Source organism: Populus trichocarpa, chromosome 11, assembly GCF_000002775.5.
Source record: "Populus trichocarpa isolate Nisqually-1 chromosome 11, P.trichocarpa_v4.1, whole genome shotgun sequence".
Taxonomy (NCBI): domain Eukaryota; kingdom Viridiplantae; phylum Streptophyta; class Magnoliopsida; order Malpighiales; family Salicaceae; genus Populus; species Populus trichocarpa.
In genome coordinates this window covers 14,969,431-15,092,248 of record NC_037295.2, presented here as the reverse complement: position 1 = coordinate 15,092,248, position 122,818 = coordinate 14,969,431, and the positions used below count along the sequence as shown (strand labels likewise).

Here is a 122,818-nt window from a genome sequence, read left to right as displayed (position 1 = left end):
TTTTTAGATTAATGTGGTTATCTGGATGAGTTTTTCTTGCAAGGGAACTAGAACTACCATTTGCATCTTCATCGAATGGCTGTCTTAAATGACTCGATGACTTCTAGTTATTCCCGAAAGATCATTAAGTAGAGCATCAATTTTCTTGTTATGGTATCCTAATTGAAGTTCATAGTACCAGGCTCATTCATGTATCTGGAATTCTTTCTGATGTAGAACTAGAAGCTGTGATACCCAATGCAAGGCCAGATGCTATGCGTCCTAGATTCCATATGCAGAGTCATTCAACCTGATCTTCATCTGATGACAATATGCTGTAGAAAGCAAGTGCAAGTGGGTTTTTTACAACCACTGCAAGGGAGTTGATAAGAAGAAGGGGGGAGTAAAGTTGATTGGTATAAACTGGTTTTTGGACCTTTCTCATCACTAGACCCAGTTATATCACCTAGCTTCCTGTGGGTAAGGTAGATTCTCATGGGAAGGAAAATCAGTGTTGACTGTTTGCTATGTTGGAATTCTGACGAAGATCATGGCCACCTGTTCTTTGAGTGTCCATATTGTAAAGCTGTGTCAGGTGCTGTTTTGCACAAATGTGGTTACAATACAATAATTATTGGTCCCTAGATGGTGGAGTTTGAGTGGAACAGTCATCATGTTATATGGAAACAATTGGCCATGATGGCTCATATATCCTTAAGGAGTTCCATATAACATGGATATGCCAGATTTTTTGCTGCAGAATGCATAAAACTAAACGACTTGAAGAAGCAGCCATGGATCCTCTTCATTTACAATTCGTAGACAGTGGGTATGAGTTTATTAGTTTATCTAATCTGTCGTGGATTTGTGCTTTTGTCTCACGGTAAGCTCCCATTTATTTCATTTGAGCAATGAAACTCTTATCATTTTGTTGAAAAATAATGATAATATTAAAAATAACTCATCTCTTTCAAAACATAGTAATAGAATGAGAGGATAACTCTGTAACAAAAAAAAGAATGAGAGGATAACTAAATGAAGACATAAAAACTCTCTAGCTTCACTAAAAAACTCATTTGGGACTATCTGGCCATTGAAAATATTCTCAAGCTAACTATGCAAAAGCCTTCCATAATTCTGGTCATGGAATTGGATTGATAGAGTCTGCTTTGAGATGCATCTGAAACTGGGAAAATTGTTCTTTACCTCCCAAAGCTAGGCTCTTTCCTTTTTCATCCTTGAATGGTTTTGATAACTCTCAATGCAATCTTATCAACAACTTGCCCTCTAATACTTCTCTCTCCATTTCTCCTTTATCAAATATAATGCTCCAAAAAATCCTCAAAAGCCAACCACATAGCCGATAAACACCATTCCATAGAGTAGCAGTAACCTTTCTCTAGAATCCTCAAAACCAGCATCTTCTTGATTAAGGGAGGAAGCGTTCAGGTTGCAGAGTAGCACCACATAAATATTCATTCCCAATGCATACTGAAACATCCTCATTCAATGTATCAAACCGCACACCTGATGGGAATCTCCCGCTCAGATTGTTGCGGGACAAGTTCATAACACTGAAAAAGTCCAACAAATTAATGGATGCAGGGATATTCTGCCCGCTCAAGTTATTGAAACTTAGATCCAATGATTTCAAGCCACTCATATTTCCTATGATGTTCGGAATCTCACCATGTAGAACATTAATTCCAGGAGTGTTTGAGCATGAAGAGCCCCCTTAAAAGGCCTATTTCCCGGGGAATGTTTCCTTCCAAAGCATTTTTTGTATGTGCGGACCGCATCGAGCTGGTATGTGAATCCTTTATATTTCATGCTCAGATCATCAACACCAGAGTATGTGAATAAAATCATAAAACCAAGGGTTCCGGACGTCTGCAGCTACAACATGGAGTGTATTGGAACAACGTATTCCATGCCAACTGCAGCAGTTTTTAACTTGCCATGATGACAGCCGATATGACGGATGTGTAAGATATGATTTGAAATTTGACAGTGCTGCTTTTTCAAAATCATGACCACCAGTAATAAGTGATAAATTTGAAAGTAGGAAAAAGAAGAAACAAACAAGACTACGAAATTTCATGGCAACGGAAACTCTCTAGGGTGCTGAAAACTTTTGCTTTCCTGAGAATTGATTTCTCAGAAATCTAGGTAGTGGTGCTTGCAACTACTTTATACTGCATTTACTGGTCTTTGACTGAGGTAATGGAGAGTTCCTAAAGAAATATTTGAGAGCAGGAAAATATTTTTACTTTTAATATATCACTAGTTCAAATATATTTCCGAAGTGTGCAGGTTTAATTCCTTATTGCCATTCATGATGCAATACAATATTCTTTATACAGTTTAGTTAAGTTCTTATCAGGATATATTTTATGAGCTGTAAGAACTAATGTTTTTGTTGTGATTGGAAACAAAGGCAAATTCTTTTTCATGGAAGGTTCTGCATCCTTGAATGTTCAAAAGAGGTGCTTAGCATTTGCTTTTATATCCACATGAAGCGTCTTAGAAGCCACAGATTTTCTTTTTTCCTTTTCTCTTTTTTGGTGTTAACAATCTTAAAAATCTTTGTAGTGACTTTCAATTTCAGGTGGATGGCTTCTTCTTCTTCTTCTTTGAGGAAGCAATTTTTGCTGGATTTATAAATCCACATTGTTGATACTGTTTTCTTGCTTTCTGCAGGTTGCTTGCTGTTGAATTTAGCTGAATGTCTATCAGACTTGTTCGACAAGACGATGAAACTCGAATCCCTTTAACTAGTGTAGTTAGTCTAAAGGATGCTCTACATGGTTTTTTCTAAGCATTCAGGAAATATTCCAAGTTATTTTTTTGGCTAAAATTCAAGATCATGGAATTCAAAGATGACAACAATCATATATTAGTTTAGTCAAGGAGGGTTCAGTTTGTTGTTTCTGTGCTCATCATAAGTAACACAATATTTCAAGACTGAAAATTCAACAAGTTAATGAAACTCAAAGACTTCAGACACCGGCACAGATGAGATTTAATGGTTTTTACCATGGCGAAAGCAGGACCCTAATCTTACTATTCATTCTTCCTTGCTCTACAAGAGATGATCCTACGTACTCGCTTTTATTTTGTGTCAAGCATAGTGTGTAGCACAACTAAAAGTCAACAGAAGGGAATGCTGAACCTAGCCAGTGAATGAAAATTTATGAAAGGTAACGATGAAGTCATGAAAAAGTTTTAAATAGAAATTAGGTTTCGAATATTGGGCTACAATCCTAGCCAAGAGGGTTTGTTATGAGATTAATTGTTTCTGAAAAATGAAAAATATTCAGTCTAAGAACTCTTGTGTTTAATTATCTGGTGATTCAAAGTAATTATAAGAACTCATTATATAAATTCATCTTGACAGTTACATGAAAATTTATTAGTGAAAATATTAATATTTATTATTGAATATATACATTATTAGTGAAGCAATTAGTGAATTTCAATGATATGTTGAATATAATTAAAGAAAGAAATTGCTTGATTGCATAGAACATAATAGGAGTTTGCCCTTTCAATCATTGGCTAGATGACTTGCAGATAAATTTGACTGCTCGTAACTCATGCATGGAGGTTTTTATTTATTTATAAAACAATGTAATAACCTTGTAGTAAATAAAAAAATAAAAAATTAAATATTTTAAAAATTGTTCTTTGTTTTCAAGGTTTTGACTTCCATTTGCATCACCTTCCATGCAGTTTTTTCATGCCAAAAGAAAAGGGACCGTACATAGTTCTTTCTCCTCTCTTCTATATATTTTCTTTTTCTAAGCTACCATTAGACAGCTTTTAGCTAATTAAAAACAAGGCTTCAATTATAGAAATATTCGACTCTCAGAGGATGATTGTGCAAATAAACTCTATTCAAGTTAAAACGTGCAATTGAGGGCTCAACTCTCTCTTCCATTTTTGGTAAGAAAAAAAAAAAAGGGTTTTGCAGACAAGGAGAAGATGATGACACCTTAATGATTTCATGTATTTTATAAAATAGTAGAAATTGCTTTTTCGAAATGCTTTTTATCTTTGAAACCATAAAATTGGCGGTTTTCAAATATTTTTTTTATAGTTTTATAATCTTTATATAAAATTCACAAAAAATTATTTATAAATAAGCATCTTGAAGAGCATTCCAGCTGAAAACAATCCCAAAACATGATTTTTTAGAGAATGTTTGTTTTCGCGGTACAACCATGGTTTTTACAAAATTTAATTTTTCTTTTTCTTCAATTTAATTTTTTAAATATTTTTTGAATTTTTTAATGTTATAATATCAAAAATAAATTTTAAAAAATAAAAATATATTATTTAAATATATTTTAAAACAAAAAATATTTTAAAAAAATATCAAACAATAACTCGTTAACAAGTTGAATGCCAACCTGAGTCGCTATCGTAGAGTTGAATACACCGCTCCGGTTTTTTTTTTTTAATTTACGTGGGTTGTCCGAGTCAGCTTACCCGCACCTCAACTAATCCTCACGGACCATAAAGTTAACGACCAGGACCCTCCGGTATTTTAATTTCCCTCTTATATTCGAATGAGAATGAATTATACATATGACACAGGAAAAACAATCAATTAGAGGTGTAATGCATAAGATTTTTTTTATTTTTAAATATTGTACGTACATTTTAGTAAAGGATCCAGCTTCATGGCATATAAATTTCAACCTTTTAAATTTATATAAAATTAACTTCTTGAGATAATATTTTAATATCATTTATTAGTTCTCTTTTTACAGAATTTATTTGAAGATTATTATAGTATCTGCTAATACTTTTGTTATTTTGTTAACATATTCCAATCCTATTTCTTTTCAATTTCTTTACTGGGAAAATTACCAGCAACAAAAAGAAAATATTTTTTTTTTCGGCGCAAAAATATTCTAACCCTAAAATCCCCCCGATAATAACGTATGAAACTCAAGTTTCCAAAGTCGGTTTCTCTCTTTTTTTTTCTTACTTCTCCAAGTCAAGTGGTAGTTTCTCTTTTATAGTTTCAAGCCAAATCGTAAAGGCTAAAGCTGCCGGAATCCCATGCTATTTCGTAAACCGAAGAGAATAGGGACAACGGTGAGTTTCCGAGAGAGAAAAGGCTTACAGCTATTGAAGGAACCCATGCCTCTTCTATAAATATACTACTGTAACACAGAGCAGCTAACAATACTCTTTTTTTTTTTCCAAGTTATATACACACCAGCGTTTCATATCCATGACAGAAAACCTAGTTGCTTCTCCCTCTCAGCTGATCATTCTTACACTTGTACTGCTCTCCGTTGCATTAACAGTACTACTCGTCGTGATGGTTTATGGACTAGTAAGCTTGTGTTGGAGTTGTTTGGAAAATCGGCTCGATATTCTCCTTAGCCAAGATCACCATCCTCATGATGTAGAAAGAGGACAGGTAACCGGAAAAGAACAACCTGCTACTGTTGTCAGCTTGCGATTTTCTATCATCCAAGTCGATGAAACTACAGAGTATTTTAGCAATGGATGTGCGATATGCTTGGATGATTTTCAAAAGGGGGTGGACTGCTGTGTTCTTTCGTCGTGCAAACATGTTTTCCATTCAAGCTGTTTAAAGCAATGGCTGGAACTGAATCTGACCTGCCCTCTTTGTAGAAGTTATGCATATGATGACATGCTTCTCTGTTAGGTCTTCATCATGTGTTCGTATTTTCTTTGTTTTTGGAAGGATTAGAGTTCCTTTTTTTTATTTTTTTGGAATATTAGCTGTTAAAATTAGTAGGAAGCAAGATCGTTTTCTTTTCCTTTTTTCTTTGGTTAGTTGACTCGAGCTTCCTATGTTAAAAGTAGCTGTTCAAAAGGAGAAAGAGTTGGAAATTAGTACAAGTGAAAAACATCCAATTAATTATGAGAATCATGCCCAGAAGAATTTGAAATAGCAAAGAAACTAAAATAATACTTGACGCGAACCTCGTGGACATGTAATTTATAATTAAAATTGAGATTTCATTCTAGAAAATCGAAAAAAAATTTATAGAAATGTGACATCATAAAAACTTATTTTAAGACACCACACTATTAAATAAAATTGAATGACACCACGAAACCAATTAATCTTTACTAAGTCAGATTTAGTTTGTTCAAAAACTAAAAAATACAAAAATCTCTCTCACATGTTAAAACTGAAAAAGTTTAGAAATATTATTCATCAAAGATTCTAAAATTTAGACTTTACAAATATTTAAATAGTTCTAAGAAATTAACCTTAATGGATCTATCTTTGTGCGCTGGATTGACACACTTACAAAAACTGACCCAAAAACTTTACTAGTAAACTCAAACCTTGATCTAAACAAGTATTGGATCTTAGCTAAAAACCAAAATATTAATTAAACTTAAACATATAAATAATAATGAAAACAACAAGTCTAAACAATTGTTTGTTGATGTCGTATATAATAGAAATAAAACAAGATAAAATATCTTAATTCCTTAACTTGAATAACTCTTGACCATGATCCACTTTCTTAGATACTCTAGGATTGCTTAGCCAACTTTTCACCCCTTTAGAACATGAAAAACAATCTTAAAAATTAATTCTCAATGTATTGGTCCATCAATTTTCTTCCTTGATTAGAAGAATCAAATCTTTAGCATTAAAATGATCATTCCAAGTCTAGGATTTGGATCTGACAATCCCCTTAGTTTCCTTGCATGATTAGGAAAATTCTTCATTTGTTGCTGAATATTATCCTAAATAATAAGAACAATAATGAATGAATTTTTCAAACAAATTTTAAAAAAATATTTTATTGATCCATGTAAAAAAAAAATCTCGACATCTTAATTAGCTCAAGCCAACTTTGGACTCTATGTGACCCAAACTCATACTCATTAATATAACTCAAATCAGACCTGATACAAGCTCCCAACAAGTCTACTTTACTGCTCAAATCAGACTCATATATGAGCAAACCTGATTTGTCCGAATAAACCATCAAAGAGATTGAACCGAACCCATCATCATACACAAACTAAGACCGGCTAAAATTATCTCATGCCAAAAACCCATCATAGCTAAATGGAACATAAGCTAAATTCTAATGAAAAACACAATCTTGATTGAATGGCTTCACCATTAAACCCAAGTACAAAATCAAATACCTTTCATGAAAAATCCATGGATAAACCATATCAATACTACAACGAGCTAGATTGGATTTAGTGTTGCTCAAGGAATCCTATTTTAAATGATACGAGATTTTAATGGCAAAGAAGCTAGCCGAAAAGACTTCGGCATTATCTTTATGCCCATCGTTGGGATAGGAGAAGGAGAGAGAAGAAAAACTGGAGCCCTACAATGGATGAAGGGGCATTACTAGGCTCAAATTCGGAATGACCTGATGGGGAAGAATTTGTTTTCCAACCCAACACTTGTTAAAGCGACGGTAATTTCTGAAATAGATTCCAAGTTCAATTCCCTAACAAAAAGAAGAAAGAAAAGTTTATTCGGATTCAGAATCATCTTTTCTCGCCAAAAAAGATCAGTTCCCTGTTAGCTGTTTTCTTTTTTTCATTTCTCCGCTTTGCTTCTTCTCGTGTCCTTCCAAGAACATCGTCCTTTGAGAACCAGCACCATGAAAGATATCAGCAGGGTTCAGCTAGTGATCGAGAAACTCAAAGGCAAAGTAGATTAGATTTGCACAATCAAAACCTGACTACAAAAGCTAGACTTGCATAATAGCTATACCAGCCATATTAGAGATAGACTTGATCAGAAATCCTCCCAAAAATTCCTGACTAATTGTTGCTCAAAAAGCACTCACCAACGTCGGCTAAAATGGGTCCGCTAATGCTGGTGATTACTCTTCTATATTCTGCTAGCAGCAATTATTCTTAGTGCTTCCAACCTTGCAGGTTACCAAGGAGGGCAAATCTATCAGTATATCCTCCTCAAACAATAAGAGTTGGATTTCTGAACCATATTATTCAAAATCATGCCTCGGTACAACTAGAATTCTTTCTGAGGTCGGAAACTACGTAAGCCAGTATCAACTAGAATTCTAATTATAAAGCTCTGATTTTTCTCTACAAATTTATACTTGGGCATCCCGAATGAAGAATAAAAAAAAGACCCTGGTTTGAATCAAGGATGGAAGGAACCCCTGCCCGAAGCTCATGGGCCTCCCAATGAAACAAATAAAATATGTTGTACAGTAATCCGTTTATTAGGTCTGTCTTGAACAAAAAAAAAATTAAAAAATCTTATACTGGCAACTTTTTGTTTGAATATAGAGCTGGTTAACTACTCCCTCCTTTTCTTTTGTGGAAACGTTGAATGCCGATCGCAGAGTTTAACCTACCAAGGGATTGTGAGGCAAGGCTTTGGCAAGGTGACACTTACATTCAATGGTGGGGAGAGATTTTATATGCACTGCAAGTGAAAGACAAGTCTTCTGTGGTTTAGATATTTGTGGAACTCAATGATGAAAACCTGTGTCTGTCGTGTTACCGGCTCATAAGATTTGCCTCCTGTTGACAATCGAAACAGAGTCATTTAGATTGGCCATCCTAAAACAAGCATCAAATAACACAAGTTATCTGGAAAATAATCATCAAGTTTAGAGATCTAATAAACAGGCTGATTATACTTGTTTCTGATGAAATTTAGCTTCATGTTGAAAGATTTTAGTGTTAGGACCTTTTCAAAGAGAGAATTAGTTCTAAGGAAGAAGTAATTACGAGGTTTGCTATGGTTTATGAAAGGAAGGAAAATGTAGACAACTATGATATAGAAATCCAAGTCATTAATTTGAAATAACATACAATTATTAAAGCTGGTTCACAGAAACAGAACACTGGGACTGCATACCCTCAGTCAACTTTAGTCACAGGTGCGCTAGCTTCTACTCAAATATGATTGTGAACTCCTCCCTCTCTTGTTTGGCTTGTCAGATAGAACCCTTGAACATTCATCAATAGTCAAGACATCGATCAAGGAAGGAAGGATTGGAGTATGAATAAGTAAATGTTAAAAAAGATGCAGGAGGGCTCTTCTCTCCCTGGTCCTTGGATTATACAAAACTAGAGAGCAAGTGTTGTTTGAATCATTTAACATCAAAAAGTTCTCGTCTCCTCCCCACAATAATAAGTGGTATTAATTATGAATCCGATGGCTCATTTACCACGTATCCTCCATGACTGCTTGACTCCATATTCTTATATTAACCATATATCCAAATGACCACCATCTGTATTATGATACAAACAAGAAAATTCAGTGACACCAATAATGATGTAGCACTAATCTCCATGTCGACGCTAGTTTCATATGATTCTTTGATTTGTAGATTCTATGTCAATTTGTAGCAGTGTGAGCTCCTGCTCAACCCTTCCTTTTATCTATGAATCATTCTAAAAAATCCCTGACTACACAATTACGACTAATCTGATTTTCGGATTAGTTGATTTCAAGATGAAATCCAAAGAAATGTATGCAACCACTTCCTCCCAAGTATCAGCATGTATTGAAGACATGTATTTGTAAAGCAGATTTCAAATATAGTTAGGGTGGAGAGAATTTGTCTTTGTTCCACAGCAGTGATACTTTAATAAATTGCTTCTTTTGTCGTTGTAATTTTTGCTATTTTTCCAAGATTCAGCTTCATTTGCACAGGTATCTTCTGGGAATTGCGAGCATATGATATTCATAAGAACCTTCTTTTGTAGTTCCAGACGCTTGGTTCACTCTAAGCATTAATAGTTAACACCACTTTTTAGAAGTGTTTTCCTCTGTTTTCACATTTTATTTCTACACAAGAAAGGAGTGGAAAAATTACTGAACTTTTGGCTTTTGGATGTAACTATGAAAGAAAACCGAAGCTGCACCTACTCATTTTTGGCTTGAATCTTTGCAGGCGATGGGGTGCATCCCAGTCAGAACTTTGTTTTGTCTCTTCGAAAATTCTGCTCTACACAGGAAAAAGACTTGGGGATCGAAAAAAAGGATGCAGTAGCTCCCTGTATCAAAGTTCGATGCAGTTTTGTTATCTGTCAACTTCAGTTTGGTAGTCCATTTCCTGGAACTTGGTTTCAATGATCCATACAGCTTCACGCAATTAAATGGTTAGAAAGTATTGGATCTAATGGAAGGTTTTTGCACATTGTCATAATTATATTTAGGTTTCAGGGCACAGTTTTCACATTTGTTGCAAGACTTGAGGGAATCTATTTTCTTCACAAAAAAAAAAGGCCAAGCACGCCGGTATAGCATTGATTACTTTTCAAATTATTATATAAAAACCTAATGTGTAAAATTTATAAAAATTAAAAAAACACTATCCTTCTAATTTCTTTAATTAAATAGATGACATGTCATTTGCCTAAGTTGAGTTGGAAAGTTAGGTTTTTGAATAAAAAATCTATTTTGAACTTCACCTATTTTTAACCCCTTAATTTGATAGAATTGGTCAGGAAAAAAAAAAGGCTAATTCAAAAAGCTTTTTAAGCTTGGATCTACTTTTTCCAGTATGAAGAAAATTTCAAAACAATTCAGGCAAATGATACATCATCTGTTTAATTAAAGAAATTAAAAGGGCAATGTTTTTTTTAAAAAAAAAACCAAGTAGGCCAGTCTAGCATTGATTACCTTTTGAATTATTATATAAAAATCTAATATGTAAAATTTATAAAAAAAGAGTTTTGATTAAAGAGATATTTTTTTCCACCTTGATTTAAATGATTGTGATTTTTATGAAAATTTATTTTAATAGACTTTATTTTTTTATTCAAAAAGCAATAGGCTAATAAAAAAGATATGTTCATGTAAATAAGAAAATGAAAAAACTAGTGCATATCTATGAAAGAAGGCATTTTAGGGGAAAAAACAGAAGAAGAATTTGAGTAGGTTTACTGTTATTTCTACGTGGCTGTTAATAATTTTTGGCTTCATATATTAAAAGATTTTAGTGGTTTGGTCTTTTCCAACGAAACTATTTTTCTTTTTGTGTAAAGGAAATAATGAAACAAGCCAAAAAGTAGCACCAGCAGAATCTGCAGACAGTAAAGACGAGAGGCCTGGAGGAAAGAACCACCTAGTCTCCTTATCAGCACTAGAAGATCCTAACTTAGCTAGATAATCAGCAGAGCTGTTTACTTCCTGCAACACATGTTGAACACAACAACACCAATCCCACTTCATCGACAGTCTAATATCCTCAATAAAAATGAAAGAAGGATGAACAGATGAAAGACATCCATTAATTAACTCCAATGCCTCTAGCGAATCAGCTTAAAAAATCACTCTTCAATACCCCTTACTCCAAGCAAGCAATGATCCAAATCTAATAGTATTTAATTCAACAATCACTTTAGAAGACAAGCCAATAAACCCGGAGAAGCCAATGATCCAGTTCCCACTACCATTTCTTAACAAGCCTCCAATTCCTAATCTTCCTGGATTACCATTGGAACAACCATCAATTTTGATTTTAATTGTACCTTCAGAAGACTTGAGCCACCACTGAATAAGCGTTGATGATCGACTGTATAAACTAGTGTCCAACAAAACTAAATTAGTTAACTAATTTGATACATTAGGGATTGATTCATGATGTTTTTCTGCTCCATAATAAATAGGGATGACGTATTACCATCTGATTTTGATACTAATTGTTCATTCTATAACTGATCCTATACCTTTTCTTGGAAAATTATACTAGAAGATGAAAAATTCTCTCTTGCTATCAGCGGCTAGTGGACAAAGCTTGGCTTCCATTTTATGTATTAGTATTTATACATTTAATCTAACCTTGTGTATTCTAAATTTTTCTGTGAATAAATATTAGAAAAGGAAAATTATCATAAGAGATCCTCAGTCATTAAATTCAATGCTCTCAATATAAACAGCGTTGAAAACGTTAAAATTTATGTTTATCTACAAAAGATTTGGGCATGAAGAAGTCAGTATTACAGTCTAAAATAATATGATGTTCTCTTGCCTTTTATGGTCTACAAAAGTTGAAATTAAACCTGAATATCACAGTTGAACTTAATGCAGGATTTTTTTAATGTTATACAAGACCTACCTATGGCTTCTAAGAAATTTCCAGCTTTATGTGAAAACAATTGACTACAAATGGCAATGATCTAGAAATGTACCTTGTGCTAAGGCTTACAGATAGTGAATGAGCTCAACTGCGAACTTTCCTTTCCTTGTAGTATTTATTTCTCCTATCTGGACTAGAAGGAATTTCAAGCATTCAGAACGATCATCTACACAAAAATTTGAATACTATTGGACATAAAAGTTTAATAAAACTAACCTTTAGCCTTCCTTTCCCACTTACTGAGACGACATCTCCAGTTTTTAGTGTAGTGTTGTTTTTTGTGATTGTGGTCCAATTCACACGCACATCCTTGTTACTGCAAATCAGTTTCAAGAAAAAATCCTGTTACTGAAATGGCCCACCTTTAGTTGTGTCATGTTTAACTTATGCCTTTACAGTTTGTAACCTATTTAAGCCAATATGAATGTAACTAAACAAATTTCCATAAATGAAAATTGAAACTTCTATCCGAAATTGCCATTCACACCAAGAAGCAAAGGATCATAACTTCCTTGAGTAATGGCATTTCTTAGTTAAGTTTATAGATGCATACAAGCTGTATTAGAGTATGTGCATTTATTGCTACAAGGCAGTATCCCTGTCTAAATAAGCAGTAACAGCATAGGCTTTACGACAACATAGAGCAACAGCCAAGCAAAAATGAACATCAACTATTAACGGGAACAGGGTGTACCTAATCAAATCAACTAGTTTTGACCTTGAAATCTTGAATCCTGCACTGGCTAGGGCATCGACTCTTAACGATGCTTCCACTGTTTTAAATGACTTAGTCCTGAAAATAGTGGAAGGAACAGAAACTATTTTACTTGTGCCAAATGAATAAATCACCAAAACCATGCAAAAAAAAACACCACAAAAATAATAACTTGCAAACCTTGGAGGCTCATATTCAATAGCATGCAATGGGATCGGTGTACACGAAACTGAAACATCACCAACCTGCAGGAGAATAGCATTAGACACTACAGATAGTAGAACTTATGTATCATCATACTGAAAGCATCAAGAATGTGCCTATCTGAAAATATTTTCTAATCCATTTAGTTTTTGATATCAGATGTGGAATGCCACCTTATTGAGGTAAGGAAGATTTTCTTTCCATTTAAGTTTTTCCAATACCAATAGAAGTTATACCATGCATGAATTTCTCCTCGTAGATAAATTTGCACTTTACTCCCCTATACCATGCATGAATTTCTCCTCGTAGATAAATTTGCACTTTACTCCCCAACAAATATCTAATGAAGAGTGAGGTTGCAATGAAATATAATCATTAAAACCAAGAGAAGGAACAAAGGGGAAACGAAAAAGGACCAGAAAGTATTTTAGTTAATGTGATCAAATGAAATAGTCCTGCCAATAATTGCAGTAGTGATGTAAGATCCAAGAGAGAGATAAAACACATTTTGACAGTAGTCAAAACTTTTTTAGGAGAGTAGCAGCATTCATAGAAAAAGTATTATTTATCCAAGGAAGCAAAAACTACCTTGTCCAGTGATGACACAATATAGTCTACAAGATCTGGAACAAGTAGGACTTGAGCCCTTTTCCCCCCCTGCACAAAGCAAAGGAAAGGAAATGAAAAGGTTGCACTCCGATCCCAAAAGCTTTATACCACTTTTACTTGCCAGCTAAAGACTATTAGCACTACTTATGCACCCATACAAATAAGTGTCTCTCTATTCCACGTATTGAAAAATATGTTTCCGAGTGAGAGACACTGCTCAAATCAGTTAGGCGGCAAGCACCCCATTATTTATTAAAGGAATTGGGGCTAGGCTAACAAGTCCCCATTGTTTTTTCTTTCATTGTTGTTTCAAATTCTTCTTAACGAGCTCAACTTTTAATGTTTGCTGAATCTAATTTACAACTAGTGCAGTTCGAACTCAAGCATCATTGTGACCTCCAATTTAGAGAACACAAAAACTTATAACAGTGAGCAAGCTGAGCATCTCAAACATTTGATGCCCTCGTGAGCTATGTTCAAGAAATTTTTGAAAGCTCAACTCAAATTCACAAAATAACTTTAACTTGAAACTTTGTGCTTCAGCAACCTCCTGCATCGTTCAACTTTGCTTGCCAGCAGCCCATTTTGATGATGGGGGAATAATTGATAAACTCTCTCAGCATCAAACTCAGACAATAATATATACACGTTAACTGATAGAATAGTAGATCAATCTTCCAATTCACATGCTTGACAAAGAAAATGGATACCAAGAAGCTATGAACAGAAAACTACAACCAACACACAAGCATAGATTACACTATGAACATAGCATTGATATACTGAAAAGAATAATTATTTAAGAAACTGTATTGGGGCAACACAAGGACACTACAATATAGTTATGGCATGCACTTAGTCAGACTTCTGTTATCCTTAAAAAAATGGCTTAGACTACGAATTTCCAAAATAAGACGTTTCACTGATAAGGCATGATCTATGAAAATTAAATGTGTCAAAATATATTCTAGCTGTTCTTTATGTACATGAAGCCACATTGGATGCCATTGAAATTCGTTGGTTATACTGTCCATGCTACTTTTAAAAAAACATACAACATGAATTTCAAATCCAGATCACAGACCTGCAAATAACATGTAATCTAAAACAACACAATGATGATACCAGCACGATTATATCCCCAAGCTTGTTCCTGGCAATCCCTGTACCAAGAATTGCACCAAGGAAGTCACCGTGAGAACAGAGTTGAAATCCAAAGTTTCCTGTTATACTGGACAGATGAAATCATTTAATAAAACATAAATAAACAAATAAAATGAGTAGAGTTTGATAAGGTCAAGTTCTAGCATGACTCGCCTCAATGCTGCAACTATATCTGGATCACTTGTCAGTGTTTCTGGATGTCCAACAGAAAGCCGGCAACGCTCAGCCTAAGGGATTTTTTGAAAATATATTACCATGCCAAATAAATTTATGCAGAAACAAAAAGCAAACTGTAAGTCTTAAGTTTGACCTGTGGGTATCCTCCCTGAGCAATAGCCTTAACGTCAGCTAATTTTTCTAGCACATGCAATGATTCCTTCAATGTTGGTGGGGTGAGAAAATCTGTATGGAGAACTTCTCTTCGTAATGATGCCCTTCTTGCCTGCAAAAGAGTACAATAGGAGAAGTTGAAAAGCCAAAAGGAACAGGAACTTTTTAACGGGCCATAATTTCATTTACATGCACCCAGATTTCTCTAACGTTTATGCTTGTACTAGAGCAGAACTTCACAAAATGCAAAAGGCAAATGTAGTTAGGAGAAAACTAAAATACCATGTCTAGAATACGCTTCACTTCTTCAATGACACTTTTGTCTTCTACACCCTTAAGTGCAACAACTTCACCCTTCGTAGCTTGAGCCACATGACACATCCCTAAAGCTATTGCATAAAAATTGCAGCACAAACCATAAGCCATCAGATGCATAATCAAACTCTTGTAGTACATAAACTAGCAATCCGTAAATAATTAGTGCTAAAAAAGTACTTCGTAAAGGAGACAATTAATTAGTAGTAATGCTCCATTTGATTCTACCACCTGACGCGATTCTTGAGTTCACAACCCCCCATGTTCCATTACGAAACAAAATTTCCTCCAATTCCCCCCATGTAGCCCCAAAACCGGTTTTTGATGAACGACAACGAAAATCAACAAGCCAAACTGAGATTAAAAGCTAACTTTGATCAAGTTTTAACAAGTTCAAGCATCAAGATTAATAATCCTGCTCTTTCTCTTGACAATATATACAAACAAGCACACGAGCAGTTTAGTTCATTTACGCTTGGAATAAAACAAAGGTGCAGTGACCTCGCCATTAACTACTGCTAACATCAAAAATTGATTAAGAACTTGTAACACGATACTTCATTGGGGCATTTCATCAAACACCTTTAACCCATTTCAACTAAGCTTAATCAGACAAAACATTTCTCTTCCATCTATATTTTTGTAACTCGTGTAGTAGCTATTGACAGGTTAGAGCAAATTGGTCTAAAATTATGTTGCCCATTTTATCATTCGTTTCGTTGTTCTTCGTCTAAGTGAGCTTAGTGGGCGTTTTTAAGACCGAAAATGCACGAACCTGAGTGTCTGGTAATGGGACTGGAGAGGGGAAAAGAGAATTGGGTTCCACAAAAGGAGATGCGTGTTTTATTGGGAATAGAGTGAGAGAGTGATAAGGTTTGAAATGCTCTTCTAAGAAACCATGGTGTTGCTATAGTCCCAGTGGTAGCCATTGCCTGTGTAGCGAGTATCATTTGGCATGGAGGTTTGTTTAAAAATGGCACAAAATTCATTTTTGCCCCCTATAGATTCATCAATTTATCACTTCTACTCCTATACTTATAAATTTCCCAATTTCACCCTTTGTTAAATCTATCTTTTTTCTATTGATTGAGTGGTAGGGTTTCAACATGGGTTTGTATGATCAATGATCTATGTTTCCTTTGCTAGCTTTCTATCAAATAAATTAAATTGCTTATTTGGAAGTGCTTGTGTGTTAAAATAAATTAATAATACTTTACATCCGTATTATTAATATTAATGACATGTTTTAAAAAAAATTATCAACAAAAAATCAAATTATTAACATAATTGTTATTATATTAATTGATTAAATGGCCCTTATACTAATACTATATTCTTAAACATCAAAATTAAAAAAAAAATATTAGTCACCTCGCACTTTTCTCGTTCTTTTTCACTCATCTTTTAAACCAAAAGTGATTGGTTAATCTTATATATATATATAAAATTCATCAATCTCATATCCAGAAATTTATCAATCTCACTCTTATGATCAATCTCACACTCATTTACAATCCCACCTCTATATCTCTCTGTAATAAATAAGGCACAAGGATTACGCAGCGGGTGGTGAGAAAGCAACCAGTTTGTTCCATTTCTTTTGGTATGGAATCTATCGAGTAGCATCGATCAACTTCCAAGCCATGCATCTTAAAAGGTAATCTGCCTTCCTAACAGCAGATGATGAGAAGAATCATCTTATAACTTCATTTCATCAATGATTGGACATCTTGGAAATGAAGTTATAAGTTGTAGACATCCCTCGATCTCAAGTGTTGTTAAAGAAGAAAGGAGGTAACTGGGCAATATTACCTTTCTCTGTGATAAATAAAGCACAAAGATGGTGGCATGTTGATGTCAGGCTGTTTGTTGATGAAGGTGGGTTGGTCGGTGGTGGGTGGTTGCTGCCAATGGGCGGTGGTGATATGTTGGTGTCATGCTTATTGGTTGGTGGTGGTCTGTTAGTGTTGGGCTAGATGGTTGGTGAGGGTGGGTTGGTTGGCAGTGGATGGTGACATGGTTGTGGGTAGTGGCACAGCAGCAGCAACTTCTCTCTTTGGTGGTTGTTGGAGAGAGTCCAAAACCCAGTTATGGATGTTTAGGTAGATATGTCATCATCGCCAATGCAGAGATTGCTTTTACTAATTTTTAAACTAATGAAAAATATTTGCCAATTTTGCTGGTTCAAACTCAGATTTGCAGTGGTGATTGTTTGATATAAGAAGACAACGTGGGAAGTTCATATCACAACTCGCCAAGCCGGTAGCTTTTGGCATCCTGATTGATGCCTTCAAGTTCCAGTTTCGAGTCCACAGTATAGTCTAGTTTTTCTTTTCCTTCCTTCCATGAATAATTTTACCCATCTGTGCAAAAGAGCTAACAAAACCTATATCATGCTGAAAATGAAATCCCCAAGCAAAACAATGTTTATGATTGAGTCAAAATTTGGAAACACAAAACAAGCCAAATGTATTTAGTAGTCACTGTCTAAACCTTTTGAACTGACTGAGCTACCAACAATATTATGAGTTTGGAGTCCATCCATCGACAGGATGAAAGAACATAAAATACTTGATTCTGCTACAACAGAACTGGTCACTCACATGCTCATCAAGCAGAAAACTGTCCATGACTCTTCTACTTAATTCTAGTTTTACCCGTTCAGAGAAGATAATAGTACCCGAGTGCTAGAAACAAAAGAACTACAAAAGCAGCAGCAGGAGCAGCCCACATCCAAAAGTTAGTTGACTTTTTCCTCCTCGTGATGACTTTGGGAAGTGAATCTGGGCCTCTTGGACGATTCCTAGACCTAACAGTTTTCTCTTTCCGAACTTTTTCCTTCACTGAAACAGGAACCTCATCATTGACTGTTGGTTCTGCTGCCTCCGCAACTGCTTCAGCAAGTTGCTCAGGCTCAGTAGTTGGTTCAGATGCCGCAGCCTTCTTCTTCAATTTCTTTTCACGCTCCTGAAGTATATTTCAAAAAAAAAAAACCCTCTTTTTTTAGTATCTGAAAGCAAATAGTAAACCAGGTAATGGTTGAAATAAAGAAATAAACTAATAACCTTGAGCTTTTTCTCAGCATCCTTTTGAGCTCTTGCAGCTGCTTTTGCAGCAGCTTTCTCAGCCAGCTTCTTCTTCCTTTCCATGGCTTGCTTAGCTTTTGCTATTTCCTCTTCTCTTTTTATCTCCTTCAATTTTGCTTCATCAACTTCCTTTTCTGCAGGAGAAGGATTCTTTGACAGATTTTCCAACCCAGAGATCTCCTTGTCAACTATGTCAGAGTGCTCTGAAGTGGGCTTCAATTCTGTCTTAGTGATTTCTTTCTGCACCCTTTGGGTTGGTAAAGTATCTTTCGGTGGAATGGGTTTTGGATCTTCTTTTGCTCTCTTTGGAATAGCTTTTACCACCGGCTCTGGTTCAGAAGGCTTTGGTGTCTCCAATATCACTAACGGCTTCTCATTAGGGTTCCTAATTCGCCCATCCCTACTCAATTGCCGCCGGTCAAGGGATGGCAAAATTCTCTTCTCATAATCATCCCTAAAGGACTTGTTATGGCACCAGAGGGACATAAATTTTTCAACCTAAAAGTGGATATTAAAGCAAAATATTAGTTTGCAGTAAAAATAAAACCTTCATGTACCTAACACAGGATAGTATTCATCTAACAAACCTCATCAAGTGCAAGTTCTTCAAGAGCCTTAACATCTTTCTTAGCAGCAAGTTCTTTGGCTTTCGTCAAGAGCATACGGCTTTGGTAAAAGTTGGCATTCTAACAAAGCAACAAAAGATAAAGGTATCACCAAAAACATTACACACAGACTTAATCCAATTGTGTACTAGAAAAGGCTAGAAAAATGATTGAACAGCCATTCTACAGCCAATAATCAGGAGAGAAAAAATGCCAAATTCAATTATGTCAGAAGGGAAGGACAGGGGATTCAATATGGCTTTAAGCTTTTTCAAAACAACTAACTTCAAAGACAGAGTCTAAAGAAGTTTGTCAGAAATACAGTCCTCCAGGAAGGCACTACAAGGCATGCACGAAGGAATAATTTGTACTTCAAAAACAGCTCACGATGCAAAGGTAAAACACAAGACTACTAAATCAGTTTAGATTTGAAGTCCTTGTCCAACAAAGGCTACCATGCAACCAATAATCACACTAAAATTACACCGTTAGAAAATGCTTCTCAAGGTAGACTCCAGCTGCTGCTCTGAAATACCATACTTTTGGACCTCAACATTTTCAATAAATATCAGAGCCAATGTGCAAGCAAGCATGTGGAAGCATGCTTGATCTGTATTTTGCCTTCTCAGACAACAGATTACTGGCAAAACTAACTCAAAGAAGTAGTAGATGGTAATAGAACCTGTTGAGGGTAAAAAATAAAGACTGAACCTATACATAGTTCTATTGTTCTATATTTTCTAAAAGGGATCTAATATACTTGAGATTAACATTCCCCAACATTTCAACAACATCATGAGAGACGAAGTTACCAAATTTGGATCCAAATACAAAACCTTGACATCCCACAGTGATGTTGATGCATTCTATGACACACACCAACAGACAAAGAAGCTAAAAACTAAAACTATGAGAATCCCCACAACCCAATACAATATTTTTAAAATGTTACTAATGAAAAACGCAAAAGGAAGATCATATAAAAGGCATCACAATGTTGTTAGGAATATCAATACTTTAGTGAAACTGATCCTTTCTATGTAAACATTGCACATGCCTACACTCACACAGTTAGCTTCCTTTTTTTTAATAATTCTTGGAGTTAATAAACATACCGCCTCATCACGCTGTTTCCTAAGTTCCTGAAGAGTTTCATATGTTTTTTCCCTCTTCTGGATCACGGCTTCCAGCTCATCCTGTAAAGTTTTAATTTCAGCATCCAATGCCTGCACTTTCGCTTCAAGTCCATCAAGTTTTTCCCAAAGTGCTTGTCTCTCCTTCCTTACTCCATCCAAGTCAACACCCATAAGCTACAATAACCAAAGTAGAGTAAATTACTCTTACACACATGCTGATAACAACCATTCAGACACAGAAAGTAAAGTTGGTGAAACTACAGCCTTCCAACACATGGTAGTTCAAAACCAATTATCTTACTTTGACCTGATCTTGAATGGCTTCTTTCTGACCCAATGAATCCTGAATCTTTGTTCTCATAGCAGCATTAGCAATTACTTTTTCCCTTGTCCCCTCAAGCTGTTTGATTTCTCTAAGTATTTGCTTTTCCTCTGTCAATGGGATGCTCTCGTGTTGCATGCGGTATTGCAAGCTGTAGATCTGAAACCACAATAACAATCCGCAAACTTAAGAAATGCAGTATCACAATACTATTGCACCAAAACAAACTGGCAAGTCCCTATATGTATGCAAACCTAGCAGCTAAATACATACAAGATCATTAAGCTCTTCCTCAGATGAACAAATGCCAACACGACCAGCATTATTTGTGTTACGCAGCTTGCCCAGTGCCTGCTGCAAAGGCTCCATTTCCTTTCTTTTCTCATCGAAGATCGATTTATACTGCCTACCCTCATTCTTCAGAGCTCTCACCTGGTTGATCAACTCCGCTCGTTTTGACTGCAGAAGAACAAGGGAAAAATAAGTAGAATCTCATTGGAACTAGATTGGTGCAATCTTTTCAACAAAAATGGTAATTTGAAATGCACAAAGCATAAGAACATAAGAACATATGATCAATATGAAAGCTGACATATAAATATTGTCAACTTTAGGGACCCTTACATTTAGTAATTAAATCTTTTGGAAACTAATAGTCTTCTTACAGAGTTCTCGAACACCAGTCCAGAACTATTTTGTAATTACTAGTGGAAAACTTGCGTAGCCATTGAACAGGCAGGCAGATGTAAAGGTAAGATTTCTTCGTCATGAACATTATTGCAATGTTTCACAAACATTAATACAAAATTCAAGTATTTGCAATGCACCTGTACCAAAGGAATTTGCAATGCACATTTATCAGGAACTTGCCTTTTAATAGACTGGACTGGCAAAAAACCAGGTACATCCATATCAAATGGTTTGAAACTGAAACACTCATCAGCTCGATCAGTAGTATTAAGATCCTAAAGACACATTTCTAAACAACATCACTTCAAAGGATGAAAAAAAGTAAAAATCTAGACAACTCATGAGAGAAATGAGCTCTCCTCTCTTTAAAAAGACACATAACAAGATCTGTTAAGTTCATTTAAAAGGGGCCACAAGAGACACAATACAAAAAGAAGAAAGAAGGTTGTTTACTTGGGAATATTGCAGATAAAACTAAATACCTAAACAGTGGAACTTTTATTTTGCCTTAAAGTTCCTGCTTTTTGTACAGAATACTCTCTTCAAAATCAAGTTATTTCCGTAATCAAATGTTGGCTATGAAAAGGAAATGCTGCACAGATCTTTCATCCTATGTCTTCCACATTCACTTTCAAACAAAGGAAAGGAAAAGCAAGACAAACTAAACAGAAGAAACTACCCTCAACAAACACATGTGCAGGTTTTTACCGGTTCCACAATAAAAGATTGATCATATTTGTCTAGTGCTCATAAAGTAACATGCAATTTCTTCCCCTTTTAAAAAATTCCAGTTGGATTATTTTAATAAACCTGTTGACCAAAATGAATCTGATGAAATGAAGATTCACTACATTATTTATATGTGCTGCAATGGAATGATTCTGGAAAAATCATGATAATTCACAATCTTAAAAACCCATAACTTTCTAGTAATTGAAAGTTTTATAGACCACCTATACGTGGCAAATAGCATATCTAGCAAAAACAATAAGCTTCCATCTTACCCTTCTATCTTTTAATTCTTCTGTAATCTGAAACCGGGATTGATTTCTTTTCTGAATCTCCTTATCAGCCTGATCAATTTTGGCCTTAATTTTTGGATCATCATATAGTCGGTATGTTACAAAATAAAAGGAATGGACCTGCTTGGGAGCAGGCCACTCATCAACTGCATCCTTTGGCAAGTTGGCATCTGTAACATCATTTCCTTCTGCCTTAACCGGCTCTTCCCCATGTGAACCGAATTGTATGGGCTCCGTGAGCCCTGATACCTTATCCAGTTTCCCATTTTCCTTCTGGTGCAGAACAGATTTATCTACTTCACTTACACCGTCAACGGGGGCCTGAACCTCCTCAGGTGCCACAACCTCAACGCCCATTGCTCTTGACAAAGATGAACCTTACACAAACGAACAATCCTGATGCACAAACAACCACATGACATGAGAATAATGAATCAAGAAAACCAACTTTACAATAAGATCTAGGGATCAAGAAAGTCCAAATCCATCTGTTTTGATAAAAAAAAAAAAAGATCAAAATTAAGTAAACATATGAATCGTATCGAAATTGTCATTGAAGTAACAACCAAAGCAAGCCAAGATAGAATCGCCACTTACATACAACACAGAATCCATAACACCACAACAATCAAAGAACACTTGAAGGAAATAAAGGTATCAAAACCACACAGTTTTGTACATGCAAATGAAGAAATAAGCAAATCCGATAGAAAAAATCATCATCAAAAATACCACTTCAAATCATAAAAAAAAAAATGCCATTCTCAATATCAAATCTCTTACGGCTTCCACACACCAATCATGCAATAAAGAAATCCCAACAGAAGCAATAAAAGAAAGAACAAACAGCAAGTACACAACAACCCCTTCAATGATCAAGATCAATACACATGAAAACACATAAAAAGAAAAGAATTGTGGGACTCTACATGATAACAGAAAAGAAAGAGAATGATTACCAGAAGTAGAAGCAGAAAGAGAAGACCCTTTTCTTGACAAGCAAAGGCCCTCAAGTTCCGAGTTATAACCAAACCAATTGGGAGACTCAGATCTCAAAGTCTCTCTCTAATTCAAGCAAAGCGTCACTTCTCTTTCTAAAATGTAAGGCTAGAGAGAGACTAGGAGCCCAAATGGGTAGTGCTATTTATATATTACTATTTTTATTTATTTATTTATTTAGTAGCAGAGAGGAAGAAGAGATCTCGCTTTTCTTTTCTTCTTCTTTTGTGTAAGCAGTAAAAAAAACGTTGTACCATCATTGAAGATTATAAATCACTCTTCCAAGTTTTTACAAATTGCTTTTGCCAGGGAACTTTCTTAATTTCCCATTAATAATATTAATATATCTCCTCTCTTCCTTTTTTCATTTTAAAGAGTGATTTGTTTTTTTATATATCCATATTTGTTCTAAAATTAGCATAATCTTCGGATAAAGAAAATGATATATTTGTTTTTTTATATATCCATATTTGTCTCTCTCTAATTCGGGTCTTTTTTTATATTTAAAATAGGATAAAGAAAATGATATAATCCACTCACTTAATTAAGTGAAACATGATTTTAATATTCAAAACAACTGTACTGGGTCCGTGATTTTTATATTTAAGTTTTTCAATATATTATATTAATATATTTCAGTGATAATAATTTGTTTTTGGATTGGATATTAAACATTAAAAAAAACTATAAAAAAAACAAGTATTGGGTGTTTCATCTGTTGTAACCCCTCACCCAATTACACTGTGGATTTGTATAGTGTAATTTTTTTAATCCATGTTGTTTTTTTTTTCTTTTTTGATCAATTTGAACCTTTTATATTGATTTTACTCAAGAATGGCCTTGATAGTTTGTTATGATAAGCTTGGTATGAGTTTCTCGCGGAACTAGAAAAATCTCGTCATTGGGTTAGTGCTCAATTTTGGAGAAATTGTTTGGATTTTTTGTTTCTCAAAAGCTTGAAAATAAAAGGACTATAATTGAAACTTAGAAAAAATTTACAGCCTTTTTTGTCCTTGAAAGAAAGAAAAAAAGAAAGCAATCGCGAAAACAAGAAGAGGAAAGAGGAAAAAGCAAATAGAAAAATGATGTTCATATGTAGTTTTCTTCTCCTTAGCTCAGAAAGTACCAAATTAATGGTAGAAGTCTTAGCACCTGCAAAAACAATCTCAATTGATAGGATTTAAAGACTCTCTGATAATAAAGTTGGTAACTTTTATGGGAAATGCAATAAATAAAAGAAAATTGCCTTAAATTCCAAGAACAAGAGTGTTTGTACTTGTTTTTGGAGGTGATTAATGTTATGAAATATATGTACGCTTTTACAGTAGAAAAAAGTTATGAACTTTTAACCTAAGTGGTTCAGGAGGCTTTTATAACCCCTGAACCTTGTCATCTTTAAAGAAAGGAAGGACTAGAAAGTTCTTTGCACTTGATGACATTAATGAGGGACAAATATCTCTTATATATCATTAATAAGATGACAAGTGTGATAAGACCCATAAGAAATCTTTTGTACATCTATAGATATAGATAGATCATTACCTCTAACATGAATAATTTATGTAATTAATCTAAAAGTAGAGCTTCATAGTCCCGGATTTCTAAGACCTGTTGGAGCTGATATGTGGCCAATCATAGATGACAATGGCATGGATGTTCATCAAATTCATATCACATTGGGTTGAGTTAATGTTTCAACCCACATATATTGTATCTGGCATCTTGCCAAACCCACGTTGCTTTGGGTTCATTTGACAGTTGAACCCAAGTATATTGGGTTTAGCAATTTGCCAGATTTTTGTTACATTAAATCCAGCAACAGCGGAACTCAAGTGTATTGGGTCTGACAACTTGTCAAACCCACGTTACATTAGGTCCAACTTGTCAAACCCACATTACATTAAATCTAGCTGATGACTAAACTTAAGTGTATTAAGTCTGCCAAGTTGTCATGCCCACGTTACATTGGGTAAAGTTGACGACTAAACCCAAGTGTATTAGGTCTGGCAAATACTAGACCCACATTGTCTGGGGTTTAGTTGATAGTTGAACTCAAGTATATTGGATATGAGAGCTTGTCAAGCACACGTTGTCTTGAGCTCCTTTAAACCACAAAAAATATTGAGTTAAAAATATTGACTTGTCATAAAGAAAAGAATAATGGGACATCAAAGCCATGTCGAAGTAACATCTCCACCACACAGCACCAAAGAAGACTGTAATATGAGGTTGTACGAAGCGGCACACACCTCCTTAATGTGGCATCTTCCCTCACAAGTTAACATTTGTCTTACATGCATCAAACAATTTTTTTTCCTCTTCATTCAATTTAGTCTCAAATTTTATCCTACTAGAATCCATATATTTTCTTATAAGTTTCATGTAATTTCACTTGAATACATTTATATTTGTCTACATTAAAAAAATAAAATTTTCTTAGACTTTTAGAAATTAGTAACAACTTTCATTGTTTTTAAAGAACAATAAAAATAGAAGACTTAACTTTTACTTATAGTATCTTCAACATGAACATAAATGTTACATGTTAATCATTATAAAATTATAATTTAAATGAATCTGTGATCCCTTTAGAGTCTCACTAATTTTTTTATCACACGTTTCACAACAAGTAATGTTTATTGGTGAGTAGTGAGTGTTTTTCAATAAGTAGTAGCATTGTTCATAGTAATAGATTTAAAAAAACACCAAAATTTTAATTGAGCTAATAGGTTCTGTACCCTACATTTCTATGGAATTTATAGTTTATTATATAGGCAATAAAAAAAAATTATGTATTCAGTTTTATAATATACCAAATCAAATGAGTATTGAGTAGTATAGAAACCGTTAAATGTTGCTCTCACTTCTCCAAACCTTAAATTTTTAGGAAATAACCAATTTTATAGTGCTTCAAACTCTACTGTATCTTTGAGTTTTCTTAAACTTCTTATAAGTCATGTAGCTTTTTTATTTAAGCTCTTGGTATATAGACTAATAAGAATCTATAATATCATTCATGCACCTTTTTTAACCTTTCTTTCTCTAAAGTCCTAGTTCAAAAATACTTGAAGTATTAAAGGATTGCGACAAACCGAATGAGTAGGTAAACCCTAAAGATCATGAATTAGTTATAATATGATGAATGCTTCGCTTATGAAAGCATGATAGATATTTGTATGCCAAAAAAATCATACATCGTGCATAAATGTAAAGTGGATATGAGTATATGACAAACATTGTCTTTAAATATATGTTTAGAAAAAAAAAAGCTAAGAAAAACAACCAATTTTTTTTAAAAAAATCAAAGTGAAAAAAAAGGGGCGATTAGCAAGGTCATATCAAAGTGAATATGACATTATGTCCTTTACATTAATTATAAATAAATTAAATTATTTAAGGGTAGAAAAAATAAGATATTATTATACATTAGATTATGAGCAATTCGTGTTTAATATTCTTGTTACTTAAAAAGCTTTCAAGAATTTATTTCTCATATTATATATCTCAAATTTTAGCCTCGTATTTTTTTATTTTCTTTATTGATTATGCAAGCACAAATGATGCAAAAAGACAATTTAAAATATAACCTGTCAATAGTACAATTCAGCCTGGAAGTATCCATTTCTTGTGCGAACACGCGTGCCTCCGTGGACTTTTCTTATCGTATACGTCGATGATTACGAGAGCTGCTTCTGAGATTTAGATGAACCTTTGAAAGTACATCGGTACCCCTGTCACTTAGGACAAATTACTTAACTGATTTTAACACTTTCTGCACGTGCAAGGCCAAGTCTGACAAATGCAAAAAAAACGGATCTCTATGCTTAGGCACAGATAGATTTTTTTGGGAGTTTCCATCCCTTGGCTATTTTGGCTGAGATTGGAAGAAAAAGATTGAATGCATGAGGGAAGGTCAAAATTGATTGTTTTCATCGTAGTTTTGAAATTCGGCCTGATCCGGCGGGTTGATTTGAGATCCGGTTGATCTGAACTGAAACTCGGCCGGATTGAAGAAAAAATAGAGGAAAAAAAACCCGATGTGACCTGATTGACCCGATAAGACACAGACAAAAACTCAGTTGCAACCCGTTGACTTTTGTTTTTTTACTAAAACGACATCGTTTTGATTTAAAAAAAAAAATTGACTCGGGCGAACCGGTCAAAACTCGAAACTCGAGTCTTGGATTGGGTCGGATTTGAAAACTATGATTTTTATAATCACAAATGACGCGCTTTATAAAATTAAAAAAAATAGAATTCTTTTTCGTTGAATTTAAATATTTGAATGTTCTAATTATTTTTGCTTTTAATTCGATAAGTTTAACTTTTTAAATTTAAAAAAATATTTGAGAGCGTGGCTAAACTATATTTTTTAAAAAATTAAAAAATTGTTATTTTAAATTAATTTTTTATATTTTTTTTTATCATTTTAATATTTTGATATGAAAAATAAATTAAAAAATATTATTTTAATAAATTTCAAAGCGAAAAGCAATTTTTATTGCTATCTCGAACACCCTCAAAATCTTAAAATTATTATCTAAATAAATTTATTTTTCTAAATGTATCATATTGATGTAATGTAGTGAATATTTGGGTTATTAAAATCATTCAAAGAAATTACTAACAGGAGTTTTTTTTTTAATTATTTAAAGTTTACTCTTTTTTTTCACATTTTGAAGAAGTTTCTTGGACCCAGGCGAGCAGGCCCAGGTCCACGTATGAGGTAAGCAACGCAACTACCTTTCACACTTTCTTTCCCATTAAACAGAGTTTTGGGGAAAAGTAAAGCATTAATTTTCGGATTGGGAATGTGTTGAATGAAGTAGTTGATTCTTTAAAGGCACAACATTCACCCCTTTTTTTAATATTTATGTAAAATATATATATTTATTGCAAAATTTTACTAATCTAATGGATGTATTGACAAAGTTTATTTTAATCCTTGTAAAAATCCTTCGAAAAAGTTTTGGATTGATTAGGGTCAATCTGGGCTAATTTATTGAACCTCTATCGCTTTCTAAAATTCATATTTTATTTAATTAAATAAATATAAAAATAAATATTTTATTGAAATTATCTTTTCTTCGTTCAACAATTTTTTTTCAATAAAAACCAACAATAAAAAAGTTTGGAGAAACTATATCATTTTGGAATGAGAAATAAAAAGTGTATATTTACCAAAAAAAAAAACTAATTTCTTTTCACTCATTTATTTATTTTTGGACGTAAACAAGTATTTTTTTAAAAAAATCCACTAAACAAGAAAGAATGGGAGGTAAGCAACGCAACTACCTTCACACTTTCTTTCCCGTTAAACAATAAAAAATGTTTCATTCTCATTCAATATGAATGAGCAAATTATTATAAAAAAATCCATATATTGAGCTAATATATAATTATTTATAAAAAAAATTGATAATATTATTATAAAAAGTCCAAATCTTTTTAAAAACAATGGAATAATATCTTTACTAGGAGAACTTTTTTCTTCAAAGAGCAGACAAAGAGCAGACAAAGCATAATATTCCAGCTATTAGAGAGATGGGCAGAAAATCGAGCTGGGGTGAACATAATATTTCAATTTATTCTCATCTAAAAATTTTAATAAACAATCTAATATCTTAATAAATCAATTTATCAATTCAAAATATCTCTAAATCAGTTTAAAATTACAAAAAAAAATTGAAGAAAAAAAATTCTTTCCCAACCCGACCTATTTCTTTCCGACAAATCGAGGGGTAAAAACACTTTCATGAAACTCATATCACTAATAATAACATTTTTTTTAATATTTGAGATGTAATTAACTGATCACTTTCTCTCTTCTTTCTTGTTTTTAAATGTCTCTCTCTGTTTTCAAACTTTACGACTGAAATGTAAATAAAATGAAATTTTAGATCAAAACATAATTTTATTTTCAAATAAAGGACAAAAAATGAAAAACAAAAAAACTTGGGGACAAAAATACTTAAAAACAAAAAAGAGACTGAATTTTGGTTTCGTTTTCAACTTCAGTCTTTAATATTTTAATTATTTTTAATCAATATAATTGAATTTATTTTGCCAAATTAAACATTAACTCAACATCATAATATTTTTTTTATTGTTATGACAACCCGACATCAAGTTAATCAAAATAAATCATCAAGCCAAATCCAAATTAACTCAACATAAAAAAATCAAATTAAAAAAAAAAGTAATGGGAACAAAAATTAAAGGAGAAAAAAAAAAAGGAAAGCACTATATGAGTCAACAATACTCTCTCTTGATCTACCGTGAAAACTGAATGTAGTTAGGTTTCTTTTAATATCTTCAAAAGTTTACAAGATAATAAAATGAACAAAAACTAATAACTAAAAGTACAAGGTCTCGAGTGATTGAAATTTAAATACCGGGGCCAATATGAGAAATTTCAACAATTTAAGGGACCATGAATTTATTTTACCCCGTAAAAAGCTTTTGAAATCTTTCTGAATCATTGTTATATCCTGATTTTGACCTCTTTTAAAATATTTTTCAGAAATCTAAAATAATATAAAAACAACAAAATTTCCAAATAAAAAAATATGTTTTCAACCATTGCATGCTCATTTTATAATTTTTAATGTATTCTAAAATTAAAATCTAAAAAAATACATTTTTTATATATTCATGTCATTTTCATGATTTTAACATCTAAAAAAAACTCAAATTTCAAAATATATTATTGTTGCATTTCCATTGTTAACGCATTCATTCTAAAATTCTTGATTAATTTGATTAATTAATGTTGACATGTTTTTTTTTTAAATTAAAGGAGGAAAAAAAATATAAAAAAAATAAGATAAAAGAATCAAATCACAAAGCAAGAAAATAAAAAAATAAAATAAAATCAGGTTGCTTGGGACAGGCACCCAAACAAATTTTTGAACACCCTGTTTGGATTGATTTGTGACGAGTTAAATGTTATTTGTCTGTTGAGTTATATTTATTTTGATTTATTAATATGTTCGTTGAGCATTTGTGGGTTTTATTATTGTAGGTTAACATAAAAAAAAAAAAAAACTTTAAAAGATTTCACAGTTATTATTAAAGAGAAAATTACACTATTAATGAGATTTATCTTTAAAAATTCACTCAAAAACAACCTTTAAATAGCAATATAAGATAAATAACCTTTTAATGATATTTATCTTTAAAAATTGATTTAAAAGAAATAATAAAATCATTTTAAAAACTATATACTTAATTAATATATAAGTTTTGGTTGTAATTTTATTATTTATGAATCAACATAGGATAAATAATTTTTTAATAAGATTTATTTTAGAAGTTGATTTAAAAGTAATTATAAAATCATTCGGGTTAAAATATTTTTCAAGATACACTACACACTTCTTTTTATTAAAAATAAATAACTAAAGTGATGTTTATTTGTTCTTTTATATAATCAACTTTTTATTTAAAATCTTTGAAACAACAGTTAAAATTTTTTATTATCATAAAACTAGATAATAATTTATTTTTTCATATTTACCTCTTTTCAAAAATATTTGTCACCATATTCATATGTAACAACCAATAAAGATTTTATTGATACTTTGTTTTGATCATCAAAACTCTAAAAATAATAAATTAAAATGTGCATTTAAAATCAAGATTATTAAATATAGAAAATAGTTTTATTACATAAAAGCTAATTAAATTATTACATCATATACTTAGTTGATGTTTCTACATAAGAGTTTTGATGACCTTTGACATCTCTGAATAAAAGTGATTCATAAAATGTTAATTATTCCTCTTGGCGAAGTCTACAGTTGTTTTTTCAAAAAAATATAATTTAAACTAAATGATTCATAAATGTTTTTTATAAATACATGTGAACTGATTTCTATTCAATTTAAATATAAATTAAACAAGGTGGTTTAAAATAAAAGATTTATGAATAATATTATGCTATTTCATACTAAGTAAATAATTCTCTTGAGGTTACGAGACCAATAAGTAGTGTTTAGCTATTGTTTCGAGACAGAAAAGACAGAAATAGTAAACACAAAAGAAACATGATAGAAAATGACACGGAGACAGAATCGTGATTGGTACTAATATATAAGATAAAGTGATTGTCACTATATCATATTTGATTTTGGTGAAGTAAAAGATAAAATAAAAATATGAGAAGATCTATTTTACCTCTAATATGTATTGTTGCCAGACTTACATATTTTAAAAAATAATTAAATATTTTTTTACTCTAGTTTATATTGAGTGTTGAATTAACAATATTATAATAACCCTAGTAATAAAATCAGGATTGACTTGACCGGTTGACTCGAGACCTGAACCGATCTGAGTTTAAGAAAGAATAGAGGAATGATTAACTCGACCTGTCCCAATCAAAAACCCAGGTAAACTCGGGATAAAACATTGATAAAAAACCCATTGACTTTTTTGGTAAAAACAAGGTTGCCATGATTATTTTAAAAAAATAATTAGGTCAACCGGGTTGACCCTCTCGAACCGTAACTTAAACCTTGCCTTTGATCGACTCTCGAATCAAGTTTTAAAATCATGATAATAACCATTTTTATCCATGCGCTGACTTGATCAACCCATGTTGATCCTACCCACATGTGACCTGGGCCTTACCCCGAATAATCCTCGAGTTGGGCTGACCCTTGAATCAATTTTTAAAACTATGATAATAATCACTTTATGTTATGTCAACCCTCCTGACATGTGACTCGGGTATTAGAACGGGCCGATTCCTGAATTAGTTTTAAAACTATAATAATAAATATTTATGTCTTCGTGTTGACGTTGGTCAATGGTCAACCCCACTCGTGACTCAGGCCTTACCTTGAGTTGACTCTCGAATTGGGTTTTGAAACTATGATATTAACTATTTTTATTTTTATGTTGACTCGAGTTAATTCGAGCCTTGATCATTGACCTAGGCTTTGCCCTAAATCAACCATTGAGTTGAATTTTAAAATTATAATAATAACTATTTTATCATGTCTTATTTAAATATATTTAGATTTTAAAGTTTGTTATAAGGATATTTTAAAAATAAAAAATATTATATTTAAAGATATTTCTTCTCTTTACTTTTTATTTTATAAATACACAATTTTACTTCAAAATTATCCATGTGATATAATTATTTTTATCTTTTTAAGTGTGTGTGTATATATATCTTCATTAATTTTATTTTTTCAATCACAGAATAGTAACAAAACGGTAGTACATGATTATACTTTTTGGAAAAAGCAGACATTTTTATATTAAGTAGAAATTATTTTTCCTTCGTTCCGACAACGTGCTGGAGCATAGTGATAGTTTTATCACGAGAATAAAAGATAAAAGGAAAGGAAGAAAAAAGAATTAAACGGAAAAAAGAAGAGAGCCTTCCATGCGATCCACATAGCTAGGCCTCATTTGTATCTGGGCTTCAAAGGAATGTAGGCCCATACAAAATCGAAGCGCTTGATTTTGGATCTCAAAATTAGTGCCTTTAGAGTTTATTATTCAACGCAAACACACTCAAAACACGGTTGAAAATAATCCCATAATAATAAAAAAACACATTTATTGATAATAAAAAAATCCCTTCCTCACGTATATTGAGTGTTATCTTTCTAAAAAATAATAATAAAAAGCTTCAATCTTTTTAAATCTTGTTACTGGAAAAGAAATATTTATCTTTAAATTCATGACTATTTGGTTAATAAAATTCTGATAATTTATCAAATAATCATTTCACTTAAAAGTTTAAGTTGTTAGGTGAAATCTTAATAATATAATTTATATAATTTTTTAATAGTTATTTTTATATATAATATATATTTTTAATGATTAAGAAACTGTATTTACTTTGTGGTTTATTCATTTTCTAAATTCTATGTTTGTAATTTCGTATTATATATTGGAGATTTTTTTTTTTTTTTTTTTTTTTTTTTTTTTACTTACATGCATTGTGTCCTAAAAGTTGGGTTTGGAATTCCTTATAATCAAATAAATAGAATAAATATATAAAGCACGTTGGAGAGAAGATGATCATGCACGGAACCGACAGCATTAAGAAATTGGATTGTGACCAGGCAGTCTTTGAAACGGGAGTCACGCTCTAATTATGGGACCCACTTACGACATCATGCTACTTTTTTTTTTCCAATTCTGTCTTCATTACGAGGTGCTTCTAGATGAGATCGGACGGCCAAGAATGGATCTAAATGATTGGGCAATTTGATCACGTCACCAGCTGAGGAGATCTTCGGTTTCTTCACCTGTGATAATGAATGTGTTGGTGGCGGTTTATTCAAAGTTGGACTGGTGGAGATAATTACACTATGTGGAAAGTGTACTGTATATCTCGCTCACACCGAAAACTTGACTAATCCAAGTACCCAATCCCAAAGCCTTTCTATTTTTGTATTTTGGAGGTATTTAAAAAATAATTAATTTTTTTTATTTTAATTAATATTATTTTATGTTTTAAAATTATTTTAATGTACTGATATCAAAAATAATTTTTAAAAAATAAAAAAATATTATTTTAATATATTTTCAAGTAAAAAATATTTTAAAAAACAACCATAATTATATTTTTAAACACCTTTTATGTATGGTTGAAGATTAATACCATGATAAATTTTACTGAACTGACTACACATTTTTTTACATAACATTTTAATTTTTTTTAATTAATGTATATTAAAATTAATATATAGTTTTAAAATTAAAAAAATATTTAATTTATCATCTGAATCAGTCCCTTAAAATCCAAAAAAAAAAAACCTCATTAATATATTGATGAATTATGTTTATTTAATAAACTCATAAGCCTTTTTCTCTTTCAAAATCAGTGTAGAAAGTGTCGTCAATTTTTGACAAATTGGACCAATTGTCAGGCTTTTTGACAAATTGGATCAATTGTCAGGGCTTCTCGATTAATTTTATCAATTTAATATTTTTAATTTATTGGTAAGGGATACTATCAAGTCAATTTACACATCAGTTAAGATTCGGTATCTATTTATTTTCCCACTTTAAAAACACTTTAAAAATATATAAATTTTTATTTTTTATTTTTTGTTTTAAATTAATATTTTTTTTGGTATTTTAAATCATTTTGATATAATGATATCAAAAATAATTTTAAAAAAATAAAAAATAAAAGTCAATATGCATTGTACATGCTTACTGTATACTATAGAAGTATTATATTAAAGTTAAAGTTTTTTTTTTAAAAAAAATATATTAAAAAATATTTTAATTTATTTAGAGATATTTAAGAGTATGATAGAAATTTTTTTTTGTTATTAAATTCATGTTTGATCAATAATTTTTAGTCTTTAAAATGTTTTAATGCATGTATTGATACATTAATTATGTTGTGATAAGAATAAATGTATTTATGAATTTTCATAACATTCATGAATATTTATTAATAAACATTCATTAATTATAAACATAACACTAACCAGTTATGAATATTCATAAACTGTAAATATTAATGAATATTTATATTAATTAATAAATATTAATAAATTACGAGTAATTAATGTTTTGGTTTTGAAATTCTATAAATAGGTGACTTTGAGGGGGTGAAAGGGCATTTTAGAAATTTCTTAATTCTTGTATTTCTTTATGGTTGGTTTTCTAAGTCTTGTTCTTCTATTCTTTCTTTTTAGTCTAAATCTTAGAATTCCATCTTTGTAGAAAGAATTGAATCCATTCTATAAATTCAAGACAGAAAAAGATGTATCTTTTCAAAGTAGTGATATTATGAGATTTATCGAAAAAAAGATTTTTTTTATACCAAGTAAAGAATAATAAAGTATTTTTATTATATTTTAATCTAAATTATTATAATTGAATCAATATTTTTATATTTTAGATATTATTTTATTAAACCAATCAATTTAATATTTATTTTTGAATGAGATTCTTGATTTTTTTTTTATAACAACAACCATTTTCATTAATTTTTCTATGTATCCCATTCCCATTGAATTGAATTCTCCAATTCAATGGCGTGCGTTGACAAAATTCCAGCTCAAATAAAATTACTTCCTCCTAGAATCCCATTCCCATTGAATTGAATTCTCCAATTTCTAGGCAATGACACATTCATGAATGTTTCTTGATTTATTGTCTCTTTTATTTTAAAATAATATTTTTTAAAATTTATTTTAGATATTAATATATCAAAACAATCTTAAAACACTAATAATAATTAATTTAATATAAAAAAATTTTAATTTTTTTAAAATCTCCGGTTAAACCATAGGGCCAAACACCCCTGAATCATTAAAATAACCAAATCAGCAAAACTGAAAATCCCAAAAAGAATTAATCAACTCAAAAGGACAAAGATAATTAGGGTCGGATATTTTCGGTTCGGTTCAAACAAAATTAGCCCGCGTTCTTGGTAAATGATGGTTTGACTGACAGACAACAGCACAATCTTTTGAATCTTCAAACCTTACTCTTTTCTCACTTCAAACCGATCCAGAGGCATTCATTTTGGTTCTTGGTTCTTCTCTTCCCTCTTGCATAATAATTGCCATGCATAATACGTCCAAAAAAAAAATATTTTTTTTATGTTTTTATATTGTTTCAATGTACAGATATCAAAAATATTTTTTAAAAAATAAAAAAGCTTTATTTTAATACATTTATAAACAAAAAACATTTTGAACCGCCACTATTATCATAATCCAAACTCATATACTCTTAGCAACTTTCTTACATGTCTAGTTAGGGAAAAAAGAAGGAATTTTATACTAGTTTGGTCGGTAACAACGCAGGGTTTGAGAAAAAATTTCTTTTTATACCGGGATTAGTTTCGGGCCACACCAATTTGGTTCGGTTTGATATGGTCCGGTCGGTTATCAAAATTAAATCGAATCAAACTTATTTTTTAGTTAATTTTTCTTTTATTTTTTTGATTGCGTGGTTGTTTCTCACCCCACGATAATCACACATATAAAGAAGAAACGGTTGATAGGTTTTTTCCGAAAGTGTTTTTTTTCCTCTATATTTGGTAAAAAATCCATGCACCACTCCCTCGCTCCCAGTATTAACTGAAACTCCTACGTTTATTGAGGGAAAACATCAAAAACAGAAAAGAAGTTTTCTTGGCTAAAATACGCATTAACTTTTATAAAACATTTTCAACTTCAGTCCCCGTAGTTTAGAATCTTTTTAAACCTTACTGATATAATATTTTTCAATTTTGAACAATAATATAAAAGATAGGTCCAATGTAAGGTTTCTGTTTGTTATTACGTTTTCAAAACGCTTTTGAAAAAATTTAAATTTTTTATTCGTTTCTTTACTTCAAATTATTTTATTTTTGTATTTTTAGATCATTTTGATGTGCTGATATTAAAAATGATTTTAAAAAAAAATAAAAAATATTATTTTGATGAATTTCCAAGCAAAAAATATTTTGAAAAGCAACCAGTACCACACTCCCAAACACCCCTTCAAGGTTTACTGGGTTAGGGGTTATATTGAAACTTTTTGAAAGTTAATATTAAGAAATTTAGGAAACTTAAAGGATAGAAATGAAACATTATTGAATCTATAGGAGTAAAAATAAAGCTTATGCAAGACTGTGACCGGTTCTTTATTCTCTTTATAACCTTAATTATTAGTTTTTGTATTTAAGAACTGACTTGTAAATACACGTAGTCTGTCCATCTCCCTTTCTTCTTCTGTTTCTATAACAGGTTTATTCTGTTTCTTGATTCCTTCAATGGCAAACTAATGAATTTGAAGTGTTAGTATTGTCTCTTTTCTTGTTCTTTGCTGTTGTTGTACGGGTCCAGCTGTGTTTCCGTGCGCCATGCCATGCCATGCCCTTTAAGTAATTCTTTCTTTCCGTTGAGAGATTTTTATGGGGTCTTTCATTGATGCAAATCTTGAGTTCCCTCTTTTGGGTTTTGCTTCTTATTTTGTGTTCTCTGTAAAGAAAACTGATGCTAATATTAATAAATAAATAAATGATGGTAGTTGTTGATGTGCTATCTACGATACAAAAATGGTCTTTTTTATTGATAGTTTTATTCAAGTTAACTTGGTTGTCAAATGTGAATCGAATCTTTTTTTTTTTTTTTTTTGGATTTAGGATCTATAATGAGATTATTTGCCAATATTTTAGCATGTTTGAGACCTAATAAAAAAAATATATATTTAGTTGCCAATAACTTTCTTGATTATTTAACACCTGATTAAGAAATGAAGAATTTTCAGCTAATTGTTTAATCTTCATTTGATTTACTGTTTCATTTTGGCCGATTTTATTGATGCATCGTTTCCGTCTCTTGAGTATATTTTAGTTCTCTATCATTTGATTCATGCTGTGAAGCTTTTTGATTGTTTTACGCAAGCGACAAGGTGATTCTCATGGTTTGCTCTGTTGTTGTTTGTTGATCTGGCAGCTTATACTGGTCAAGGTCCAGGGTTCGGAATTTTTATTTTTTTTTGAGGAAAATCCCTATCGTAGTATACAAGGGGATATTGTTTATTGTTCAACACCAATTTGTTGTTTTTGTCGAGTGAGCAAGCACAAGTTGGGATGTGAAGATCACTCACCGGAACCCATGATAAGGTCTTTCAATGGGGTCCCTAAACGTGGAGAAGAAATGGGGTTTCCCTCTTGTCATAAGCTCTCTCATATGTCTATTCCTTTTAGCAACTTGTTTCAACATGGGTCTTGTTTCTTCACTGCATACAATCAATCAAATCTTCAACATTTTCCCATTTCGAACCAACCAGACAACTCAAGGTTACGCTGAAAAAAAAGTCTCCCTATCTCCTTCCCCTCCTCTCCCTTCCAAGATCCCTCGATTTGCTTATCTAGTTTCTGGGTCTAAAGGTGATTTGGAAAAGCTCTGGAGAACTCTTCATTCGCTTTACCATCCCCGGAACGAATATGTTGTTCATCTGGACCTTGAGTCCTCTGCAGAGGAAAGATTGGAGCTTGCATCGCGAGTGGAAAAGCATCCGATTTTCTCAAAGGTTGGAAATGTTTATATGATCAGCAAAGCCAATATGGTTACCTATAGAGGACCCTCCATGGTTTCTAATACACTTCATGCTTGTGCAATTCTTCTCAAAAGGAGCAAAGATTGGGATTGGTTTATCAATCTCAGTGCTTCTGATTATCCTCTTGTTACTCAAGACGGTTAGTCTGTGATTTTAATTGTATATGAAACTCTATTCTTTTTTTTTTCTTTTTTTGCGGTTGAGTGGATAGAGGAAGGTTGTAGTGAATGGTTGAAATATCTTTCTGATTATTTAGCTTTTAATATGCAGATCTTATTCACACATTTTCAACTGTAAACCGAAATCTAAACTTTATTGAGCACACAAGTCAGCTGGGCTGGAAAGCGTAAGCACTCTCTCTCTCTCTCTCTCTCTCCCCCTCTCAATCTTAATCTGTTTCCAGTGAGTGATCTGATATCTGATGTGGTGTTTAGGGAGAAACGAGCAATGCCTTTGATTGTGGACCCTGGTCTTTACTCGACAGCTAAAGCAGATATTTACGGGGCCACGCCACAGAGATCTTTGCCAACAGCATTTAAATTATTCACCGGTTAGTATCAGAATTAAGATTTCTTTTCTTTCCACGGACACTTGCAGGTAAGGTTGATTGTTGATGTGTAATTCCTGCAAAGGAATAAATAAATTCAAAATTAGGTTTGAATTGTTGAAATCTGCAATTTTTAACAATTCTGCTGGAGCTTACTCAGTTTGTAAATGAATTTATCAGTGAACTCTGTTTCTTTGATAGAGTTTAAGTCTGTCTAATGGCAAATGCAATTTGCAACTTTCAACTGGAAGCTAAAATTTGTCTTGCTTTTGGGTTTCCACTGGAAATAAGTGGAAGATGAAAGTGCATTCTGTAACTAACTAGTTTGTAGTTTCATGCTGTACAAGTTCCCTTTTCTATATTCTTCAATTGCATGTAATTTATAAGAACTGAAAGAGTTAAAAGCTTTGTGCATTGATTACAACAACAGTTTAATCTGTTGGGTTAAGAGCTTATTTCATAACTGCTGGAGGTATCTCTTTCACAGGCAGGCATCATTATGTTCTTTTTTTCAATATAACAAACCTATGGTGTTTAATTGAGTCAACTATTTTGTAAAATCCAGAACAGGATTCCAATTGCAGCCTTTGCTTTGCTGAAAACTGAAGTCCTGAATTCTGGTTATTGTTAGATTTCAATGGCTTCCAACATGTACTTTGCTACTGAAACACTGAAAATGTTAGCAACTATGAAGACCTGCTGTACTGCATTCAGCTGAACTTAAATGATTTCCACTTGTTTCTGCAGGTTCAGCATGGATGGTTCTCACACGGTCATTTGTTGAATACTTAATTTGGGGTTGGGATAATCTACCACGAACCTTGTTGATGTACTACACAAACTTTGTTTCCTCACCTGAAGGATACTTTCACACAGTAATATGCAATGTACCAGAGTTTGCTCAAACTGCAGTCAGCCATGACTTGCACTACATTGCTTGGGACAATCCTCCCAAGCAGCATCCTCACACCCTCACCATCAATGACACAAACGAGATGATTGCGAGTGGTGCTGCCTTTGCCAGAAAATTCAAAGGAGACGATCCTGTCTTGGATAAGATTGACAAGGATTTACTTCACCGGAAGAATGGGAGCTTCACTCCGGGTGGATGGTGCTCTGGTAGTCCCAAATGTTCTGAGGTCGGGAACCTGGACAATATTAAACCAGGCCCTGGAGCTAGCAGACTGAAACGCCTCATATCTAGGGTAGCTTTGTTTACAACGCTTAAACAAAACCAATGTAAATAGATTTCCCAAGAGTCTCTTGCTTGCAGGTGGAAAAGGATTCAACTTCATTCTACATGCCACAAAACAGCTTATAAAAAAATTGTTTGAGAAAAGAACCTTGATGCTGAAGTTGCACCCAAGGCCTCATTCTTTGCTAGAATCTAAGTTAGGGAAGTTTTTCATTACAAACTTGGTGCGGTGGTCAGGATCTATTTTTGCACATTGCCTTTCTTTAACCTGTACTCTCTCAGACCTATTATACTACACGTCTCGGAAATTTTCCTGAGTACCTCTCTTTCTCCTATTTCTTTCATGACAGTAAAATTTTTGGTTCCCAATAATTTGATAATTTATTCTCTACAGTGTAGAATCTTGGATATTCATGTTTAAGATAACAATATGAAGGCTCAATTACCACAGCAGAATTTGCTCTGCCATTTTTCAGTTCTGTCATGAGAATGTGATGCTATGCATGGAAGAGATCAAGAGATGTGCCTCAATTTCATCTTTCTGATCCAAATTACACATAATTATATTGTTTATTTGGGAACTCTCTTTGTATAGCATTAGCAGCAAAAGAATGGTCTATTTGCACATGGTTTGAATATTCTTGGTATTTTTCAATTATTGATAGACTGCAGACAAATTAGTGGGTATGAATAGAAAACATTTATTGATGGTAATCGTTTTGGATGTTTTCATGACGATTTCAATTATTGATAGAATGCAGACAAGTGAGTGCTTTCTATCGCCCTCAATTTCCGAGCCAGCCTTTAAAAATTTAACAGCATTTGTTCCTTGTTATTTCAATTAATATTTTCCTTTTTAATTAAGTTATAAAATTAAAATTTGTTTTCAATTTTATATTCTTAATCTATTAATTATAGATTTGGTTTATTTTTTTTTTATTTGAGATTATTTTTAAAATTAATTTTTTTTATGATTTCATCTCGGTTTATGTTTTTGTTTTTTATTTTGGTAAAATTTTTAAATTAATTTTTTTTTTCTGATTTCATTCTTCAATATTGAATTGAGTTTTTTGATTGAATTCGGGTTTATGATTTAACAGGTTACGAGTTTAAAAGATTAATCAGGTTTAGAATATTTACTCGAGTTTATTTGTTTTTTTATTTTATTTTTTTAAGCTTGTTTTTTTTAATTTTATCTTTCAACATTTAATTTTATTGAAAATTGAGCTCTATTGTTTTTCTTATTTTCTTTTTATAGGATTTTTCATTAATTTAGAAAATAATTCGGGTTATCTCGGGTCTTTTTATTTGTTGTTCTTTGTTAAATTCAGTTTTTTAAAAAGAAAATTTGGTTTTGAATTAAATTAAATCAATTGCTTAATTATAAATATGCTATACTCATTTCATGATATTTTTGTTTTTGCTTAAATATAGATTTTTTTTAATTCTTTTCTTTAATTGAATGTTTTTGGCCTTCAATATTTGATTGATTAGAATTGAAATCTCAATTTTGTTTCGATTTAGGTTCTATAAGATTATCACAGTCTCCAGGAACACGAGTTTCACAGCTTAACTATGGTTAGCTCGGGTCAAGCTAATATATCGTCATTTCAATATTTTTCTTAAAAAAAAATGTATTGTTCAATATATCACCATCTTTTTTTTTCCTTCCTAACATCTTTACAAAAAATTTAATGTTAGAAAAAAATAATCTAACCCACGACACATAGCAAGACAAGAATCTAAGTCATTAACTAAAGAAAATTGATCAAACCAGTTTCGGTTAGGCATCAAATTAACCAAAATTGTTGTGAACCAACATGGAGGTGGTAGAAAAAACAAGAGATGCAACCAAGTTTGCTACAACCAAGTGTAGGGGGCCAAACCTGAACTTTCATGTCTTGGCCTTTGTCACGTTGGGAGTAAGCTCAGTGCCTTGTATTAATGGGGGAGATCCCATTCCTATTGAAACAAACAAGCAATGTGCGTATTGGGTGTTGAAGTTTGTTCTTAGCAGTGGAGTGGAGTTTTCTTTTGCTGTTGATAATTCCAAGCTATGATGCATGCAGGCATTAGGGTTTGTTTGGCTAAAAGAATCTTCGGACGCGATTTCAAACACACGCTCAGAGCAATCAGGTAATCAAACAGTAACTGTAGTTTTATTTCAATAAAACCTATCAGGTAATAATTATAATATCTGCGTCATTTTACTTGCATTCCATAACTTTTCTTTAATTTGGAAGTACCTTGATAAACCTGTTGGAAATGATGCTGCCACAAACTTTTCCCTGTGGGGATCGCAGCTGCGACGAAAGGTGACAGGAGGAAGCATCTATGCCTGGAGCTGGTCGATTGCCCCCATTAAGTAAACGGTGAAGGATGACATGTTTTCATCCATTCTCATTATAAAAATATAAAAAAAAATACATTTGATCAACTATAAGCATGGGATAATATAGAAGACAAATATCTCTGTTAATGCTGTCTGCTTCTGCTATGAACTAATGCCAAAAATTGTTTTCGCTAAAAAACCATCAGGTTCCTCCTATACGGGCTGCCCATTAACCCTAGATAAGCTACACAATTTCCTGTTGTGAAAGATCACTGTGCTCGTTCCACTTTTCCCTCGCAACCAACTATCTCCTTGAAGCTAAAACTGGTGCATAAACCAATTTAAACCATCTCCAAAATTTTGATATTCCCAGTAGAATTTGCAGCAACCAACGTAGATGACTGGCCACGCCAACAGACAGAAGAAATAAATTGTGCAGTATCATCCATTTCATGGCCAGAAAGCGGGTCTGTGTTGTTAAACTTGAAGGACAACACCGGCATGGGGAAAGCTTTGTGATAGACAAAAACCTATTCCACAAAAAAACATTAGATTTACTAGATGAATGACACTTGCATGGTACCATAACTTGCACTGTAAAAGTCACTCCACGAGCATAGTTGCTTGAGTTTTGATACGTGTTCAAAATTAGGTAATAAATAAAATAAAGGCGCTAACCAGAACCACCAAAAAAAACAAGAACAAAGAAAAAGAACAAGAAATAGAAAAGAAAGCAGCTTAAATGCTAGTACAATATCATGATGTGAGTGAAAAGAGTGGCTATTGTGATGTCTGACAACAAATTAATTATTCATTTTTCCTCCTTTTCTTTTATTTCCTTTACTTCTCAACACAAAGAGTCCAACAAAATCAGTCATATATCTTGTTTCCTAAACATTAAAGTTCAGAAAACTGAACTGAAGAAGAAACAGATGCTATAGTCTTTAGAGGTGGAGAGAGAGTACGAGGCCTATTATATCTAAAAGCAGTTGGAATTCCAAGAAAATGATAGCCAAAGGAAAATGTAAAAAACAGTCAAAATGAAGCTAAAGGTAAGAAAAGGTGAGAGAGTTGCTTGTACTGCTGTAATAGGAGGCTGTTGGTTTATGCAATTGTTTCATATTCCGGATGCTGGTTTGTGTTTTTGTGTCCATTAAGGTAATTCTTTTTTGTTTTCAGCCCATAACTTTTTCAAGCCTACAAATCTATTAAGAGAACCTAGTTAGATGCATGAAAAGCTTCACCCAACCATCGAAAAAGCAACTAAACATTTGAAGAAGAAATTGGTTTCTTTAGGAGGTACTATGTTCTAATGCAGCTCAAGTAACCAGGCTTGTCAAACAAGAAGAGAGAGACCACGAGTGGATGGTTATGCCATCATAATAAAAGCAAGGGGATAAAGTTAAGATTGTTTCGCAACTAACACGAAACCACAATTTTATCCATTGTAGAAAAGCGAGGAACCTCTAAATACTAAAGAAGTGAGAAGATATATGAAAAGATATATGAAGTACCTCATTTGTTTCCGAGCCAGTTGCAATGTAACCATCTGCTACAGACAAACCCACGAAGTTCTACAACATGAGCACACATAGGCAAAAGTGTCAAGCATGGCCACCAAAAAAAATTCATCTATCATTGTAACAAGTACATCAAACATACAATAAACTAAGAAATTGAAGCAACTTAACAGTGAATCTTCTAGCATATACGTGCATGGTGAAGTACCTAAGCCAGAAAAAAGGTCCTTGAATGTTTCCTTCATTATTTCATTTTTTTAGTAGGTATTTTCTAACGTTTAACATGATGACCAGTCATAACTATTCTGAGCACCCGATCCCTGATTTCAACATGAACACAATATGAAAGGTAAAACACAGACTATTCTAGAACTTTGTATTCAAATTTATATCCTCGAGACTATCACTATCAGAAGCTTTTGGTGTAACTGATGGAATTCAACAAATTTCAGCAGTTCAACACACAAACACACACAAAAAAAAAAACATTAAGATAGAGCATTATATTAATTGCTAGAATAAATTTGATTCACCTCATCCACTGCCAGTAACCCCCAGATGCAATGCATAGCAGCCTTAGTTCTCCCAACGATATAACTAGCTTACATGAAGATTAATTGTGCAGTTTTTATTAAACCCTTCGGATGGTTATGTGCATTCTCCGAAACATCTACTTTATAAGGAAATCACAAGCCAACTTTTCATCCAAGTGAAACATGTTTTGAATGAAAATCACTTTTGAAGGCACAGAACTTCATGTCTGGCAACTCCATAATGTTTTCTTCTTTGCGAGTCCTTAATAATTTTTTATCAATATAGTAAAAAAGTTAACATACCATTTCCCAGCCCCCTCTTCACAACTTGACTCCGAAGAACATTACTGCCAACCACATAAACAATCTGATTCAATTACCCATCTTGTCCTATTAAAAGCCTTACATTTGTTAAATGGAAGATGATGACTAGCAGCCAATGCATGGGTAGGAGCATATAGTACCAGTGATTTCATGACTTGGAATGACCATCCTATAGTAAAGTCAGCGTTGACATTAAAATGGAGAGTGAGCTTATCAATTGTTTAGCTTTCATGTCATCGGCAAAGTAGCTCAAAATTAAAGCAACCTCATGACAAGATGGAGGGCACATGTAGACTCACAACAATATTTGAATTATGCTTTCGCTGTAAACCAACACAATATATGATAATGATTGCATCTTCAGCAATGCTAATATTACGATTTTGAAACACTAATTACATTCTACTTAGAGTGGCTCCCCTATGTTAACACGTGATAATTGATAATTACAATTGAAGTCCGAGTATCCTATAGCCCAATGAAAATTAAAAACTACAAGCCAAAGGATGAGTTTGTATAGGCTGCACCTGATTCTAGTTCAAGTTTAAACTAATCCCAACTGTGACAGACCGGGAAAATAACAACTACTCAGAATCAGGCTGATTTTCATCCAATAGTCATTACAGAAAGGTCATAAAATATTGGTCATACCTTTGCATTCATGTGGCCTGTGAAGGATTGAACGGGGCTATCAATAACCCTAGATGTGCCCATTGACAAATCCCAGAGCTTCAGTGTGTTGTCCGTTGATGCCGAAACAAGATTGGTCATATCTACAAACTTCACATAACTCACAGTTTTATTGTGTCCAATCAATGTACAGAGAGGAACTTTGGAGTTGCGGAGATCATAGTAATAAATTCTGTGATCTGCTGAACCAAAAGCAATAGAACAACTAGAATCCAAGGGAAACTGAACACAGCAGATGTTGGCTTTTGTTTTGATGGAACCGATACTTACTCCCTGCATTAGCAACCCGAGTCAGACGAATAACTTATCAGTCATCCAGGATTAAATTACACACTAAGAAATCATACAACATTAGTACGTTTATTTTCAAAGCTGACATCCACCAAATGCAAAAGTAACATTGCCTGATTGATACTCCATAGCTTGACGGAACCATCATCACTCCCACTAGCCAGCATTGTGGGATCTGCTGATGAAAAGTCAACAGACCACACACGCCTCTCATGCTCTCTCATTTCTGTCACTACTTGACTTCTTGTAACATCCCATACCTGAACATGTTGAGCAACTGATTTACGATGAATGATATGAAAACAAAAGGCTAATAAAATATAAGGTTTGGGCCATTACCTGCACCACACCTTCAAAGTTACTCGAAGCAAGTTGGCTTTTAATGTAGCTGTTCCAACATATGCTGCTTAGCTTTGACCTGCATACCATTTCAACAACAGGATAGTGGATATCACGAGCTTCATTTATAATTGTATCACATTCAAATACTTTTATCTTTTTATTTACACCAGCTGTAGCAAAAAATTCTCCATCACGATCAAAACTAATAGAGCAGACTAGGTTTGAAGAGTTCAACAAATCCCCTTGCTTCAGGTCAGCCTTCACTTTTAACTTGCTAAAAGATAGATACTTGCACAAACCCTCAAGGAATGGACTTATCCATCCACTTCGTCTACCCTCAGTAAACTGCTGCTTTGGTGCTATGCTATTTATGGAGCTTCTTTCAGTAGCAACAATAGAGATTCTCCCATCACTAATTACTGGTAAATTTCTAGCAAATGATGGTTTCCCTGGTGGCCTTACTGGTCTGCATCTTGTCAAAAAATATGCGGACTCTAATTTCTTAAAGTTCTTCATTAATCGTGAACTTCTAAAAAGAGGACTTTCCTGTGATTCTACAAATGTATCTGAGTTCTGACTTTCATCTAGATTATCATCACATTTCTCTACGTTGTGAATCTCAAGGCCTGGGCAAAATCGTTTTCTGGAACCCAAGCTAGAAGAATCATCAATGTCAACAACATTCAGTGCAGGGATATTTGATGTTAAATGATCACCCTCTCCTCTTTCTTTACATGTGTCTCCCTTTTTCTTAAGAAACACTTGATGCTTTGTAACTTCTTCAATATCAGAACATAGAAGAGAAATAGTATCTTGCAACTTATCAGCTGCATCCTGTTTTCTTTGTTGTATTAGTAAAAGGAATTCCAGCAACAATTCCTGCTCCTCTATTCTCTCTCTAAGCTGTGTTGCTGCTTCAAGCTCTTCCAAATTGTTTATTGGTTCATTAAGAAAGTCGCTTTGCAGCAATTCACTGTTACATAATACAAAAGCATAAGACCACAAAAATTTGATTGAACATAAATTGAATGAAATGTAAACAAGGTACTTGGCTCACAGTTTAATAACCATAAGCAAACGAGGTACTAGTTCGAAGGGTTTGAAAAATCCCCCCCCCCCCCTCGCACCCCACCACACACACACACCCACATATTAAGGCAGATGCTACCATGAAGTGAAAAAAGAAAACAAAGGTGCAGAAATTAATAGTCACCCTATTTTTGGCCGACTACTTGGCTCAGGGTGCAGTAACCATAAGCAAAATGAAGCTTCTTTTGACCACTTGAGCAGCAGTTGAGGAGGAAGAACTCGATGTCTGAGACTAGACATAGTTCTGCTTTTGTCTTCACTTGAAGTGAATGGGCAGAACAACTGTTCACAAGTAGAACTATATCACATCAATGTAGACAGTAAACAGCAGAAGCTCTAACACATCATTACAGGCCATTTAGATAATGAAGAACTTCATGCTTGAAATTGAAGTCAAAAGTGCAAAACAGATACAGGAAATGACTTTTTATTCCACCCTAATTTTGATTCATAAATGCAGCATTATCATAACGAACCTCGAAAAGAAGAACTCCCAATCGGTAGATGTCTGAAGCGCAAGAGCTTGGTGAACCAGCATCCTCTTCAGGACTGGTATACCAACAGGACTCCATAAGCAATATTTGCTTCATTGGAAATGGTTGTTCCCTTTCTTCTTCATGTTCGACATTCCTCATATCATGGACTTTATGTTCTTCTGTTTCTTCCACTAATGGTACATCTGCTGCATAAACCAAGCTCGACTGCATGCAACTGGCTTCCGATAAAGTATTTGTTGGAGTAGATGCAGGTAGAAAATCTTCACTTTGTAACCTACTTCTTTGCTGGCACATGTCATGGGGCAAAGAAGAAGAAGAATTTTTAACCTCCATAGTTTCGCTGTTCAATCCATCATCCAAAGAATCAGACCCGGAATCTGAGCAAGACGCGGACTCAATGAAGGAGACATGGTTAAATGACGACATAACAAAGCAAGAAGGCCGGACATTGTGAACAACAATTCCTTGTGAATGTGCCACATTTACAACTTCGACTACTTGCCTAAATATGTGCGAACATTCAAATTCATTAACAGACCGTTGTGGTTTGTCCAACCAGTGCCTCAAGCTAACATCGTTCCATTCTATGGTTTGCATAAAACGGTCAACTGCAGCTTCATCCTCACAAACCCCAGATAAAGTACCGGCCTGGTTTTTAAGGTTTTGACGCGCCAGAACAACCCTATCAGTCCTCTCCTTTCTAAACCCAGAATTGTGAGATGTAGATCTCAGATTCCTGTTGGAAACCACTGAAGTATTAAATTCCCTATGACTATCAGACTTCTGCCAAGCAGACTCAGATGAGCCCTCCATCGCTATCCCCCTAGGGCTGCATGCAAGCCAGAACAAACACATCCAAGAAATGGAGGAATTCGCCTGCTTCTACCACACTCTCTAACTCCCACCATTACCATCTTCAGCAATACCTCATTTCAAAGAAATAGCTAAAAGAACCCAGTTTCTGATCAACCAACCCTTGCTGGGCAGTGGTCACTGAAGCAAATAAGATGAACTCTTTCTTAAGTCTTAGCAAGCAAACTTCTCATGAGACAAACTGCAACCACCTACATCAATAAACCAATGAAAAAAATAAGAAAATCTTAAAAAGTAGAAAAAAAAAATCAACACATCTATTATACAACACGCATTTTTTTTCCCTTTTTCATCCACCAGAATTATATAACCATGTCCTCACACAGGAACCTTTCCACACAAAAACAATACAAGCACCAGCACCACAAAAAATCAGAGACAAGTACTAGAATATCCAGAAAAGGAGAAATTTTTAACACCCTTTTCAATATAGAATTTCAAACACCAGTACCTAAATGTTTCATGAAAAAAAAAAAAAAAAGAAGCAACACATGCATAAGAACCAACAAAAGCCCGCCCATAATAATATTATATACGCCCTTTTAGAAGGGGGCGCGCGGATAAGTACCTGTTGGAGCACCAAGAATGGATCTTTCAGATCCTGCTAGACCAACCTGAAAAGAGAACCACACAACACAAGAAGACTTCAGTTATTACAACTAAAAACGACTGCCTCATAAAGTCCTTCATTTTTTCCCCACAACTCCAAAAATAAAAACAAACAAAACCGCTCCACAAAAGAACAACACCATGTTTCAACAAAATAAAAAAGAAAACAGGAAGAAAAAAAAACACACACTTCTCTCTTTCTCTCTCATGCCCTACTTCACTCCTCACAGTAGCACTTGATTAAAAAAAAACTATTATATTCTCTCGCTTTTTAAGCCACCAGGTCAAGGCTCCCTCTTTGGCTCTTTTTCCTCCTTATCTTCCCGCTTTATTCCATTTGAGTTACGTGGCACCACCATGGCCTCAATCATGTTTTTTTTTTCTTTACACAGAAGCCAAAAAGAAATGGTAAATTTGAAAACACAAAAGGAAAAAAAAAAGTTCTTGATGAAAATAATGATCTTGGCTTTCCTGGAGTGGATACTAAAGATTAATATAATAATATTAAGCATGTGAAACATTAAACTAATCTAATGGTGCGGTTCTTGTTAGAACAGCACGTAAGAAACAATTAAGAATAGTTAATCGGGGGTTCTTGTTAAGAAAAAATAGTAATTCTTTAATCAAAAGAGAATCCGATTGGTGGCACTAACAAAATAGCAATCCAACAATATCAACAAGAAACACTCATCGAATGATAGAAAAGAAGCTAATAAACTATTGATTACTGTTGTAATGAAAAATTGAAAACACAAACATAGAAGCTAACACTAAATAATGATAAATAAACCTTAAGAATGTGGGTTTGAGTCTCTCTGTGATCTCTAAAGTTGAAGTTGGCAAAAGAAAGCATCAGAGGAGACAAGGTAGGAAAAGATGAAGTGGAGGGCTTAATCTGATACAATGTAACGAGAAGAATGGTGGGGTCAGGTAATTTAAGCAGTGTGTGGTAAGGTGGCACCAGTTATAGGTGGCCTGGTTGATTTTTCATGTACTAAAAATGGCCACGCCTTTTGTTCCATAGGGTTTGGACTCTTCTATTTGCTTTTGTGTACGAGTTCTCATATTTATAGAATCCCCTCACTTGCACTTTCTTTTTGGGACACCATGTCATGAATTTATGTATAAATTATTGGTAACAAAGTACAGAAACAAAATAAATCAGCAAATAAATAAAACTCGAGGTGTGTATATAGACACGCAGAAAAAGCAACAGAAGAAACACAGAGGATAATAGAAGATTTTTCTCTTGAATTTACGTTTGGTTAAAATCCTTTTTTCGATTTGGTATAGCATCAACTATTCGTCCCAAATTATAACTGTGAGTTAATACTGAGGGTATAGTTTATCTTCATACTCTAGATTTATTTTTTAGAGATCATCAGTTCGAGTCTCATAAATCTCAGAGCTACTGGAAGCTTATATGATCGTTAATTTCAGGGCTCATGAAATTAATCAAGATACACGCAAGCTAGTTCAAACATCCACATTAATAAAAAAAATTATAACTATGAGTTGTGTTTAACCTAACCTATTTTTTAAGCAACTAATGACAAGTTATTTGAAGAAAAAAAAATCCTCTTGTACAATGATATTATCAAGTGGTTTGGTGTGTGCATGAAATATGATTAAAAACCCTATATAGTTTTTTAATCTTATTACATCACTAGATTTTTATCCCACTTTTGTTTAACAGATACTGGTCATACATTCAACAATGCATCCATAGTTTTGTATTTGTTTGTGAAAACGAAGGAGATATTTGAGCAGTCTGTGTGGACCACTGGTCCACCATACCAGATAAAGAGCACATTAATATATTGTGTGAAGAACGTAAACCATTGAATGTGAACTCTTGGAAGACGATGGCCACCATGAAAATCAAATCAGCTTTGGGTTACTAAAGGTCCAACTCAAGATTTTGTGATTTTTGATAAGATTCCCAGTAGATACACAGAAACCTTCTTGCATTTCATCAAGAAATACTTCAGAGAGATCGGGAGGAACATTAATCAGTGGCTTCCGAGGCTTCACTATGGGCGAAGGAGCCCTGGTTATACTCAACTCATAACCCATGTAGTCTATTCATACCGTGTAGTTTTCTCCATTGTTGAGCATCAACTCTTGGAAAGACCAATCAGTCTTGCTAAGTTTGCTCTTTGTCTTGACGTCAGACCTCTACACGGCTTCCCTGGCCGCCAAAAGTGAGAATGGGTTCATGTCAACACCAACATGATTGCCATTAATATCATATTGAATCCTTGATTTTGAAAACATCGAATTAAACGTCTAAAACTTTGTTGCTGGGGTTACCATCATTGGTGTTGTTCAGATCAAGAAAACAAGATGCCTTTTGAAAAGAAGCATCTACAATCATAGTTATAAGAATCAGTACCACCCATAACATGATACAAGACCGGATCGCAAGTTAAAACGGGTCAAAAACCATTGTTCAACTCAAATTTATTATTAATGAAATAACATCGTTTAAAAAACACTTAAATAATATCTTTTAAAACAAAATATTAAAAAAAAATCATTGATCAGGTCTTACTCGGGTTTTGTTCAGGTTATCCGAGTGATGAATCGTCAGTCAAGCCACCTAGTTAGACAGAGTCAAGTCTACATGCAGTTCAAAAACAAATCCAATCCAAGTTAGATTATCAGATCACTAGATCTACCTGCCAAGCCAGGTTTGATAATTATGCCTTCAATACCAACAAAAGGCATGAGAAAGGAGACAAGACCATGACCAGGGTGAGAATTGAACGAGGTGATTAAGAAAGTGAAAGAGGACGAGAAAGGCAGAAGCTTTGAGGAGTTTGGGTATCTTGTGGAAAACTGAGAGTGGTAGAGGACTCTACCAGTGAAACATGTGGTGTTTCTAGTGAGGTAAAGAGAACCAGATTGTAGCTCTTCAGTGCCAAAAAGTATCAAATCTGAAGAACAGAGGCTGTTAAATGTATGTGAACTCAACTGCAGATTTAAATTGGAGAAGGGAGCTTGTTAAGAATAGTAGCACTTGGAGGAGCGTTCTCATTTTGCAGACTAAGAACTGAGCTTCAAGAACTTTGTTTTGGAACTTTTAGATGCAACTTATAGTGTCACCATCTTGTTTTGGAAGTACAATAATGTATTCAGCAGCTTCTTGAAGGAGGGTCGGCGTTGAAATTTCAAGTTGTTACCCTTTAGAACTCGGACATTTCCAAGGCCAATATGAGAGCGTCATCGACCATAGGCTACTTCGCAGGAGAGAGTGGGTGGCCGTGTGGTCAGCTGTGAAGAAATTCGGAACAGGGAGGAGAATATCATTTCTAAGCCTGTGATAGATGAGAAGCGACCCTTTAGCAAGGACTAAGGATTTATAATAGAATCTTGAGAATGGTGGATGCAACATTTCTCTCTTGAACACCGTAGAACAATTGCACATCATCCAGATACTCTACATCTTATGGCTGATACAGATGCTCTACAAGAATGGCCAATAATTTAGAAATTGCAGTAATAGTGGAAAGTAAATACACAAGATCAATTGCAGAGAGGGGAGAGATTTATCAGTAAGCTATAATCTTATAGCTAAAATGGCCACTAGCTATCTTTCTAAGAACATATACAAAAACCGAACCCCAGCCACGGTTATTAACTCATATTTCACAGATGGAAAGCACCAGTCAAGCTACTCTGTAGTGATCTTCCCAGCAATACTTTCTCATTTGGGGCTTACCTCATCGACCTGAAACAAATAATGAATTGGTTGATATTTGGTTGCTTTCAGCCTGGACTTTTCTAACCTTTTCCTTGTCAAGACGTGCTCGTCTAACAGCTTCCTGGATCTGGCGATCATGATCCTTCAGCATCTGATCCACGTTCCCTGATGGAACTATCAATGGACCAGAATAGTGAATTTTGTGACCCTTTGACCCATAGCCAAGCTGGATTCAAATTAACATGAATCGTGAATCAGCAACCACAAAAAAAAGTCATAAACAATATGCATGACAAGACACAGGCCAAAAGGAAGCAGCAAGGTGGATAGAAAATTGGTATCAGTCCCCAAGCATTCAGAAGGAAACTTTTAGCAAAATATACACAAAAAAGGAAAATAAAGAAAACTGAAAAGTGTTTTGAAAACTTACAAGGACTGGATCTTTACTGCTATTTCTTCCATCTTCCTTTTGATGGAAACCTGCAACACCCTGCGACGGATGCCTTGGATCCTGTTGGGTGAAGGATTCTGAGGTTTCTTTGAAGGATCCTGGAAACCTTGCCATTAGTTTTGGAACTTCTGGTTGTGCTAGGCCAGACCTTTCGTTGCGATCTTCAGACAATAAACTCCTCCGTGCTGCCACTAAGCTTGAAATTGTTGACAAGTCAGCCCCAGTGGAAATCTTAGGAGCATCATCAGGGTTCCTGCTGGCCTTAGCCCATGCAGCACGGTGAGACAATGGCCCAGAATGGGAAGCTCTCTTATGCTGATGCCCCTGAGGATCCATGTTTGATTCTGCAGCTTGAGATGGTCTAGGTGGATCGATTGGAAAGCCAGAAGCAACTTCTTCTGGATGGGGATTAAACTTCTCACTCCGGCTCTTGGAATTTGACTGACCATGTCTTTTCTGTAGTTAGAGGGCAATCCATTAATATAAATTTCAAAAGCAAAATCAAATCAAATCAAATTAAATGGAGTACCAAAAAAAAAAGGGAATCAGCAGTGAAAAGAGATCATTCATGAAAATGGAGCAACAAGAAACAATCAGTTATTAGGTGATAATGCTTAAATGAGTCTGGAGCATCTCAAAAGGAGAGAAGTCAGAAGTTGTTCAGTAAAAGAAAGTATGAAATGCTGCTTTCATGGCATGAGGAAGAGGAGAGAGGGAGAGAGAACAAAAGGGAGAATCAATAAAAGATGTCATGTCTCATAAAGTGCCTTTTGTACAAAGCTGTTATGTGAGGTGAAGAATATCAATTTCCATGTGATCAGAATGGAGAGATGGCACATTACTTTATACTTCATTGTTCTGAGAAGAGTGCAGTAAGAAGAGTTTTAAGACTTGGTGTTATGCCTGACTTGTTTACTAGCTTTTTGTAGGATTATAACAGAGTTAACTTGAAAAAAAAAAAACCTTCCCTCTTCCGACCTATCTTTCCGCCACTTGGCTATCCTCAGAGGTTCACCATGTGGCCCAGCATGCCTACTAACAACCTCCTAATCGCAATCCTTCCCCAATCAAATATATATACACATGCAAAAATGTGTCTTGAGAGAGAAACAGGTGTCTTATAGAAATCACCTGCATTGATAAAACTAGCTCAGCATTGGCATCAGGTGCCGGGACAGCACGAGATTCCCGCCGTCCTCTTCTTTCCATGTCAGATTTCTGGCCCTTGCTTCCTGCTGCTCCTTGTCTGTTAACATGAAAATAAAAATGAGATTGTTAGCAAATTACACCACATTTATAAGTCAAAGATGTCATCAATGATAGAAGGGTAACGGACAGATTGGTGGATCAATAAGAAACCCACAATAAGCAATATGAGCCAGGGCGTGGTGGCCAATGTAGTTTCTGTTGCTATAAAAGCTCCATTCCTACTGCTACTACTAGAACAAGGGGATTACTTAATAAAGCACCAGGTTGGTCACTCTTCGAACTGGTAAAGCTCTAGAACCAGCACCAGTGATTAGATAGCAACATAAAATTACATTAATAAACATTGCATTCATCTGATGCAGGAGCTTCAGTTCTTAAGGCCTTCTAGACAGGTAAGGGCACACAACTTGTATATTTCCAACACTGCCATGATATAGCTAACATGGCCAAAAAGGAAGTCTTTTAAAGCCTTTTTCTGGGCCTTTTCCAGCATCCTTACAACTAAAGATTAAATGAGCAACTAATGGTAGAACTGTAAAACAAATTCTGTTCTTTTACAATGTTTACCTCCTAGCTTCTTCATCTCGCATTTTTGCATCAAATTCTTTGCTAGGAGGATACTTGGGAAAGCTTGAAGGATCACATGGAAGCGGCTTGGTTATAAAGAACTGTAAAACAAAACTAAACAAATCAAATACTAACAAACAAAAAGAAGCGAGAAAAATGTAAAATAGAACTATAAATGTTAGTGCAACCTTAGCCAACCATAAAGATCATACTCAACTTGCGTACTTGTTTACTTTTAAAAAAAAAGTACAATAAAGACTTGCTATCCAATGTTCTGAACCAATATGTTGCATCATATGGATGGTGTTTTCCCAAAATTGTGTGAAGATTACAAAATAAATTAGCTATGCAGCTAAAAAACTGTAATATCAAGTAAGAAACTCAAGAAAATAAGATCTGTTAACCGAGCTACATCAAAAAGGTTGACAAATAGCATTGTGAAAAGAAAACATGAAAAGAAGAACATGCACTCTTGTATATGATGCCATTATTTTTTCAACTGACCAAGTTATTGATGCGGAACCCACCAGTTATATAGAAGGAAGATAGGGAAATGAAGTATGATTCTCTTTTAATTGATCACAGAAAAGAAAAAACTCATCAAGCACCAACTAAAATTCAACTTTGTTCATGGTTGACAAAATTTTACAAACTAAATGTGATACAGCAAAATATAGAAAGTGCATAGGAGTCAAACTGTGGGAATCTTAGAATGAGAACAAGGGGCAGGAATTAAAATCCTGAAAGCAACACATCATCCAGTGACTGGTCATTGAAGAAAACTCAACTCAGTACAGTTGCAGGATTGCAACGACAAACTGTCATGCAACAGAAACAGAGTCACCATTGAGAAAAATGGCCTTCGATGCTTCTAGGAAGAAACAAAGATGTGACCTCCAAGTACAGTGACGAAGGCATCAAAGGATTTTGTGCAAAAGATTGGTAGAGTTGATTAGTTGAGGGTCAATACAATGATTAGCACAATCTAAAACACATATGATGTAACTTTAGAGTTGTTAGAATCGTCGAGTACTATAGTGTCTTTACTGATGGCACCAAGTGAACTTGAATGTTTAACATGATTTAACTTCATCCAACAACACAGAATCACATGAATTGGAAATAAAACAGACTTCAGTCTCCAAATATATTTCAGCGATAACAATAACAGAAATCCTAGACAGAATTATTAGAAGGTTAAATTACAAATGAAAGGAATATTAGATAAAAAGATTTGGAGCACATGTACTACCATGTGCATCAATATAGATCTTCTAACTGAAGCCAATACATTACAGAATAAAAAACAAATATCAACTAGACCATAAAGTTGCATATGGGGAAGCATTTGCAAACAAATTGAGTCACTTTACACGCTAACATCAACCTTCATCTCAACCCTTCTCCCCCCATCCAAAAAACACACACTAATCCCCCAGAGAAAAAAGGAAAGTTTGGGAAATATAGTTCATGGATGCTTAATACCTCACTCCTCAGTGCAGAAGCTGCAGACCCACGATCTGCAGGATCAATGGAGAGCAGGGTCTCCATAAGAGCTAATGCCGGAGGAGGGAATTCCTTAAATGTATCTGCAACACAGCGTCTATAAGGCTGCTGAGGCTTAAAGATAGTTGCATGAGGCAACTTTGATTTTCTCCAATAATCTTCAGAAGGTGAGCCACACAGCTTGAAAATTTTATGCAGCTGCTCCACCTACAAGGCAGAGGCACACAAATTGATCATCAATATTTTATGTAGCTATACTAATGTCATTTATAAAACTTACATAGACAATAAGATAGCAGAATAAGGATGCAGCATCTCAAGATAATTATTCACTCTTTCAATATTTTCTTTTCTTTTTGTTAAATCCTTTTTTCTTTTTCTTGTTATACGATCTTTGCAAAAGGATAAAAGGGAATTCCAACAAATCTGCGATGTCATGTCTCTTTTTTTTGTGGTCTCTTTAAAATAAAATTTTAACAGATTGAAACAAGGCTAATCAATAAAACTCTATTCTTACTCATATTGAATAATCCCCTCATTGTTTCCTTTAAACAAATTTATAGAGAAAACAAGATACCTTCCGAGGTTAAAGCATTCATTAAGACAATGGTTCCCTACGACCAATACCCATAACTTGTCAGAGCCAAGAACTCACAAGGTATTATCAACTCGTGTTTGCGTTATGTGTTTTAGTAATGAAAAGTGCAAGACCTTGTTTCTTGCATTGCCCAACGGCTTGCAATACATGTGATTGAGTTTCTAAATGATGAAGAGAATTAGGAAGTTCTGTCTAGGGTGGAGAAGATGTTGATGATCCATTTAGTGGATTTTTTTGCAGACAGGATGTAATTCAGCAATCTTCAAAGTAATATCCACTTGACAATTATCATGGGATGAAAATTTGTTTCTGGCAAATAATTAGTTCAAAATTGTACTCAGAATCATGGCCCATGAAAAGCAATCTGCATTGCAGCATTTTATCACATTTAAGAGAAACAATCTGTTTGGAGGAAAACCTGAAAGACAAATTTTTCTCTCAGGAATAGAAAAGGAAAGGTACCTCAGTTCTCCCAGGCATAATAGGCTTGCCTGCATACAATTCAGCAAGTATGCAACCTGTACTCCACAAATCAACAGCTGTCCCATAGTAGGTAGCTCCAAGTAGAAGCTCAGGAGGACGATACCAAAGAGTCACAACACGACTTGTCAGTGGCTGAACATGAGCAGGATCATAAAAACTCGCTAGTCCAAAGTCTGCAATTTTTAAGATACCATTGTTGTCAATTAATAGGTTGGACCCCTTTATATCACGGTGCAGAACACCACGGCTGTGACAGTGATCAAGTCCTCGTAAAAGTTGTTGCATGTAACATTTCACCTGCCAGCATATACATATTAGACCATAACATCCAAAGCATGGTCATGTACGATTGACAATTTACACACATGTATGATCTTAGACAATAAGAAGCATGTAAAACTTGCACATGTATCATGGAAAAATGCAAACATACATTAAATAAGAATCTGTTGGAACAAAATTGCCATAATTACCTGGGCTTCTGTAAACTTCAGACCAGGGTGTGCGGCTAGCCCAGCCAAATCATGCTCCATGTATTCAAACACAAGGTACAAGCTGCAAGACATCCTTGATGTAACTAGACCTTCTAACTTTATTACATTAGGATGGTCAAGCCTACGCAAAATGTGAATTTCCCTGGCCATGAAGCGAACGCTCTCAGGTTCCAGGTTATCAAATCTTACTTTCTTCAAAGCAACAATCTTCTTTTGATCAAGGTCACGGGCCCTATAAACATTACTGTAGGTTCCCTGGCCAATCTGCATTAACATAGAAATCATCAAATGAGGGAACCAATACCAGCGAGCAGGTAATCTCAGTCCAAAGAGGACACCAGCAGATAAAAAGAAAAGGGAGGGAGAGAACCATTCTACGAGCACTTCTAAGTTGTAAGAACTGGATAGAATGATCTGCTGTTGTCACCAACACAAAATTATAGAAGAAAACGTGCAAATTGAAGTCCATGGTGTCCAAACAAGAAATGCACAACAGCAAACCTGGCCACTTGCCCTACCTTAAAGAGTAAGAAGGTAGAGGGGGCAGGATACAAATTTAAACATTTAGACAAGCGGAGTCATGCAAATTACTTCATCCATCAAGACTAGATGTTTGAACAAGTTCCGCCAAATTAACCAAAACAGAATACCAGAAGTGCAGAGCGGGAAACCCCAGATATTTCAGCTGTTAACATGCATCCACTTCTTAAATTATGCTGTAAAATTAACAAAGCATTTTCAACTACAAGTTATATGCTGTCCGTCAATATGAAAGCCTCAGCACACTAAAGCTAATTGATTGGCAGCTTATCAAAACTGGACCCACTTTATATTCATTGTGCTTATTTGGAAGGATAATTACCTCAACATTATCATGAGTATTCCACTAAGTATAGTGAAAACAATGGCACATCTCTATGAATGAATGTCACTTCTCGAATACTCCCCAATACTCAATAGCTTTTAAATTCTCAGAATCACCTCTTACAGTTTCTCAACACTCTTGGACTCAAAGAAGGATAATTCCACTTTTCTGATATCACAATCTAGCCAAATAAAAAAATTCTAGCTGTAAGAAAATCATTCAAACCTTTAAGCATCACTAATTCCTATTGTCAAAGCAAGTTGCCGCAGACAATCCTATAACTACCAATGTCAACTTTCTAATGTCTAGTCTGGATCATGCTTTTTTATATGACACGACTTAAGCTCTCACTTATAATTGAAATCATCATGGTGGACTAATATGATACAGCTAGCGAAGGTCGCTAACGATTTGGTTTTGCAGCAAATCTGAGTTTTTGTTCTCCCTTGTAAATGGAGTTGTGGCAACTCTTGTTGTTCGGTGTGTGTGTGTGTGTGCGCTCGCGCGCATGGAATTTGGGGCTTTGCAGGTTAGAATTCGAGGTGGATTCTGCTATAATGGCAGCAACTCTAACTACGACGTATAGGAAAATATCATTGTGGTGGATCGTTTGAGTTGAGACAGTATATTAATACACAACAAGATGTTCGTATTGGCCAAAACTTTTCCCAAGGAAAATACGTGTTGATTGACTAGCTAATCTTGCCATCTTGGAGCTATAGTCAGGCATGCGATAACGGGTGACTCTGAGTAGTCAGGTGTGAGTCTACCACAACTAAATGAGGATCTGCCCAAGACAAATTATGTTGATGGCTTGACAAATGCATTTATGGACCAGTGGAACAGGTGTAAACCCAAGAGGGGGTTTGGTCGTGTCGGATCAAAATAACAGCTCAAAAAAGCCATAACTTTTGATCCGATTGTTGGATCACGCTTTAATTTTTTTAAGGAGTCTCTAGATGCCATTTCCCATATAGTAGCCATTGCATCACTATATCTTCGAACCTTTAGATATCAAAAAATTTTGCTGAGGCCCTTGGTTTTGGCAGTTTTTGTGATTTCTCTAGTTATTTTTTAATTTTATGCTTCTTTACTTTGAAATTTTGGATTTTAACTCTTTCATATTCATATTGTCTCAAACCTCCCAAAACTCAACAGTTCGCAGGCCTCCTAGATCCAACTAAACTGAACTTCTAACTAACATTTATTAAGAAGTTATCAAGTTCAAAGAATCATCATTAACCGCATGATTCATGACTCCTATGTGTGTTAATATGAGCACTGTAGAACTTGTATGCATGTTATTAATGAGTCTTCATGCATTTTTCACCACCTTGTTTATTTATAAATATAAATAACAAGCAAACACACGGAAAAATCTCAGGGTAATGTCACCTAATACCCAAAAAAAAAGGAATAGTTCCATAGATTTTCTTACTGATTTCATGCTAAAGCTATAAAATTTGACAACACAAGATATATCCAATGCAAGCAAACATGAAAAATGCTAAAAAATGTAGAAGCACAAACAGGTTCTCGTTCTAATTAGCAACTGTCAAATTGTTCATTACACTATCCCCAATCGAAGTGTCATAAGGATGTCCTTCAACCATTCAGTTTGAATTGCTAAATTTTGAAAATCATAAACTGGATCTTGTTTGTAATGAAGCTGCGCTTACAAAAATACATCTCAGAATTGGACTCGGGGATTTTTTTGATAAAGTTAGTTTAAAAAAATTGATCCTCAGTAATTGAAAGACATGTATTTGAATGGGGAAAAAAATGAGATTTAACAACACAAAAAGAATGAAGAAAAGGGCATACCTTATCTAGCTTCTCAAATGAATCTGCACGCCGTGGCAACCAACCTTTGATTGCTTCTCCAGCTACAGCAGCTAGCCAGGAAGGCCACCCTGCTGCAACCTGCTCCCCTTCAGTAGCTTTCGGTATGCTGCCCATCCCTGGGTGGTGAACAACAGCATACTCTGACTTGTCCCTCTTCCTCTCAACGTGCTCGCCCCCATGCACTCTAAGAGATCCATTCACTTGCTTATCAATCAACATTGTCCTACCATCATTACCATCACATCGATCTTTCGCTCTATATGCTTCCTCCCTCCTTGAAGAGGTGGCCCTTGATACCCTCAAGTCAGACGACGCCTTACTTGAGAGCCTCTCCCTTGGACTCTCTTTGCTATCCTCAATTGCAGAGGGTTTACAGCAAAGGCAACCCATTATGCACCTAAACCACCTCCAAAAACGCCCTCCTCCTTTAGAATCAATAATTACCCTTCAAAATCCTCATCTTTACACTTCTATCCTCTTCTTCGATTCCCATTTTCATACAATTAAATAATACTTGCCTAGAAAATAAGCATTTAGAATAAATAACGTAACATCCACCCCAAAATGAACATAAGCAATAACTGGTCAAGATAGAAACTTTACACTATCTTAACTCTGCCTCAATGACTGCTCTTTTGCAATGAAACTTCCATTTTCTTATCAAATCCACCGACTTCTAGTCCAAAAAAGAAGAAGAAGAAGAAGAAGAAATGAAACAGACTTTCTCCACCAACCAAACTAAAAGTTTTACCGAAAAATGTAAAAACCAACAACCACCACCACCTTCACTCCAACAACAAATTAAGAATCACAACCTAAAAACTAAATACCTTGAAAATGCCATGCCTGGTCTTTTCAGCTCTCAAGCCAGGTGATTCAAAACCCTAAACAAACTCACAGTTTCACTACAAAGCAAACCCTAAGAACCCAAATTTCATTAAAAAAATCTGAAATATGTAAAGAACTGGAAACACTTCAAAATAAAGCATGCACCTCGAAAATGGAAAGTAAAATAGGAATAAACACAATTGTGAGATGAGAATTGAAAACCCTAGAGAGAGAGAGAGAGAGAGATCTGAGGCACCGAGATTTGATTGAGAGAGGGAGAGTGGAGTAAGTGTGGAGAAGATGAGAAAAAATAAATTGAAAACGAAAATAAATGTGTAATAAAATAAATAAATGTGAAAGTTATTATTATTATTATTGTAAATTTAATTAATGTCACGGCGCGTAAGAACAGACAGGCTTTTTGAGAAGACAAGACTGAGGACTGAAGTGAAGACCCCGATGCGTAAAGACATTCTCGTTTTTGTGTCTTCTGCTTTTGCCACGCGCTCTGTTTCTGTGGAAAGCCCGTTTTCCTTAATTTCCCTTTTTAAAAAGATATTTCCATTTTTTTCTAACAGTATCAAATATTTCTTTCCTCTGAATGTGGTCTGAATTATCCATATCTTAACAAGTGTTTCGACGAATTATTTTTAATCTTTTAAGATTTATAAGAATATATGAAAAATAAACTCATTTATCATTTTCTGATGCCTTATTTCATTAAATATTTTTGCTATCAATATTCCATATCCATACATGATTGCATAAAATAACAAAAAAGAAAAGAATTTAATAACAAGAGAAGAAGAATTAAAAAAAAAAAATTAACTTCAATGAAACGTTTATGTGCATCCACGTAACATTATATTTATGGTAGTGCACAATCAATCAATGTGACAGCATCTTAATTATAGGTTATTAAGTGTATATTTATTTTTGTATTTTAAAAATATGTTTAATAAAATTTAAAAAAATATTTTTTTACTTCAAATAAATATTTTAATGCATTTTCAAGTAAAAAACACTTTAAAAAACAACAATTGCCACACTTCAATACCTTTAAGCGTGTGTTTAAATGGGAGATGTGGTTGTTTTTTCAATGAAAAGCATGTATTTTTTATTTTTATAAAATGTAGTCTGTGTTTTAAAATAATCGTGTCTTTAAAAAAACCTTATTATATCTCTCATCCAAAAACACCTTATCTTAATATAAAATTGCGGCAAAAACACTGAAAGATTTATTTTTTTATTTATAATTAAATGTTTTATGTTTTTTATATAAAAAATATATATATATATATATAAAAAAATCCCCACCGCCCTGGGAACAACAAGGCCTACAAGCTGTACTGGAACTCGTTAATAAATGATGTTAGGTGAGGGAACGGCCATCCAATTCACTCTCACACGTACAAACTTTGTGCAACAATTTGATGGCCCCACTCAAAATAATTACCCTTTTTATTATATTAATCTTAGTAAGTTGAATAATCATGTGGGTATTGAATGATTTTTGTTTTTGGTAATGCTGATTTTAATGGTACATCCATCATGATCATCTATCGATTTTATTAAGTGGGTCCCTGTGGTTGACATTTTTCTTCGGGTGATTTGAGATTTTTTTTGACTTCAGTGAGTCATCAATGTGGGCGGCGGGTTTTAACCAGCCAGCCCAGCACCGATGAGAAAATGGTGCGACGCTGTGATTTGGAGATGCCTTCTGACATTAATTTATTAAAACACTCAGCGCCGGTTTAGCGATCACTAATTTAGTTTTGATTTTGGTTTTTAAGTGTTTGGTAATGGTTTAAAAGCTATTATCGTACTCCTTTCCATGGGTTATTTTTACAAGTTATAATCTATGATTTTCCGAAACATACAATCATAGCTAAGAGTTGCAATTTTCCTAAACATGCCATGAATAAAACACTATTTACTTGTTTTGTATTTTTTTTATTTAGTTTATTCTTTAAATTTTATTATTTGGTTTAGAAATTAAGCTTCATATTTTTTTTTCCAATTTTATTTGTGTTGTGTTATATATTGATTTCAAGGATTTAATTTTTTTCCTCGATTTCAATTTTTATTCTTGATTTATTTTTTTATTCTTGATTTCAACCATCATCATTGAATATGCTAAAAACTAAACTTCATAGTTTTTTATTTGTTTTTTGTGAAGTTATTTTTGTCTCATGGTCTAGGTCGCTGGTTTAACAGGTTAGTCACATGTGACTTGAGTTGTGTTTTTTTAATTGATTTTTTTATTTCATTCTTCAACATTAATTTGGTTGGAAAATGGTCTTTGTAATTTTTTTATTTGATTTTTATAGGATTATCTCGATCTCATGACCTGCATTACGAGGTTGATAGGTTGACTCGGGTAGTTTCTTTATCTTTTTTTAATTTAATATTTTTTAATATTATCTTTCAATATTTGATTGATTAAGAATTGATTTTCATAATTTATTTTGATTTACTTTATATAGGGTTATCATGGTCTCATGACTTAAATTATAGATTTAACAATTTAACTTGGATTAATCCAATATATCATCGTCTTAATATTTAAAAAGATATCATATAATATATCACCGTGTTAATATTTTAAAAAATATTATTGAATAGACATTATATTTTGAATTAATAATTATTTTTTATTAGAAAATATGCTAATTACCTTTGGGTGGTTTTTTACATTAAAAAAACTAATCTGACCTGTAGTATATCACAGGTCAATGATCGAGTCTCCAGCTAGAATCTGTGGCATAAACTGGAATGTATTTTTTTTTTTTAGTTTAACGTGGGTGTCCGGGCCAGCTTACGCGCACCTCGACTAATCCCACGGGCCCTGAAGTTAACGACCATGTAAGCCTCCAGTGACCATCATATGAGCAACCACATGGTTTGAACCTGAGATCACAGAGAAAACAAACTTCTTAATCCCAAATTTTTATTACTAGTCCACCACCTAGATGATTATCTGGAAAGTATTTACATTGCTCGCAGCTGGATTATCAGTGATCACAAAATTTTGTCAACTAGATCGATAAAGTGGTAGTTAGAGGGTTGGACTCCTGTTTCTATCAGAAAATGACCGTCATCAGGCTTGTCCCCCACTGTATAATCACCGGGCTCTTCACACGCAAGTGCGTGTTTGTAACTGTAGAAAGATGTTTTTTAAAATAATTTATTTTTAAAATATATTTAAAATATTTATTTATTTATTTAATTTTTAAAATTAATAATTAAATATTATTTAAAAATATTAAAAGATATCAATTTAATATTTTTTTAAATAAAAAATACTTTTAAAAAATATTTTAAAAAGTGCTCAGCAAAGAACGGATATTTACCCCCACCCCAAATGTTATCCGATTCTTTATAGAATATCAAACAAATAAAGTTCCAATTGAGCTCTTCATCCACGGGATATTACTTTATTGACTTTTTTAAAAATTGCTTTTTAGTTATAGAAAGCAAGGACCTGTTTGATTCAAACTATACTGGTTTTGGCATCATTTTATCTGTTGAACTTGATTGGATAATGTTTGATAGATTGAGACCTAATTGCAAATTGTTTTTGTTCGAGGACCTACTTAAGAATTCCATGATAATTGCGGGACAAATATATCCTTCTCCGTTATATTTAGTGAAATTTTTTTTGGGTCCCCGTTTGTTTGCTAAAAATTAATTTTTTTTTGAAAAGCAAATTTCAGGAAAGTAAATTATTTTCTGATGTTTGGTAGTATAATGGAAAATAAGTTGGAAAACAATTTTCAATGTTTGGTTATGTCATGGAAAATGAGCTGGAAAGTAACTTATTAATATTTTATTTTTCTCAAGTTTATTAAAATAATGAGGAACAAATCTTACAAATTAAAAGGTTGAATGAGAATGAAATTGAAAAAAAATATAATTTCATAAATTATCTCAAATAAAATAAATAATAATCAAAATAATAGAAATCAAATCTAAAAAAAAATGAAAGATGAAGAAATTAAAATAATAATAATTAACATTTCAAAAATTATTTCAAAAAAAATAAGTAACAATCAAAAGAATGAGGACCAAATTTGATAGATAAAAAATTTCAATAAAAAAATGATAAGGGAAAAGCAAATAACAATTATAAAAATGATGACCAAAGTTAATATAAAAATTGAATTTTAAAAGATGAAATTGAAAAATAAATATTCAAAACAAAATATATATAGCAATCAAAAGTTTGAGGACCAAATTTGATATAATTAGCAAATAATATGACATTTCTAAATTTTTCACAACTTCCAGAAAGTGTTTTCCGTCCAAATTTTTCAGGAAAACACTTTTCTAGAAACCAAACCAAATTTTCCTTTGACTGGAAAGTGTTTTCCGTTGACTAACTTTCATAATGTCAAACAAATACAGGAAAGTTTGGAAAGTGGTTTCCCGAAAAGTGAATTCCGAGAAACAAACATAGCCTTAAATCACATGATGAATCGATCCATGTTCTCTTTTTCTATGCTATAAAACTTTCTAGAAAATATCTATGAAAAGAGTGTAACTTAATTAGTCAGGTTATAGATTTGTTTTTTTTGAGATTATCAATTTGAGTCTTACAAATCTCAGAGCTACTGGAGGCTTACATGATTGTTAATTTCAGGGCCCGTAAAATTAGTCGAGATGCGCGCAAATTGACTCGAACACCCACATTAATAAAAAAAACAAAACCCCAAAAATATATATAAAGAGAATCTCCTCATTATTTTTATACAGTCATATAATGAATGTTCCGTGACTTTTCCCAACCCATGCAATAATTAATTATCAAGAATAGTTAAATTCCTGCAAATATCTTCTTCGGCCTTCCATTAAAACTATTAGGAATTGTGAAGTTCTAACACCACGTGATATGAATAATAGCAAATTATAACTAAATTTTTTAAAGATTAAGAATATAATAATTATAGAAAAACATAAAAACATTTAATTTTTATACAATTTGCAAAAAAACTAATAGGAAATATAAAAACTATTTTCTTCAAATAGAATAAAAACTAGAGAAACATAATAATATAATATAAGAAAGTAAAAAAGAAAAGAAAAGTAAGAAGAGTATTTGTTTTCCTTAAAAAATTATCGGCCTATGTCAAGGACTTTGTGTTATATCAAGACGGAACAAGGATTATATAGGAAACTAGATGACATGGACACGAGGCAAGTCATGGTCGGTCCATTGGAGGTGCGCATAAGACCTGTTGCCAAACAATAGTTGTCCGTGTCCAAAAAATAATGAACAGTTGATCCATTTGAAAAAGCATACATGAAATTTATGGCAGTGTCTTCTGTGATCGAGACAAGGAGCAAGTTAATGGGACCCTTCTAAGCCTAGGCAATGTTTCTTGTCTGGTCCATCTTTTTGGACATTGTATTATACATGTCTCCATGGAGTGCAACACCAGGCGAGGCTCCTCGTCAGCATAGGTTCTTGACACCTTGTATTTTAGTTACCAAACTCTATTATTATATTTTGCAGTATCTAATTAATTTGTGTGGTTATAGTTTAAAGTATTTTATATTTAGAAATATATTAAAATAAAATTTTATTTTATTTTTAAAAAATTATTTTTAATACTAGCAAATCAAAATGATTTAAAAACAAAAAAAATATTTTTAAGCAAAAAAAAAACGATTTTTAAATTTTTAAAAAACACGATTTCAATCGTGTTCTCAAATACCATATAAATAATGAGATGAATCCAGTAAACCTTTTTTTATGACTGTTGGTTTAAGAAAAAATTATTTTTAAAACTTTTTCATATTTTTTTTATTATTGGTAGATGAAAAGTAGTTTTCAATTGATTTTTTTATTTGATTTCAAGAAAAGTATTTTTTTTAAGAAGAATATATTTTTTAGAAGTTGTAAAAAAATAAAAAATAACTTATTATATATTGATTATATCAACTTTAATCATCAATTTTTTATTTGCTATATATATTGTTTCGAGGCTTTTTTTTATTTTTCTTTTCAATTTAATCATCCATTATACTTCCAATTAAAAATTCTTTGTCTAATTTGCATATGTTGTAAAGTGCTTTGATCAAATGTATCAAAATAAACTTCAATATGTCCTGAAAACATAATTTGTAATACCAAGTAATTGTTAATCTTTCGTTTACACAAGCTAGCAAAGTGAGGAAAATTCTGACTATGATAAATTGGTGTTATTTTGGCATCTTGGATGAATCCCTCAACGACGACGTATAAAATAGATGAAATATTAACTATGTAGGTGGTGGTCCAGTGGTAAGAGCTTGGGACCAAGAGGTTTGCTCCCTCTATGATCTCAGGTTCGAGCCATGTGGTTGCTCATATGATGGCCACTGGAGGCTTACATGGTCGTTAACTTCAGGGCCCGTGGGATTAGTCGAGATGCGCGTATGCTGGCCCGGATACCCACGTTAAACTAAAAAAAAATATGGATGAAATATTTAATGGAAGTAGAGGATGAGAGGTGACATTGTCTAGATCAATTGTGTCTAAAATAAAATTGATGCGATCTAACGATTTTAGACTTTATTGATAATGGAATAATATATGAGGGTTTAAATTAATATTTTCTCATTTCAATTCTATATGGGGGTATTTTGGCAATTGATGTCAATTTATACAAAGTTATAAGCATCTCAATTGTGAATTTATCTATTATAATAGTAACATAATTTATCTTTAGATTTATAAAGTTCAAGTATGATTGTAAACATACATGTTTCTGGTTTTTTTGTTTTTGTTTTTATTCCGACTTTAAAAAGATATTTTCTCATGATTTGACATGAAATTTGAATTCTTAATATTATTAGAGCATGTTTGATATTATGATATTATGATAACAGTTGTTTTTCAAAGTATTTTTTACTTGAAAATACATGTATAAAGATGATTTTTTAAAAAAATAATTTGCCCTTCTAAAAAAACTCATTCCGATCGCAATGGTAATAACATTTTTTTGTTGTTTTTTGCATAGTGAAATGACTAACATACACTTTAAAGAAAAAAAAACATATTGAATTTTAATAGCACAATAAAATAACTAAATTGTCTTTGAATTCAAATTATCTTTAACTTGAGTCCAGTAGTATTTTTTTTTATCTTTTCATCATGGTTTCTTTTGTTATTATTGAGTTAGATCAGAGGCAATTTGATATTTTAGCAGATTTTAAATATCATTTAATATTAAAAAGTGGATGACTTATGTTGTTCATGCAAACGATCGTGGCTTCGTCTGCGCTCTTTGAACGACATGTACAACGTTGTCCGATGGCCAAACATCATTTTTCGCGGCGATATTTGAATTTTCATGACGGCCCCTCCATCCCGCGTTTTCGAAGCAAATTCTTTCATTCTTTTCTCTCTCCTCTTCATTTTCTGCGTCCAACCCTGCAAATTTTTAAACCAGCCTTTCAATTAGTTTTTCTTTCAGATTTGATCCATATTATTTTCATTACTATTTTTTAAATTTTAAATAAGCCATAGAATTGAAATTTTCTTTCAATTTCATCATCCATTAATTTTTTTATCTGTCAAATTTGGTCCTTATTTTTATTGTTTTTAATCATTTTCTTAATTGAATTTGTTTTTCAATTGCATCCCTCATCATTTTATTTCATTTCAGTTTTATGTCAAATTTGGTCTTTATTTTTTTAATTGCTATTTATTTTGTTTTAGATGCTTTTTTATTGAAATTTTTTTTTTCAATTTTATCCATTGATATTTTGTTGATTGGGATTTTGTTTATCAAAAATTTGACTTCATGATTTTCCAAGGCTTGCTTTTTATAGGATAATTTTGGCCTTAGGACCTGAGTCACGGGCTTGAAAAGTTAGCTCAGGTTGACTTAGATTCTTTTTTCACAATTGATTTTTTTCAATTTCATCATTGTATAAGGTTATCCTGATCTCCTATGTCGGGTTATGGGTTTCGCAGATTCACCCAGGCTTACCCGGGCCGATTTTATTTTGTTTAATTTATTTGTTATTGTTGCCTATTTTTTTATCATATTATTAAATTAATCAAGATTATTGAATCCAATATAGTCAATGACCAGACTCTCAAATTCCCCTTGTTTATTTAAAAATATAATTGTTGTCTAAGCATTTTTTTTATGTTGAAAGAAGTTTTGGCTGACCCGTTGGATAATACGACCCACCAATCTAGTAACATAGACTAATTAAGGAGGGGAATTCATTGTTATCCTCCTCACATATCAATGTTCACTCAAACAATGATCTGTTTTTTTTCCCTTTTCTTTGACTTTTAAATTTAGTTTTTTTTTCAATTTAATCATTTAATATTGAGTTTTATAGGGATCGAGTTTATGATATTTTTTATTTTCTATCTATAAGGTTATTCTAGTATCATGACCCGAATCATAAGTTTAGCAAGTTCACTCGGTCAACTTGGGTTTTTTTTATCATGTTCTTTTTTAATTGTATCATTTAATATTAGGTTTATTGGAGATTAAGCTTCATATTTTTTTTTCTTTCTATAGGGTTATCTTGGAATTATGACCCGAGTTACAAGTTTGACAGGTTAACTCGGTTAACTTGGATTTTTGTTATGTTTTTTTTAATTGATTTTTTTTCTGGTTTCACACTTCAATGTTGGGTTGTTTTGGAATTAAGATTTACAATTCATTTTAGTTTATTTTCTATGAGATTATTCTAATCTCATTACATGAGTTGTGAGTTCGACAGGTTAACCTGGTTGACGAAGGTTTTTTTGCAATTATTGTTTTTCAATGTTATCCTACAATATATGGTTGATTGAGAATTATAATTTATAATTGGATTCAATCTATTTCTGTGAAATTATTCCAGTCTCATGACCCAAGTCATGAGTTTGATGGGTTAACCTCGGTTGACTTATATCATTTTTTCTATTTCATCATTTAATATTTGATTGATTGAGAATTGGGGTTCATAATTTGTTATCACGGTTTCATGACCCGAGTCATGGATTTAACAGGTTAATCTAGGATAACCAAAGTCAATCCAATATGTTGTTGTCTTAATTTTTTTTTAAAATGTCATCTTGAATTTTTCTCGATTCATATTATATTTTTTATCGGTCATCTAAGTTGTTTTTAGACTCATGAAGTTGATCGAGTTATATCAAGTCATTCCCCACATGATTTAAAATCTTTTTTCTACTAGAAATTACATTAGTAATTCCTTAATATTTTTATTTATGTTTTTTTAAAATTGATCTGCACCACAACGTAGCGCGAGTCAATGATCTAGTTTTTTCTATTCACTATAGAATGCTACTAGCCCCATGCATGCACTCGAATATGGCTCCGATAAATATTTTTTTATCAACTTAAAAAAAATACAATGATTGTCAATATCTTTTACATCATCTAGTGAAAATGTAATTGTGAAGTGAAAAGATAATAAATGTTTAATAGAATGAGAATCCTATGTGCTAATATGTCAAATATAATATTATTTGTTAAATCATAACAATATCTCAAATAGTTTTTTCTACATTTTTAAAAAAATTGATCCAACCCACTAATCGATGACTTAATTTGAAAACCTCTCAAACTTATAACTCAGGTCATGCACCTCATTGGATGTAATAATCTTTATATATATATATATATATATATATATATATATATATATATATATATATATATATATATATATATATAAGATTACTTTTTATTTTTCTTATAGCAAACAGAGCCTAGCCTTTGCTAACTCCTTAATGGAGTCGTCATTCCATCACAGGGACATCTTGATGAGTTGGTTGGGACTCGATATGGGTACAATAAAAAAATCATTATCTAGTTTTATAGTAACTAAGAACATTTTATAGACCTTTAAGGTTTGAGGTAAGAGATTGATTATATATAGAAAAGATAACAATCACCCTATATATCTTACCTAAAGTAAATTGTTTTTTTTATATATATAATAAAAGGTACCCATTATGGTACATGCTAAAAGTTTTCCTAAACATGTATACGTGTTTTTCATTTCAAGGTAAATGGCTATAAAGACCTAAGACAATGACTTTGGACTAAGTCTAGCAACAAGACTCAATTCTCACTTCTGGAATATAGGCATTGAACCCGATAAGATAATAATGATTAATTGAGCTTTGGCCCATCTTTTTTAATTATTCTTGAGATGGGCCCAAAGATCGCTACTCTCACTCAATGTGCTTTTATGGGGTCACGTTAACCCAACCTTATTAGTTCATTTATAACAACGAGGAGAAGTATATCACAAGACCTAAATATTCACAAATTAAAAAAAACAATAGCCAAGTAATATTTCAAGCATATACTGTAAAATGAATATTTATACAATTTATATATATATTTTTTAAAAAACCAACAATAAAGATTCAACTTCTAGAGGACATGACCCTTGTAAGGATCTTATCATCCATGAGTGGGTTATTTGGTAAAAAAACAAAAAAAATATTATTTTTTACATAAAATAACAAAGTCTATCTTGTAGTAACATGTAGTGGACAATATCCTTTTAAGGATCTTATTGCTTTTGGGTTGGTTCTTCGGTAAACAACAATTGATATATATCAAAACAATCATATAAGAAAAGAATCATTAAACATCATTATTCAACACAAGTTACACAACGGCAAAATATAACATCCACTTATAAAAACATTAACAACACATTGCAAATTATTTAAAACAAAATAAATCAATGTGTTTGAGGTTTAAAATTGACCTTTAAAAGCTGCCAAAGTTGTCTTGAAGCTGTTAGAACTGAACCGGGTAGTGGTGGCATGTGTACTCCACATGCTAACATGTATAAGCGAGTTGTGGGGTGGTAGGGCATGGGCTTCACTCATTGATACTGAACATGTATAAGTGAGTTGTGGGGTGGTAGGGCATGGGCTTCACTCATTGATACTGAACATGTAAAAAAAAAACATAGAAACAATATGCTTTGAAGGTTGAGTTTTAGTGTGTGTTGATTGATAAGATTATGAGTTGTTTTATTGGTTGATTCGTGTGGTTTGGGGTTGAAATTTGTGGTTGATTTCGAGTGAAAGAGGTCTAAGTTGATAGTGTTACTTAGAGTTATGAATTTATTAAACCAATAAAAAATAAATAGGTTAAAGTGTTGGAAAACCTGGTGGGTCTACTAGGCCAAAGTTAACTTGAGGAGCGAGGTTGGTTTGGCCTAGTGGTGGTGTTTTTGTTCAGTGTGGTTGGCTGTTAATGATGGCGTGGTACTCGATGAAGTGGATTCTAAAGGTTGATCGACAACAAGCAAGGTTGTCTTCTTGGGTAGAGGTGATAGAGACTAAATCAAAGATGAAAGGTTAGTGGTTAGAAAGATATTGATAATAGCAATGACGCCTGTTCGATGGTAGTAGGAGATGATGTAAGAGTTTTTTTGTAGGAAAATAAATATTTTTCTTAGTTAATTTTATTTTTCATATTTTTACTTTCTTATTTATTATTATTTTTAGACTTTTATAGTTTTCATATTTGAAGTGAATAACTTTTCTATTTCTATTTTCCTATTAAGTTATAATAGAGTTTTTTTTATTAGTTTTTCTATATAAAGGATTGTGATAGCTTTCGGCAAGGGAGAATTAGTTAATAAAAATTAAATATTTTAGATGTCTTTCTATAATTATGATGTTCTTGATCTTTGAGGGTTTTAACTTGTAACAAATCTCGTTATCCTTCGTTTTCATATACATTAGTTGATATCAGGGTCTAACAATTCTTGATGGTTTTGGTTGGAGGTCATAGATGACATATATTATAGATCAATAATTATTGGTGGTTAGTTGTTTTATGTTGTTGAATAATCATGATTGAAAAAGGTTATAGAACAAAGTGTACATGTGTAAGAGAAGATGAGGGGTTCCTCTTCATGAAAAAGATGTCTAAGAACAAGTGTGTTACTTTTATTTGCATTAGTTATTGTTATTGAAAAACTTAGTGGTAGGATTCACGATGAGATGACATGCACAAAAATATTGTGTTGGGGATCCATGATGGGGCGCCTCGCATAAAGGTGTTAGGGATCTTGATGGACGACCCACACAAAAAGGATATTTATGGATGGCTGTTGTTGATCGAGATCTGCACTCGAGACGAGTTCCTTAACTTTGAGAGACTGATGCATGAGTTTGTTTTTAGAAAAATAAATATTTTTCTTAGTTAATTTTATTTTCTTCTATTTTTATTTTTCTATTTTTCAAAAATTAATAGGATGTTTTAATTTTTCTATATTAAAGGTTGTAATGATTTTTGATCGGTAGAGACTTGAATGAATAAAATTTAAATATTTTGGATATCTTCTATGATCATGTTCTTAATTTTTGAGAGTTTTCACTTCTAATAATTAATAAGTAATAACAATAACAATAATAATATCAACACTAACAATATTTATTTAATTTAATGTATTATATAATTGTATAATATTATAATTATAATTGTAATGAATGTAATATTGTAGGAGATTTTGTTAATATTGGCTCTTCCATGAATAACTTATGTAAAGGAACAAAATATCAAATCAATTAAGTATTTTTTAGTATGGTTGTTTTTATAAATACAGTTTAATAAAAATAATTTTTTAAAAAATTATAAATTATAATTTTTTTAAACCAAAATTTTACAATAATCTAATATGAAAATCAGATTTAAACAAAGAAAAACAAACAGATAATTTTTAAAATTATCATCGATCTAAAAACATCTCCAACCGCGACTAAACAAGAAGAAGATGCGCGCACAGACACACCTGTAAAAACAGAAAGATCAACAACAAAAACCCAATTAAGATAAGCTCAAAAGGAATTTAATTTGAGTTTCAAATCTAATTTTCGGAGGCAACCCCATCTCTAAAACTCTCTTCTCGGGGTGTTTAAAGTCTCTCCTTTTTCTTTTTCATTTTTTTTTTGTTTCTATTGTTGTTGTCGTTATTTGTTGGCTAATGTAGGTTACCCTTTTTGTTAAGGTTAAGGTTGAGGTTTTGTTTTCTTTAGTTTGGTATCAGAATACTATTGTGAATCAGTTTCTCATGCAATTCCATTGATTGGAAGAATATAATTCCCTTTTATCCCTAGAAAAAAGGGTCAATTAACAGGTTATCATTGCATTTGCGATTTCAGGGTATTTGATATTTTCTTTAAAATTTTTAAACTGGGTTTTGTTTTTAGCTGTAGTTTGGTGGGTTAAGTTTTAGACCCTGATTTTGAGGAAACAAAGAGTTTGTTTCTTTTTCTTTGTGTGCGTGTGTGGGGTTTTTGATTTGTCTTTGCATAAAAGATAAGAGGAAAGAGAGGAGAAGTGGAGTTTTGGGTATTACAAATCAGGAGTAGTCGGTTTTGGTTACTGAGAGAGAATGAGTTTTGTAGGAGAAAAGGAGACATGAAAGGTGGGATTATTGTGGGTCTAGAGGTACAATGAATGGAGGGTCATTAGGTCAAAGGGGGAGCTATGGATCGTTGTTGTGTGATGGAAAATCATCAAATAATGCACGAAAACCATCTTCGAAAATGCTGCCAGTTAGTTCAAGGGAGAAGGAACGGGTTCTCCTGGGTATTACCCGGTGTTTGGGACGTAGAAGATTTGCAATGTTGCTCTTGGTTTCACTTGCTCTCCTAGTTTTCATCTGGGGTTCCTTTACAGTCACTAAAGGTATGGTTCCAAACATGTCTCTTTTTCCTATATAGTAAAATGTTTTAGTGATTTAGGTAATTGTTTGTTCAAGCTGTAAGTATGTTTTGGTACTGATTCTATTAAGTTAATCACAAGAGGATGAAATATTTATAATTACAAGGGAATGACGGAGTAATTAGGCACCTATTTATTAGTTCCAGTTGTCTATACTGTACTCACTAGAAAAGATAAATTGTAGTAGTTCTTAATTGGAATGTTTAACTTTATGAGCATCTTTTTATTCTTCCTGTTGTTTGAATTGGAATGTTTATTCATTGTTCATGGCTTGAGAGCAGCTGTGCCATGCAGAAAAGAAAGGGAAAAAAAAGAAAGAAACAAGAAATAAAGAGGAGGTACTGCACGAATTCTGTTCCCCATATAGGTGCAGCCTTAAGTGAGTAATGACCTTGTTGCTATTAGTTCTCATTCTATGCTAAACCATTGATAGGAAAGCTGACAGCCAAATAATATCTCTTCTTCTTCTTGTTTTTTTTTGTCTCTATTTTCAATCTTGAGAGGAAAGCATACAAAGACAAAGTCATCGTCTTGATGTAAAAACAGGAGATAATCAATTGACTATAAACATTGATCAGATTGAAAGATTCTGTTATTTAGTTATTTTCTGCATCTGAGCAATGATGTCAAAGTCCTGAAACACTTGGGATTTTTACTGCTATTTGTTTTTAGATTTGGTTGAGGCAATAACTGATGTTTTGTGTGCACCAGAAACCACAAGTCCAACTGTTAGACCAACGGGTAGTCTACATTTTGACAACATCGCTAAAGTAAGCCATCGTTCCACTGTTTGTCATTATAAAGTTAATAGTACATTGGGCCATCCATGCGACAAGTTTTCTCTCCCTCCTCCCCCTCCTTCTGGTGGACGACGGATTGGACCACGCCGTAAGTTTTAAGTTATTTTGGTTGAAGTGTTCCTTATTTTCTGGTTTTGAGTTATTTTAGTTGAAGTGTTCTTTATTTTCTTGTTTTTATCATCATCCTGTCATTGATATATTGAACTGGACCATAAATTTGAATTGCTTCTGATCTTTATTTTCTTGTTTTTACCATCATCCTGTCATTGATATATTGAACTGGACCATAAATTTGAATTGCTTCTGATCTGTGCACGCATTTGGAAGTAAAAAATGACTTCGATCCTGAATCTACTAAATTCTGGTATATAATTTTTCTTGCACCAAGAATGTGCCCATCACATTCTGTAACAGGAAAAAATGGCATGTTTTTGCAGTTAATGTTGTTACCTTGCTCATTATTGTTTGCTGTTCGCTGCAGAGGACATACTAGTATGTTCAATTTCAAATTGATATAAAATAACCCTTAATATCTCTTATAAATTATACAGAAATCTGTACTTTTAGTTGAATCGAAAAATGCTCACATCTAATATATTTCCTGTTGCTGTGGTATTTATTTTGTTGTTGCTTGTTTGTTATGCAGCGTGTCCAGTATGTTACATTTCTGCTGAGCAAGCTAGAGCTAGCATGCCATGCTCCTCATCCGCATCACCAGTACTGCACAACTTGACATATGTTGTTGATGAAAACCCAGTAAAAACTGAATCACATGGAGGTTCGGACTTTGGTGGATATCCTTCTCTAAAGCAGAGGAATGATTCTTTTGATATACGTGAATCAATGACAGTTCACTGTGGGTAGGAGTCCTTCTCACTTGCCATCTTTCTGTAAAATCATAAGCATTGAAGACATTGTCTTGAATGAATCTCATGATCTCTGTCCTCCTATATTCTATGATGTCTTGTAACAAATATGAATCATTTATTTCATATCAACACATTTAATTTTTCTGCTGGCTGTTTTCTGCTATCAGATTTGTTAAAGGAAATAGACCTGGTTTCCAGACTGGATTTGATATTGATGAAGCTGACCTGATGAAACTGGAAGATTCCCATGAGGTCATTGTTGCGTCAGCCATATTTGGTACTGTTGTGCACTAGACATTCTGCAAAGGTTTCTTGTTTTATGCATATTTTCTACTTTCCTCATCATTGCACTTTCCCAGGGAACTATGACATAATACAACAGCCACAGAACATTAGTGAAGCAGCTAGGAAAAATGTTCCTTTCTATATGTTTATTGATAAAGAGACAGAAATGTATTTGAAGAATTCTAGCGCCCTAGATAGCAATATGAGGATTGGACTGTGGAGGATTATTGTTGTCCGTAACATTCCTTACACTGATGCAAGACGTAATGGAAAGGTTTGTTTGCATTTGTTTGGTTGTTTTGCCTGCTTCTTTCAAATTTGTCTTTCATTTACCTAGGCTTCAAACCTCGGTTGGATTGCATCACACTCTCTCCTTAATTTTTTTCTTCCTCTTGTTCTGCTGCTTCTTGTTAACTCATTTATGAAGCTATCAATTTTTTAACAAATTTCTGCTTTTCTCTTGGTGAGTGCAAGAAATTTCAATTTTGGTGCTAATCCTAATGGCTGAGTTTCTTGAATAAATTTCTGTTAATAAATTAATTTTATAGATTTTCCATTTTCTTTCTTTTTCTTTTTTATTGGGGGCTTTGATATTCTATAGTACCTTGTCCTTCAAGTCATTTTCTTTTCGATTTGCTGAAAACATAAAATATTTTCTGCAATTAATGATGGATTCCGTTATTGTGTTACGTCTATGGACAGGTTCCAAAACTTTTATTGCATAGGCTCTTGCCTAATGTTAGGTATTCCATATGGATTGATGGAAAGCTCCAGCTTGTCGTGGATCCATATCAAGTTCTTGAGAGGTATATATTGCTTATGCTTAAATTAAGTGGTCACCGAAGGAAGTCATTCAGATATGTAAATGGCTTGTGAATTCAGTGCTTTTATATATATATATAATTTTTCTGGTATCTTTGAATTGAGATGTATGGAAACTCCTTTTCTTTCTTCTTGTTACCTGAGTCATGGTACAAAGTTCTGGTTCCAACATGTGCATCACTGCAAAAGTTTTGAACCACCATAAGTTTCCTTGTCTCATCATGAGGCAACTTATGTGTTTCTCTCTAATTCTGCAAAATGTATGACAAATATAATTACAAATGGGCATTTTTTTTATCATCTGACTTGGCAATGCTAACAATTGAACTTAGGTGAAGAAAAGACTTTGTTTTGTGCTTTACCATGTAAGGTATACAAATAAAAGGAGCCTATTTTACGATGTTAACAAAGATCCTCATTTTTCGAACTCCAGCTTGTCCATAAATACTGTAAGCTGTTTTTAAATCCATGTAATTTACTAGTAGATTTGATTTTTGTTGAGCTGGCAAATCTATTGAAAGGTAGTCCTACTGATAAATCTCGCTGTGGATTCGACCTGATTCCAAGCAGCCAAAACAGTTTCTTTTTACATGCTTTGATTGAAATATAGATGAACAATAACAGTATACTTACTGTGTTTTTATCTCATCAAATAGATCAAATCACAAGGAAATGTTTTCTTTCTGTTGGTTTACAGTGGTTCATGTTTTGGCAATGTGTTCTTTTTTTTTTGTTGAGTCATGTTAAGGCAGTTTTTTTGGTGTAAGCATTTATCGCATAGATCTTCATGTATATTGCAGTTCTGGCCTCTAGAAGCAGGAAAATAGGTAGATTTGATTTTAGTATAATTGCACAATCTATATATGTTTTAATTATACCTGAGCTATCCTTTGGTACAGATTCTTGTGGCAGCAAAATGCCAGTTTTGCAATCTCAAGACACTATCGCCGATTTGATGTGTTTGAAGAGGCTGAAGCTAACAAAGCTGCAGGAAAGTATGGCAATTCTTCCATTGATTACCAGATTGAATTTTATAAAAAGGAGGGTTTATCGCCATATTCCAAGGCTAAGCTTCCAATAACCAGTGGTATGTGTATAATCCCCTGTGTGTGTATGCGTGCGCTTGATGTTCTTGAAGATTTGTATTTCTAATGTTTTCTGTTCAACTACTGACCTTTTGCAGATGTTCCTGAAGGTTGTGTTATCATAAGGGAACATATTCCCATCACAAATCTGTTTACCTGCCTGTGGTTCAATGAAGTTGATCGGTTTACTGCCAGGGATCAGTTAAGCTTTTCCACAGTGAGGGATAAAATGATGGCTAAAGTTGATTGGAGCATCAATATGTTTCTGGATTGTGAGAGGCGTAATTTTGTGATTCAGGTACATGTTTATGTTTTGTCTTTCTATTGTTAGAGGAGATGAAACGAGTGCATCTAAAACTAAACTATTTGTTATCTACCGGTCTGCTCTAAATGAACTGTGTAAGTGAACTTTTCCTATAATTTTTTTCAAAAAATTGAATGCTTTTTAATTGTATTATCATATTAATTTATGTTTTTTTTTTCGGTGTATGAGAATCTGTTATTGGTCTGCTCTATGTTGCCTGTTTGTCTTGTTTATTTTTTCTCAAGATAGATGAATGTCATTCCCTTATTTTTGCTTCCCTGTTGCCCAAACAGCTAGGAGCTGGGTGCACCATTGAGGTGTGATTTTCTTACAACTAAATGGATCCTCTGACAACAGTGTATTGGACTAAGCTGTCTAGCTACTATTTTACAGTGCAAGAAACTGACCTCTATGGGTGCCTTTGATCCTTTTTCTATTTTCTGATCCCGGCCAAGTGTTTTTGGGCATTTAATGCAATACTCGATTCATTTAATCATGTTCTCCATACAAGTAGCATTTGAGGCTAAAATCCATCCTGGGAGTGCAGTTAGTGAAGGAGAATGGTGCTCTGGCCAAATGATGCTAAAAGCAGGAACTATCTCGTTAAATCTTGATGTGCAGGACGCCTATCAAAGAAAAAAAATCTTTGACATGGATAATGAACTTCGATTTAAAAATTAAGTTATGCCTTACTATGCTAAATCTTACCATGCTAAATCTTACCTTTTAGTTTCTTGTAAGAAAATGCGACTGTTTTAAGGTTATTTTTGTGCTCGGCACTTCATTGTTCTTTTGATTTGCAGGCTTACCACAAAGATCTATTGGACCAAATGCCACCCCCGGTTGCTCCTGCTATTCGACATCCCCCACCTTTGCATCGTGATAGTTCATCCGGGAGGAGCTCAGGTAAAAATTCTAGGCGTGGAAGAGATAGGAGATCTGGTTCAAGGCAACACCGCAAGGCTGCTGCGGGTATTAGGGAGAAACAAGCCTTTTTGTAGGAGAGGTATACTTAGGTTTTCCCCCATCATACAGCAAGGGATGATGGATTTGGTTAGAAATATTTAGAATGGCCCCAGAACGAAGCAACTCAAATTTTGTTTGGAAATTGTTGATGTCTCATATTCTTTCATTGCTGTAAATACTTGATATCAAATAAGCTCCTTGGAAGCTGCAATCATTTAATGTCATCTAGATTTTCATTTCCTGGCTCACGAATCCATCACTTGTGTATCCTGAGAAACTCTGCCTTCGAATTCTCCTTCATATTAGATGCAAGGCTTTGTGCTTTGTCCATTAAAAGCAACGGAAGATTTCCTTTTTCTCCTCTACACCTCCACGAATGCAGTGCCACCTTGAGTAGGGGCGATAATTCTTTGTCCCTTGGCTTGCTCTTCTTCGCTAAGATGTTAAGAAGCACTTCTTTGTCTCATACATGTTGAATCTCATATTTCTCCATCAGATTATCACATGAAGGTATTACAGGAACTGTGAACGGAAGAAGGATAGATTTTACTTCAACCTTCAACCCTACGGATAGTTTTTTTCAAAAGTGAGGGTGCCTTCCTATGCCATCGCTTGTTTTTACACACCCACTCTTTGGCACGTGTCTCGGAAGCCCTATCAGCAAGATATCAGTTCCGGTCCTTCCGGAGCTTTTCTTTCATGCCAAAGCAAATTAGAAGATGTAATGCGTTTGAAAATATTTTTTTTAAAATTTGATTTATTTTTTATTTCAAATTAAATTTTTATATGTTTTTATATTAAAAATAATTTTTTAAAAATAAAAAAATATTATTTTAATATATTAAAGATTGAGGTAGGGGTTTATGTCTATTTTTCTTGTTTGAAACATATTCATCCAAGATTTATTTTCATGTTATTGTTTATGGCAGAGATTTAGTTTCGTTTGTTTGATGGAAAGCATTTCATATTAAAAATATAAATTCTTAAAAGAATAAATTATTTTATGATATTTTTTTGTATTGTCATGTAAAATGAGTTGTCCAATATTTGATTTATTAATATTATTTTCAGTTTATTAAAAGAATGAGAATCAAATCAACAGATTAAAAATGTTAAAAAATAATAAAATTTAAAAAAATCTAATTTCATAAATTATTTCAAATAAAATAAATAATAATTAAAATAATGAAAACCATATTTAACAAATAAAAAAGTTGAAAGGTAATGAAATTAAAAACAATTATAATTTTATAAATTATTTTAAATAAAATAAATACAATTAAAAAAATAAAAACCAAATCTGATAAATAAAAAAATTTCAATTGAGAAAAGGATAAAAAAAAGCAAATAATAATAAAATTAAAGTTGATTTTAAAATCAAATTATATCAAATTTTTAGAGATAAAATTAAAAATTAAAATAATAAAAAACTATATAGCATTCAAAATATGAGACAAAATTTGATATAATTAATAAATAATAAAATATTTTTTTTCTCACAATTTTTAGAAAATTTTTTCCATTTAAAATATAAAAAACCATTTCCAATATTTTTTATTAAAAAACTTTTCCTACAAAAAAATATATAAAAGTTTGGAAAATTGATTTTGAAAAAACTGAACTTTACATGAAACAAACAGCCATAAATATTATCTTTGATTAATGGGTTTATCTTGGTTTTGGTGTCTTGGCTTGCACTAAAATCCTGGGCTTTGAATCTTGATCATTGATTCAATTTTCTTTCTTCGAGATCACACATTTAAAATAATAGGTTTGAGGGCTCTTTCAATAGGGTTCATTTTACTCTTTTCTTGTAGTTTCCACTGAGAGCTATGTTCAAAGGCCTTATCTTGTCGTGCTGAACCATTTTTCTAGATAGAGGTAAAGAAAGGGGAGGGGAAAGGCGTTCCTTTCGTGCTTGATTAAATGGGATCATCTGGGTTCTTTCTAGTATGCATGCTTCATTCTGTCATAGCTCTAACTTGTGGAGCTTTAATGATGTTTTTCACAAATGAGGTCACTGTGTTTGGTCATGGCATTGAAATAGCAACAAAGCTTAAAGGGTCGACGTCACATGACCAACTCTTGATCCAAACCTCCGAATCCTTTTCTGGGTTGCTTTTATTTGCTATTGGGTTCCTCTTGTTTATGGTAGCATTTGTCAAGGACAGAGAGTTCCAAATTTTCTTTGCTAAAGGTTGTACCTCGCTTCATGTTTCAGTGGCCTTTTGGAGAGTTTACTTCGAGCAGAAGCTTGAAGATCTGGCTCATGATTTGCCTAGACTAGTTGTTGGTGATATTGCTCTGGCTCTTTCATGGGTTTTCTTTCTTGTTTATTCATGGAGAGAGAAGTATGATTAAGAAGCTACAACAGTTAGATATTCCATCATTGAATAAACTTGAGCTGGTATTGGCTACATTTCTGGGTTCTACCAAGTGGGGTTTCATTTTTCTTGGCTACAGGTTGAATCTGGAACTTTAGAGAAATGGAGGCAAGGCACGCATCAGATTCTTGATTACTGTTTTCTTAATTCTTGATTGGTTTCCAAGAAAAGTTGGAGATGGGATCTGGGGGTTGTCTGTTGTTTTCAACTGAGAATCTTCAACTCGAGAAGTTACTTGCGCGCTCCAATATTGGCTTCTTGTCCACCTTCAATGTAATTTGTAAATCAATCTTATTCAATTTGTTTTTGCTGTTAATAAAACTTTTTAATAATTTTTTATTTTATTTTTAATTAACTTTTTTATATTTTTAAATCAAGCTATATTAAAAATAAATTTTAAAAAATAAAAAAATTATTTTAATATATTTTTAAATAAAAACATACTTTAAAAATAACCATTAATGTAACCACACACTTAATTAAAATGAAAATTATTATTGTTTTTTTCTAAACAAAATCGATTTATCATTTTATTTTTTTAAATAAAAATAAAACAAATTTTAAATTTAATTACTATGGAAAAACAACATTGTTCTCACTTAAAAAGAAAGTCATGGCTGTTATTGGGCCACGAAGGCCTGGCCCACGACCCCCACAGCATCTAGTTTAGTGAAGGACCCGTTCTCTCATTATTTCTCTTTGAAATTTCTAATTTCTAATTTCTAGCTTTCAGCGACAACATCAACCCTACAAAGCCCTCAGCATCTTAATCTTTCACTTCTGTCTGCAGTAATTCTAACGGTAAATTATTTTTCTCTTTAGCTCTCTCTGTGTTTACGTATGTTCATCTGTCACTTTATTGTCTCTTAAGTTGTGGATGGTCTCTTGAGGTTTGATGTTTTGTTTTGTTTTTTTTTCCTTCATTATTTGGGCATTTTTTTTTTCTTTTCAGAATTGTTGTTTTTTTTTCCTTTAATTCTAATTACTTTGTGTAAAAGGGAAAGCTCAAATGGGTTTCTCTTGTAGTTGATTTTGAGTCGAGATTGCAAATTTGTAGTGCCATAAATTGATTTTTGTTTCCTGGGGTGTATTTTTTTGTTAAAATTCCAGCATGTAGGTTCAGTTTCAAAGAAGATATTATATTTTTTTACAAAGTCAGGAAATTGAGAACATAACAGACAGGATCATTCACTGCAATTAAATGGATAATCAAGCAGGGATTTTAAGAGTAAAAGGTTGGATTTTTACTTGAGGCGAATGAATTATCTTCTTTCTTTTTATTAAGGTAGTTGAAGTTACTGATTTGGGAAGTGGTGGATAGTTAGTCATGACTGGTTGGAGAATGATATCCTTGTTGACAATTCAGTAGTAAATTGCACAGACTACTGCTATGTAACATGAAAATATGGTAATGAAAAGTTCACGAACAGATACAGTTGCAAGGGAAGTGATTTCATTCAACTTTTGGGCTATGTAGAATCTGTGTCTGTCTGTGTTCCATTCGTTACAAAACATTCATGTTATACAGCTTTATTCAATTGTGTAATTGAGAAGCTTAGTTGAGTCAAGTTGCTTCCTTGATTTATAAAGAAATGAGGCATCTCTTAGAGTGGTGGTCTCTTTCCCACGAACTGGTCAATTAAAGTGCTGATACAATAAGAAATAAAAGACATTTGCTCCAATACTTGACATATGAGTTCATTTTTATTAAGCTTTTGTGTACATTGTTTCTCATGACTGTTTCTAAATTAGTTTCATTAGTTTGACTGAATAGAATGCTGAGAGTTTTGTGGCCAAATTTTATGCGGGGAAATGGGAATACGAGCAAAAATAGCCTTTTCATCTTGTTGATTTACCATGCAGTGTACGTGTACTTAATTGAGTTTAAATTTCTGGCTTAGCAAGCAACTTTATGGTATGGGCAATGATTCAAAGTCTTTGACGGAGTCAGATATCATTCTGAATCACATGTGCTACGAGCTGCATTAGAGGGATGATTAGTGATTTTTATACAGGAAAACAAATTATGATACGAGTAAATCTCATATGTTGGAGACCAGCCATGCAATAGAGCACATGAACAAAAAATCGAAATTGTTTTAGTGAGTTGATTCATCAGACAATATACGGAACAAAGAACCCAGGCAGCAAAGACATTAATTGGCAAAAAGAGAGAAAATTGATAATGTTTGAAGTATTTGCCCTCCATCTGAACAGATATTTTCGACCCCCTCCCCCCCGCCACACGCACCAATTTCGCTCTGCCTTCCCTCTCTCCCAGAAGCTGATGCTCTACTTCAAATTGATTTTCTTCATTCCTTTCTCTATGCCCTCTTTCCTTCTTTACAGTACTTGTGTTTTCTGCAGATTTGTGATGAGTGGGCTACCTTTGCAAAATGCTTCCCCTTCCTCAGCTGTAAGCCAGGTGTCACTAATTACAACATCTGGTCAAGAATCAAAGCCAAAGAAGAAGATCTGCTGTGCTTGCCCTGAAACTAAGAAACTAAGGGATGAATGCGTTGTGGAGCATGGTGAAGCTGCTTGTGCAAAATGGATCGATGCTCATCGACAGTGCCTTCGTGCTGAGGGCTTTAACATTTGAGTTTGGTAGATACGGTTTAGTTCATAAATCAATACCATTTTGGAATATAGAATTACACATACCAAATGTGAGGAATAAAGCTAGAAAACACAGCTTTTCTTGACCTTTTCAACTTTGCAAGCATTTCTAGCTTCTTGAATGATGATTTCTTTTCCTTACAGAATGACAATTGAAAATGACTAGAATACTTGGATGGGGTTGATATTGTGTTTGTCTCTTCTCTTTGTCTGTTATTTGATTTGTGTTTGTACCTGTGATTTTACAGGAAGAGAAAAGTTGTTCCTCTTTATGTGTAAGGGATTCCTCACATGCCATCGACTCTCCCATTCATATTTCCTTCTTTAAATTCCATTATGATGTTAGATATTGCTCTGAACTTCTGATGATAGTTATAGACTTTCACATTGAGCTGATGCGAGCTTATCCTCACTTGTCCATAGTTATCCTTACAGGTAGCAGTTGCCAAAGATGAGCTGAAAAGATCTGGGAAAGGTTATTATCTGAGATGCATTGCCCAGGTTAGATGTTCTAATCAACTTTATCACAATCTGAATTATCCTCGCTGTTTCTTCTGAGTCATCACGTCTCCCCTGAAGTGAGCTCTTCGAGAGGAGATGTAATGGCTCAGAAGCAAGTCAGAGAGGATAACTTCGTGGGCAACAATGTTGATTAGAATGTAAAGTTCGACAATGCATCAAGATAACCTCTCCTGTTGAGTCTCAGATCATCTTTTGCAACTGCTAATCTCTGCATGCGAAGCTAGTTCTATCTTCTTTGTTGATATCGAGAACAGATTCTCCATGTTTAACGTTCTTTATATCCTTTTCCGAGTTCATCTTTTGAAATTACTTTTCGTTCATTGCTTCCTATACCAATTATCATTCAGTTCAGAGACGGATTCTCCCTTTTTTTTCTTCCTTTTCTGTATCATCTTATAAGCCCTCTTGAAGCCTCATTGACCTAATAAACTCGTACACATCTCCAAATTGGACCCGTAATATCCATATAGCCTAATAAAATAACACTCTTGAGTAGAAGGCTTGTTGTGATTCACTGTGGACTCAATCTTAGACTAATCAGACATCCCGAAACCAATTGTTCAGTTCTAGGTGTATTCTCTCGGGTCAAATCTGGTTTGCTCATCACTAATCGCTTGGACAAAGACACGTTTTTTTATCACGTCTCGTCTAAAGATTGATAATATACAGTCACCAATAATATACAGTCCACAAAACCTAGAACTTAACAGCTTTTGCAGTGGCCCATTGTTACTTTAGACCCATCAATAATATATAGTTCACAAAACCTAGAACATAGACAGCTTTCACAGTGGCCCATTGTTACTCTAGAACTGTATCTCTAAGTAGTCCAGCATATTAATCACTACCTTTGCATGGATAGACAACCTTAAACCCTAAGGTAAGTAATGTGAATCTTCATCCTCTTCTAAGTGGTCATCTTCTTCAAGCTCTATAAACACAAACAATACATTCTCTAAGGTTCTTTCTTCTGTTACTAAACAAACAACTTCTTGTGTATTCTCAACTTTCCGGTCCATCTACCAATTTAAGAAAGAATTTGATACTTTTGAGGTTCTCTGTGAACCTAATCAACATGCAGAATAATCTTTGAACTTGGAACACTAGTTGGCCTACACATTAGTTGGCAAAGAAAGAACAGAACTGAATGAATTGCATGGTAAATGATTTAAAATTATCAGCCCTGTAGCTCGTTCTGAGGGCTTCATCGCTACTGGGGACTGTTACATATGCTTGAGTTGATAATCTAACAATATAATTTGGAGCAAAGAACACATGTTTTTGGAATTTCATATGACAACTGTGAGGAATAAAGCTAGAAAAGACAAGCAACTTTGATCTTGACCATTTCATCTGTTCAATCATTCTTGTTCTTTCACCTGCACTAAAAAATTGAAAATAGCCAAAATGCATGGATGAGACCTTGATAATATTGTGCGCGCGCGCCTAATCTCTTTGTCGATGCTCTATTCTTGTCTTTACATGTGGTGTGACAAGTAGACTAAAGTTCTTTCTCTGACGTGCGTTTGCCTTCATTGCTATTGAAGTCTTCAATTTATGTATGTTAAGTTTTCTTTCTTTACATTCCATAATAAATGATGCTAGATATTGTTCTGAGCTTGTCTCATGATGGTTATTGGCACTGACTGATCTTTGTTTAAGTTTACCAACTATCGTAATTAAGGGGATCCAATGGCTGAAAAGCAACGTATCAGGATGGGACGCAACAAAGTTGATCTAAACGACTTCAGACAGTAACCTTAATTACCTGATTTAGTTGTGAAGAGGCAGAGTACTATATCAATAATATTCCATTAAACCACACTTAAGGCCATAGACATGGCCCTTACATAACATTGAAGAAGAAGAAGACATAAACATAAGACACTCATTATCACCTTTTTTTCCCCTTCCACAAGTACTATAGCAGAAGGACACAAATTACATTATTAGTCGACTCCCTACGCCACACACATGACGGTTTACGTGCTTAATACGTGCTTAATGACCGCATGTGCAGGTAGTGCAAGTGCAGTTAGCGCCGCACTTGCACTTGCCATCGTTCTCGGTTGCTGGAACCTCCATGACTCCAGTGTAGACATGGCTGCAAAAAAAATTGACCTCCATACATCAGTATCGTATCCCCATTTTAGCCATCTTTGTTATTAGTGAGTATTCTTAAGTTTTAAACATGCTAATTAGACTACGAGCTCTTCAGGGCAAAGAGGATATTTCTGTGTTCATCTTTTGTGCAGATATTTTGAATGGCAAAACGTACCTCTTCTCAGTCTCAACGATGTCAGCAGTGTAGCTGCTTCCCTTCTTGCTGCCAAATAATCACAAATTGCGTGGCGTGAGAGAGGAGCACTATATATACACAGTTTTATATGGACCATGAGCATCAAGACTCGATGAACAGAATAAAAGACCAGTAATTGATAGATTAGTGAAAGATGACATTAATCTTCACAAACATATGCACGAAAGCCATGCAAGAATGTGAACCAACTATAGTCTATGTAGCCAGGACAATCACAACATAAATAAAGTACCATAAACAAGCAAGAGCTACTTAATCAAGTTCGCAAAAGACGAACACTTACACACACTGGGTCTTGTCAGCGCAGTCGCAGTTGTCGCAGGTGCTAGACATGGTGATTGATTGATGAAGCAAATGGATGAACTAAATACGAAGTTGTTCTTTGCTTAGGTTGTCTGAATTGCTATGTCTCCGAGCCCTGCCTGCTCTATTTATAGACGGAGGAGAAGTGCACCAATAATGGTTGAAGAGAAGATCAGCATGGCTCATGGTCGACTGTGGGGCTTTTGGGACCCGCTTAAGGCATGAAAGGAGCACACGCCTCTCGAGGAACCGTCCGAAGGAATCGTGATAGTGGAAGTAAGGGCTGGCCATCTCTCCTCCTCTCATGTCAACTTCGCTTCTCGATATGAAAGAGATATGGATCTTCTGTCATTCTTGACAAAACATGTTAGCCCCACACTTGAAAATCATTCTAGCTAGCATTGGTTCTAGGCTCTATACAGGTCCATTTCACAATTAATTAATTTCTTCATTTTAATTTGCTTCGTTTTTTCTTTTTGGTTTGCAATGGAGGGATTTGAACTTCGTGTTGTTGTAAACTTGTAATCGCTTGTTGGGATTATTTATATAGTATGAAATTTGTTTTCTAACATGTACTATATATCGAGGCTTGAGATATATAGTTTTTGAACTGTTTGTTTGTTAAAATGTAATTAAATTTATGAAAAATAATTCTTCAAAAAATGAATTATTTTAAATGTCTAATTGTATAATGGAAATTAATTTTTATGTTAAATATTTTAAAATAGTAAGATTCTATAGAGTCATCAACTTTTTCAGGACACCTTTATTCATTGTAAAATGAATTGGTTGTTCCATCAAAAACAAGTTGATGTCCACTGAAAAATCAATTAATTAAGTGAAGAAAAAATGTAACATGAAAAATAAAAGGTATTTCCCATCATTTGAATAAAATGTTTAAATATATAAACAAATCCTAATCAATGAAATAAACTTAAAGTATTATTTATTTATTTTAGAATAATATTGCAAGTTAACATTTAATATATACAATAAGTCAATAAATATACAAAAGAAATTAGAAAAAATTATAGGTAAGATTGAATTGAAGAACACTACAAATTATTGAGTCTTAGATTCTCTCCTTAGTCATCCATAATATTTATAAACCTTGTTTGTATTAGCTCTTTAGAACATGAAAAGTTATATGATAATTAATTAATAAAAATGTTAATAGTCACCGTTGGTTATAGTGCTTGCTTTATTATTGGTGAAGAATTTGATTTTTTTTATTAACATGGGTGTCCGGCTAGCTTGCATGTGTCTCGACTAATTTCATGGTCTCTAAAATTAATGATTATAGAAGTTTCTAGTGGCTTTAAAATTTATAGGACTCGAACTGATAATTTTAAAAAATAAATTTAAAATCTAATAAATTAAATTATATCTCTTGAATTGAATTGAATTATTATGTTAGTAAGATATAACCATTAACAAGAAAAAAAAACACCTACTTTGCATAGAATATGGTGCAGAAAATATAATAATATTTGCATTGTGTCGTCAAATTTGGACTTATAGAGAATTTATCAATAAAGCATAAAAAAACTTTTTGTACATGTACGGTGCTTTACACCACTTTATAATATCTCGGAACTCGAACAAAATATATTGAGGTGTGTACCTAAATTTCGTTTAAATGGAGAGGAAAAAATTATGGGCGAAGAAGATAGGAATTAGATATTTCAAGGCTAGTAGGTAATGTTAAAAAATAATATAAATTAAAAAATAAAATTTTATTTAATAATTTAAATTATTAAATTGAATTAGTTCTTTCACATAATATCAGAATCTTAATGATCAGGCGGTCATGAGTTTAAATCTCACATTCTCTATTTATTTGATAAAAATTAAATATAAAGTGATGAGAACACGTGCAAGTTTCAAACCTAAAAGACTTACACTTAAGGGGATGTGTTAGAGAATAATATAAATCATATTTTGAAATCTCATCTAACAGTTTAAGTTATTGTATCGAATTAATTCTTTAACAGTTAATAACATTAATTTGTTTACCTAAGCCTAAACTATTATTATTATTATTATTATTATTTAAAAAAACATGCATCATCACTGGAAAACATATGTAAATTATGGGATTATTAATGTTAAAAACAACAAAAAGTTATGGCTGAAGAGGATAGTTCGTTTGCCCCTTTTACATTGGTGTGAACGTGAAAATTTCGATTTTTTTTTCCTATACTTATATATATTCAGTCGATCTATAAAAAAATTTAAAATTATCATTATTAAAATTTATTTTATGAATATCAAACACTACTTTTCAATATAAAAACTTTTTCAAAACAACAATCCACGACAAGTCTAAGATTTTCCAAAAAGAAAAAATAAAACAACTTAAAAAATTATGTAATTTAAATTTCAAATATAAATAAAAAAATAAAAATTAAATTAATATAACTCAATAAACTCAACGAGAGATATTATTATTATCCTAAAATTAAATAATATTTAAAAAAACAAAAAAAATATTTATTTAGCTAGAACAGAACAGAACTAAAATGCTCGGTGTAGAATTTGAATAGAATTTATAGCATGAGATAAGATGATTAGCGAGATGAAATATATTTCAGTTTATTTTATTTTTAAAATTAGAATTAAATATAATGAATAGGAAGATAAACTTGATTAGCTAGGAAATTAAGAGAAAATGAAAACAAAAATCAAAGCACTTATCAAGGATTGGATAGGAGGAAAAGTGGAGAAAGGGTCGGTGCTGAATTATTGGACTACCAGAGATTCACAATTAAATTAATATGTTTTATTTTCTAGGAATAAAAGCTGATGATTTTTTAAGGGACAGAAATGGAACAAATAGCATCTAAATTCACTTTAAAATCTCTTTATTTTATTAATTGGATTAGTTATATTTATATAAACCCATATTTCCTATCAATTAATCATCTATCAATAAATTATAAATTATAAAAATTGATTTGAAAAATATTAGACATATTTTTAGTAGTGTAAAACAACCTTTACACGAATATTAGAGTGAAATTGAGATTTGATATTGTGAGCCTAATAAATATGCATCTTTTTAATTAATTTTCATCCTTTTTTTGTTTTATATTATTTTATAAATAAAACTATTAAATTGTTAAATATAATAAATTCTATTATTATTATTGTTTTCGTGGTCGTCGTTGTTGTTTTCTGCAATTGAAGGTTTAATAATATATTTGTTTTTTATATATAAATTCTGACATAGTTTTTATGGGCATGTTGTTTTAACATAAAAATAATAAAAATTACCTAAATAAAAAGAAGGTTGTGTCGGGCCAAACTCGAGCTCATTAGACTTGAGTATTTAAAAAGTCTAAAATGAAATGAGAAACAATCTTAATTTAATATTTACGAATATTATTTAACACCATGCATGCATTTCTTGATAAATTTTCATATAAATATTATAATTGTGAGATTTACTTGATAAAATATTTAAATATAAAGAAGGATGTTGGGCCATATATTATATTTTTTTAACTATTTTCTATTGTTTATTTCTGTGTTTTAAAAATGTTTTTTAAAAAATTATTTTTTTTATATTTTTAAATTATTCTAAAGTTTTAATATTAAAAATAAATTAAAAAAATTAAAAATAATTTAAAAAACAATTCCTATTATACTATCTCGTGCGTTACCTGCCTGCATGCGTCCAATCTTTTTATCCACAGATGGGAAAAGAAGTCGTGCTTGCCTTCTTCATTGCCTCTCTGCTTTCTGTCCGACACGTATCAATGTCAAGATTTTCGTGTGATTGCATGAAATTAACTATGAACTAGAGTTAATAAATATATTTTAAAAAAGGGATGTGGACCGTTCATATGAAACGCTCACTTTTTTTTCTTCTTTCTATTTTCATCCTTAAATTTTAATTAAATTCTTTTGTGACCAAATTTTATGAAATAAAATTTAAAATTGTGGTAGAAAGATAAAACAAAACGAAAATAGATCACAATATAAATTACAGAGAAAACACATACATGATCAATCTCAAATTCATAAAAAAATACTTTTCAGTTCATCTATTTTTCTTTTTCCTCCAATTCAGTCTCTTTATTTTTTTTTAAATTCTAATTTTGATCTAAAATTTATTTTGTTCATTTTCTTAATCACGGAGCTTGAGAAAAGAGGAAAACTTGTTGGGAAAAAAAGTAAAGAAGAGAGAAACTTGTCGGTTGATCACATTTCAACATTAAAAATAAACAATCTTGGTATTAATAAATTTCATTTGATAAGAGGAGTTTCGTAGGAGTATTTTTAGATCTTTATCTTGTTGGAAAAGGTAGATTAGGTTTGAGAGATCATTTTTTTTTCTAGTTTAATTTTGTGTCTTTGAACCAATTTAACATTTCTTTTTAGTTGAGAGATTGATTTATTGACATTATAAGAATATTTATCATGTATTTTTTAGTGAAATAAGTTGAAAAAAAAATTGAATAAAAAAAAACCCTTATTTAATTTTCCAACCACCTAGCTGGTGGTAAAACACTTGGCAAACAAATGTTTATTACATCCTAACTCATTTTTGATCATGTTTGGATCACATTTTCAAAGAAAATTTCAAAAATACAAAGAAAAATTAAAAATGCATTTTTGATGCAATTCAACCCTTTTGCTTACTGTTTTCATAGTGATGAAATTTTAAAAATAAAAAAATTTAAAAAAATCAAAATGAAAAGAAAATCAAAGAAAAAAAAATTAGCGAGTGAAACAATAATCATGCAAGAAAAGAGGGATCAAATAAACCTAAAATTCTGGGGCCTCTCCAAGCAACTAAGGTATAAAGATGAAAAAATAAATTGAAAAAAGAAAAGAGAGAGAGAGTAGAAGATGGGAGAAGGTATAAGAAGATAAGAAGACAAAAATAAAGGGGAGTGTAAATAGAGATAGACCCGTAACAAAAAGTGCCCCTCTCATCTCTCCCTCGTAGCTTGCCAAACCACCACCATCAACGACACCGATAACCATGAGAGCAACCACTTCAGCCTTTTTTGTCACCATCAACACTAGAATGTGGTGGTTTCCTCCTGGTACATGTGATGCATGTGTCAAAGAAGTTGACTTACCCTTCGACTTCAGCGTACCATGTTTGTTTGTGTATATTTTAAAAAAAATTATCTTAAATTAATATTTTTAGTGTTTTTCAATTATTTTAAAATATTATATAAAAAATAATTTTTTTTTTATATTTTCAAGTGAAAAATACTTTTAAAAAACATCTAAAAACAGAAGTTACTGCACTTCCTGACAAGCAATTATTTTTTATTCCAATACTTTAAGGTTTAATTGTTTTATATCAACAAAATATTTTATTTTTTAAACTAAGCATTAATTAAGCGTTAAATATATATATATAAAAAATCAATCACTAAGTTCAATTTCAAATAAAAATAATGGGAAATGATCAAATTTTCTTTATTTAAAAAGAAAATGTTGAGTGACTTGGAAAAAAGAAAAGAAAAGAAAGAAAGGACATGAACTATTCCCCTGCTTGGCAAATCAGTAGATGATGGTAGCAAATATATATATATATATATATAAATTGATTTCTATGTGATGTTCGAGGGGGAAAAGGAATTTTGTTTTTTCCTCGGGTCAAACCTACTAATGGGCTCTGAGCTCTGAGCCCAAGCCCGAAAGTCATAATCTAACTATATTTTCTATAGACAATTGCGAGGAATTGTATTCAACTGAAATATTCAAACCCAAATCGATCGAATTATATTAAATTTTACAACTCCAAATTCTGATGACTAAGAAAAAAGAGAAAATACAAGAAAAAAAATTCAACTAAATACTTTGAATAACAATTTCTTGGCTTAAATATATTTTAAATTCTTTTTAAACCACTATAAAGCTCATACCAGAAGTTTTTGTTTACTATTCATATTGAATATTTTTTCAAGGTCCTTCAAGTTTTTCAAATGTTTATAATAGTATAGGAGTTCACTTATGTATTATTTCTCAATAAAAAACCCTTTTTTTTTAATAAAATCATGAAATTAAATGATGCAATTGTATTCATTTAAAAAATAATTAGAATTTTAAATTTGATGTGCATCGAGTAAATATATTATATTATATAGTTTTTTTTGAAAAACATTATTTATCTTTTAGTTTTAGTTTCATGATAGAAATTTTTTAAATTCAATTTCAATGAATAAAAAATAAATGAAAATTGATACCAATTAAAAACAAATAAATCATACAAGATTTAGGTTAAACATTCCTATGAATACGAGATTTGTTAATAATTTCTTTTAAACATATATAATTATAAATTATAAAAATATCTTGAACTTAAAAATAATTAAACATAAATTATTAGAAATCTCCACGCAAGACTGTGGATAGATGACTAGTTTTTCAAAAGAGAAAAAAAGAAAAGAAAAAGGAGTTTAAAAAGTCAAATACTTTTGGTCCCTCAAAGGACCGATTCCACGTGTGATTCATACTTTTGAGAGGATGACTGAGAATATAATAAGAATTGTGTTTTCATCGTATCGTGTTTTGTAGGTGGAAAAATATTAAAATAGTATATTTTTATTTTTTTTTAGATATTAATATATCAAAATAATTTAAAAATATTAAAAAATAATTTAAAAGTAATAGCGTGGTTTTGTTTAGTGGATCCAGGCTGATGATGGCAACCTTTCTTGAAGTGATTAAATTACTAAAATACCAGCATGTACAATCTTCATACGGGATAATTTGTTAAATATACATCCTTCTAACAAAAGACAAAAACAGGACAACTTTTTTACGCGTTTTAGCGCGATACTACGGATATTTTAAGTAAAATATGGTTCTAATTATTATAATAAATTGTGATAAGATAATTAGAAATATTATGCAGCTAAAACATGATATTCATAAAGTTGTTGGTAAATTATAAAAGTTATTATAAAAGTTAAATAAAAAGAGTTAAATCCAAGTAAAACAAAAGTACTTTCAGCTAAATATTTTATGTTTTTTAACTTCCAATCAGCTTGCGATGTTGGATAAAAAAGTATTGATTAACTGAATGCTAGTTTTTTTCCTACAACAAAAGATAAGTGTAACTGTAAGCTATAAATATTTCATAACGCAATAAACATCAAATATTTTTGAAGATATATAAAAAATGAAAAATAAAGATGTAATTGTTGCTGAGTATATGAGTTCATAAAAAAAAGGCAATTAGAAAGTGAGAATGATATAGTTGATTGCGATTGAATTAATTTTTGTTAAACAAAGAGATGGTGGAGCAATACAAAGAACTAAATGATATTGTAGATACAAACCTTTTCAGGTGATGAAATGGAAAGGCGTTGCTTTTTTGGAATTGCTGGTGTAGAACCGACATCATCTCACATCAAATATAAACAACAGAGCTGGCATGTTAAGATGTTATAAGAAATGTTAAGAGTTTATAAGAAAAGTGCAGGAATGCAGGATTAAAACTGGTAAAATACAGCATTGAAAAATAAGTTTACATGGAGAGGCATGAAATAGGAACAAAACAAAAATATCTTGCGGTATGTCCGCGCGATATATATAAAAAACACTTCGGATTAACATAACCTTTGTCTCTTTTTTGTTTTCCTGGAAAAAACTTAAAACAGCTTCGTTTTGGTAAAAAAAAAGGTTTTTCATCTGCCGGACGTGGTCATGAGTCAATAGTCACCATGTTAACATACAGGGCCAGGCCAGACCGAGTCTCGTAATCATGGTTAATTATCTATATATTTTCTATGATTCTTGAGACTTTAAGTTCGCAGGTCAATTCTGCAAAATCCAGCAGCATATAGGCGTAGCTGGATGCTTACATACTGATTCTTGAAACTTTGCATTTTATTTTGTCTGTAAAGTAAAAGAACACGACATAAGTGAAAACATACCTGACAGTGTAGATTATTTGCAGACTAAACCAAAATTGCTCGAGGAAAATCCAATGTTGTCTAAGGTGCAATGAAAAAAACACAGCCTTGCAAAACATATGAAGAGTCCATTAAAACCAGGAAGAAGAAGAAAAAAACTAACTTTAAAAACACCGGATGAAAAAGAAAACCAAAGAGCAATGAAATAAGCAGGCAATTTCGATCACCAGTAACTAAATGAACAACCCATGCGCACTGAAAAAAACAACATTAAAAAGAGCAGCTAAAAAGAAAGACAAAGAGCAATGAAATTACTTGGGAATTCTGATCACCAGGAGTCAAACAAAAAGCTGCTGGAAACCGAGTGTTCTCTTGAGTGCAATGGAAGAAGCAAACCCTTCAAAGCAATTGGAAAGAAGCCAAACATCCCGTTAGTTAAAATAAAATAAAATTAAGAAGCCACAAAAACCATAATAATTAAAAGAGAAAGAACGAACACACACCAATTAAAGAAGTTGCTAGAAAAACAAAACCAGAGCTAAAAGCAACGAAGAGTGCAAGAAAAAGAAAAGACAGTGGTAAATTGTCAAAGCATTTAATGCACCATCATAATCTCGCGTGCAAGTAAAATTCTTTCCTACTGCAGATAAGAAGAAAAGACTCAATTGCAAAAAACAAAGAAAAAAAAGTGTAAATTTTCAAAGCATTTAATACATAAATATGATGATGTTAATTTTGTAAGTCAAATATTTTCCAAGCTACAATTAGCTACAGTTATTTTAATAATATAATAATAACTAACGAAGAAAATTGTTCTATGGGAAAGCACAGTGCTTTCCCCACACGTTAACCAACAAAGAAAATTGTTTTGGGGAGAAAAACACAGTGCTTTCCTCACGCGTTTTAGAGTTCTTTTCATTTTTGTTTAAGAAAAACATGTATTTATAAATTAAAATGAGTTTAGTTAAACCAGATTAATTTAAATCATAAAATTAGGATAGCTAAAAAAAAATATAAAATTTAATTCTAAATTAACCTAATATTAAAGAATAAAATAAAAAAAATAAAAAATGACATAAAAAACTACCCGAGTTAATCAATCAATAAAACCGGGATTGTAACAACCCCTAAAAGATATGTATGTGTATATACATGTGTCGATTTTATTTGATGCAATTTTTTTATAATAAATTTCAGCGAAATCTTCTTTATATTTTTAATACTAAATTATCGACTCGAAGAATTTCTTAACGTGCAAATAACAATCATAATGTTCATCCCATCATATTGAACTTCACAACTCAACCATGATATCAACTTTCCATTTTTAATTGTTTTTTTTTAGAGCTAGCATTATAATATTCCATAGAACAAAATTTTAAAACAAATTAGTTCACAACAAGCATCAATTTTTTTTAAAAGAAAATAGATATGTTTAACTTGATATAAAAAAAAAACTATATACTACTTAATAAAGACAATATCTTTAATTACATCATCTACAAAAAATAATTTAAACATTTAAATTCTTAAATATAAAAGGTTATATAATAACAAAATATTAATTCCTCCAGATACATAATAATTTAACAAAAGACTTCTATCTATGTATCTACTTCCCGGCTTGAGGGAGCGAGGCACCCAGCAACATATTTATGCGCGCACGCCCACACACACATATACCAGGTAGATTAAGATTTACAATTTACAATAAACAAACAAAATAAGGACCATTTAATTCATGTTCAATAATACATTCACCGCATCATCAATATGTTAACGTTTATGTCAATCCTTAACTAAATATCATTCCTATTAATCAGGAAATAAACTTCTTAACTTATCCATTAGTCAGTATATTATTTTTATTGGTTAGGAAATAATATTTGACTCGCTCATTTAACATGATATTATTTCTTTTAATCAAAAAATAATCTTTCGACATGCACATTAAACAAGACATTATTTTCATTAACCAATAAATAATCTTTTAACACGCTCATTCAATATGATATTATTTTCAGTAACCAAGAAATAATCTTTCAACACATCCATTCAACATGACATTATTTCTATTCTTTTTATTTCACAATTTTAAGCTAAAATTACAATTAAAAGAAATTCCTTGTAGAATTATTGAAATAAACTAATAAATTACTTCAAAGTGTTGAACACCTATCTGATACTTGTGCACGTAATGTGGTCCCCTGCTACTGGTCTAACTCCACAACCTCATCTATATTACCAAGATTAATGAATCACTAATCATTCATTCACCATAAGAATCAATTTTATCTCCCATATAAAATTTTCAATTTAAAATTAACACAACTCAATATGATTCATGTTTTTTTTTTTTAATTCAACCTACTCAATGTTCTACCACGTGCTTAGCGAAATTCCTTTTTTGTAAGGGGATAAAATCTATTTTCTTAATTCTTCACGTTGTTGTTGTTGTTGTTGTTGTTATGATTATCATTACCACCATCATCTTAGAACATGCCAACTATTCCTAAATAAACATGTTTCCCTAATTGTCAAGGCCAAAGCTCAACCCTTCCTTTTTTGATAGTCTCGATATAAAAAGGGTATGGAAGGATCCTCTTTTATGTGTGTGTGCGCGTGTGTGCGTGTGTGTATTTCTTATTCTTTCTCTCCATTTACATTTATACATTCGATATTCAACATAATTTTAATCAATTATGTTACTTCTCTAATTTCTTTTCCATTTTATCCTCTTAGCCGAAAGCGAGCAATAAAGAAAAAGGGTTTGTTTATTCTATTTTTTAAAATTAACTAATTACTCAATCTTAACACATGTTTATAATCATCAACAAGCCATAAATTGCATCATTGCATAATCCACAACACAAATCCCTAATTTTACATAATATAAATGATTGCATTTCTTCGTCAAATCATGAAATTAAAACAATTAATTACAAAGAATAGGTCCATTATCTCAATAAAAGATTGTTTCAAGGAAGGAAAGCAAGAAAACCCCAAGTTCTCTTCTCCTTCTTCCTAAACCCTAGCTTTTGATATTTTTTTTCTCTTTAAAATAACTCTATAATCCTTTAATCACCCATTTTGATCCCTAAACATATCTTAACTTCTTTAATTACACTTAATTTCTATCATTTTTGAGTGAATCTATAAGAATTTGAAAGAAATATTAAAAATTCTCCCTTTTTTTTTAGCTTCAAAACTTCTAGCCAAGAGAAGAAAATTGGGCATTTATAGCCAATTTTTTTTAAGTTTTCACATTGACCCCATTTAGTTTAATGTTTTCCCAATTTGCGCCTGTCCTTTTCTTCTCAATTAATTGATGCCTTACTACTTTTCTTTTGTTCAATTCCATCCATCTCATACATTTATTTATTTATTTTATTTTTTATTCCAACCCATTTTTATTCCTGAATTAAAAATAAAGATATCTTCTTTTTATTTTCGGTCAGGTTGGATTATAACCGGGTTTTTACATGAATAACCTCATAGAACGCAAACCAAAATTAATCATGAAACCTAATTCACAGTCAATCCAATATTAAATGATGAAATTTTAAAAAATCAACTAAAAAGAAGAAAAAAGTTTAGTAATATGTCATAATTATGGTCTTTTAATATAAATTAAATAATATTAAAATCTAAAAAGTTGCTAGCGCGTGGAATGATGCGCTAATGTGTAAGAGGCGTCCTCGCATTTCGAGCGGCACATGCGACACCTCTCGGCTGTCAAAACTACCCTTCTACCGTGTCATTGGAAGTGCCACCACATTCCTTTCCTCTTAGTGCGACGTGTGTCAGAGGAGGATGAACGATTTATCGTCGGTGGACCTTTTGTTTTTTTCCTTCTTCTTTTCTCTCTCCTTCCTCTCAAACCGCCATGTGGTTTTTTTTAATTTTTTTTTCTATCAAATTATCTTGGTCTCATGATCTAGAAAGTGAGTTTGACAAGTTAACCCAAACTAGCTCGCCCCAACTTAATGCCCAGATTATATGTCTATCATGCTAGCTTGAGTTGACATACATTGGTTTATTTTGTCCCTTTTCTTTTATTCTATTTCATCCTTTTTGTATTTAATTGACTAAAAATTAATACAAAAACATTGTATTTCGGCTCTTTGATAGAAGTTTTATTTCGAGGTTGTCTTGATCGCTTTATATATATATTTGTTATCGTTGTTTTTTTTTTTCTATTTAATTCAAATAAAACCAGCTTCCTTGTTCAATGAGAATTATAACCCGAGTTATTAATTTTTTTTTTAAAATATGTTTGCGGTGCCTCAATATTTTACGAGGAAAACAATGCGCCTCTTCTAGTATACACTATACTAACATGGAAGTCAACAAGTCAATATATTTGACAATTACATTACAAATATACTGGTATGACAGTAAACAAATAAATACATCAACATTCCATAGGATAACAAATGTTGACCGACATAACATCTGCAAGGCTTCTAACATGGCCAAATGTTGACACGTAACAGTGCGGGCTCATGACATGTAGTTGCGAAAAAGTAAATACAATAATTTACTTCTAATGAAAATACAATAATTTACTTCTAATGAAAAAGATAAATATAACGAAAAGAAAAAAAATTCTAATTAAAGATATTTTATTATTTTTTGTGAGTATTAAATTTTAGTTTTTCTTTTCTTTTCATGTTTATTTTTTTTAAAATAAGTTATATAAAATAATTAATAGGATCTCACCAATTCCGTACTATATATCTTGAATATTTTTTCGGAGTCGGTTGAAAATTTGTAAGATATTTTTTTTTAGTTTTTATTCTACTAAATTTACATAGGTTTTACACAGGGCGAAGCTACCCATAAGGGGGCAATTGCCCCCTTAATTTTTTTTTATTCCTTTTATATTAATATTAATAATATCTAGCAGATTTAATTTTTTTTTGTTGGTTATCAATTAATCTAAATTAGCTATTTTTTTTTGTTGGTTATCAATTAATCTAAATTAGCTATTGTTAACTTTAGAGAGGTGAGAAAAAAATCAAAAAAATGATTAAATCAAAAAAATAACTGAAAAAAACAAACTGTGAAAAAAAACCAATTAACCCAAGTTAGTTTTTTCATTTTAAAAGTATTCTTACATTAATTTTATTTGATATGAGTTAGTACATATATTTCAAATTAATTTTTCTATATAATACATATCTACATAATACATAATATATAATATTAAGTATTTATTAATAATTTATCATTTTATTTAAAAAATTCGGGCTTCGCCAGTGATTTTACGTGAGAAACAATACTTTTCAAATTAAATCTGTAAGATTCAGAATTATTAAATGGGCTTTATTTAAATGATAAAAGGATAGGTTTAGTTATACCTAGAATGGACTTTGATGGAAGGTACACATTACATAAAATCATAAAATGCAAGGGCTATATTGAAATATTAAATTGATGAGGAGCTAAATTGATAAAATCAAAATAGTCGAGGGAGGAACTGAAGGTGATTTATCAACCGTACTTTTTTGTCCCGATCTTGTTTGTTTTCCAATAAGCGTGTTTCATGCACCTGGACATGACGTGTACATGCATAAGTAGGTCCCACAACAGACTTTCCACAAGTACACGTGGAAGTCTTTAGATTAGTGTCACGACAAATCCCAAGAACTCCATCGGTGCAATGGTACAGGTAATCCAACGGTTGATAGTAGATGAAGCAGGTCAACGTTCCTTTTAAGCAGACCATTGTTTTTTCTGAGAGCTTTCCCTACTACAACGTTTTGGCTGGGTTTTGCTGCTCTACAGCCTGTTTCATCTAAATTAGTTCTACAAGCTCTTGTAGATATTGCCACGCAACTTAAATGGAAGAGACGGCTGTCACGGGTTGCAGACCTATGCAAGCAACGGCGTACCTTTAGATAAACTCTTGAAGAAGACACCACGAGAGAGAGAGAGAGAGAGAGAGAGAGAGAGAGAGAGATTGAAATATGATGTATAGTTTTTAGTTGATATTTTGCCTTTTCCAAAGCACTACAAACAAAAAACAAGCACCAAAACGCGAGGTGGCATCCAAGCGATTCTAACCAAAGACAAGGGATATATATAATCAAATATGGGGAGATAATCCCAAAAAAAGAAGAAAAAGTACAATTAAAAACTCAAAATATAAAGCAGAAATGACAAGAAGCAAGGCTAGAGAGTTTGCCGTCTCTCTCCCTCTCTCAAGTCTCAATGTGGCATGGAACTATGTATGTACCCAATTGCTAGGAGTGAAAGTCTCAAAAACACCATAAAAAAACAGAACCACTTCTCTCTTTCTGATCGCCAAGCCAACCCAAGCCTCGCCGTGTTCCATCCATCTTTCTTAATTGTTCCACTTCCCGATCGTCATCATCAATGAAGCCGCCGCCACACTTCCCTCTGAATTCCAAGTCTCTTCTCTCTTTCTCTCAAGATTCTGTCCCTTTTTTTGTTTTTTTAATTGGAATTCTTTTTTCTTTTCGTTTTTTCTCCTCACACTTTCTCACTAACCGAACAGGAAAAAGAGAGTGTTCATGGACCCTGACGTGATCGAAATCCCACCCCCTCCAACGCCGATTGTTTCTCGCTGTAGCAGCACCAAGCAACCTAAAAACAAACAGGTTCTTTTTTAAAAAGTTGCTGTCTTTATTCAATTTCGAGCTCTTCTGTTCTCCATTTATTTTGATCATGAATTTATCTTGCTTTCTTTTATTGATTCATTCTTTTTCCTGGGTATCTATTGTCTCTGTGATTGTCAAACTTGGTGTCTTTTTGTTGTTTTTTTTGAGTAATTGAATTGGCTTCGTCATTTTCTCTGTGTTTTATTGTTAACTTCAGTTTCAGTGTGTGTAGAGTTGAAAGTACTTGATTATTGATTAGTACATAGGATTGATAGAGTTCTGTTTGGCTTACAATCATTTTTTTTTTGAAGTATTGTGAATAAGGGGTGAAGTGGATCAAAGACAATGCCAGTGTTTATGTGGGTTTTCTTCACATCGAGTTTAAGCTCTTCTTTCTAGGATTTGAGTTGGGTCAATTTCAGATTTTTGCATTACAAAATGTTTGTAATATCTGTTAATGCTACAATTGGTTTTATTTCCCCTTCCTGTTGTTTATGTTTTCACGTGGAATCAATTAGAGAGTGAATAGGTATAAGTTATCTGAATCAAATATGAGCTCTTTTCAAAGTTTTTTGAAGTACATTTCAAGAAGGGGAAAAAAGGGGCTTAGATTTTGGTGAGCTTGGCTGACAGGTGCTGCTTTTGAGCATGCATTAGGGAGGATGACCGTGTTTGGATGAGATAATAATGCTAACAGTAAGCTATCTTTGGAGAGAAGGAATGATTTAACACATTGTAAGCTTACATTTGTAACTTTGCAGGTTGCTTTGCTTTTTATTGTTTGGAATATTTTTTTTCCTCAATGTTTTGTGTTGTATTTGACCACCTATTCCAGGTGTGTCAGGACTCGGGATGGTTAAGCAGCCATCTCAAGTGCAGCAGTTTTTGGTAAAGTGATGATTTTGGAGTTAAAGTGGTTACTTATAGGGTGGGATTGATTGATGAAACTAGGTTGGGAATCATATTAGTAAAGAGTGCAAATTATGAAAGTGTTCGAGGCTAGTTAGGATTTAGAATGCACAAATATAAGTTTGACTGATTACTAACATCGAAACAATTTCACATTCTACGTCGAAAGATGGGTCATGTCATGATTCTCCGTTTTATTGTAGTAAGAACCTGGTTTTCCAAAAAATACAACCTTGTGGAGGTTACCTTTCCCCCTTCTTGAATCGAAGGAGGAAGAGTGCCTAAAGGAGGAGTTCTTAGCCATCTGGTATAAGTTTTCCAAAGCCCATGCTATAGCTGCAGTATTGGGAATTAAGGCATGTCTTCAGTGGTCCTTGTCTTAGTACTTGGGCATAGGACATCTTACAGCGGCCCAAAATCAAGGAAATACTAAAAATTCTGTCCTAGATCTTGTAATACCCGGATTTCAAACTAAGAAAGACTACTTTACTCACTACTAAAGAAAAAAGAGAAAGGAGAGACCTACTAGTTGAACTTAATAAATTGAGCTATAACAGATATTCTAACACCATGTAGGATATCTATATCTGCAAAGGAAAACAAGTGAAATAATGCGGAAAAAAATGAGGGGAATAGAAAAGCATTGAAACAAACTTCATTAAATAAATTTCTCTTGTTGTGTTGCATGAGTGGAAAAGAGAAGAAGTGAAATCAATAAATTATGTTTTTTCCCATTGCATTTTCATCAATATTTAAGTTCTTTCTACCTTTCGAGGATAATATTGAGGAAATTTTCCTTTTCTCATCTTAACTCTCAAAGAAAAGACATAAAATTTCCCTTCTTTAATTTGCTTCCCTTTCCTTTCACTTCCATCAGTCTATGCAATGTAATTGTAAAAGAAATATTATTTTGTAGGTTATTCTTCATGAAATAATTGATGTTGACAAGGAAGAAGATCCTGTTGATGTGATGATTCTTGACAAGAAATTTGACATAAAGAATAAAGGGAAATCTATAAGAGAGAATTCTGATGGTTTCAGTCAAGCTAAGGTATGTATTAGTTTATACAATGTACATTTGTTAGCGCTAATATATGGTGTTTCTTCTGTTTCTTCTTATTGGTATTTTTCCCTTTTTTTCTAGGATGGCATTTCCGATCATCTTTTCAGTTCATCCCCTGGAGCAAATAATGTGATTAACGTGGATGGTCTTGATTCTGACTCATTGTATGATGATGGTGCATGTATGGATTTTTATTCTGATGACTTCATGGAGTTTGATGAGTATTCATATTTGCAATCCCATTTTGACAATGTGGATATTCCTCCTGGAGTGGAGGCGCCCATTCCTTGGCTGCCAAATTCTGATAATAATGCAAAGAAAACTGCTAATGGGACTAATTCTTTCAATACAAGCAATCAAATGCAATCTAATGGTGGGGGTTCATGGTCATTGAAGCCTGCCCATGCAAGCAAGAAGCTGAGTTCAGGGAGTGGTTCAAGTTTTCATAACCCGATGGATTCCGTGAGTCATGCTTCTGGAGTGAACCTGTCCTCTCCTTGGTCATTTCCCCAGGCTGCCCAAAGTAAGAAAGAAAAAAGCATTTCACAACATGGGAGGAGTGCCTTGAATTTTCCACCTTTCCAAAGTAAAAAAAAGCCAGCCACTTCAAATAGTTCAACTGATTATGGCTATGCAAAGCACCTAGGCGATGTTATGCTCCCTCATGGAGTCGGGCCAGCACATTTGGGACATACCAGTCTTGCTCCTGAATTTTATCCAACCCCCCCCTCATTTGTGGGAGGATTGCATCATTTTCCTATTATTGGCCCTTCCATGTCTACGTTTATGTCGAAATTCAAAAATTCATTTGATAACCATACAAGTCATTCAAATTTTTATGATCCGTTCGATGCTTTACATATCCCTCCTGAAGAAAAGGCTGCTGGAACTCTGAAAAATGTAAATAAAGATGATATCCTCAGAAAGTTTCAACTATTCAAACGATTTGATACAGTTGAAGATCATTCAGACCATCACTATACTTCCAAAGGTTCTTTGATGAAGCAGGTGGTTACTTTAGAAGACACAGGTCATATTTCTTTTTATTATTCTCTGTTAATGATTTGTTTGCATAATGCTAGCATCCTCCTTCTGGCAGCCACCAAAGACATGGGCAAAGAGAATTCAGGAAGAGTGGAGAATCCTGGAGAATGATTTGCCAGGTAAGCTTTATACTTTCTGATTCTGATCTCTAATCACTACCAGAAGCTTGACATGGGTACTCTCCTCCTCCTCTTCTTCTAGTGAACCTCCTTCTCCCCACTGCGCTCCCTTTGTGGTGTTCATATTATTACCTGTTCAGATTCACTAGGGGGCAACTGAAGAGTATGAAGTACCGATAAAGTATACAATGAAAAAACAATTGAGTTGAAAGACTACCAATATTTCTGTGTATACTACCATTAAATGTCACACAAACAGTTTTTTTTTATCTCATCCTAAATTTCACTAATGCTTTTCAGCATCTAGTTGTTCCCCCCCTTTGCTATTGTGAGAAACTTTATAATTTTAACAGGCCATAACATATTCATAAAAAGTTATGCTATTCACCTTTGAAAACAAAACAAGATAATTTAAAAGAGCAAGTAGATTAACACAGTTAAATTTAAAATGTTAGAGTTTGGAATAAACTAAGTTGATTAAAAAAAACAAAACTTAGGTTTTAGAAACAGTAAACACAACAAGAAAAAAAAATTGTGAAGTTTGAAACTGAAGTTTTAGAAACAATAAAACCACAAGAAAAAATAAATCAATTGTGAAGTTTGATGAGTGATAAACTTGAGATTTGAGAAAATCTTTTTTATTAAAAAAATGAAGTAAACATTTCGGCAGAAGACATGTAAAGAAGAAATAAGACGGAGAGAGACTGTATAAGTGAAGAAGAAAGAAAATAAATGAAGAATAAACAAACAAAAAGATGCACCTGATTTTTTGGAAAAGCGTGGCTGCCAAATGTGCCTCCAGCTCTATTTTGATGATCCTTTTTTCTTTTTAAACTCTAATCTTTATTTTTATAACTATATCCTTAAATTATTTTTGTGGCGAATAGAAAGAACATGGACAAATAGGTCAAGACACATCTCAATTAAAGAAAGGGGAAAAACAATACATATTTTGGGGCTCCCTTCAGTGCTTGGTGCTTGCACTCCAAGCGAGCGCCTAGTTAAATCGTCCCGCCTGGAAAAATAAAAAGTCCTAGGTCTCACCTTACCTTGCCTAGAGTGCCTAGGTGAGCGCCTCTTGACAACACTGATCCTATATATATCATCCTATATATATCATGTAGTAATCTTTGTTTGCGAGTGTCAAAAAGAATATCGATTATATTGTGAGCTTGCATATAAAATTTATCTATGGATTTTACAGAGCAAGAAAAGTTGTACTTGAGATAACAATTGGAGTATTTTGAACTTGATATCACCCTAAATTGTAAAAGTGTCACTATTTCAAAATTATGCCAATGATTGGTATAATCAAGAAATTAAGTCAATTAGTTATACTCTTTTTGAAAAAGAGATTGTTGAAAATGCCAATGATTGGTATAATCAAGAAATTAAGTCAATTAGTTATACTCTTTTTGAAAAAGAGATTGTTGAAAATTTTGATATTGATAAAAAAATTGATGAGTTTTGTATGATGAAGAATATTGAGTGCAATTCAAGATACATAAGAGTTATATAAAAAGAGAATTTAGTAAGGATGTTTTCATGTTTTAATACCTCTCATAATAATTTCCATGGATATTTAGCATTGATAAGATTTTGTTATTATTAGTGATTAATGATTTTTTTTTATTGAGAAAACTTCAATTATTGCATAAATGACTTTATCTTTCTTTCTTTCTTTTTTTGAGAACTTCAATAAATACTCCCTCCCTCTTTGCGTATGCTTTTTCTTCCAATGTGATGGCGATCTTCAACATTTAACCAATGATGGAAAAAATGCAATTAGTTTGACTTTGTTGAGATTTTCTTGTCCAGTTAAAACACTCCACCTTATTCAGTAAAACATATTTCTTGTGAAAAGGAAAAAAGGTCCATTTAATCCTTTCTGAATTGCTTCTCTCTCCCAAGGTCTGGATAATTCATTTCTCACATTGTGTTTGTCCTACTTCTATTATGTCAACAGATTCTATATTTGTTAGGGTTTATGAAACAAGGATGGACCTATTGAGGGCTGTAATTATTGGAGCAGAGGGTACTCCCTACCACGATGGTCTCTTTTTCTTTGATGTTTTTTTCCCCGCTGGCTACCCCAAAGTACCACCGGTAGTGATCAAGGTTTTGTGTGGATTACTTTTGCATCTTCTGTTGTTCAACCATCTCATAATTTTCAATTTGTCTGTGCTAGCTTGTCTACTACCATTCTGGTGGTCTTCGACTCAACCCAAACTTGTACAATTGTGGGAAGGTATGCCTCAGTCTTCTTGGAACCTGGCAGGGTAACAAGAATGAGAAGTGGCAGCCTGGAGTCTCTACTGTGCTACAAGTTCTAGTATCTATACAAGCATTGATATTGAACCAGAAGCCCTTTTTTAATGAGCCTGGATATGAACTGCTGAGTGGTTCAGCTAACGGTGAAAAACGATCTCAGGAGTACAGTGAGAGTACTTTTTTCTTATCACTCAAAACAATGGTTTACACAATGAGGAGGCCGCCTAAGGTGAATTTCTTGTAACTGCTTATTTTCATCAGGGATTCTTGCTGGTTTAAATTGTCTCCTGAGTTATTTGGATAATAATCTCAGGAGAAGCATAAATGATTGAAAGTATGGGTAATTTTCACCATAGATCCACCACTAAACTGTTAATTGGAGTAGTTTTTAGTACGTTTAAAATATGTTAAAAATGAGAAACATTGGAAGTTTAGGAATGGGTACGAACCATGAATAACTAGAAGAGTCTGAATGCTAATTGTTTCTTGTGCCTGGACCCAGTGTGCTTTGTTTGAAAGTATAAAAAAAAACACTATCAATGGATGACCTTACATCAAGAAACATACTGTTGTGATTTTGTGATGATGCTTTTGTGATTATCTTACTGCAACTTCTGTGATTCTCATCCAGATTAGGCCTGTCATTTATTTCATCAAACTGTGCATATGAATTCTCAGCTGGTGAAACATTTGCATTCCTTTAGATTTAAAAACTAATCGATTCAAATCATCGTTGGTTGCAGCATTTTGAGGACTTTGTGCTGGGCCATTTCAACAAGCATGCTAATGATATTCTCGTGGCATGTAAGGCGTATATGGATGGTGCTCAGGTAGGGTGTCTAGTCAAAGGTGGGGTTCAGGATGTTGACGAGGGGGATAAGAGCTGCTCAAAGAGTTTTAAGGACTCCTTGCCTGCCTATGTCGATATGCTGGTGAAGCAGTTCTCACAAATCGGAGTTCAGGACACTGAAAATTTCCAAACATCAGAAAACGGTGGGATACTGATCGATTAATAGGCCCATGACTGCAATATAAATGAGTTATCGATGAGAAATCAATTTTGAAACTCGACGGGAAGTGTCTTTACATACCTGACATGCAATATAGGTTTTCTGATTCATATCAAGAAGTTAGATGGCTATTCCTATAGGATGCTTATTTTTATTTTTCCGAATTGTACATGGATCTAGACAAGGACAAGTTCATAAAGTTTTATCTAATTATTCAGTTACATTGTAGAGATGGTGTTGGCAATCTGCAGTCAGGTTGAAATGCTAGGTACTTGGCTACAATTGATTTCGAAGTCTTGTTCATAGATCCATAACCATAGGGACAGCTTTCAATATTCATTTTACAACTTGTTGAATTAGGATATTGTTTTGAGTGATTAATGATTGCTTGTAGTCTCTGGTCGAGTTCTTTTGGCCACCTTCTGAAATTGGAAATATGTTGAAGAACTTAACAATTCTTTCAAAGATTGAAATGCTTGCTGGCTGTTCTTAGCTCCTGGTAATCTTGAAGGAGATGCTGGTGTTGGGGGAGTGCTTATCACAAGAAATGTAGCTCAGTGATAATACCCGTCCCCTGCCTAAGGATCTGTTCTCCCTTTCGTTGGAGACGACACAAGATTTCACATTTGCCTCGAGGATATGCTTGCTACATTAATGAGTGTGTTTTCTATATTAGCGGTAAATTGTAACCTTTGTTTGACAAAAGTACATTATGGATTAGCTAATTTGTTGAACCGTGTTGGTGGACTTGCATTTATTTTATGCTGATTTGCACAACAAATCAAATATTGATAATATTTCAAATCATATTTTATTATTATTAGAAGAGACTAGTTGTATTTCACAATTCACTACACTGTTTCACCAGGCAATTTTCCTTTCAGATCCCTTAATTTTTAGATTAGTTCCAGTTTGGTAATCAAACTTTTATTTTCATTCAACTTGGTCCTTAAAAGTTTTGTTTTCGTAGAGTTTTCTATTCTTTTCAAATTGCATGTTATCACATTTGTTCTAGGGTTAATTGACAGGTAGAAATAAATTACAAGCCTTTTCCCCATGTCTACTGTTCAATTATAAATCTACATTTCAGACCTTAAATTTTTTTTTTGATGTTTGGTCCCTTTCTGTTTTTGGATTTTTCATTTCGATACCAAACTTTATTTTCTTACATCTCAATCCCTAGATCTTGAAAAAGAAGAGTGCTAAAAGATTTTAAAAGAAAAAAAGCTCTCAGGTGGTCAAATTTTGACTATACCTTATCAGCAGGAAGATCAGTTACAAGAATGTTTTTAGAAACATTCTCTGCTTGGACTTGGACTGCAGGAATCTCCTCAATGTTCATTTGAATAGAAAACCTAACCCTTTGTCTTCGCTCCAATGGTTAATTTTCTTTAGAAGAGGAGTTGCCACTAGGAGAGGTTGTAGACACGTGACTAGGCATAGATGAGGTGGACCTACTGAATTCAAATCTAGTTGTCCCATTAAAAACACTGTATAAAGAAACATTCAGGAATGCAAGGTATTGAAAAAAAAAAAATATTAAAGCAAAATTACCTGAAACGCTTTATAACCCTTTGGCCATATAATTGATGTCACATTAAGTATGGAGATTATCCAATCTGGTGCAAACTCTCTCCTTTTCTGGGCTAATGAATGGTTTTTCATTCACACCCACTAGGAGTGTTCTCCAATAATAGGTACAGGCTTACAACCCCAAATTGGGCTATATCCATCTTGAGGTATGGCTAAGCCAATATACCTCACTATTACCCATTGTCCACTCCACTTTTTTGAATGAGAAGACTTTCCCCTCGTAGTTTTTTCCTTGGTCCATTTTGCCAATTGACGAAAGTAAAAAACTAAGGGATTGAAAGCCCCCTTTTAATACTACTAATCAAGGTATAATACTGTCTAAATACCCTGATCGGTGACTCCTTATTAAAAATACTCAATAATTCTTCAAATGAGGATAGAATAATACATTCATTGGGATGAATTTGAGCAGGATTAGGATATAGTACCTCAAAACATCTCTTACAAATTCTTGTAAAGGAAACAAATATCCAAACTCGTATAGACATATAAGGGCTGTAATGATAATATTACCCCCACCATATTTGCTGGTGACTTGAGAGATACGATCACCAACTTCATGAATGTCCACAATATAATCTCCTAACTGACTAGCATTGGTCAGGGATACTTGGTCCTAAGTTACTGAACTCTATATATCATCCATAGGAGTCTTGGGTAGTATTAGTTGTCCCCTCAGGTTAGAAACCTCTTGGGGAACATTCTCGTCCTTTCTTCCAGCAGAAGAAGGTTGGGCAGCATCCCTCTCAGATCTAGGGCTAATTTTTATGGCCGAAGATCTTCGACGAATGGCTTTAGTTTCAGGCCTGAAACTGAAATCATATTCAGGGGATATATTTTCTTTTCCTTTTCTAGAGGTCATGATGGTAGAAGGAAGAAAAAAATGGAGAAGGTTTTATAAAAACACAAGGAAAAAAGATCTAGTTTACCTAGTCAATGAATTCTTCTTTAATGTTAAACTACTCTCTTTTTGTAAAATATTGAAAATACCCAAGTCAGGAGATCTTGCAAAAAAAAAAAAAAAAGGTTTAAGCAAGGTACAAGAAAAAAGGAAGATAAAGATATAAGACAGATGACACCTCATCTATAACTCTAGGAAGGTCAATAGCCTACAATATTTATTGAGCGTTGTCGGGTGGTCTTCCTCAAAACCCTTTTTTTTCTCTTTAGAAACCTTTTTAGATTTACAAAGTCCTATCACCTTTTCTCAAAGAAAAACAAGATGTCTACTAACCGCTTGTCTCCCTCAAAATCTCTTAATCCTTTAATGCAAGATTATGCATTAAATGCGTAAAGGGACAACTTATGAGTTAATTTTTGGTTAAGATTTTTATTTATAAAAAATCTTCTTAAATAAAATGGGTCTAAAAAACATGTCAAACCCAACGTATTTAGGTTTGGCAGTCAACCAAGCTCAAGGTGATGTGAGTCTAACGAACATACCGGACCCAAAGAACTTGGATTTGGTAGTCAGCCAAGTCCAAGAAAACTTGGGTCTGACAAACATGCCAGACCCAAAAAACTTGAGCTTCGTAGTCAGTAAAGCCTAAGACAACGTGGGTTTGACAAACATCCTAGACCCAAAGAACTTAGACTTGGTAGTTAGCCAAGCCCAAGATAACGTCGTCTGGAAAACATGCAAGACCTAAAAAACTTGAAACTTGGTAGTCGGTTAAGCTCAATGTAACGTGAGTCTGACAATCTTCTTAAATAAAATAGGTTCGGAAAACATACCAAACCCAATGTATTTGGGTTTGGCAATCAACCAAGCCCAATGTAACGTGGGTCTACTGAATATGGCAGACCCAAAAAACTTGAATTTTGTAGTCAGCCAAGTCTAATAAAACTTGGGTCTAGCAAACATGTTAGACCCAAAGAACTTGAACTTGGAAGTCAGGTAAACCCAAGATAACATGAGTCTGGAAAACATGCCAGATCTAAAGAACTTGGACTTGGCAGTCAGCCAAGCCCAAGGTAACGTGGGTTTGGAAAACATGCCAGACTTAAAGGACTCGGACTTGGCAGTTAGCCAAGTCCAAAGGTAATGTGGGTCTCACAAATATGTCTAACCCAAAAAACTTGAACTTGACAGTTAGCCAAGCCTAAGGTAATATAGGTCTGGCAAAGTTGGTAGCCAGCCAAGTCCAAGGAAACATGAGTTTGACAAACATACCAGACCCAAAGACCTTGGACATCACTAAGTACTAAGGCTATATGCCTGATTCTGGACGATCCTCTACAAAATAAGTATAAAAGACGTGATAAACCGTCATGCCTCTCAATCTAGAATAATCATTCATATTAAGGTAATAATTTTCCTATACTTATAGGTGTATACTAGGTCTCTTAAGGGACCTACCAGACTTATTATCATTAATCATATGTAAGAGATATTTGTCTCTCATTAACATCGTCAAAAGCAGAGGACTTTCCATTCCTTTTCTTTTCTGAAAACGACAAGGTTTAGGGGGTATAAATACCCCATGAACCATCCAGGTAAAAGGTTCATAACTTTTCATCTCTTAAGATAAAAAATACATAGATTTCAGAGCATTAGCCAACTTAAAACACAAGAACAAACATCTTTGATCATTGAATTTAAAGCTTTTTTAAATCATTTATTACCTTAAGTCATTTTATATATTTTCTATAAATATACTGACTTTATCATCGGAGGGTAAGTCCTCCCGATTAGGAATGTTTTTGCAGGTATTCAAGGTTCTATTATTAACCTAGAGTTCTTTAGATTAAGAAGGAGAATCCAAACACTTGAATATATTGATTAACTACTATCTCAAATACTAGATAAATTTTTAGTTACATATCTTGGAATTTAGAATATCATCACAATAGAAACATAGACAGAGGATCAAGAGCAGACTGTGACAATAAAAAAGCACAATGTTCAAGGAATAACCTTCAGGGTATAAAATTGAGAGGTGAGATTCGCTGTCTGAGACATGTCTAAAATGTTGCTTTGCTGTTCTGGCTGTGGATACATGCCCAAGTAGGATAGAATTGCGAATATGTGATGAAGTTCATGTATAATCATTTGCTATTATACTCATTGAATTGTGTTAATTAATTTTACCAAATAATATTTTGGTGAGGTTTGCATTATTGATATTTATTTCCGGTACCCGAGACAAAGAATTGTCATTCTATCTATGATCTCTGCTTTCCTGTGGCCTGTGTGCTTGGCAGGGTTGGTTTACTGCTTCTGTTTCAGGCTGGACACATGCCCTTTGTCACTATGGGGAACAACTGTTTTTGTGGTGCCCCTTGGCTTTTCGTTTGGTTGCTCTATTTTTTTTTTTTTTTCACTTAATTGTCAAAATCTAGCTTGGTTTGGGTATGCAAGGGTCCAGTCCTATTCTGTGCTATTTTTTTCTGGGATAGTGATGGCTGCTGCAGTTTTGTTCTCTGCTTCCCTGCTATGTGGCTAACATTAGCAAGCTGTAATCAAATGCATCAATTGCAATCTATTGATTCGTAGCTTCGAAGTCTTTGGGTAGTGCTATTAATTAAGTCAGCAGGCTAGAATTTCTGTTAGTTATTGTGGATATATAATCTTATAACAAGATGCAGTCTAGCAGATGGACGTCTTTCTTCTCATTTGCTTCAAATTACAAATACACAATGAACGTACGTAACATCTTGCTCCAGGATGAATACATTACCTCCTGCTCGGTTCCAGGGTTTCTTGATGATCGAGGCAACTAGCTTGAGCTTTGCATGGAACTAAGCGTGTGATACCAGACAAGTGAAGTAACATATCAGTTGAGACTTCGGGATTGAAGTTGCTTGTCCCTGTCCTCCTTTTTCATACAAATTTAAACATGAAAACCTTCTGCATCTTCACATAGCTTGCCTACTGAGGGCAAGCAGAAGAAAAAACAAAAACAAAATTAAGGAAAACAACGGCAAATGAAAGTGTCATATTGTTATCAAACATTCTCCTTCTCTGGGGTCTGAATAACGATAAGTTTCTATGAGTAGACAAGACTGAGAATCACCTCCATCTCCATACAGGCTTTCTTTATTGGTGACACAAGATTCTGTATACTCAATTAAGTACAAAACACCCTCTCTATTTCCTTTGTGAGAATAAGAAATAACAAATATACTGCCCAAATAATATAAGCTAGTCCATAATAGTAACAAAAACAGCCCCATTTTATTGAATCCAACTATGATGCCTCAAAAACCTTGTATTTTAAGCATACCCACATGTTCCATATTGACATTTAACCCCAGGGGAACACTTATTGTTGCATTTTCCACAATTACTGGCGTTGTAAATGACGTTTGTACATTTTCCATTGCAGCAAGACTCTCCAAGCTTGCACTTGTTACCACATTGTCCACAGTTGTTCTCGTCTCCAAGAACATTGCGGCAATGTTTCTTGCAACAGTAAAGCAGGCCCGTGCCTTTGTTGGCCGAAACGCCATTACATTTGTTATATCGCTCAGCGTTACATCGTGTACCTTTCTTTATGACAGTGGCCAAGAACCGGCTTCTTGATCTGAAATTGACTGGTGGGGTGTCAAGAACATACTCTTCATCTTCATCTTCTACATCGACCGATAAGGTTATTTGAGTGTGCAAGGCTAGGAGTATGGAAACGACCAGGGAGAGAATGGTTGCAAGTTTGAGTAGAGAACTGGCCATTCTCTAAAAAAAGGTGGGAATGTGTCTTCAAGAGCAAGGGAGCTGGAGGGTATTTAAACTGCAAGCTTGTGATAAAAATATTCCATAATTAATACAATGGAAGGAAAGTGCTGCCTCAAGTTCTTACACTAATTAGTATATGATGATAATTGATAAAGCATTCTTAATGAAACTCTAGATTCTCGGCTTAGTCAAATAAATATAATTTGACTAATTCGAATCATGAAAGCCTGGCCATGCCTCTAAATTCTAACTTCGAAATTTGAATTGATGTCCAAATTTAAGGGGACCCTAGATCCTTAGGGTATCTATCCATTAACTTAATTGTCCCATTACAATTTGTTTCTGATAAAATACGGGCATTGGAAATTGTAACTATTTATGCCGTGGAGTTGTTAAAGGGAGCTCGAGTCTTGCAATAAAAAAATATGTTAAGTACTATTTTATTCAATCAGGGGAAAATAACCTCCAATCCCTTTGTAAACCATGCAAAAACAATAGCTTAGAGAGTTATTTATCAAGAGAATAAATGTAAATTATATTTTTAGATTTTATTTATTAATTTATAATTTTTTATTAAGATAGTTTTTTAATATGGTGTTAAAGTTTTAATGATAAAAAAAATTATAAATTTAAATCTCATCATTATATTTAAATTAATAAAATTAAGAATAAGATAATAATAAATGCAAGTTTTAAGTTTAAGAAAATTTTATTTAAGAAATATATTAGAAAGTAATGTAAATTATATGATTATTTTATATTATTTGGGTTGGGTCTACTTACTAATCATATGATGGTGACCCTAGCGCCTGGCTAATTGCCTGACCACGAAGGCTACGTAGGTCGCCTGTGAACGTGTGAGTGATCTTCTTTTCCGGCAGCAAATGCGTTGAGCCACCACTGAAACACGCTTCTCAACTCGTGATCACAGCAATGAGATTAATGAAGGATGTAGGTGTGCCATATTATATGATTCGTCGGTTCCATAAACAATTCTTAATATCTAAACTATAAAATTATTAATACGGTTGACATGCCTCGTTCCTCTAATGAGCTCAATTTTTCATCGATCTCCAACCGTGATCATAACATAACGCGTTGACTCCATAACCCTACGAATATTATTCTCTTGTTTTGTGTTTCCAGATCAAATCACATGCGCCGCGAGAACTGATAGTCCACTGCTGCTTCTTCTTTCTTTTTTTCTTTCTTTCCTTTTGAGTTGTACCATATGAGAATTGCTACAGTCTTCTTCTAGAATGGCATGTTGCTGCAATACTTTACCTAGAAGGGCAGCAAACAGGGCAGTGTGTGATTGATCGATGAAGAAATTGAAGTCGTTACATGCTGCTTCTTCTTCTTCTTTTAAACCATCGGGCCGGTGTCGACGTAAAACAAATTTTCACGTCTCGGGGCTGAGATTTTTCTCGATCGAATTTAGGCACGTCGACTTTGCATGTAGACTAAAAGCATTCATGAGAATTCTTCTGCGTACAGCTTTCTCTTTAATTCAACCTTGAAATGATAACATAAAAAGTGAATCCTTGAAGGTTCTGTGCATTCTTCAATTCATAAAACAAAGCACAAAAAGCAGTTTCTTTCAGAAAGTCTATTTATATCAAAGTTGAATTAATATATTCATCTCTTGCTTGTACAAAAATAAATTTAAGGAGATGAAGTATAAAACTGCGACTGGATTGTCTTAATGAATCTATAAACCTGTCACGGGAGTGCTTCAAAGACGTGTAATTCGAGGCTGCTGGATGCAACTTGGCAAAGAGAAACTAATTTGATTTCAGTTAATTTCCTGGTTGCATTAATTGATATTAATTTACTTCCAAGAATGTCAAGTCCCAATATTTCATAACGCAAGTGTGATCTGGTTAAATGAATCTGAACCAATATTTGTCGGAGAAAATTGACTTGGAACTATTACATCTACCACCAGCTAGCTAGCATCAGAATATACAACTATTTCTATCGACTTGTTGCAGGCATTCAAGTATTGGCCTAGCTAGGTTGTCCGAAGTTATCAAACAACTATGACAGCTTCGAGGACGAGACAAGATTCTAAGCCATCATGTGTCCTTGGATCCGTGTGAAAATCTTTTGGAAATAAGTAAATGATGGATAACAAATCGAAAAATCGGGTCTAGAGAAACAAAATGATGTGGTGGTGTAAATATGTTTCGTCGGAGGGGAGGCTTTTCTTGTCTTGTTATGCATGGGCAATTTTATTTCAGTGCTGAAGGCTATTTTGCATTCATTAGGCAGTGCAAAATGGCGCCACCATGTGCATGAAACATGGGAACTATTATGGACGGCCTCTTGGGCACTATATTGTGTCCGAAAAGCTGTCGTTGACTTGGAGTTAGGAGACCTCTGCATTAGTTAAAGGAATGCATCCTGTGTTGAGCTTTTGTATTTTGCTCTAATTAATTCATATTAAGAAAAAAAAAAATTCAGAATGGCATAATGCGTGTTTAGTGGCTAGCTAAACAACAATCTTCTAATTCTACTTCTCCATTTAGCATTGATCTTCTCAATTTGGCTTTGGTTTGAACGAAAAATTAATGGTTCTGATGAAACCTTTTTCTTTCCTCTGGTTTAGTTTTTCAAAACCATTTAAGTTTTTTTTATATATTTTCTCATCCAATATTTTCATCTAAAAGTAAAATTTGAACTTCAAAATTATTCAAAGAATAATTATGAATCGATATTATTTGTTATAGATAATATAAAATTATTACTAAAACCTCACCCAATAACTTAAATTTTTAATTTTTAAATAAGAAAATTCTTTGATATTATTATGGTGTCCTTCCTCGTTTGTTACTTGTTATTTTAATTATTGCTACGTACAATAGCTTATTAATCGCTCTAGATTGAATTAATAATTTGCGAATATATCAAGTAAAAAGTCTGTAGGGTTAATTTTAGTTCACTTATTCGATTTAGCAATTTACAAAAGTGAAATCACAAACTTTATTAGCACATAAAATACACAAGGAAAGAGCCACGTCGACCTTGAAAAGACTAAAAGAACATTAGTTTGGTTGCTCTGCGGGTTTCTATTCGAAACACAAGTACTAACTCTAATTGATTAAATTTCTTTTAATTAAGGCAATGGTTTAAAACCATAGTTATTAAACCCGGTCTGGGGTTGATCCGGTCAAGGGATTAGGTCCCAGGTTTTATGGGTCAACCCGAAAAAATAATAATAAAAAATAATATTTCATATGAAAAAATCCATGTAAATATAAGTTATATATATTATAAACAATGAAGTTTAAAAGAATATTTTAAAAATATTTTTATCCCACATTAAAAAGATATTATATTAAGCTTTTAGTTGAAGTATTTAAATCAAAAGGTTTTTTTATCCCATATTGAAAAAACATAACTTTTTTCTTGAGAACATAGAGTATATATTCGAAAGGGCTTCAAATTCCACATTAAGAAGATATTATGTTATCCTTTTAAGTTGAAGTATTTAAACCAAAAGGTTTTTTTTATCCCATACTGAAAAACATGATTTTTTTCTTGGGAACATATAGTATATATACTAATGGGTTTCAAATCCCACATTGAAAAAACATAACTTTTTTCATGAGAACATAGAGTATATATACGAAAGGGCTTAAAATCTCACATTGAAAAGATACTATATTATTCTTTTAAGTTGAAGTATTTAAACCAAAAAGTTTTTATCCCACATTGAAAAAACATGTTTTTTTTCTTGGAAACATAGAGTATATATACTAACGGGTTTCAAATCTCACATTGAAAAAACATAATTTTTTTATGGGAACATAGAGTATATATACGAAAGGGATTCAAATCCCACACTGAAAATATACTATGTTATCATTTTAAGTTGAAATATTTAAACCAAAATTTTTTTTTATCCCACATTAAAAAAACATGATTCTTTTCTTGGGAACATAGAGTATATATACGAAAGGGCTTCAAATCCCACATTGAAAAGATATTATGTTATCCTTTTAAGTTGAAGTATTTAAACTAAAAGATTTTTTATTCCACATTGAAAAAACATGACTTTTTTCTTGGGAACATAGAGTATATATATACTATAATGGGTTTCAAATCCCACATTAAAAAAAAAAATCAGGTCTCGTCTGGGTTCGCCCGGGTTTGGCCGAGTTGTTGCCCCAGCTGGTCTTTTATTAAACCCGAACCGGTCCAGCCACCGGGTCCGGGTTCACCTGCCGGGCCGGGCCGGGTTTAATAACACTATTTAAAACCCAGAACATAATGTAAATGATATGAAAACAAACTATATAATATATCATAATAAACTTTGAACAACTTAAACATATTGAAATTTATTTTTCAACATGTTTTGATTTGATATTTTTAATTAGAAAATGCAACACATATTTTAAATCGCAATTATTCACTAATTTTAATTTATATTTTTTCATTATCCTCCTAGTCTTTTTTTTTTAAACTTTAATCATAACTTTATTAAGTAGTGGTTAATTGAGTTTTATAAGTATGTTAGGACTTGGCGGGTGTGATATCATATGGTTTTGAGTAGTAAGAGAGTAATTGAGATTTTGAATGCATTTTTCAAGTTCGGAATTTGGGTTTTAAAATGAACTCAAATGTGGGATAGCATTCACGGTATAATGTGGTGAAATTATGAAATAAAATATTGATATGGTGCTTTCAATATTATTATAAGGAGAAGATTATAATAAGAAAGTATAGTCCAATTATCGAACTTTAATATTTTCTTAAGTTTCAAACCCTTGAAGTTCTAAAATGAAAAATAAATATTTTATTAATTAGAAATAAAAAAATATATATTTATAAATAATCCATTAGCTATTGTTTGATTGTTTAAGAGCGGAACAATCCCTTATCATTTTTAGAGTATAATAAAATGACTAGATTGCCAGATAATAATATATATTATATTTTGAGATTTTACTTAACAACTTAAGCTTTTAGATTAAATTGGTTTTTTGATATAATATCACAACATTGATGACCAAGCAGTCACGAATTTGAATCTTACTATTCTCATTTATTTGATAAAAATTAAGCACAAGATAGTGTGAGCATGTGCAAGTTTCAAACCCAAAGAGCTTTCATTTGAGGGAATATGTTAGAGAATAATATAAATCATATCTTGGAACCTCACCTAACGGCTTAAGTTTTTGGGTTGTATTGGTTCTTTGACATAGATTATCCTTAAAAGCACGATTAAAAAAAAAATTGTCGTCCAAAGGGTTTTTTTAGCATCTCATTTTTTCAAGCATAGTAAAATAACTAAATTACCTTTACAAGTAAAAATCCTTCTACTAGCGTCTAGAGGTTCTTAGTATTTTCATCATTTTTTTTTGTAATAATCAATTTGATTGAGGGGCAATTTAGTAATTGAATAAATATAAAACTAAAAAAAAGTAGTTGACATGTGCATAGTTGTTGTGTCATTTGAGCAACACATATGGGGGTGGTCTGGTGGCCAAATTGTGGCTTCCAAGGCAGTGCTTGAATCGTCCTAGCGGTCTCTCCATCCCTAAGTGGTGTATATGGTAAACAGACCTCTATTTTTTCATCGATGACCTTTTCTTTTTTCCTTGTTTTCTCACTCCTCGATTTTCACGTTTGACCCTCCAAATTTTTAATTCAGCCATTTAATTGTTTTTTTTTAGATTTGGTCCTTATTTGTTTTATTTGAAATAATTTATAAATTGAAATTTGTTTTCATTTTCATCATCCTTCAGTTTTTTTCATCTGTCAAATTAATCCTCATTATTTCGATTGCTATTTATTTTATTTTAGAGGATTTTTAAAATTAATTTTCTTTTTAAAATTTCATCCTCCTTTAGTTTTATATACTATCAAATTTGATCCTTATTCTTTTGATTGCTATTTTTTTACTTCGATAAATTTTTTAAATTGATATTTTTTTTCGATTTCATCCTCTAATATTAAATTAGTTAAGAATTGAGCTTCTTAATTGAGCTCTGATTTAAGATTTTAATGGGTTATAGGTTTGAAAGATTAATCTAGTTTTAGGAGATTCACCCAAGTATGCTTGTTCTTTTTTAAGCTTATATTTTTTTAGTTTAATCCTTCGATATTTATTTAATTGGATATTAGACTATGTTATTTTTTATGTGTTTTTTATAGGATTTTTCATTGATTTTTAAAATAATTTAGGTTATCTCTCCCATTAATATTGGATTGTTTGATAATTGAGCTTCATAATTTTATTCAACTTGTTTTCTACAGGGTTACCTCGGTATACAACCAGGTCACAGATTTTGCATGCTCACATGGGTGGGCTCGAGTTGGGTTTTTTTGTCCTTTTCAATTATATTTTTTCTTTGATTTTATCATTCAATATTTTATTTTCTAGAAATTGAGCTTCAAGTTTTTTTTTTATTTTTCTCTCTGTGAGTTTATTGTATTCTCATTTAATTGTTTCTTCGTTATTAGATACGATCCTTCAACATTTGATTTAAAAAATGAATTTTTTAATTCAATTTTATCCTTTAGCATTTGATTAATTGAGAATTGATCTTCTTGCTTTTTTTTTTTCTTTTCTATGGGGTTATCTAAATCTTACGCTCATGATTGAAAGGTTATCCTTGTTCGATTTGGGTTTGTTTTTTTTATTTTTTTTACAAACAATTTTTTTTTAGTTTTGCCCATTGAAATTGAGTTGTATGATAATTGAGTTTCATAATTTTATTTAATTTGCTTTCAACAGGGTTACCCTGGTATCATGAATAAGTAAGATATTTGACATACTAACTTGGATAGGCTTTGGTCGGGTGTTTTTTTTACCTTTTTTTTGTTATCATCTTTTTTCCAGTTTATTTATTATCATTGTATTTTTTTATTCATATTATTAAACTA

The 122,818-nt window shown here is 32.8% G+C and overlaps 9 protein-coding genes across 27 annotated transcripts; 4 read left to right on the top strand and 5 right to left on the bottom strand.

The window, feature by feature from the left end:
• Positions 1-8,028: 8,028 nt before the first annotated feature.
• LOC7460823 (uncharacterized) lies at positions 8,029-16,391 on the bottom strand. 11 transcript variants are annotated; one of them, XR_002976855.2, is made up of 12 exons: positions 16,199-16,391; positions 15,391-15,500; positions 15,089-15,220; positions 14,932-15,005; positions 14,740-14,845; positions 13,594-13,662; positions 12,982-13,046; positions 12,781-12,879; positions 12,303-12,402; positions 12,139-12,219; positions 8,852-8,942; positions 8,029-8,511 (listed from the first exon to the last, which is right to left on the bottom strand). XR_002976855.2 is itself a non-coding variant. In XM_024581597.2 (11 exons), exons 1-10 carry the CDS (start codon positions 16,371-16,373, stop codon positions 12,152-12,154), a joined length of 993 nt encoding a protein of 330 aa, XP_024437365.1. In that variant the 5' UTR covers positions 16,374-16,390; the 3' UTR covers positions 8,120-8,550; positions 12,139-12,151. The 11 variants fall into 11 exon arrangements, 4 of the variants coding, with proteins under 4 accessions (XP_024437365.1, XP_024437360.1, XP_024437367.1 ...); XR_008060463.1 differs by lacking the exon at positions 8,852-8,942 and adding an exon at positions 9,872-11,531 and having other exon boundaries at positions 8,120-8,511; positions 12,139-12,214; positions 16,199-16,390; XR_002976852.2 differs by having other exon boundaries at positions 8,120-8,511; positions 8,806-8,942; positions 12,139-12,214; positions 16,199-16,390.
• A 1,435-nt stretch (positions 16,392-17,826) lies between these two features.
• On the bottom strand, positions 17,827-23,460 carry LOC7462334 (proton pump-interactor 1). Its single transcript, XM_002316862.4, has 8 exons — positions 23,244-23,460; positions 22,267-22,680; positions 20,846-21,031; positions 20,552-20,731; positions 20,230-20,424; positions 19,097-19,195; positions 18,489-19,007; positions 17,827-18,390 (listed from the first exon to the last, which is right to left on the bottom strand). The coding sequence occupies exons 2-8, from the start codon at positions 22,639-22,641 to the stop codon at positions 18,085-18,087; spliced, it is 1,860 nt and encodes a 619-aa protein (XP_002316898.4). The 5' UTR covers positions 22,642-22,680; positions 23,244-23,460; the 3' UTR covers positions 17,827-18,084.
• A 13,481-nt stretch (positions 23,461-36,941) lies between these two features.
• Positions 36,942-40,390, top strand: LOC7460822 (beta-glucuronosyltransferase GlcAT14B). 4 transcript variants are annotated; one of them, XM_002317465.4, is made up of 5 exons: positions 36,942-37,010; positions 37,722-38,467; positions 38,599-38,674; positions 38,763-38,878; positions 39,623-40,390. In XM_002317465.4, exons 2-5 carry the CDS (start codon positions 37,900-37,902, stop codon positions 40,120-40,122), a joined length of 1,260 nt encoding a protein of 419 aa, XP_002317501.1. In that variant the 5' UTR covers positions 36,942-37,010; positions 37,722-37,899; the 3' UTR covers positions 40,123-40,390. The 4 variants fall into 4 exon arrangements, with proteins under 4 accessions (XP_002317501.1, XP_024437085.1, XP_024437087.1 ...); XM_024581317.2 differs by having other exon boundaries at positions 36,945-37,147; XM_024581319.2 differs by having other exon boundaries at positions 36,959-37,060.
• Positions 40,391-42,436: 2,046 nt separating this feature from the next.
• LOC7460821 (protein SPA1-RELATED 3) lies at positions 42,437-50,208 on the bottom strand. 5 transcript variants are annotated; one of them, XM_024581314.2, is made up of 9 exons: positions 49,961-50,205; positions 49,130-49,175; positions 47,668-48,752; positions 47,316-47,473; positions 46,100-47,075; positions 45,874-46,020; positions 45,431-45,742; positions 43,917-43,976; positions 42,437-42,932 (listed from the first exon to the last, which is right to left on the bottom strand). In XM_024581314.2, exons 3-9 carry the CDS (start codon positions 48,541-48,543, stop codon positions 42,744-42,746), a joined length of 2,718 nt encoding a protein of 905 aa, XP_024437082.2. In that variant the 5' UTR covers positions 48,544-48,752; positions 49,130-49,175; positions 49,961-50,205; the 3' UTR covers positions 42,437-42,743. The 5 variants fall into 5 exon arrangements, with proteins under 5 accessions (XP_024437082.2, XP_052301625.1, XP_024437084.1 ...); XM_052445665.1 differs by lacking the exon at positions 49,961-50,205 and having other exon boundaries at positions 49,130-49,343; XM_024581315.2 differs by lacking the exons at positions 42,437-42,932; positions 43,917-43,976 and adding an exon at positions 43,999-44,802 and having other exon boundaries at positions 49,961-50,206.
• A 2,432-nt stretch (positions 50,209-52,640) lies between these two features.
• LOC7462333 (probable serine/threonine-protein kinase At1g54610) lies at positions 52,641-62,125 on the bottom strand. Its single transcript, XM_024581216.2, has 8 exons — positions 60,874-62,125; positions 58,164-58,448; positions 57,670-57,987; positions 56,589-56,816; positions 55,104-55,204; positions 54,459-54,573; positions 53,307-53,783; positions 52,641-53,102 (listed from the first exon to the last, which is right to left on the bottom strand). The coding sequence occupies exons 1-8, from the start codon at positions 61,282-61,284 to the stop codon at positions 52,896-52,898; spliced, it is 2,142 nt and encodes a 713-aa protein (XP_024436984.1). The 5' UTR covers positions 61,285-62,125; the 3' UTR covers positions 52,641-52,895.
• Positions 62,126-74,440: 12,315 nt separating this feature from the next.
• Positions 74,441-80,825, top strand: LOC7462332 (probable hexosyltransferase MUCI70). 2 transcript variants are annotated; one of them, XM_024611449.2, is made up of 10 exons: positions 75,261-75,410; positions 75,728-75,825; positions 76,158-76,334; positions 76,893-77,106; positions 77,283-77,392; positions 77,475-77,674; positions 78,103-78,206; positions 79,122-79,309; positions 79,406-79,605; positions 80,415-80,825. In XM_024611449.2, the coding sequence occupies exons 2-10, from the start codon at positions 75,735-75,737 to the stop codon at positions 80,610-80,612; spliced, it is 1,482 nt and encodes a 493-aa protein (XP_024467217.2). In that variant the 5' UTR covers positions 75,261-75,410; positions 75,728-75,734; the 3' UTR covers positions 80,613-80,825. The 2 variants fall into 2 exon arrangements, with proteins under 2 accessions (XP_002317500.3, XP_024467217.2); XM_002317464.4 differs by lacking the exon at positions 75,728-75,825 and having other exon boundaries at positions 74,441-75,410.
• Positions 80,826-82,242: 1,417 nt separating this feature from the next.
• Positions 82,243-85,765, top strand: LOC7460819 (uncharacterized). Its single transcript, XM_052445271.1, has 2 exons — positions 82,243-83,762; positions 85,329-85,765. The coding sequence occupies exon 1, from the start codon at positions 82,504-82,506 to the stop codon at positions 82,936-82,938; it is 435 nt and encodes a 144-aa protein (XP_052301231.1). The 5' UTR covers positions 82,243-82,503; the 3' UTR covers positions 82,939-83,762; positions 85,329-85,765.
• A 2,130-nt stretch (positions 85,766-87,895) lies between these two features.
• Positions 87,896-88,873, bottom strand: LOC7462330 (metallothionein-like protein type 3). Its single transcript, XM_024581504.2, has 3 exons — positions 88,706-88,873; positions 88,381-88,428; positions 87,896-88,206 (listed from the first exon to the last, which is right to left on the bottom strand). The coding sequence occupies exons 1-3, from the start codon at positions 88,753-88,755 to the stop codon at positions 88,104-88,106; spliced, it is 201 nt and encodes a 66-aa protein (XP_024437272.1). The 5' UTR covers positions 88,756-88,873; the 3' UTR covers positions 87,896-88,103.
• Positions 88,874-102,741: 13,868 nt separating this feature from the next.
• On the top strand, positions 102,742-109,881 carry LOC7460818 (probable ubiquitin-conjugating enzyme E2 25). The gene is made up of 8 exons (XM_024581246.2): positions 102,742-103,027; positions 103,135-103,237; positions 105,063-105,197; positions 105,291-106,217; positions 106,309-106,372; positions 108,339-108,478; positions 108,561-108,872; positions 109,387-109,881. The coding sequence occupies exons 1-8, from the start codon at positions 102,993-102,995 to the stop codon at positions 109,654-109,656; spliced, it is 1,986 nt and encodes a 661-aa protein (XP_024437014.2). The 5' UTR covers positions 102,742-102,992; the 3' UTR covers positions 109,657-109,881.
• The last annotated feature ends 12,937 nt before the right edge of the window (positions 109,882-122,818 follow it).

What these genes read in the sequence shown, in the direction of transcription:
- LOC7460823 (XM_024581597.2), bottom strand. Translation starts at nt 16,373, where the DNA reads ATGATACTCGCTACACAGGCAATGGCTACCACTGGGACTATAGCAACA. An exon ending in CTCAGGGAGGATACCCACAG is followed by an intron (nt 15,006 to 15,088) that starts GTCAAACTTAAG and finishes AAAATCCCTTAG; the next exon opens with GCTGAGCGTTGCCGGCTTTC. An exon ending in GATATAGTTGCAGCATTGAG is followed by an intron (nt 14,846 to 14,931) that starts GCGAGTCATGCT and finishes TCATCTGTCCAG; the next exon opens with TATAACAGGAAACTTTGGAT.
- LOC7460819 (XM_052445271.1), top strand. Translation starts at nt 82,504, where the DNA reads ATGGGATCATCTGGGTTCTTTCTAGTATGCATGCTTCATTCTGTCATA.
- LOC7462333 (XM_024581216.2), bottom strand. Translation starts at nt 61,284, where the DNA reads ATGGGTTGCCTTTGCTGTAAACCCTCTGCAATTGAGGATAGCAAAGAG. An exon ending in CATTTGAGAAGCTAGATAAG is followed by an intron (nt 58,449 to 60,873) that starts GTATGCCCTTTT and finishes ATGTTAATGCAG; the next exon opens with ATTGGCCAGGGAACCTACAG. An exon ending in GCAGTAAAGATCCAGTCCTT is followed by an intron (nt 53,103 to 53,306) that starts GTAAGTTTTCAA and finishes ATTTGAATCCAG; the next exon opens with CTTGGCTATGGGTCAAAGGG.
- LOC7460822 (XM_002317465.4), top strand. Translation starts at nt 37,900, where the DNA reads ATGGGGTCCCTAAACGTGGAGAAGAAATGGGGTTTCCCTCTTGTCATA. An exon ending in AGTCAGCTGGGCTGGAAAGC is followed by an intron (nt 38,675 to 38,762) that starts GTAAGCACTCTC and finishes TGTGGTGTTTAG; the next exon opens with GGAGAAACGAGCAATGCCTT. An exon ending in AGCATTTAAATTATTCACCG is followed by an intron (nt 38,879 to 39,622) that starts GTTAGTATCAGA and finishes TTGTTTCTGCAG; the next exon opens with GTTCAGCATGGATGGTTCTC.
- LOC7462332 (XM_002317464.4), top strand. Translation starts at nt 75,176, where the DNA reads ATGAATGGAGGGTCATTAGGTCAAAGGGGGAGCTATGGATCGTTGTTG. An exon ending in TCAATGACAGTTCACTGTGG is followed by an intron (nt 77,107 to 77,282) that starts GTAGGAGTCCTT and finishes TTCTGCTATCAG; the next exon opens with ATTTGTTAAAGGAAATAGAC. An exon ending in TGTTGCGTCAGCCATATTTG is followed by an intron (nt 77,393 to 77,474) that starts GTACTGTTGTGC and finishes GCACTTTCCCAG; the next exon opens with GGAACTATGACATAATACAA.
- LOC7462330 (XM_024581504.2), bottom strand. Translation starts at nt 88,755, where the DNA reads ATGTCTAGCACCTGCGACAACTGCGACTGCGCTGACAAGACCCAGTGT. An exon ending in GCTGACAAGACCCAGTGTGT is followed by an intron (nt 88,429 to 88,705) that starts GTAAGTGTTCGT and finishes ATTATTTGGCAG; the next exon opens with CAAGAAGGGAAGCAGCTACA. An exon ending in ATCGTTGAGACTGAGAAGAG is followed by an intron (nt 88,207 to 88,380) that starts GTACGTTTTGCC and finishes TTTTTTTTGCAG; the next exon opens with CCATGTCTACACTGGAGTCA.
- LOC7460821 (XM_024581314.2), bottom strand. Translation starts at nt 48,543, where the DNA reads ATGTGTTTGTTCTGGCTTGCATGCAGCCCTAGGGGGATAGCGATGGAG. An exon ending in TGGGAGTTCTTCTTTTCGAG is followed by an intron (nt 47,474 to 47,667) that starts GTTCGTTATGAT and finishes ACTTGTGAACAG; the next exon opens with TTGTTCTGCCCATTCACTTC. An exon ending in AGCTATGGAGTATCAATCAG is followed by an intron (nt 45,743 to 45,873) that starts GCAATGTTACTT and finishes TTGCTAATGCAG; the next exon opens with GGAGTAAGTATCGGTTCCAT.
- LOC7462334 (XM_002316862.4), bottom strand. Translation starts at nt 22,641, where the DNA reads ATGGGCGTTGAGGTTGTGGCACCTGAGGAGGTTCAGGCCCCCGTTGAC. An exon ending in AAGAATTAAAAGATAGAAGG is followed by an intron (nt 21,032 to 22,266) that starts GTAAGATGGAAG and finishes GTTCTTCTGCAG; the next exon opens with TCAAAACGAGCGGAGTTGAT. An exon ending in AAGAACTTGCACTTGATGAG is followed by an intron (nt 19,008 to 19,096) that starts GTTTGTTAGATG and finishes ATCCACTTTTAG; the next exon opens with GTTGAAAAATTTATGTCCCT.
- LOC7460818 (XM_024581246.2), top strand. Translation starts at nt 102,993, where the DNA reads ATGAAGCCGCCGCCACACTTCCCTCTGAATTCCAA. An exon ending in GCTACCCCAAAGTACCACCG is followed by an intron (nt 108,479 to 108,560) that starts GTAGTGATCAAG and finishes TGTCTGTGCTAG; the next exon opens with CTTGTCTACTACCATTCTGG. An exon ending in CAATGAGGAGGCCGCCTAAG is followed by an intron (nt 108,873 to 109,386) that starts GTGAATTTCTTG and finishes CGTTGGTTGCAG; the next exon opens with CATTTTGAGGACTTTGTGCT.